The sequence below is a fragment of the Adiantum capillus-veneris genome, chromosome 26, assembly GCF_014529385.1.
Source record: "Adiantum capillus-veneris isolate H3 chromosome 26, ASM1452938v2, whole genome shotgun sequence".
Taxonomy (NCBI): Eukaryota; Viridiplantae; Streptophyta; class Polypodiopsida; order Polypodiales; family Pteridaceae; genus Adiantum; species Adiantum capillus-veneris.
This window is the reverse complement of record NC_140956.1, coordinates 21,054,793-21,198,971: the sequence shown is the minus strand read 5'-3', so window position 1 is coordinate 21,198,971 and position 144,179 is coordinate 21,054,793. Positions and strand designations below refer to the sequence as shown.

Sequence of the window (144,179 nt, the reverse complement as noted above, 5' to 3'; positions counted from 1 at the left end):
CAATGATGAAAAGAATCATTTATATTATAAAAAGAAGTAACAGCATCTGATGGAAATGCACTGAGTGACTGGATTATAGACTCAGGGGCAAATAAATAACAGCATCAGATACAGACAATGTTCACAGAATTCAAAATCATTAAATGACAAGCCAGGCAAATAACTAGAACGAGACAAGATTTCCATTCCCTTCTTGGACATATGTCCTAACCGGCTATGCCACAAAGAAACGTTCGGCTGCTCGGTTACATTGATTACATTTTTAGAGATATTTGATACATAAATCATGTAAAGTCCTCCAGACTTTAGTCCATGTGCTACTGTCATAGAACCCTTGGATATCTTCCACATGTTCTGTCCAAAAGTGGTGATGTATCCAGCATCATCAAGTAAACCTGTGCTGATCAAGCTCTTTGTAATTGCGGGAACATGTCTCACATTCTTCAGCGTGAAAGAAGAGCCATTCTGAAACTTCAATTGAACATCTCCAACACCTAAGATCTCACATGTATGCCCATTGCCTAGCCGAACATGATCTTTAGTAGTCACATAATAGGTAAACCACTCCTTGTTTGGAGACACATGAAGTGATGCCTCTGAGTCTATAATCCAGTCACTCAGTGCATTTCCATCAGATGCTGTAAGGTTCAGAAAATAAGAGTATCTCTATATCAACGGCTCAAAAAATGCACATTTTCTAAACCTTCTCCTATGGCCTTCTGCAAGCCAAAAATGACACCAAAATCTTAGATGTGCAACCTTAATAGACACTCTTATTGATAGACCTTTGCCTCTCTTTCTTTGTCTCTCTTGCTCTCGCCTTCAAAAGTTTAGACGTGTGTGTGTGTGTGTGTGTGTGTGTGTGTGTAGTAGTAGTAGTAGTAGCTTGAAGGACTTCATCCATAGTGGTGCTAACCCTCAAAGACTTCCTTTGGTTTGTATGCATGCAATGAGAAATTGTTCTCTCTCTCATTTTGTGTCTGCTCTCATTGTCATGTGTTGGCATCCTGCTGACTCACTCTCTCTCTCTCTCTCTCTCTCTCTCTCTCTCTCTCTCACACACACACACACACACACACACACACACACACACACACACACACACACACACACACACACACACACGCGTGCCTGATACATCCAAGAGCACCACATGGCAACGGGAAGGCCGAATCCCTCCTTTAATTGCAGATAGATTGCCACTTTTGATGAAGAAACCTCATGTGGCCTCGGAAAATGTTTTTTCTCGCATTCATATTGTGAGCCTTGAGAGCGTAATTTGGTTTGCTATCAATTGAATGGATTTTGCCCATGGAAAGGAGAGTTTTTAATGCTTAGAATATCTAAAAAGAAAAGAAGGTAAGAGACTTCGAGAAAGTAAATCTGTCCAAGAGTGAAAAAATATCTACTAACATAATATGGCGGAAGGGGGAGCCCTTTACACGTGTCGCAATCTGCGACCTGAAGGCTAAAGTCCAAAACTAAAACAAGCCGCTTTGCACGCGATAAAGAGGGAGAGAGGGGGAGAGAGAGAGGCCGCCGAAGGCGGCCGACCGTACTAGTCAAGGTTTAAGGACCTCACATGGTTGCGGGTATTGATTGAAGACATGCTTAAAATATTTGAGGAGAAAAGAAGGTAGGTAAGAGATAGAGAAGTGATGCCTAATGTGAAGACCGCACATGGCTACAGGCGTTGAACATTGCCCAGGGAGCATCCATTGGATTCAAAGTTCAACTTTTCAATGAAATCGAGAAATCATAACCTCTTTCTCTTTAATTAATGTATGCATAGGACGATAGATTCACTCATTAAGAAATTGAAAATTATTGTTTTAATATGGGGATTCTATCCCTTGCAAATAAAACAGAACAAACAAAAGCAATCCTTGTCTCAAACCCTTCCTAACCTTGAGAAGGGGCTTCCAAGAGCTTGCACTGAAAGATTTGGAAGCGTATTCGGCTCGCTCTGTAGTCTTGTATTTTATGGGCCGACGAATGTCTTCCCAAAGCTTATGGGAATTGACGACAATAGCGACAAGCAACAAACATGCAATATACCATTTCATCGAAGCCGGCTTGGGATTTGTGGAGCCACCCATTATGCTAAGTCTTTATCATTTACGTAACCTCCAATGCTTTCAAAGGGAGTGTGAAATCTTTTCCTCAGTAAATGAGCATTCACTCCATATTTCATTACTGAAAACATGTCCATCATTAGTTTTACACACTCTTTATTTAAACGAGTGCCCACTATCTTATTTCAATCAATCAACATTTTTGGCCTGTCAATAAATGTTTGAAAATACAACTTAACATTTTTTCTATTTTAGTCAGCAAAAAGAGAAGGCATCTCTATAGCCTTTGCCCTTTGGACAGGCCCAAAAAAAAAGGATCTCCAAAGGAGGGGGTAATTGTTTTTTAGTTTACCCCCCTCCCTTCAAATAACTTTACCTCAAAGATGTAAAGTTAGCATTACCCCCTTCCTCCTTGTGTGTGTCCGTGAGAAAATTTCACTCAAATTAATCCTATTATGTTTTGTTACTTACAATTACCCCCTCCCGTGGAGGCTCCCTCTAAATAGTAAAGGGCATAGGTTTTCATTGGAATTTGGGACCCTTTTATGGGATCCATGATGCTAAACTATAAACTAGCCACACATATCCAATGTGTAGTGGGACATCGAATGGCCACGAGATAGACTCAAGTCTCGGCCATGAAAAGTAATTGTGGACAATGGACACAAATTTTTTAAATTTAGCGTCATGGATTAAGTCAAGTGTGAATACACAAATGCTTAAATATGTGATGAAGAGGTGTTGGACACTCATGATGCATGCATGCACTAACTATGGTGTGGTGTCAATAGAGAAGTGCAAAAGGCCCAGTACCCCTTGGACAGATCCACTGGTTGCTTCACCTATGCTATCCAAACTACGCCAATTTGCAATACTTTTTTTTGCCACAATTGCACACCATGTGGGATGTCAAGGTGGTATGTCAGCCACACATATCTCCTCGTTTAGCGGGTTTGCCTTCTTGCCATCTCCATTCAAAAGTCTGGGGATTTTATATTTGCGAGCTTCCATTTTTTAGCTTTTTCTATTGAGACATTATTTTGGAGCTTTTTAACACTCGTATTATACTAATGTTATCTTAAAATATTAATGTGGCGTGAGCAAAGTCTACATTAGACTGTGGGCTCCTACCCTCTCACCTTAGGGTGGCTTCACAAACATCCAGACGCTCTTGGTGGACAAAAAGAGTAGGCAATAAGAGTTTGCCCAATTGGAATGGATGTCTAGAACTCTTTCACACATGAAGCTGAAGGGCACACATTGATGCAGACATGGCATTCGAGTCACAAACGTAATTTCCTTTTGGATGGGTGGCCTTCCCCCCCCTCGCCCCAAGGAATGGGTGCACCACTGTCTAAAAAGTAAAGTGGGCCTAAGGTATTGAACACTCGCCACATGTCGAGGGAGTCAATGGGCTATCCAAGCTAGCCAATCACCGTCGCTGCTTAAAAGTGGGACAAACATTTTACATGTCCATTAGTTTGTGAATCCAGAGGTGTCCAATGCAAAAGAGTTCCCACTTTGTGAGCGCCCATGTAGGACCCACATGATGGACAAACAATTCCCATTTGTGAAGCCGCCCTTAGTCCCCTCTCTCTATTATGGTCTAGGTTGCTTTGCTCTTTTGCACCTTGCCCTCCTTCCTCTTCCCTCTCACCTTAGGGTGTATTGAGACTACCGACCTTACACACCAACTCGCTCCCTTTTCCACCTTATGCCATTCACACCCAACGCCAGGGAATGAAAGCACGTTGCGGGCTCTACCAATTCAAGAGTCCATATGGTTAGAGGATCGGGAATTCAACATTTGTCCGCAAATGGAGCTGAAAAGTACATGGCTCAGCTTCTTGTCCGAGAAGGGGAGGCCGCCTGACTATATGATGGGTCTGGAAACTATAGCTCCTTTCTTTGGCCAATGTTTCAATGCTAACACAAAGAAGTGCCCTTGAGCTTACCCTTGTTCTAGGCAGTTTAGATTAGGCCTTAGCATCTAGTCACGTCTCGCTATTATGGTCTAGGTTGCCTTTGTACTTTTGCACCTTGTAGTTCCTCCTCTTCCCACACATGATCCACCCATTGAGATCCAAGGCTTCAACCCTAGAAATAGTATTAAAAAAGGGAGGACAGAGCTGCTTGATCATCCACACGGAGGATCGGGGACCCCCCCCCCCCCCCCCCCCCCCGCCCCCCTTTTTTTTACTATTAGAAGCCTTGGATCTACATGGAAATTTAAGAGATGTGTGGGGTTGACCTTGTTATGTGTTGCTCGATCCAACTCCATGTGTTGTCTTCTCTAACTCCATGCTTGGAGAAATGTACACTATCTCTCAAAAATTGTAAAAACAAAGGGGAGGCCAGAGCCCCCCGATCGTCGATCGGCCGCATCCCAAGGTTGGTTTTCTATGCTCCCATCTCAACCCTTGTGAGATCTTTTCCTTCCCTCACATGGAGGACTTGGCAAATTTTTGCATACTTTCTTTTTAAAAATTCAACATTTTTCAAACAACAAGTGTGGGGAAAATAGACATCTATGTCAGTAACAATAACGGTGCATGCCTATTTTTTAAAGACATTACAACCAAGGGACTACTCAAAATGTTACACCCCAATGGGTTTACCTCACTGCTCAAACTCGTTTAATCAAACTCCTACCAAATTCTTGTTTGATTGACTTGTACACCTCCACCCATGATTGGACACCTAGTGTAAATACAAAAGTTTATTGTAAGACTCCAAATTTAAAGTCAAAAAGTTTGCAAAAATGGTTTTTATTGCAAAAGCTAGAAATCAAAATCTCACAGTAAAAACACACTCCAAAAATCTTAGCAGGGCGTGTGCATAAATGCTAAGATCGATGGAGGACTCACTGAGAGCTGTAGTCTCTTTTTTTTTTCTACTTAGATATGTGCATAACCTATTTTACATTAAATGGTTTGGTTTGAGGTGCAATGAGAGTGCACTAGACCTCAATTTTTTTTTCATCAAACATCATTGAAAACCACGGAGAATTCTGTCCTTCATTAAATCTAGTGGCCTATGTCATTGAAGACCCCATGGATTTGAAAGTTTAGAGAGTCTCTCTCTCTCTCTCTCTCTCTCACACACACACACACACACACATACACCTCTCTCTCTCTCTCTCTCTCTCTCTCTCACACACACACACACACACACACACACACACACACACACACACCTCAATAGCATCACCTACAGTCCCTCTCAACCTATGTGATGTACACTCTTTTACCCTCCCTACCTCCCCCTATATCTGTAGCTTACATTAAGATCTTAATTTTAAGGAAGCATTTCCAACAACGGTTTCTTCATTTTGTAGGTGAGAGAGAGAGAGAGAGAGTGAATAGAGAGAATGGGTAACCTTTTTACATGGATGTCCGTTTCTCTTATATAACACAAGCTTGCATGACCCTTCTATGGGTGTGCCTCATTTTCTCTTACCAATGGGTCAATCTTGTACAATTTTTTGAGCTCACTCATGTGAGTATATGTGTGTGTATCTAAGTGTGTATGCATACATATATGTATATACATGTATATGTATATGTGTGTGTGTGTGTGTGTGTGAGTGTTTTATACATATCCCCTTCACACATCACATTCTCTTTACCTCTCCCTTGTTGTCATCCCTCACCACCCCAAACTCTCTCTCTCTCTCTCTCTCTCTCTCTCTCTCTTATAGAGAGAGAGAGAGAGAGAGAGAGATATGAAAGCTGATCTTTTTCGTCATTTATGGTGGTGGTTTGTATGAGGGAGAATTACATTTAAGCCACTCCACAACCCCCATCTCTCTCTCTAACATGGACATGGTTATCTCGTGTTTTCTGGGCTAAAGCTACTTTGATGGCAACATTTATTCAGAATCATCTTCCTACTAATGCACCCTCTGGTAAGATACCCATCACAGCATGGACAGGTGACATTCCTTATGTATCTCATTTTTGAACCTTTGGATGTATTTCTTATATTCATGCTCCCAAAGAAACACAAAAAAAGCTTGATGCTTCTGGTCTTAAAGTTATTTTTATTGGATATTCTGACACTTTTAAAGGCTACAAATTCTATGACCCTTTCTCCAAGAAAGTAATTGTGAATCGTGATGCTACTTTTAACGAACAGCTTATGGGAGGCTCATGCTCCATGGATGATTCTGATGATACTGAATCATTGCTTCAGGCTTTTCCATTTCTTTTAGATGATGAAACTCTTCCTATAGAGCTGCTTTCCTCTTCACAACCATCCATTTCAAATGTTGCCAATGATGATATTGATATTTTTTGTTGATCTGCTTATTGATTTTGAACATGGCTCATGTGATGTTTATGATGACGATATTGTTGATAATGCTTTCTCCACTTTTGAAGATCCAATTACTTATAATGAAGCTATCCCTTCACCACAAAAGGATCAATGGCAAGAGGCTATGAAAGCAGAGTACAATTCTCTTATCTCTAAAGGTACATGGATACTAACTGAACTACCTCCTGGTCGTACATCTATTAAGTGTAAGTGGGTGTATAAGACAAATGTAAAATCACATGGATCATTTAACAAGTTTAAGGCACGTTTAGTTGCAAAAGGTTACTCCCAAGTTGCTGGCGTTGATTATGAAGAGACCTTTTCACCAATTGTTCGCATTATAAGTGTTTGAGTTTTATTGGCATTTGCTATTCATTTAGAAGCTCATCAAATGGATGTGCGAACTACTTTTTTTAATGGTGACTTGGAAGAGGAAATTTATATGGAACAGTCAGAAGGGTTTGTCATTCCAGGTAAAGAAGACCTTGTTGGTCAACTCCATAAGGTACTATATGGTCTCAAACAAGCTTTACGAGCCTGGTATACAAACTATGATCTTTTTCGCACCTCTAAAGGATTCATCTCTTGCTCTTCAGACCCCAACTTATACATAAAGCACCAAGGTAGCAGTTTTGTGATTCTTGCTCTTTATGTGGATGATACCATCCTTGTTTCCAATGATTTGAGATTTCTTTAGCAAGTGAAAAAGTTATTGTCTTCTATATTTGATATGGTGGATCAAGGAGAGATTCACTCGTTTCTTGGAATTCAGATTCAAAGGAACCGTACAAAAGGTATTTTATTCCTTGGACAGTCAAAGCTTATTGCAGATACTATTTAAAAATTTGGTTTGGAATCAGCACATTCGGCCAACACACCTTGTCTTGTGATTTCTACAAAGAACACTTCTGCATTGGCGGTCAACTTGTCACAAATCAACCTTATGCTAGCTTGATTGGATGTCTTCAGTTTATTAGCATGAACAGTCGCCCTGATATTTTGTTTGTTTTTAATTATCTTGGACAACATCTTGCACGTCCTTCTCTTAAGCATTGGTCAGCAGCAAAGCGTGTATTGAAATACTTAAAAGACACTACATATTTTGGTTTGGTCTATCGATGACATCTATGCAATCTACTAGTGGAAATTGCTTCTTTATAAATGGTTGTCTTGTTTCTTGGACCAACAAGAAAAAATGATCTGTTGCAGTTTCTACGACTGAGTCAGAATATGTTGCGGCATCACTTGCAGCTCGTGAGCTAATCTGGCTTTGATAAATGCTCATTGATATTGGTCACTCTCCTCTTTCTAGCACACCCTTGTGGTGTGACAACCATAGTGCTATTAGTCTTGCAAAAGACTATGCTCAACATAATAAGTCAAAGCACATTGATGTCCATTATTATTATGTCAGCTATGAAGTACGCAAAGGCACCATAATGGTTGAACACTGTCCAAGTGACCAGATGATTGCAGACATTCTTACCAAAGGCCTCAACGAGTCACGTTTCATCCTCTTGCGCTCGGAGCTTGGAGTTTCTTCGGCCTCACTCTTTTTAGATTAGCTTCTCTGCTATTGTGATAGCTTTGTATATATGACATTGTAATCCTATAGGTGCCATGCACTATGCACAATCCACACTTGCACATTGTGATCTCTGAGTCACTTGTATATTTGTACATAGATATGCAATTCACTTTCACATCATCATCACTGGTTCATATTTTCACATTGTGCAGGGTTTAGCTGAGTGGAGTGTGATGTACCTTACTAACTCTCCGAGTTTGAAAATAGCTTCCCTTACTTTCTTGTCCTGGCATATGTACATACTCATTGGCAAAATAAACTACAATGTCAAAAGAGTACTAAAACAAAATATGAGAGAAAGTCATACATAAAAATAAATATCTAAACAAAACAAGGAAGAGGATAAAAAAAGAGAGAAATAATTACCTCTAACATATTGCTCCAATCATGGGACTTCAACCCCCCTTACAATTGAATGCTTCCACCTTTATTTGCTTCTGTGAGAGGTCCCTTTAGTGAACTCATGTATCCCGTTGGTGTGTGAATAAATGCAATGGAATCCTTCACTTGATCTAGCTTATCTTTGGTTAGCATCCATGGTGCTTTAGGAAGGATAACCTTTCCATTGGGGTCTTGACGTGGAGTGGCATAGGCGGGGAGACGTTTCAAGGCCTCAAATCCACCCTGTCCCCAAAGAGTCTTTTTTGCCAATAATGTGGTCCCATAGGGTGTGAGCTACATTCTTTAATATGTGCATGGGATCCAAGAGGTGTTGTATTTTAAGTCTTTCCAATATTGAAACCTTACAAATATGGAATACCTTGACATACCTTTTGATGGAGTAGTCGGGCCTCAATCACTATTGTAGTGCTCTTCCCAATAGTTTCTCAATATGTCATTGTGCTCTTTAGTGGCGTCTTCCCATTTTTGTAGCCTTGTATTTGCTATGTTGGGGCAAGAAACGATGGTTGTTTGGATAGATTACCTTGCGCAAGGAATCTGGCCTCTGTATCACCAATGATGGACCACAAGTAGGACACGCATTGTGTCTCGATGTGGACAATCCTGCACTCATATCACATAGTTAGAGAAAAACTTCAAACTTCAAATGGTAACAAGAGATAAGAATGAACATAACATTCTAGAAATCTTTCCAAGCCTAGGATAGTCACACATAGTCCATATACTAATTCCCCTCACAATGGCCTCTCTCCTCTCCTTTGGAAGTGAGACATAGTACAATGGGGATGCCTATCCATAACTCCTCCAACTCCTCAATGACGACCTTGAGGTAGACATCAATATTTTCCACCTTGTACTTCCCTAGTACAAGCAAAGAATGAAGTATATTGCCCTTCTTGGTTGTCTCCCATGGTGGAATATTGTAGTTGATGATCACCACATGCCAAGTGCTCCATGAGGTGGACTTGGTGCCAAAGGGATTGACACCATCGCTTGCCATCCCCAGCGTCAAGTGTTGAGGCTCTAGCCAAAACTTTGGCCACTAAGTCTCTATGTGCCTCCATGCAGGTGAATCGACAAGAACACACATCATTCCATAATTTGAGCAGTGGTTGGCATGCCATTGCTCCATGGTGGATCTTCTTTTAAACATGTATTGAATGTGAGGGATAAGTGGAAAATGTCTCAATGCCTTGTGGGGTAGGTGCACCCCTCTCACTCCGGTCTTGTAGCGTGCTTCCCTGCACATGGGACATGAGCACTACTAGGATGCTTTGTCACTAGGGATGATTTTTTGTGTTGCATGAGTGATTAAAAAAAGTGTCACTACCAACGTCGCTATAGAACCGTTGCATAAGCAACACTTAAAGCGATGCAAAAGCGTCATATAAGTGATAGAAAATGTGGCATTGCTTATGCAATGCCATCAGTCATTGCTAATAAGTGACGTAAATAATAACCATTTTGAAGTCATTTAAGCGACGTATTGTTCAGTACATCGCTTAAGCGACGCTTTTTTTTAAAAAAAAGCACATATTTGTTTGGCTCTTGGGAGCCCGACCGTATATTACTTGCTTGATTAACAAGGCTCTCTCTCTCTCTCTCTCTCTCTCTCTCTCTCTCTCTCACTCTCTCTCTCTCTCTCTCTCACACACACACACACACACACACAAGGGTATCTCTCTCTTTGTCTCACACAAAGCTCTCTCTCTCTCACACACACACACAAGGCTCTCTCTCTCTCTCTCTCTCTCTCTCTCTCTCTCTCTCTCTCACAAACACACACCCCCCCCCCCCCCCCCCCCCCCCCCCTCTCTCTCTCTCTCTCTCTCTCTCTCTCTCTCTCTCTCTCTCTCTCACACACACACACACACACACACACACACACACACACACACACACAAGGCCCTCATCGGATAAATATTTAAGGTCTCTTGGGATAGTTTCCTACGACATTAAAATTCTCTTCTTCTTCTTCTTCTTCTTCTTCTCTCTCTCTCTCTCTCTCTCTCTCTCTCTCTGTCTCTCTCTCTCTCTCACGCTTAACAACAAGATTTGAATTGGAAAGTACACACTCGGGAGCGTTCTACATACACTACAACAAAAAGACAACCAATGAATTTATGAAAATATAAAACAAAAGTATGAATGATCATGATATGGCCTTTCCTTCCTTGATGCTGTGTGACTAAACAAAAACGATTTAAATAAATTGAAAATGAATGTTAAAACTTGATAGTATAAACAAGAACAGTTGAAACAAACTGAATATTAATAAAGAAACTTAACAATATTATACTACAAGTAGACTAGAAGTGACTGAAGCAGGTAGACTTAAATTGACTAAAGTAGACTGAATATATAGATTATCAACGTATGTATATATACAATGTCAATACCAAAATATGATCATCTATCTAAATGCCACTATGGCTATGTATCAGTGGTGGACTCTTTCGAATGATCATCATGTCCCCTAGCATGTGAAGATTGTCCCCAGTGTGTGAAGATGTTGCAGTGCGTGCCCGCTACTAGTCTATCCTCCTACCCTCCTCCTCCTCTCTCACAATAAGCTCAAGATCTCTCGCCATGAACCTCCTGCATGCATAAAAGTTAAATTAAATCAATTGATAATTAAAAACTAATTTGCAAATCATTTTATCTTAACAAATAACTCAAAGTTACAAATATTACCCACAAAAGGGCATGCTGGTGGAAGGATGTGTTGCAAGGCTCTGCATCCTCTGATATGTCACCATCTCAATCTCTGTTGGAGTCAAAGGTCAATCATAATCTTTGGTCTATAAAAAACTGATCCAAAGTTTAGGGTTGTTCTTATTCACATCATTTAAAAAACTATGCTACGAAAATCTATAAATATATACGTACAAAATTGGCAATGAAGCCATCCTTGCACATGCGACCCAAGTGGGACGTGTGGCCGCTCGCCACTCTAGCCTATGCAACCTCCTATATTGCATTTATTGAAAATAAAATGATATTAAAGCTACAATATAGGTGAATACATAAGTAATTTAATTAGAAATTCAAATTCTAGATTGACATAATTTTGGATGTGGGAATGCTATTTATAATCGCATCTCCTGTCGAAAGTGGGTTCATAACTCCTCATGGAATCTCAAAGGTCTCTTAGTTTTAGGGACCATAGCATACTGCATGTTTGTGTTCACAACAAGAGGAATCAATGTACGTTTGTATGTAAAAATGTATGTATGTATGTATAAATATGTGTGTGTGTATGTATGTATGTATATATATATATATATATATATATATATATATATATATATATATATATATATATATATATATATATATATATGTATGTATGTATGTATGTATGTATGTACATACATACATACACACACACACACTTCTTTTTTTTGTTATACAGATTCAAATTCCTCTTGCACTCCATAGCATGTATATTATAGCCATGGAGACCACTCTCATACGGTGGGAAATGAAGAGCCTTCAAAGAGAGAGCCTTTAGTTTAGTGTAAAGAAGAATAGATCTTATGGTGGTGCGATAAATGGTGAGGCTTACCTGGAAGGCCGCGACACCAATGTCGTCCACATGAGTTGGCTTTGGGTGTTTATGCTCATGCAAAAGCACCAACGCTTGCACACCCAGATCAACCTATGGTTAGTATTCTTTACTCTAATTTATATTTTTTTAAATTCCTATAGCTAATTGTTTCAATAATATAATAATATTTCACATGTAGGGACATGCATCTCTAGTTGATGATGAGAATACCATATATGGTCAAGTTGCTAGTCATTCTCACACACGACATGGTCATGCAATTTAAGAATTGCAAATGGACGTCTTGTGACAACCTTTGCCTCCCGGCCTTGAAAGCAAGACTCGTGGAAATTATACATTTTCCAATCTTCTATTGTATATAGTACAGATGTATAACGCAGACACTATGGGGGATGGCATGGAAGATATCTTCCTAGAGATGGCGAGGTTTTTAGCTTTTGGGGTGCTCATTACATGATAGCTCCTTCTAGTCTTTCGAATGAAGGACGTGTCCTATTCATTGCACAAAATCTACAAGTCCCACCACATTAAGAGGTGACTCTTATGTGCTTTTGTGGACCCATATATGGAAAATCTCTTCCTAGAGATAGAGAGGTTTTTAGCTTTTGGGGTGCTCTTTACAATGATAGCTCCTTCTACTAGCTTCCTAATGGAGGACGTGGCATATTCATTGCACAAAATCTATAAGTACCTCTCCATCTCTTCGTAGAGATGGAGAGGTTTTTAGCTTTTGGGGTGCTCTTTACAATGATAGCTTCTGAATGGAGGACGTGGCCTATTTTGCACAAAATCTATAAGTAGCATCACATTCAAAGGTGACCCTTATGTGCTTTTGTGGACCCATATATGGATGGGGCCCTTGGCATCAGTTGACATGCTACGTCTATTGCATGACCACTTAGGTTTTGTGTCTCAAGTACAACATCCCTTTCAGATAGAGGCATTACCCTTGCAAAAATTCAAAGACTTTATGTAGATGACAGACCATATATGCATGGAAACATAGCCGGCTTAATTAGTAGTAGTCGGGGAAGGAATGAAAAAACCAATTGCACATTTGTGGAATGCAAAAACAGACATGAACCAGAATACATGAGCAGAGATGTTCCAATATACATTCTTGTAAATACCATTAGATCATTATGTGTCGGTGATGAACTATTAGTGAACTATGAATTTTGTAGGCCAAAAAGAGCACCTTCACCTCTAGATTGAATATGTGAAACTGTATACAAGAAACGGGCACTTGTGGATTATGTAGCAATTTTTTAAAATTTACCTGTCTATATTTGATACTATTTAAAATTTACCCGTCTATATTTGATACTATTTATTTTTTACTTAATCAATTTTGTTTCCATAAATTCTAAGTATGTTTACAAAACATAAAGTTTAATTTTTTGTATATAGAATGCTTATAATTGTGTCTATGTGATAGGTTCCAGAGTATGATGTTGAAAACGACGCGTGTCTACCTTCTCATGGCATCTCACGTATTGTCAATTGAGAGCATGGAACTCCTTCGTAAGAGTGATCCAAATAACTATGAGAGCTTAAAGAAACTATATGATTCGCATTTTGACAAAGAGAATGATGTTTTTTTGAAGATGATGGCATGGATGATTTTATTCACGATTGGTACGAAGAAAGTTAAGTGTATAATAACGTAAATTTTCTTAGTGCGGAAGTGCTTGAGAAAATCAACGAAGGCACAAATTTGTCACAAATAAGCGCGAGTTTGCTTATTTTGAACCTCCAAAATCATTATTCTTGGAGTAATGCATCCATTTCGGCACTATCAATGTAAATTTCTTCTCTGTTGTCAATGTTTATTGTATTATTTTTAAATATTTTAATACTTAATATGTATGTGGTGTTTGCTCAAAATGTTGCAGACTACTATCTCAAAAGTTCTTACCCTTAAACAACGTCCTTCCTACATCAAGAGATGAACTGAAAAAGATGTTGAGCAAGCTTGGACTCGATTACAACACCATACACGCATGTCCCAATGATTGTATTTTGTATAGAGATGCTACAAAAATGAAATTTCATGTTCAAAATTTAAAACATCTTGTTATAACGATACGAGAGGATAGATCCCTTGTAAGGTGCTTTGAAATTTTCCATTGGCACCCCATATACAACACATATTGTGAACCCCAAATTTAGCAAGACTTATGGATTGGTGAGCAAAGAATACAATTACGGATGGGATTATAAGAATTCCCTCGGATTGCCCTTCTTTCAAACATATCAATATAAAATGGCAGGAGTTTGAAACAGAACCACGACACTTTAAGATGGGTGTTGGCTTGGATGGTGTGAATCCATTCTCCATGCACTCAAGTAAATTGTCTACTTGGCCAGTAGTTCTACTTAACTACATTCTTACACCCTTTATTTTCTTTAAAAAAGAACATTTACTTTTGTCTCTCATAATTCTAGAAGAACATCGTTAAAAGCATTAACGTATACTTGGAACCTCTAATTGACGACCTCCAAGAGTGTGGAGAGGCATATATGTGCTTGATATATCAAAACCAAAAAATGAAAGGAGATTCATAGTTTGAAATTTTTTAGCGTGGACTATACATGACTTTCCCGGCTACGGATTCTGTTGGAATTAGGGTTGCAGAGAAACGCACACAGCTTGGAGAAGACGAAGGAAGCTCAAGGCACACAATAGAGAGTGTATTACTTAGTATGCAATGGAAAGATAGATAGCCCTAGAGTGATGGGCGTATATACAATGCTCGGGGGAAAAAACCTCCTAAAGAGGGAAAAAATGCCCCAGCGGCCCTATTGTGTTCACACACATCACTACCACATGTATATGGTAACAAATCCCCCCTGGAGTGATGCGGTGAACAAGAGCTGGCACATGAGTAAAGGGAAGTGCCATGCCCTGAAGACACTATCAGTCCACAAAGGGGAGTAAGCCCAAAGCTTTGTGGAAAGCTTCAAGCTTCTCACGGGACAATGCCTTTGTGAAAAGATCTGCAAGGTTGTCCTGTGTTGGCACATAAGCCAAGCTGATCTCTCCTGCTGAGAGCCTCTCCCTGACATAGTGGTAATGCACCTCAATGTGCTTTGTGCGAGCATGAAAAACTGGGTTCCTCGCGATTGCCAATGCTCTCTGACTGTCAGTGTAGATAGTGTTGGCAGTGTCCTGTCCAACAGCCAAATCAGCCATAAGGCGTCTGAGCCATACACACTCAACCGTAGCTGTGAAGATTGCCCTATACTCAGCCTCACAACTCGAAGTGGCCACAATAGGTTGCTTCTTGCTCAGCCATGATATACATAAAATGTCAAGCTGACCTGTGAGACTACAAACTGAATATCTCGCCTCGTGTTGCATACATAAATGAGGCAGCCAACAGCAGTTTGGTAAAGAGTGACATCAACAGGATCGCCAACATCATGTAGACCTAACTTCAAACCTGTTTCCATGGGAGTGGCAATAGGTTTGCAATCCTCAAGTCCAAACTTACATAGCAATGTCTCTATGTAACTTTTCTGACACAAGGCAATACCACCATCACACTTCTTAAACTGTATATCCAAGTAATGATGCAATAGCCCCAAATCTTTCATCTTGAAAGTAGAATTCAAATCAGCCTTAAATTCAGAAATATATCTCTCATTTGGTCCAGTGATCAGCAAATCATCCACATAAAGAACCACAATGAGAAGTACATCACCCTCACGCTTTACATACAATGTGCTTTCTGTTGGACTGTTACGAAAGACTCGTTTAACCAAATGAGTGTCAGCTTTCTCATACCAAGCACGAGGAGATTTCTTCAACCCATACAAAGCCTTCTTACATTTGCACACTTTGTCCTCTTGTCCTTTTATGAGAAAACCGCGAGGCTGCGTTACATAAACTTCCTCAAATATGTCACCATTCAAGAAACAGTAACAATGTCTGATTGATGTACATCCCAACCAAAATGAGCTGCCAATGCACATAGAAAATGCACAGTAGTCATATGACAAGTGGAGCAAAAGTCTCTTCATAATCTATGCCTTTTTGTTGTGCATAACCCTTTGCAACAAGTCGAGCCTTATGGAGATCAATCTCACGATCCGGCTTGCATTTCAACTTGTAAACCCACTTTGTACCAATGGCCTTTTTGCCACAAGGCAAATCACATAAAGTCCATGTGTCATTTTCTATAAGTGCATCATATTCTGATTGCATGGCAGCCATCCAATTTTTTGAATTCTATGCTTCATCAAAAGACAGAGGCTCCTCAAAATCATGTAAACTAGACAGAGCCAAAACATAACAATCTGATGCATAAGATGTATAGCGAGAGCCTGAACGAGTACGACTAGACAAAGGTGCATCCAATTTACTATCACGCAAAGTGTGCACCAGCCATTTTGGCATACCTCTAGCCTGCTCATTTTCAGCCCTTTCCTCATCAAGTACATCATGTACATCTGCATCAGTAATAGGCTGATCTGTAATATTTTCAGAAACCCCCATAGGCTGTACATTTGCCTCATTGGAAATTACATTCGTATTTCCACCACTGAAAAGACGCAACAAAGTGTCATAAATGTCGTGTGAGCTTACATTACTGTCTCTAGTACATGACAACAAGGGCTAAACAGAATCTTCCACAAACACTACATCCCGTGAAACCAGAATACATTTTGTTTGTGGATGATACAACCTGTAACCTTTGCTTTCAGCACTATTACCAACAAAAATACATTTGATAGCCTTATCATCCAACTTTCTGCGCTGTGTTTGTGGCACCAAAGCATATGCCAAACAGCCAAAAACACGTATGTGCTCAATAGAAGGCTTTCTATCATGCCATGCTTCATATGGAGTAATAGACTGCAAAGCTTTCGTAGGACACCTGTTAAGTACATAAGTGGCACACATGATGGCCTCAAGCCAAAAAGAATGTGGCAAAGCTTGACTTTTGACCATACATCGTGCCATTTTCGTAAGTGACCTGTTTTTCCTCTCAGCAACACCATTTTGCTGAGATGTATAAGGCACTGTACATTGGTGTTTTATCCCTCGACTAGCCAGAAATGCATTAAATTCATGAGACATATACTCCCCCCCTCGATCGGAACGGAGGGTGCCCATAGTACATTTCGAGACATTTTCAGCCATAGCCAGAAATTGTTTGAAGCACATAAAAACTTCGGACTTTGCTTTAAGCGCCCCCTCGATCGGAACGGAGGGTGCCCATAGTACATTTCATTTCGAGACATTTTAAGCCATAGCCAAAAATTGTTTGAAGCACATAAAAACTTCGGACTTTGCTTTAAGCGGAAATACCCATGCATGCCTGGATTAATCATCAATGAAAGTCACGAAGTACAGGTAATTGCCCAAGGACGGAGTTTGCATGGGCCCACAAACATCACTATGCACAAGCTGCAACCTGCATGTGGCCCGAACTGAACCATCCTTTGGAAACCTACAACGCTGCATCTTACCCAAAATACAACCTTCACAAACATGTTTGACAGGTGCTTCAAGAGGCGGCAAAGAAGCAACCATATCAGATTTTTGCAAACGCAGCAAACTGGTAAAATTCAGATGACCAAAACGTGCATGCCAAAGTTTTGCATTTGAAATAGCCCTTGAATCTGCAACAGCATTTGCAAAATTTTGTTCACACTTGTCATACAAAGTGAGCTTATACAGCCCGCGGCACAAAAGGCCAGATGCAACAATTTCATCACCAAAACTGAGATCATGAACTGTACATTTGTCATCCATAAATTTGACTACAAGTCCATGTCTAGCAAGTGCGGTACATACAAGAGATTCTTCTCGATCCCAGGTACATAAAGTGCATCAACAAGTGTGAAAGAACTGCCATTAGCAGCAGTAAGCACAATCCTTCCAACTCCCTGAACTGGATAAGAGGCATTGTTGGCACAAGTGGCTGAATTGCCATAAGGGAAAAACTCGGGAGAGGTAAACAATTCACGATGTGAGGTAATGTGCTTTGTAGCATCACTGTCGAAATACCACACATGTGAATCTGAAGCAACTGACAAGCATGCATCATGGACAATAGGATTGTAAGTGCACTCTGTGCTAAAAGCCCATTCTGCATCAACATCAGTATTATATCTCCTTTCATAGAAGACTCAACAATAGCTGCATTTGTAGTGGAACCAGCATTTGCAGTGGAACCACCCTCTTTCTTCTTAGCCTCTTTGGCCTTCAACTTAGGACACGACTTGATCAAGTGATCATTAGCTTTACAATAATGGCAATGCATCTTCTTTTTGCCCTTATCACTAGAATTTCCAGGCGAATTTCTTCCAGCAAAAGCATTAGGAACATAATTTTTTCCACTCGTAGCAGAACCATAAGAAGTGGCTGCATTACTGTTACCACCCTTTCTTTGAGAAACAATAAAAGCCTGTTCAACTGCACGCTACCTAGTCCTGTTTTTTCTAGAAAGTGACTCTTGCAACGTCAATGTGCATAATGCATCAAACTTGACAACTTCAGGATTTCCTTGGGTCATCAGTCTCCAAGTACTAGCAAAAGTCTAGTAGGAATCTGGTAAGGCATCAAGAACAGTCTGCACAAGGGAACTCTCTGAAATGACTTCACCTGCAGAAATAAGTTGCTCATTGATATCCTTGATACTAGCAAGGAAAGTGTCCATATCATGTTCCTCATGCATAATCTTTGACTCCAGCTCTTTATGCAGCAAAGAAATTTTAGCCTCATTGCAACTTGCATAAAGACCTGCTAGAATATCCCAAGCCTGTTTTGTAGATTTTGTTGAACGGATGTGAGGAACAATGGTGCGCTTCACAGACAACGCAATCAATGCATGAGCCTGCACATCCTTTACATCCCAACGAACTTGTTCTACCGTAGGCAAAACAACTCTAACAGCAGCAATCCTTGCAGCAAGACCTGCAACATCCTCAACATCGCCTACATCCTCGGATCCAGGACGTACTTCAATGCCCTGCACAATGTTCCAGACGCCCTTTGACACAAGAACATGTTGCATCATATAAGCCCACATAGGGTAGTTGTCCCCATCCAACCTGTCCTCAACAGCAAACATCTTGAATCCATCTGTGTTGTTGTTGTCAGCCATGGTAAATGCTGCACCTAATCTGAAAACTGCCCGAAAATAGGAGAAATGGAGCGGGAACAACACGTGCTATATAGCACAAAACCATAGAAGACTATAAGGCATCTGTTATGCAAAAAACGGCACTGACAAAAATTCTGCACAAAATGACAAAATAGACTGTGCAGTACTGCCTGTAGTGGAAACGGAGGCCGAAATGAGCCCAAATAAAAAATCTGAGCAGACCAAAGGAATGCTCGCCAAAGCTCACTGAAATCGGAGAAAGTGAGCAGGCGTGTACTAGAGCAGCTGGTGACTAAGCCCGGGAGGACGCAACCTGCTCTGATACCAATTGTTGGAATTAGGGTTGCAAAGAAACACACACAACTTGGAGAAGATGAAGGAAGCTCAAGGCACACAATAGAGAGTGTATTACTTAGTGTGCAATGGAAAGATAGATAGCCCTAGAGTGATGGGCGTTTATACAATGATCGGGGGAAAAAACCTCCTAAAGAGGGAAAAAATGCCCCGGTGGTCCTAGTGTGTTCACACACATCACTACCACATGTATATGGTAACAGATTCGTGGTTTGTGTTTAAGTAATACATGAAGATACTTTTCATTTCATTCTATATTTTATCATCATACTAAATGTATTAATATGGATGTAGGGTGCTCAATTAAATGTTATTAATCTTGTCCCTCATGTAGTGATTGGTTGGTAAGCATCTCAATAAAAATATATACCTTCAACAAAGATGATTTTTACCCGAAGACCATTTGCTACGCCAAAGAACACAAACTAAACATTTCAATGGAAAGGTCGAGAGTGAACAATGTCCAAAATAGATGACACCCATAGATATGTAGCTAAAGTGGACCGAAGGGCCCATAATCAATCCAGAGTCAGAGCTTACAAGCAAGGGAGATGATGACCAATCTTGAGGAAGACCCTCTCTAACTCCCTCTATCTCTATATGGTTTTCATTGGAGTATTGAAAGGATTTGAGGATCACTCATTTTTTTTGTCCTATGCATATAGTCAAAAATATAGGCCACTCTTTGTGAAAACATATTATTGGTTTGAAAAAAATGGAAGTAACTCAAAACAACTTAAAAGATCAAAATTACAAACGCAACTTGTTGCCCCATGTTGAAAAAGAGACAAGTCGAAAAGAGTATGCACATGCACCATGGGTGCTTACCTCCAAAGAGATTGAGATGATGAGGACATGATTAATCAGAGAATACGATCTATCCACACACCCACATGATATGGTGCCTCATTGAAGAATATATTCACTTTGGATGACACAAGTCTTTAGAACCTCCAAGACACATGATTGGCATAATTTCATCAAGGCAACCCAATATTTCAAAATTGGTAACAACTCCTTCCTCCAACCAAAAGATACTATTTTGACTCTAAATTGAACATGTAGCATATTCTCCCCTTTGTTATTGATGATTGCTTAACATCTATTCTTTAGGAAAGCTAGCAAGGTATCTATATAGCTCACGGATGTTTGTATATGTACTTTTAATAAATATTCAACATTCTTCTTCTATCTTTTTATAGATTGATCATGTCTAAGGAGATTGATACAAGGTCAATACCACAAAAGAAAAGGGAATGCATTGATCTCCATTGTTTGGCATTGATCTTTAACAGAGAAAGAGTTATCAAAATCCTTTTTTGATATCAAACTACTCATTCATTTCATGGATGAGATAGAGATTACAGGTATTCTTAGCATGTGTTAATTGTTTTGGGTTGAAAGATTTATGGGAGTTTTGAAGGGCCTTGTTTGCCAAAGATCATGACCACAGGGTTCATTGGCCAAGAAATGGGTGCTTGGAGAGTGCATGTATTACCGTTTAGAGTACCTTGAGCGTGTTGACATAGCTGCTCCTTGGAGATTGTATTGGAGATTGATTGGTTTTGTGTTGAGTATAAAGGGGCTAGAGCCACAATGAGAAAAGAGCCACCTAGTTTTTGGGCAGTTGACTCTTCAAAACCATTACAGACAACACAATAACTATATATTTTGTTGGATTATTGTGACCAGGCCTTCTTGTATAGTTCTCTAGATTCTCTCAGTCCATGGAGGCAAGTCGTGTCTGTAAATCCTCAAGGACGTCGGATATTTCATACCACCAACTCAAATGGAATCTTAGATGATGTAACTCAAGAGAACGCCATGACTTTACGTATTACCATCTCCTAATAGCATTAGCACATGATGACTGCTCTAACAAAGAAGAGAGCGACACTGATGCAATGGAAGATCTGGCCTTAGAGTTAGACATTGAGCCTTCATGCGAGCCTAATCCATCCTTGATTGGTTTTCCAAACACTTTCTCTCTCTTGATGCTAACTTGACAATTGAAGAGCTTCAAGAAGCAATGAAGGACAATGAAGAGATTGAATTGATTATTGACCTCTTCTCAAGTTTACCGACCCTAAAGAATAGAGTACCGTAGAAGAGAATGAGCACTCTAATCTAGTCCAAAGAATGAGTACCCGAACCATGAATCCGTAAGAAAAAACTTCTCTAATTTCTTTTTAATCCAATAGAATTTGGTACTACATATTTTCTGTTTATTTTCATTTTATTTGTTCTCTCCTACTTTCTCCCCTTTTTGTATGGAGCACCGGCCCTTGCGGTAGAGGCTAGGCCAATGGCTGCAAGCCCTCAGCTTGCTCACGAGTGAGCCCATATTGACTCGACATTAGGATGGGTGCTTGCAGTATGTTCGATCAGTGTGGCCCTAAAAGTAAGACTTGAGTCTCATTTGCGATCATCTTGTGTGATCACCACACTTGGACTCTACACCAATGGCGGCTCTGCCTGCATACCCATACTGGTCTGGGCTTGTTGGTATGGGACACTGGCTCTTGCGATAGAGGCTAGCCCACTGGTTGTAGGTCCTTAGGCTTGGGGGTGATCCCATATTGGCTGTATGGTTGGGAGGTGAGCCTGATGTCTGCCCATTATATGTCTAGGAGTGTGTTCACAGCTTGCAGCATGCCATGTGTGTAGGATGTTCCAGATTTTATAACCGCAAATATTGTTGAGGACATTAATTCTAAATAAGGGGAGAAGAGTTACATCCCCACACATCAGGATGCATGCCTTTGTATGTCTGATCAATGTGACCCTATAAGTAGGACTTGAGTCTCATTTGCGATTGTCTTGTGTGATCACCACAATAGGACTCTGCATCGTTGGTGGATTTTCCCGCACACCCGTATTGGTGTGGGCTCGTTGGTATGGGACATCGACTCTTGCTACAAAGGCTTGTCCACTAGCTGCAGGCCCTTAGGCTCAGGGGTGAGCCCATATTGGATCTATGGTTGGGAGGTGAGCCTAATGTTCACCCATTATGTGTCTAGGAGTGAGTTTGGCTTGCGGAATGCCATGTGTGCATGATTTTCCTAGCTTTATAATTGCGAATATTGTTGAGGATAGCAATTCAAAATTAGGGAAGAAGCGTTACATCCTTAGACACATCACGATGGGCGCTTGCAATATGTCCCATCAATGTGACCCTATAAGTAATACTTGAGTCTCATTTGCAATCGTCTTGTATAATCACCACGGGCTCTACACCGGTGGCAGCTCTGCCTGCACACCCATACTGGTGTGGGATCATTGGTATGGGACTTGTGGCAGAGGCTAGCCCATTGGTTGCAGACCCTCAAGCTGGAGGGTGAGCCATATTGGCTCTATGGTTTGGAGGTGAGCCTGATGTCTGCCCATTACTTGTCTAGGATTGAGTTTGGCTTGCGGCATGCCATGTATGTAGGATTTTCTTGGTTTTATAGCCGCAAATATTATTGAGGATAGCAATTCAAAATAAGGGGAGAAGCATTCCATCCTTAGACATATCACGATGGGTGCTTGCAGTATGTCCGATTAGTGTGACCTTATAAGTAAGACTTGAGTCTCATTTGTGATCTTCTTGTTGATCACCACACTTGGACTCTACACTGATGGCAACTTTGCCCGCACACCCATACTAGTGTGGGATCGTTTGTATGGGACATCACTTCAACCCCAACAACCCCTCCCCCGCCCCCACCTTGACAATGGCCCCACTTACACTAAGTTGTTTCTTAAAACAAAAAGAACCAAGAGGGAGTGAGCTATCACATGAGGGTTATTTGAGCCAATAGAAGCATGTATCCATATCTGGGCAAGCACTTTGCCACGAAATCCAGTGCCAAATGATGTGCATACAAGGGATCTACGTACTAGGAACACAAAATGCGCACTTTGGGCAATGGTGCATAAACACAAAACCTTGCTCGGAGGTTTCAAACGAACATGTCATGAAATGGCCTTGGGGAGTAAACTCATTGTGTACAATGGCAACATCTCCAAGGGGGAGTTTTCCTATGTAATGTGCAAGGGAAGACTGACGTCCAAAAGCCGTTCGCTTGCCGCCCGTCCGTGCTACAAACTCATCAAGCTCGAGGACGTCCTATCATAAACCAATCAAGGGTAAGAAAAAGACAATTAAGGTTAATAAAAACAACCTTGAAAGTAGGGTAGATTTTACCTTCTAGTCCTTGTCCTCCTCCTATTGCCCTTGCCATCCAAGTCAATGCTTGATTTCATTGCATCCACGAGCTTTGGCTCATTAGAGGGGGGGTTTTGCACTGGATTAGGCATCATAATCTCCACAACCTTGGCTTGCATGGCCTAGAAATCCTCCTTGGCCACGTGCAATCGCTCTGCTAGCAGGACCTCCCTCGAGGGGTTCACCATTCAGTACCCCCCTATATAATGTGCGTTTGTGAGGTATTAAAAAACCCCTCTTTTAACATGTCTGAATGAATAAAATGACCCCTTATTTTAGGAAAATTTTCCAAAATTGAATATAAAATCCCCTTGTTTTAATGTAACTCTGTTAACTTGCCTAAATTTTTTACATTTTAAAACCCTCCTTTCGAACTCACATTATACATTAACATGACTACATAGTGCACCCCCGGAGGGACCTCCGCACACACAACTGCAATAGTGTCAGTATAATAGAGTCACCAAGTGCCAAGAGCTTGCCTTCAAGGGCATCTTTCACACTATCTAAGGGAAATTGGGTGTTGATGCATAGCATGCTCAGGCCAAATTCTTTCTCCAAATAATGTAAAAAGACATACTCCTCCCCATCCACTACCATCAAGGAAAAGCGGTTGATTTCTACTTGTGAGATAGCCTCATCCATTAGTGGTGATCCTCTAGAGTGTCAATAGTGCCAGCCAAAATGATGGATTTTTCAACCACCTCCTCTAGCCCCCTAGGGTACTCGAGCCGAAGTGCCTGGCCTTCCACTGCAGGGTTCATGGGGACACCCCCCTGCTCCTTGGCGTCCTTGATGATGGACCCAACCTGAAGGTGTGGAAGGCGGAGCTTCTCCAAATCAGGTTCCTTGCTTACAAAGAAGATGAATGTTACCATCCAAGAAAGGTACTCCACCCCCAATTTGCGCTTCTTGAGTGCTGGCACCCCTGGGGTCTGCTCGTCTAAGAAATGGCATGTATCCATGGAAATTTTTTTGGAACCATCTCAATCACTTGGAGAATGGGCAGTCACCTTTTTGTATGTAGCGTATAAGATTTCAAGGCACACAGATCCTTGCATGTGGGGGGATAGATACGGTATATTTTATGATATGCTCCATGAACGTTGAAATCTTGGTAAATGCATCCATGTGGAGGAAAATTGTGGCATCAAGGTCAGGGAGATGAGTGAAGAAGGTGTGGAGATCCAACTTTACCTTGTATTTGGTGTCCTCGAGAAAGAGGATGAAGCGTGACAAAGGGGTGGATGTGGGTGCAGATGAAGAGGCTGTGGAGGCATCCATATCTAGTCGGGGGTGTAGACAGAGCGTGGAAGAGCTCAAAGGTTGCAAAAGTGAAAGGGTAGAATAAGTTATGCAGCCGACCTTTTATAATGGTGTCTTTTTTAAAGAAGGCACTTTTCCCAACAAAAAGAACAATTTAAAAAAAACACTTTTACCAAAAATGAACTTTCGTCTCAATGTGACGGGTAGATTTGAATAATAACTAAAAAATGGTTCTAAAACAAGTTGTACACAAGACGGCTATTGGAGAATGAAAAATTATATTCAAAGTCTTAAATTAGCAAAAGCAGAGAAAATTGATTACAGAGGGGATTGTTTCAAAAATACAAGAGTTACAAAGCTATAACATCGATAGCATAGTTCCATCCATGCCCCAATCCTCTCGGACCTTCATTTTGTCTTCCATTCTCTTTCCAATCTGCAGACATTCTTAACAATAAGTATGCAATGATTGTCAAGCTTTGATGGAGTAAAAATCTGGTGGAGGATTCTCACCTTGTGACCTTGTAGATGAAATTGCACTTGTTGAAGGTCCTCAAAACCCATAATAGCCAAATGTTCTCGCACATTACGGAGAGTCCAATGCTTGTTCACTTGGACAGTCTCCAATGCATCATTGGGCATCCTCCCTGTAATGTCAAAGCTTGCAATAGCACCATCTACACTCTGTAAGGGATTCCACACTCCAAGCTTGCACATCCAACGATCATAGTGAAATTGTATGTAGAAGGAGGCGCGGGATTTTAAATAGCGCATCCCAATATTTGATGCTCTAACCTTACAATGGTACATATCCCCATTATGCATGCCCTCCACAAAACCCCAGCCCTCTTTTAAAAGCCTCCCTAAATCCTCATAATGCACATCTTTACATGCAAGCATTGTGGTAGTTTCCACAAATCCAAAGTCTTTGAAAATATGCACAAAATAGTGAATAGGCAAACACCAACTCAAGTTCACATGCCTAGAAGCTTTAGAATATTTCAAGGAGTTTTGGACATCTATTATCATCTTTTGCTTGAAAGATGCTACCGACAACAAATCTGGTTGTGGCCACTCCATACTTAATAAGGAAGATATTTTGATGGGTTCAAGATTCACATACCCTTGTGTAGAAGTAGGCACAATATAGGAGCGAGAATAGAAGAAAATTCTTCTTTGAACCAGTTTGTTTGCGCAAAGGTATATCTCCAATATCTGCATGTATAGCATTGAATGTGCCTAAGAAGGCTATGAAGTGGCTACTCCTCCACCAATGTGGATGGAAATATGATTGTAAAATCATGGCAAATCATAATTATGAATCCATAAAAACATTCCACTATGATTTTACACCCATCTTTTTATTCTCAAAACATGTACTTACAATGTGTTGGGAATTGAGCTGGTTGTTGCAATTGCATGCTTGGCATTGAGAAAACATGTTGCACAATGGCTACGGTCCCCTTGTCTTTGCGATTCTTGAAGCCAAGGAGGGCCAATAGCAGATGGCTGCATAAATACCCAAGCACCTTTGGTGAACTCTTGTGGCACCCACTATACCTCTTGTGTTGTGGCATGCAAGTGCTATGACCTCATCCTTTGGCTGCCTTTTTGGAGTAGAACTAGCCATGGGTGAGCAAAGAAAATTTAGAGGAGGAGGAGGACCTTGCTTATTGCTACAATGTAGGTGGGAGAAAGTGAATGAGTTTTCTTGGTGTGCCAATGGGAAGTGGTAGTGGGAGAGGGGGGAGGAGCGTGGTGGTAATGGAGATAGGAGAACGTGGATGACCCTTGCTAGGTGTGGCAATGGGAGGTGGGAGGGGATGAAAGAGGAGTTTCCTTGCTATAGCAATGGAGATGGTGTAGAGAGAGAGAGTGATGGAGTAGAGGGTGAGTGTGATGGTTGCAACCAAGGAGGGCTTGAAAAAGAGATTCTAGAGAGAGAAAATCACTTTTTAATTGAGGAATAAATTTGGGAGAGGTTTGGATAGAAGAAAATGATGTTTCAAAAGTTTTTGAAAAAAATTGAATTTTAGGGTTTTTTTGGTACACGTTTTGACTTTTGGAGGTCAAAAAATGCTTTTTTAACCATAAAATAGGTTTAAGGGGGTTTTAAGAAGATAAGATTTGATTTTTGAAAATTTTCAAGATTTTGGGGATTTTTTCAAAATTGGGTCAAAAAGGAGGGAAACTTGGAGGTTCCACGTGCCCCCAACTCCCCACCTTCTCACTAGCTAACCATTATAAAGTGTAAGACTACTTTGTCCCCCTACTTTTTGAGGGCATAGAGTGTGTCCACCACCCTCTCTCATTGGCTGGCCTCTAATTAATCTTAATTCCAAAGGGCCCCTAGAGGGTTCATATTTTTCCTAATGCGGTCCACAGTGTCAGGATTTTGTGTTTTGAGGTATTGCAACACCCTGTTTCGGTCCATGTAGAAGGTATCTTGATTTTTATCCCTAGCCTCCTCTTTAAGCTCAACAGTATGGTCATCTATTCTTACTACGTACTCCTCATTAGGATCCAAATAAATATGAGCCCCGTACTTGTTAGTCTTATAGAAGGTCAAAATTTGATTGAACCTGAGAGAGGTTCCAATCCCTAATTGGGCCAAAAAAGAAGACATCTCAGAACTTGAGTCGGAGGAAGTGTCTGGCACTTCTTCTGCTATAGTCTCTAAAGGCCTCCCTTGGTTTTCGCATTCTTTTGTAGACACTCTACTCTCAGTCTCTCGATTATATTCTTGATTCACAACAAAACGGACTAATCTTCGTCCATATCAATCCGTTTCAGATGTAGTCAAATCAATCTGGTAATTTTCCAAAGCTATTTTCGATCTCCCTGTGAAATCAAAAGTATATAAGCTAGTATGATAATCACATTGATACACAAGAATTCATGATGCAAATGTTTTGCTTCAACCCTATCAAAACAACAACAATGTTAGTTTGCAACCTTCAATTCTTGAAATCTCAGCTTCAAGTAGTAAACAATGTCCAAATGATTTTAAACTTGCTAGGCTAGTTGCTCAAGGTGTCTACCAACTATTTGGACCAAAAAATGTCAATTTTGACCTTTCTAGCTAGTAGGAAATAACAAGCGCTCTTATTATCTACTAGGCCAAAAAATGATGATTTTGCACGTTTTCTTTTTCATAGTGGTCAAGTATGTCTCCAACAAGCCCTAAATGAGGTTATTTCAATTTTTTGCTAGCTTGGCCTCAATCCCCAATAGTTTGTGTCTTTGGCAATTTTAGAAGAAATTTTGGTGGTCTTGCAAGTCAAATAATTGTCCAAATCACTTGAAACTTCACACAAGCACTCTATTACTTCCCTAGACCCAATCCCTTTTGGAAAAAGTTGCAAAAGTCCAATTTTTAGGGTAGGAGGTATTAAGCGTGCTTAATATCTCTAGGGTCAAGATGAGGTGATTTTGCCACTTTTTTGACTTGTACTCATTAGGAAGAGAATGTCTAGGAGGGCCTCTTTATAAGGGAGTCAAATCTCTAGTATTAAGAAAGCAATCAAAGGACAACTTTTGAATTCAAATAGGCAAAATGGCTAATTTATTTGAATTCAAAATTTCCCCCCAAAATGAAATTTAAAATCTAGCGGGTTAAAACATATCATGTAACATATCTACAGAAAGATCTCGATGTGTAGATCACGGATATATAATCTCTGCTCAAATCAAAGATTATATGTGGTAGTTATGGAAGGCCAAAAATCATAAAAGTTATCCATCCCCTTTTTGGGGGGAAAAGTGCATTCTTTGACCACTTCTTACACCTCTCTTACACACCCACCATTCTTGCACACATGGCACATAGCTATCAACAAAATGTTAATCACCTCCATTATCTCACAAAAAATAAAGAGGTCCTCTTAGACTCCATTCTCTTCCTAATGTAGTTGTTTGCACTCTAAGCAAGCCATAAATCAAGTTTCATGAAGTTTGGTTCAGTTTTGAGGTTTCTAAGACAAATTATGTGTCTGCAATTTGGTTTCAAAGATTTTTGAGCCTATTTGACAATACCAAACTTGAATTAGAGCCTCTTCACACTATGCTGACACCTATGGAGTTGTAAAAAGGTCAAAAACTTGCTTTCTTAGTCCCTAGATATTAAGCGCGCTTAATATCCTAATGATGATTTTTTGCACTTTTTCTCAAGTTTTTATCTCCAACAGTTGCAACAAGGTGTTTAAAGACCTGTCAAGAAGTTTGGGCAAATTCTATTCATTTTTTTATGTTTTCACTCTCAGTTGTCCGTTTGTTCAAAGGATGGATTGTTTTGGCCCAATTTGGTATCCAAATGGAGTTATAACCGGTTGTGCCTTCACAAAAGTGTTCATTCATCATATACACAAGTTGTTCGTTTGAAAAAAGTTCAATTTTAAGCCTAAGAAAAAAACTTTAGTGATGAAAATTCAAATAGATTGGAAACCTTCCTCGATTCCTACTTACCCTACTCCCAATCACATCAACCAAAACACAGCGGAAAGTGTCCACTAACACTAGTTTTTCTATGTTTTTGCTTGAAAAGGGCATAAATCCTTAGACTTTGACATAGTCTAAGCTATCAACCATTGAAAAATGACCTAATTTAAGCCTAAAGGTCCTCAGCGAGTACGACTACTCCCAAGACACCTCTACACAGCTCAAGTAGACACACCTCAACCGTGCGGTTTCTAAAAGTTGGGTTTTGTACTCCAGTCAAACCTAGAAGAAGTTTTTGGACAACCCTACTAAGCACTGAGGTTTTTTCCTAGTTTAGGTTACCTCGTCCCCGGCAACGGCGCCAAAATATTGGGCTCTCCCAATGCCGAGCCTCGCTATCTTATTTTAGTGACAATGAGAACGACGACCATAAACGTCATACCGTGGGACGAAGTTGACTTGAAGTGCATGGAGGCTACAAGAGGTTGTCAATCTCGCAAAAAATACACTCAATCCCTATCTAACTCAAAACTACACTCAACTACATGTCAGGTAGCAAATGCTAACTATGACACCACAAGCAAATCTCATTGGTTCACCAAGCAAACAAAGTCCAAACAAGAAGAAACTTATACCCAGGGTAAATAACATCTAAAGACACATGCCTAAGCCCTCAAATCCCCCTTCTGACTAGTTTCCAATATCGCGCTTATTATCTACATGGCACATTTGACCTAATTGCTTTTGACCCTGAATACATCTTAAATCTTAGCAATGAAGCCACTACACCCCTCCAATGCATAAAATGCAGTTTTGTTAAGTAAATCTAGATTTATGAGCAGCTTATGGAGTAGATTGAACAACAATAAAAACTGAGTTATATGGTGCGAAAAGCCCAATCTCGAAGAGCTTTCACATGTGAACGCAATGAAGCAATCGGCACTTCAAACGGACACTTCACGAGGGAGTTATCATCTTGAGAAAGAAGAAGGAGAGTACACAATGTTGTGCAAGTGAGTCATAACACTTATTATCCAAAAAATCTCCTTTAGATTTTACAACAAATGGCTTTTATAACTTAGCCAAAGGTTCAAGGTTCAAAATGAGCAAAAAGCCCTAATTCTCACAATCCTAGGATTGCTTGATACAACTTGAAAGCATGTAGCCCCACTCTGTTTAGCTCATAATCACATAATAGTTACAAAATAATCCCCGAATCAAAGAATTACAATGGCTTAGGGCTATGGGTGTCCAAAATTATCAAAAAGTGAAAAATTACATAAAAAACTACATCATAGGCTGTATGTAGGCTCCCAATGTGATCTATGTGCTAACAATTATTCAAAGCTTTACATTTATATAAAAGACTAGCCATGCACTTATAACATGCAATCTCCACAAACATTGGAGAGCATATTGCATGCTACAAAAGCAGTTTCCCACAAGTAATGGGCTTTAATCCATAGAGTTACACTTCCATTTACTGTTGGGAGTCTCCAAAGGATGTAAGAGACCTCTTGCCTTTAGGCACTCTTCTTTATTGACTTGAAAGTTTTTGCAATGCAAGACATAGTCTTGAACATACCCATGTAAGCAATTATTATTTTCTATTGAATAAGAACCGCTCCAATAGCTTGAGTTTTGGCCACCTTATAGAGTTAGTTTACTACAACATGAAGAAATTTTTACTACAACCACCTTAGAGATCTAGTCTACTATAGTACAAAGAAATTCTTAAAGAATTAAATGAACTCTTGGAGAAGGGGCTTGATCGACCTAGTACTTCTTTCACAAACTAGAGCGCATAAAAATATCAAACATACTTGGATAAATATAAAGTTATCGCTTAATATTGAAGCCAATTGAAATAGAGAGAGAAAGAAGATAGACATAGTACTAAGGACCAAAAGATGGGCTAGTCCCCCCCCCCCCCCCCCCCAAAAAAAAAGAGTATCTTTATTACTAGGGAGAACTCTTTATACAAGAAAGTGTAGTATCGCATCCGTTCTAGATCCAACTTTATGGTACTCAAAAGCCATGGTTTCGTAATCTCACAGTAAAACCCTACTCCTAGGAACCTTTGTTTTGTACTCAAACTCCTCAAGAATCGTGGCTATCACCTTTGGAGCTCACCTTCCAGACTCAGGGGATGGCATCCATTTAAATCTATTCCAAAAATGTTTTGAAAGTCCTCTTCCGCAAAAATCTTAGCAACAATTCTTCTATAATGGACATGGAGTTATTTTTCCTAAGGGAACTCCTCTACCTAGACTTGGCAATGTCTAGTGCACTTGTGGTAGGCATAGGAGTAGTCGGCAAGCTGAAGTCTACAGCATGAGGGGAACAATGGTGCCTTGTTTTTTAGATGCCACGGAGAGAGAGAGAGAGAGAGAGAGAGAGAGAGAGAGAGAGAGAGAGATCACTTTTTGTACCTCTTGGAATCCTTTCAAGAATAGGAGCCTCTAGTTGCTTTCCCTCACAAAAATAGGGCAGAGAGGGTGCTTGGAGAGGGAGAAAGAGTTGGCTTGCTACCCATGCCAAAAAGAAACGGGAGTTGATACCAGCTATAGGATCAAATGGGGATGTCCAACTTTTTATGGATCTTTTTTATTAGTAGTTGTCCATTTATTAAGTGCTCACATATGTTTTTTTTTAAAAGGTCAAAACCTACCAAAAACTCGTTAAAAACTTATAAGTTGAAAACCATGTGTGAGTCCCAGGATCAAAAGCTACTAAAAACTCAATAAAAACTTATAAGTTGAAAACCATGCTTACTCACACACAACCCAAGCATCCCTTGATGCACCCTCCTGCACAGATGCAATGCCAACATAGACTCCTCTATGGGAAAGCATTTGCTTTCCCAAAAAGGCACCCACTTTTTCAAAAATAAATTGCATTCCTCAAAGCTTACTCATAACCCATCTTCATGCAAGTTCTTTCATCTCTTGTACACATTTCTCACTCAGTTTGGAATACCGCCTCACTCTAGAATATTCCCTTTTGATGCTTTCATCATCCACATGTGATGCATCAGGCATACCCATCACTTAGTCCTTTCTCTCAAAACTTGCAGAACGATTCCTTCGTGATGCTCTATATCACCCATGTCATGATGCATCATATATGTCTGTCTGAATGGTCGAATACTTCTTCTCCATTCTCTCTATTACCCAACCAATGTGATGCATTAGAAGTACCCATATTGGTGCCTATTGTTCACAATGCTCTCGTCATTTCTTTGAATGACGCTCAAAATATATGTACTCGAATGTGTTGAGCGAAAAAAACCCACTCAATTTTAAACCCAATAATTGATTTAGAATTATATCTCTTTTAAATAAACCTAATTTAACAGCATCTCTCTACTTATAAACAGTTTTCCTCAACTGTAATGGTCCAACTAGCTGCGAAGGGGAAGCTAAAAATAATCTCAAATCTTGCTCAATGGTGAGTTGAGTGAGTCCTTTCTCGAGAGAAAACTTAAAAATTGAATTAAACATAAGTCATTAATTACCTTACCGGTTCAAAACTAGATTGGGTACTCGACTCCATTAGGAGAAATTTCTATCTTGCCTCTAATTCTTCAAGGACGTCTTTCACTCATATTGTATTAAAGTCCCAAGAAATTCATCAGTCTTAAGAGTCACTTAGAAAACTCATCATTCAAGTTTCTCCCACAAGTCAAAAGCTTTCATATGCAAGAATGTGTTAATTCCATCTTCTCAACTCAAGAAGAATAAGCTTCCTAGGAATCAATCTAGGTATCTATGCTTGTAGATAATGTTGTACCAATAGTCTTGAGGATATCAAACCTCTTGTGTCTTCTTGCATAAGATAGATCTCACTCATGAATCATTAAAATCGGCCATCTCACCAAAATTGGCCAAGCATCAATGATGCCTTAGGCATATAAAATTCTAGCCATACCATCTCCTAAATGTATGCTTGAATTGGGTTCTATAATAGACTTGGACACACCAAATTGACACCAAGTCTATTTTGCATTACATCTCCCTTGTTTATGGTGAGCTTGTGATGGCTTAGCAACTACTCAAGATCATGTTTATGAGTCCAAGTTTATTGATCTTGGAACCTAATTTTCTTGAGTGATGATGATGTTTCTCTTTCATCCACCCTAGCTAGCACGATCACATCCCCAACAAGTGGTATCAGAGCTACTGTGTGCTAGCTAGGATTGTTGTTATGCTTTTGTGTGTTCATTTTTTGTATCTTGTGCTCATTTTTAGCTTTCTTAATCGCCTCATAAATCTCATTGAAGCCACCGTTGGCTAGTGCAACCTGTATGTGTGCAAAGTGTTTTCCGACGTCTTTCCATAGAGCCATCAATTGCCTAAAAAGCACCTCATTTGGGTTCTCAATTAAATTGTCAAAATATCTGCATTTTCAGCCCTTAAGAGCCCGATTTGAGCCATCATTAGCACCCCTAACTTTTGCCAAAATATAGGTGTGTGTGTATGTGTGTGTGTGTGTTTTGGATTTTATTTGCTATCTTCTTTTGGTGGGAACCACTCCTCTTTCGGGTCTTTCGTGCACTTACTTGCATGCGGGATTACCTATCGTCTGAGATCGTCATCATCATCGTCAGCCTTGCAATCCACTTGCCATCAGCCGGGGACTCCACATGGGCCCATCGCAATGCTTTGAGGCCACTCGCCTCTTCATATGTTGTGTGGCCCTACCTGGCTAGGCATACTTATCAGACTTCAGTGCAGTTGCTACTATCAAATTTTCTTGCCGTACAACTCAAGCTCTCACCAACCCTCAGGGCTCAGCAGCGACTCGTCGATGCTCTACCATTGCACGTGCATGAATTTGATTATTTAAGGTCTGATTTCACTATACAAAGACACTTTCATCAACAATTTGTAAAACAAGCCCTGCTCGGCACCCCTAAAGCTCGGTTTCCTGTTGGAGCTACTTTCATAGTCTCAAGGCTCCAACCGACCACATCATGTGCAACTCGCCACTTTCTCTTCCATGAAGCACTATTTCCCACAAACTGGCCCGGCAATGCTCGAAGCTTAGTCATTGAGGCCTTATTTCCCACATGCCCTCTTACCTTACTTACATTTTGTAGATCAAATTTGGAGGCTTTTGGAATTGTAGCAAAACATGAAGGGCCAAGCCAGCTCTCAACCAATCAAAGGGGCAGTTTCGTAAGTTCTATTGCCTCAAGATTTCAAAACCTCCTTCACAAGAGGACATTCCCACAAGCAGCAAGCAACATAAACACCAAAGGCCTCTCAAAAGCTTCATAAAAAACAAACCTCAAGGCGTCACCGAACTTCAAAAAAGGGCATCCAAGATTTTGAGCTCCAAGCAACAGATCGAGCTAGTCAAAGCTTTGCAATCCAAGGCAAAGCAAAGATCAAAAAATTGTGAAGAGGGGCTTCACCCCGGTGAAGAGGAGCCTCACAAAATCAAAGGAGTTTTTTCTTTCTCTCTCCCTCTCTCTTGTAATTAACCTTAAAATTTTGCAATCCAAGAACAACAACCTTTTCAATAAATATCATTATCTACATCTACCAAATGACCTTTTAGTCGTGCTTGTGTAAAGAGGTATACACTAGCTAGGAGAGTCTCCTAAGATGAGACCCCTCTATTAGCACAATGGAAGAGAAGGGGCTTAGGAAATTCAACAGGGAGGGCTTTCATACTTGGCAAACCAAGTTGAAAGGCTACTTAATGAAAAAGCAGTTATAGGGAGTAGTCAAGCCAACCATCACTGATCCATCATCCATTGATGGATCATACATGCAGACATGAGCTATGAGCACACAAAATCAAGCTAAGGATGAGCAGGCATTAGAATCATAATTATTGCACTACATGACAACTATCTACACTTCACTGATGATTGTGAACCTCATTAGCTACATGGGAGGCACTAGAAAAAAAAAATTTGGAGCTAGGAAAAAGAAGAGCAAAGTGAGCCTAAAGAAGGATCTATACAAATTAAAAATGGAACATAATCATTAGAAAATTTCGGAGGTCATTTGGAGGGCCTTGTAAGAAATTGTATTTCTCTCTCTAGAAACTTTTTTTAAAATGCACTTGCACCTTGTGAGTACGTCCAAAGGACAACCAGACACTTTAAAAAGTAGATTTATATTCCCAATCGTCCTTGAAAACGGTCACTTTTTTATTTAATGCGAGCGTCTTTTTCAGGAGGCAGGTGCGGCGCATTCAAGGCAGCTTACGTCATCACTGAAAGTTGAAAAGTCACAAACTATCAAATAGTGATAGATTTTGAGGCTTTTGACACCACCAATGCGTCCGGAACGCCAAAATACCCTAAAAACGAATGTCTACTTGTCTCATTCCGACATCCGAAGAGGCAAAAAATGTCAAAAAACCCCAAAAAATGGGCTTTTTACTTAAGGCGCGCGAGGAGGCATTATAAAATGCTAGAATGCCCCTCTGCGCGCCGTTAGTACAAAGCTCCTTTTAGTGATTTTTAGACAATTATCTTTCAAGAAAGCCTACCCATGTTTCTCTATTGCACTTTTGCACCATGCTCTCTCTCTCTCTCTCTCTCTCTCTCTCTCTCTCTCTCTCTCTCTCTCCCTCTCCTTTCTATAGCTTAGCATATTTAAAGAGAGAGAGAGTGAGAGACTCCCATTACTAACAGCGCGCGTGGAGCATGTTTTGACCTCAAAAAACACCTCCTCGCGCCGTTAGTATAAGGTAACAGAAAAACTCTCTCTCTCTCTCTCTTTCCCCCGCCTTACTTCCTCTCTCTATAACACTCACACATACACACATAAACACATACACTGGTGGATGCACAGTACTAAAGGCGTGCATAGAGACATGCACACCGGTTGTGCCTCTTTACGCGCGCCTTTAGTAGAGAGAGAGAGAGAGAGAGAGAGAGAGAGAGAGAGAGAGAGGCTCTGTGTGTGTGTGTGTGTGTGTATGTTATATTTGTGTGTCTGTGTGTTTGTGAGTGTGTGTGTCTCTGTGTGTGTGTGTCTGTCTGTGTGTGTGTATGTTATATTTGTGTCTCTGTGTGTTTGTGTGTATGTTTTATTTGTCTGTGTGTGTGTGTGTGTGTAATCAAAATGCACTTTGTAGAATTGTAACAATGGGTATGCGTTCTCACTCTTATAGACCCGAAATTATGATCTCTAAGGCTAAGATGATGAAGAAAAAACCTATGTGATAGATGGAGGGCTTTTTAGAGATTTTTGGACATTTTCCTCTCAAAAAGCTCCTTAAAAGAGGAAAAAAGGGGCTTTTTACTAACGGCGCGCGATGAGGCATTCCAAAATTTTGGAATGCCCCCTCGCGCGCCGTTAGTAAAATGTTCTTTTAGGGGTTTTTGACATTCTTTTCGTCTTTGGATGTCGGAGCCAGGCAATTGGACATTCATTTCTAGGATATTTGGGCGTTCCGGACGCATTGACAGTATCAAAAGTTTCAAAATCTTCCACCACTTGATAGTTTTGTAACTTTTTGAGTTCTAGTGATGACGTAAGCCGTATCAAATGCACCGCATCTACCTTCTGAAAAAGGTGCTCGCATTAAATGAAAGAGAGTGATCGTCTTCAAGGACCACTAGATTATTAAATGAGGAGAGGGACACCTTTTATATTTTTGTTAATATCAATCTATTTTTCTATGTAACGTAGGCTCTTCTCTCATTGGAGGAGCTTATTTTCCTCTCTCTTCCAAAAGGCCCTCCAAAAGACCTCCGAAATCTCCTAATGGAAGATATTGCAAGCTTGGTCAATCGCCTCAATAGTTTTATCACACAACTAGATTATGTCAATAGTGCAGTACAAGAGGAGGAAAAAATTGTAGTTCTTTTAGCAGCCTTACCACCTAGTTTTGACCAAATAATGACCATTATTGAGGAGAAGGTTCCAACACCAGATTTTCAAGATGTAATCAACTCTTTGATGTCCGAGGAGAAGAAGCAAAGGAGGAATGCTACTTCAGGGGGAGGAGCTTTTGTGGTTAGCTCTAGTAACAAAACTTGTTTCAAGTGTGGCAAAGAAGGGCACATAGCAAAGGACTGTCTAGCATCAAAGACTTGCAGCATTTGCAGGAAGAAAGGTAACCTTTCTTCCAAGTGTTTCAAAAGTACAGAGTCGACAACAGCAAAAATCCAAGGCCCAAAGTTTATTTGGCAGAAGAAGAAAAAGATGAAGATGAAGAAGAAGGTGGAAGTAGCCTTGTGGTCTACGATTACATTCTCTAGTTTCTTTTGTTTTTCCTTTCCCCTTCACTTGTATTTGTTTGGAGATAGCTTGGACTAGATTGGTCTCAGTTTTATGCATTTGTTTGAGGGGAGGTGTTGTCTGGTGGATTAGAGATAGTTTGTCTCCAGGATTGGGGATGGTCTCCTGGATTAAAGATGTCCTTTTTGCTCCTGGATTGGAGTGTGCTAGAGATGTCAGTTTCTTCAGTTTCTTCCTAGTCCAAACCTCAAGGGGAGGATTGTAAAGTGTGAGCTTTGTCCTAGAGTACTAGAGTATGGGCCAAGGAGAGGAAAGGTGGAATTATCCCACATGCAGTGGTGTAAGGCTGTAGAGCTACCTAAAGCTCATTTCATGAATGAATAAACCAAGTCTATTTTGCATTACATCTCCCTTGTTTATGGTGAGCTTGTGATGGCTTAGAAAATACTCAAGATTGTGTTTATGAGTCCAAGTTAATTGATGTTGGAACCTAATTCGCGTGAGAGATAATCTAGCAAACACACAATCACTTGTGTGCACGATGTTTCTCTTTCATCCACCCTAGCTAGCACGATCTGATCCCCATCAAAAGTTATAATGCGATTGGTAGAAATCCATACAACTTCCATGTAAACAGTCAATGCAATATCACACAAAGCCATACAATGCTACCACATCATTAGTCTCTACACAAATTTTGGGTCTAACTTTTTAAAAGGGTTTTGGGACCCTCACCCAAGTTTTGATATGTTCGTAACGTTAGATTTTTAAATCTAACCCTCCTTAGGCCACTTGCCTAGAATCTACAAGTTGATAAAAACTTCTTCTGCTTCTTCCATTTTTAATTTTCAATCAAGAATAATTTCCTTGCCCTTCTCATTCTTCAATGTGGCTTTAGAGTTCAGCTAGTGATTAGGGAGTGAGGGTTGTTTTGTGGGCATATCTGAGGTAGAGGTACCTTTTATTAGTAATGCATTCCACGTTGTTGCCCATCATGTAGGCTCACATCAGCCACAACCCTTGTTCGTAGGGTTTCTTGGGGTCAGAGTCTTGTGTGTTGTACAAATCTGCTACTAAATGTGTGTCATAGGTCACTTTAAGTGATTTTACACATTTATTAGCATTTTTATGTCAATTATCAGGATTGTGGGGATTCAAGCTAGGTAGGGCAATTCTGGAAATTCCCTATATATGCAACCCCCCCCCCCTTTGTACTTTTTGGCAGTTGTTGAGTGAAGAGCATTCAGTGTTTTGGGCACACATTTCTCTCTTTCGTTGTGTGTGCGACCTCTCTCTCTCTCTCTCTCTCTCTCTCTCTCTCTCTCTCGTTTGTCCCCAGCAATCTCTCTTCCTCTCTCTGGCACTCCCTCTCCCCATTGTGTAGACACCCTACATGTGGTGTTTTTCCTGCAGGTGATTGTCATGCCCGTACAATGGTCAGTATGTGCTAGAAGCTTGTGTAAAAGGTGATCTATCATGATAGATCCAAGATCCATTGGTTTCTTGGTCTGAAGAGCAGGTTTGCTCGTGGTTGCAGACAAGATACTCACTTTTTTCACCCTTTTTGTTGCACTTTTGGCATGGTATTAGACCTCAAATCAAATTGGTGATCTGTGCAAGTTTTTGGTGCTGAATTTTTTACGAAAACAAGATGTTTTGTTTTCTTTTTAGTGTGTTTTACTCATTTGGGGCTGATTTTGGCTTTGGTGGGAAGATCTAAAATTTTCCCCTCTTCTACCTCAATCTAGCCTCATCACAGGCCCAAATTCTATCACACGAAAGGAGTGATGATTCTGACATGAATTCGGTTCGTGATGAAGAAGTACAGCTTGAGGTAGCTACAGGTGGTGGTGGTGGTAAACCACCCGTTAACAAGGAGTGGGGAGATCGTTCCCACTTTCCCTCCAGTGTAGGTGATCAACCAATCAAGAAACCTACCCTCCCTACCTTTGCCCAAGATTGGCAATTAAATGGCAGCAACTATGCCATTTGGAAAGCCACCATGATCGTGGTCTTCGACTCTTACAATATTAAAGTCTTTGTTTTGAGAAACTTTCAAAAGACAAAGGATATTGTGGGAGCAAAGTTATGGGGGCGTGCCAATGCTTGAATCTGATCTTTCCTAATCCTCAATAGTACACTATCAGTCATCAATCACATCCGATTGATGAAGGACACAAAGTTGATTTAGGATCGGCTTTCTTCACTATATGATCAAGTCTCTCCAATGAAGCAAATAAACTTAGAGGTGCAGTTGAGGATCCTAGATGTGAAGCACTCATCCATGAGGGATCACATCAACAAGATGCATGAGCTTCAGAAGGAGATACTTCCTATGGGAAAGCTTATCAATTCATAGGACATGGCCATCTAGCTTTTGGCCTAGTTACCTCCTTGGTATACCAATTTCTATTCTTCACTTATTACCAGTGGCCAACCGAATACTATTTCTTGGGACGAGATTGTTCCAATGGTGTTGGACTAGGAGGAATGGTTCAATGCAAGGAAGACGTCATTCTCCAAAGCTTCACTAGTTCTTCCAACAACAAAAACAAGAAGCAGAGCGGTAAGAAGAAAAGCAACAACAATCCAAAGAAGAGCAACGTTGAAAAGGAAGCCTTGAAGGCGGATCGGAAATGCAATCATCGCATAGAAAAAGAGATGCTTCAACTTCTATGACGATGGCGGTGCAGTCACCACCCTTTGTTCATTTGGAGATTCTCTCCTCAGAGGAATCTCCAAGGACATCAAAGGTTGAGATGGCTCTTGCGTTTTGAGATGGTCGGATAGTGGTGCCTCACAACACATGACACCTTCAAAGAATCTTTTGTCCCTGACATACGACGACACTATAGTAGTATTTTTGTTGGTGACAGATTCAAAATTCCTATCCACAGTGAGGGATCCTTCAAGGTACTTTATGCTCTGAAGCTAGAATTTCATCTTATGTATGTGCACAAGGTGTACAAGCTAGGCATGGAGGTTATTTTTACAGAGGATGCAGTGTATATTCGGGATTGTAACTCCGATAAGGAGAGGCTTAGAAAGAATGGACTCTACATGTTCTGTGCTCTTTCTTCAGCAACAACCAGCATACATACAGGTGATCTTTCAAGATGCCGATGAGTTTGAAACCTTAAAAAATGCTTAATTGGTAGGTGTTGACCCATAGATACATTACAAACCTTAAGTTTTGCCCCATAACTTTATCATGTTAATGAAAGAGGCTTCGAAAAACCAAATTTTTTCTCTTTGTCAGCATTTGAGCTTTTTGTGTTTTACATAGGATGTGGTGTCTATTTGGGATTGTGACTTCGGTAAGGAGGTCAAAGGAGGAGAATGAACTCTATAGGCTCCATGTTCTTTCTTCAGCAACAAGGATACATACGGGTGATCTTTGGCATTACAACATGCCATGAGTTTAAAACCTTCAAAAATTTATGGAAATTTTGTTAAAACTACACTAAATTTTTATGATTTTTCCATCTTATATCTACATAATCTTCATAGGGTATTAATTTTGGGAAAATTAAAAATTAACTGACCTAAGGTATAAACATGACCTATTAAATCTTGTTTCTAGTTTCATCAAATAATTATGACAAGTTGGTGGAAAAACAGGACACTTTAGTGTCTCATGAAACTCAACTATCCAATTACAAAACTAGTGTTAATGGATTTTGAATGTTCCAAAAACATATATCTTATTTAGAGTTTGGCATTACCATTCCCATTACATTTGCATCTCCAATTTAGGCCTTACGGAGTATTCCCTCTCTAACCTAAAAAGAGAGACTTTTGATTTAAGCTTCAAACTTTATTTCCCTAAAACATTGTAGAATGTTAGATAATGAAATTCAATAATCAAAATTTAATGAGACTCTTACCAAAAATACATTTTTTGTGACATTACCCTTCATAATCATCCTTTACTACTATGAATCATCTTAAGGAAAACAAGGATGTAGTGTTTGTGGATCCTCATTTCAGTAACACCACCATTCTGTAGTAGATGGCTACTCTACTTGGTGCTTGAAAGACATAATCTGTCGAAAGCATGTTTTCATACATTTAGCTCACACACCTTTCCATAGTAGATGGCTAGTGTATGCAGTGCTTGAGGGACATAGTTCGTTGCAAGTGTGTCTTCTTGCATACAAATCTTTAAAAACTTAGAAGGTTAATGAATACATGATAGAAATAAAGATAAAGTGATGCTTCATTAAATACATGTTTACATCGATATCTTATTTACTCTTTGATTTATATGAATATTTCAATTCATTTGCATTGCTCATTGGCTTATTTAATTGCAATTTTACTTAGTAAAAATTTTCAACAACAAAAAATCTTTTGAAATCAACATATATACATACAGAGCTCCTTACCTTTAGGCGATAGCTTATCCACATACTTGGGAAAGCTTGGTAGTTGGAAATGTTCTCAAGCTACTCAAATTCATGCTATGAATAATAAGTGTTTCCATAAGAGGAAGTCATAGGCTTACTTGAGCGGCATAAGTTTCAGCCAACTGGGTGGAAACTTGAGCTTATAAGCCAATCATTTATCCTTTCATAAATTGAAAAACTTTCTTCATGACCACATTTGAGTAATTGTGCATGAGGTTGGTGATGTATGAATTTCTCACCTTTGCAATCCTTGCTCGTGTGAAATCATTACAAGCCTTAATGGATGTGGCACAAGAATCATTTATTGAATGCATCTCAAAAGAACTTTGATGCACTAGCCAAAGATCTTATTATTGATATCAACTAGTATGGTATGCTTTTATTTTTATAATAAAATTTAGAAGATCAGATACATACTCTTTTGTAAAGAGTCATTGTTTTGAAGGGAGTTACAATGCTTTAGTTGAGAGCTCACTCTTTTACTTCAACGTTTATATGCTATCATTTATCTTGAGAAAACATATTAAAGACTACACACCTATTCATTTGTTTAAAGTAGTAGCAAATCATCATCTTGTCAATGTATAAACTTGTTAATTAAACTTTCGCTACTATATTGGGATGGGTTTTTTATCTTTACTAAATTAGGACAAAGATCACATCTACACTTGTTTGCATCAAAGTTTGTACACTTTGTACTACAAAAATATTGAGAAATATACTCAAAGATACGTCTTATTTTCAATTATTGCAAGTTAAAACCTTGTCATTAAACCATTAAATGTAGCTTAAATACCACATTGTTGTTTAACAAGAGAGACATGGGTTTTAAGAAAAATCTTCTATCTCATCATTCATGCAGCACAAAACCTTGCATGTCAATTGTAGTAGTAGCATATGCATCTAACATGCTAGGTAGCCATTGAGATACGCTTTCGAAATAATGTGCGTTATGAGAAAGCATAATTCACATTTCTTTTCTTGCAAATTGTAAGAAATATGAGAAATCAAATACATAATTAAAAATGAGTGTATCTCAATTGAGTGGAGGTAACTATCTCCCCAACAATTTTTTCAGCTATAAATGAAGAGCATTCATATTATTTTCGTGATTTTAATCATCATGATATAGTGCTCAAGTCTTTACTTTTAGTTCCCTCTTTAGATTCCACCTTACAAGTGTACGGATGCTTTGACTCATATTCTCTTGGTGTTTATATTGTCACTCTTGTCTTTTAATTGATTAATCACTACATTCAAGAGCAAGTGGTTGTTCTTTTTAAGAAGAAATTCATGATGACATGCATGGTTTGAATCTTCTCCTTGCTTCATAACAAATATTGGGATCCTCATCATGACTTTCTTTTTCTTGAGAGGAACCCATATGCATTCAAGATTTGAGCTACTCATGTTATTTAGATTACTCCACAAATATTAAAGTGAGAGCTCCCCTTCTTTGGTTACAAACACTTATTCAATTAGATTAAAACATTTTTTGTGATCATAAAAATTCTATTTTTCCCTCACTTCATCTCTTGAATGAGAAAGAGATAAAGAGCATGCTACCACATTCTCGACTACAGGAACATATATATATATATATATATATATATAGAGAGAGAGAGAGAGAGAGAGAGAGAGAGAAAGAGAGAGAGAGAGAGAGACTAAAAAGGAAATTAACTTTAAATTTTATAATTTTGAAACCAAAGGACCTATATACATACATACATAATATGTGTGTGTGTGTGTGTGTGTGTGTGTGTGTGTAGAGAGAACAGCATACAAGCTGCCATTGACGGGCAAGAACAAGCCTTTCGTGTGCAATAGTACACACCTACTGGGGGAGGAGAACACCACCCTTTGCCCATGCTACAAGTGGCCAACAGTTGCCCTTGCTACTGCCTTCTTCTACATAAATTTTGAGTCGAAAGCCAACCTAGCAACAACACTTCCACTTGCAAAAAAAAATTGGCGAATTCCACACCCTTTATCGTTGTTAGAAAAGCTTCCAAAACATGAACCCCCCCATCCCATGCTATGGGTGCCCTATGAAGTTATTATCCATCCAAAGCAAGATTTGATGACAATGGACATGGGCTTGCACAAATACTATTGAAACAATGTGAAGCTTCACAAAAAATACATTTTAGAGAGAGAGAGAGAGAGAGAGGAAGAAGAGAATTTTAACGTTGTAGGAAACGATCCCAAGAGACCTTAAAGATCTAGCTGACGAAGAGAGAGACAGAGAGAGAGCTTATTTCCTTCCTGGTGCTGCAAGTGTGGAAGGACTGACGTGTGGCCAAAGGATGATAGTAAGGCCTCCACTTTTAGTTAGCCAAAAATGAGGTGCGCGGACACACACACACACGCGCGCGCGCGCGCGCGCGCGCTTGACGCCTGCCTATGTTCCTTGAAGAGCAAGCATCCTCTTGATGCAACCAGTACCAGACTCCTCTAGTTAAGCACTCAAAGAAACCCTCCTCTTCTTCCTTGTGATAGAATGCATAGAGAAAGGTGGGCAACCATGCTACTGCTCACCCCCTTGCTCCTCCTCTTGTTTGCCAAAGCTCTCCACACACCCACCCCAACCCCTCCTCTTCCATACCTCTGTCGCTGCTCATGGAGATGACCCACATCAAGACATTATGATGCTTTGTACCAGCAAATACTTATGAAGGTCATCATCTTGCCTTTGACAAGCCAATAGATAGCAATGCAAATTCTGACAAATAACGCCATCCTCGCGGATGGCATCATACCAACAACCATGGCGGCGATAAAACCATAGCGGCCACCACGATTAAACCTATGGTGATGACACTCATGGTGACCATAAGAGTTGCGGTCAACTGCATGAAAATCAAACTTCTTACAATCGTCGTGATCATTGCAAACATGGAAGCAATAGATCCAAAAATTTACAAAAGCCACAATGAAAATTGCACAATTCCAACGGCCACAACAATCATTAGTGGCGACGAAATAATAATCTCGCAGGCCAGCCAACTTCGGCAATCATCACAATCAGGATAGCAATCAAAACAAAGTATGGCAAAGACTCTCTCTCTCTCTCTCTCTCTCTCTCTCTCTCTCTCTCTCTCAGACACACAAACATACCTGTCACACCCATAGCTTTATCTCTTATCAATGCAGTCTATTTGGACAGAAGAACTGGTAAAAGAATCGTCAACATCATCTATGGCTATCATCTCATTCAAAGTGTATCTTTGTCTTTGGTGTAATGAAAGACTAAACGACATGAAATGAAGCTCATACTTACCAAATTTATTGACATGTTTGCTACACACTTCTGATTCCATTGACATGAATAATGGCTTCGCCACACATTCACAGGACTTAATGCTAGGTTGATACACTCCTACACTTAACTTCCATAGACTTCATGGTCTTGCAGCAGCACATAGAAAAAACAAAACAGACTTTACCTTACGCCAAGTTTACGGGCATACTCGTGACAAGAGTGTTTTCATTGCTCCTCTCATCGAAGGATCTACAACTTAAGACTTCGTGTTTATAACGAGTTCCTTTCAAGTGAAAATCAGCTTACAATGTGCCAAAAAGAATTGAGTAAAAATCTCTCAAGTTTGAAGTTTCGAGTTGAAGGCACACAGCTCACTTTGAGTGAACAATTTTGTTGAACTTTTATGGTTCATGTCGCCCATACAAGAAGCATCTGTGAGTGCGACCTCCTCAATATCAAAACACAGTAAGAGTGCCCCCTCCACTTGCTTGAGAAATAAGCTTCTGGAAGAAAAGTGGTCCTTAAGCTTGCAAATGAAATCTCCATGTGCACGACCCTGAAAAAAAACCAACAAGATTACTAGAGTCAGCACAAATGAAGTAAAGAAAAAGAATTGCACAGATGAGATAAGAAAGACAACGGCAAGGTTTATGAATATGTGGTCAAAATCAGCACACGGCTTCTTCTACAAAGAAGCAATTTGGTATAGCTTCCAAAATTAACAATCCAGCTTCAACTGCACTCAATTTTTCAGGGGCTTACAATTAACAACCATAATACACACTCATCCATCATTCAAGGTTTTCTTCACTTGGCTAAACTTGGGCTTTGGCTTGACAATGGTTGTTGCCATCCAAGCAAGGGTAAAAAGGAACTAAAGTCTAAAGTGGTTTCTTTGTGTGCATCGTAATTTAGTTGAAGTAACTGAAGTTAAAACACATTTTTTTCCCTTCAAACTAAGCTGAGATCTACCCATGCTTTGCTCCACATGAACCCACCCTTGGAAATCCTCTGGAGTTAAAAGTCGTTTTTTCGTGAAATATTATGGCCAAAAAAAAAACCTAGAAGAAAATCCAAGTACACGGACCTTGCAGACAGATATAACCAAAACTTACAGCTCTGTAGCTTGGTGCTCTTTTTGGAATTCTTAAATATGACATTCGAAAGTCGCAGAAATCCCAAAGAAACGACGTATGGTGCAGCCAGCGGTCTTTGATGATTGATTGTGCATTGCCACCAAACTTGAGCTCCCCAAAGACATAATCTGAAAATACGCACTAAGATTTTCATTCAAGAATTGACAGACATAAACAAACAATAACACAACATGCTATTCCAAGTAAAATTTGTACTACTTCAACAAAGCAAGACTTTTGTATATGCACCTCGTTCCATCGGAGGCAATGTTGTTTCCACTACATGTCATGCATTGAGAGCTTGAAAGTCAAATTTAAAAGAGTACATAAAGCCCCAAGGCTTCAAAGCAGGACTCTGATCCCACGTACACGTTGTAATAAGTCTACTATTGCAGTCATGCCAAGCATATAAGCAGCAATACGCTTTTACTTGAACAAAATGAAACCTTCACTGCCTCTAAAGTCGTAGAACTGTACTGCTTCTATTGACATCAACATGCCATGCCTAAGATCATCTCTACAGCCATGGATGAGTATAAACTAAGAATAAGAATTCTCAACTTCAAGACCGATTACTGCCATGCTCCTTCAAAAGCCTGAAATAAGCAATCTTGCATATTTGGCCTAGGCCAGTCCAGATAGGACACATGACAGAGCCAACTATAATTTTTGGTGCAGGAAAAAAGGGACTATTTCTGCAAACCGTAATTCATTGAATTGACCCACAGAAATATACGATTTAAATGTGTGCAGATTCAAGCATTGACATTGCATCTCTTCCAGGAGCCAATATGTATCATAAAGTCATTGTAACAAATTTGGTTAACGTTATAAATGAATAAAAGTGATTTTTGTGCACACAAAATTGCTATGAATTTACTGGTATCAATTAATTTAATAAAAGACGGGTAAGTGCAATGTGCCATCTAGGAAATTTACCATTGCCCGAATAGTACCATAAGTAAAACGGTAGCCGGATGTAGTGCGAGTGCGGAACACGTCAGAACAAACACATGAATAAGATGGTGTCCCTAGTTTTAACAAAGACAATGCTTATTATTATTTTTGGCCGCCCATGATAGTGACCAGCAACCGAAGAAAATATAAATAACGTCTCTGCGGGAGCAGACAGACTGAGTCTGAAGGGTATAGGGTTATAAGAGGAACTTGCTCTAGATTGGCCAGAAACTCACCCCTTAACAATCGTGTTTAAGCCTAGTTTTTTAATCCTTTTAAAGGTCAGAGGCCCAATAAGTGTGAATGCAGCCAAAGCTTATAAACGTTAAAATAAGCCTAAAAGCTCATAACCCAACGTAAGAAATGCTACGCTCCAGCGCCGGCAATTCCAAGTGTCCAATTTTCAATTTTGCTTCACCAATACTCTACACCTTGCTATTAAAGATCTTAGCCCTCCCTCTTTTGCTCTTTGAGAGGTTTATAGAGCACGAAAAAGCTCTCTCTCTCTCTCTCTCTCTCTCTCTCTCTCTCTCTCTCTCTCTCTCTCTAAGGCTATGCGGAGCCTAAGGAAGGTATACGAAGGTTAAGCCAACAGGTGCCTGTGTGTGTCCCTCTGTGGGCAATCCCACTCAGACAAGTGCTCTTATTGGCTGTCCATGTCACACGACGGGCACCACGTGCCAATGGAAAAAGAACAAACTGAACGGACTTTTAGCACTTCAATAACAGCTGAACAGAAAGAGAGAGGCGACACGCGAAATGGCCCCAAAGAATATTGGCCCCAAACCTTGGGGCCCCTTTCGATATTTCTTTATATTGCATCATCAAAGTACAAGCCTGTACTCCATCCTCTGCACCTTCGTCCAGAAGCATGCCATAGAATGAGCCCATGGCCTCATATTTAAAGGCCCTAGGCCCAAAAGCAGTTCACATGAAAAACTTCAAACTCAAAAGCATCTGGTCCAAAAGCGATGTCCAAAAGTTGTCAGCGTAAATCACGGAAATCCGTACAATTGCCACGTCAATAGTCAACGCAAAACGCGGAAATCCGTACAGTCTACCACGTCATCATGTCAGTGCAAAATCCGGGTTTTTCATACAGTTGCCATGTCATCAAACCAGTGCAGATTGCAGAGATCCGTACACTTGTTGCCACGCAACGCTCTGTGTGTGTGTGGGTCCTGCTTTATTTATATGCCTTTATGTCACTTGGGCCCCATCAGACGGGGTCCCATAAGTTGGTAGGACTTCTTCTTCTGTTGTTGCTTGTTCTTCTTAAAGTTTAGGCCCCTCGGCCGTTTTCTAAAGATTTGCTCTGCTGTTTAGTGACTTGACACGTCAGCAGTTTGTGACATTCCCCCTTCTTGAAAGAAAGTAATCGTCCGCGATTACACCATATCTGCAAAACAACTCAAGTTAGCTCAAAAATTTCCGAGGGTTGTTCCAAGGGACAATCAGTTCGCTCTTTTTTTTTTTTTGTTAAGGAGTTGGCTTCTTCTTTCGGCTCTTTTGATCAAGGAGTTGGCTTTTCCTTTCATCCAAATCGGAACTCTTGATATTCCAGTGTAGTAAAGTTAGCCATCACACCTAGACCGCACTGATGTTCCACGGGTGTCTTGATGCACTAAAATTACATACCCAGGCAATCTCATCCAATTAGGAATATTCAGTGGTTGGCACATCACAATGCAACACAAATGCTCACATATGCATGTTACAAGACATAGAAACATAAAGTCACCGATGAATACTCCTCCCGCATAACCTAACAAGGTCCGCGCAGGGAGATATTCAACAACTCCCTCATCACTACTCCCGCATAACCTAAAAAGGTCCGGGCCAGGAGATATAGAGGCCTTTTACAACAAAACACCCCCCAGACCGCAGCTTGCATCGTTTGGAGGTGCTAAGAGTAACTACTACTCAGACTTCTTAATACTCCTCCCGCATAACCATCCAGGTCCGACCGGGAGTAACAACAATAATTTTCTAGCATACAACGAAACGCTCCCCAGACATCCCATCTGCGTCGTTCCGAGGTTCAAACAATACCTGTTGACCGCTGGGTCAACAACACAACATAACTCAAGTTTCGTACCAAAGTCTTATCTTTTGCGAGTTATGAAATGCTGCGGATTATGGCTATAAATGTCATTTGTAATGAGTAGTTATTCTAGTCTCAGAAGCCGGGGTGCAATGGCACTTCCAGATTGTAAATACAAAGCCATTTGACCCTTTCAACCCCATTTTTGGTTAAACCTAAGGTAGCCTTAGTATATAAGATACCTAGGTCATTTTGTAAAGAAGACTTTTTATCATAATCAAAATTTAGTGCTGCCGTCTACTGTGTGTGAGAGAAAGAGAGTGAGCGTGAGCTTTATCCTCTTGGTACGCCCGGCTCGCTCAACACATTGGAGATCTGACTGCACCATTGTTGTAGGCTCGAGGAGAGCTACGCGACAACGCCAAGCATTCCACGCGAGACGAAGCGCACACGCCGACGCATCTACGAGCTATTTGTGGCCGTAAGTGTATCAAACGATGTCTGTTTTCTGCGTGCTAGTAGTCTATAGAATCGTGGCGACATAAGCTACGCATAGGTACTCATAAATTTCAGTTTCGGGCACTTTCAAAATTCAGCTCTGTCATCCTACGCGTTTTCCGCAGATGGGTTTAGAGTGAGGGTTTTGAGTGTAGAAGCTTAGGGACAGGTGTATCCTAGTGAGGGGATGGTGTTCCTTAAGTTTCGTATGAATCTGGAATGATTAGGTGAGTTATCTTCCGTATGTGTGTATGTGGCTAGGTGGTGTAGTTGAGAGTAGTGAGGTTCTTGATTGTGGTTTAGTTGGCCTTCCTGAGTGTTGTATGTGTAGGATGGTCTCAGCTTGACAAGCTAAAGAGATTTCCTCCGTGTGCCTATCGTGTCATCTGTGTCCTCGATTAACATTATGTTGATCTAGGTAGTGTTTGCATGCACTTCATGGGTGTGTGAGTCGCTCCCATCCAACATTGGCGCCGTTGCCGGGGACACAAGGACCTAAGTAGGTTTCCTACTAACACTCGTGTGATGGTTGCTTGATTTAGTTTCGGCTAAAGAAAGCGTTTTTCTTAAGTGGATCCGGAAGAGGATATTCCGCGATCAAGTGGATAGCCAGGAAGTGTGTGTCTTGCCGAGGGTCTGCGACTAGATAGGTTTAGTTAGGATCTGTGGATTAGAGTAGTTGTTGATGGTCGAGTGATTTGTGAGGTGATAAAAGCGTTTACTAGTCCGTGTGTGGCAGTGAAGCGTTTTTCTACTCATAGATGCAAAACCCCATATGATTTGTAGGAGTGGCTTTAGGTAAGTGATCCGATTCTGATCTAGAGCTATTCAGCACTGAACTATTTGCTAAAGTGCTTGATTGCATTTGAAATCATGGAAAAGTGTGCTTTTGAGGGTAAAAATGCATTAAACAAGCTTTTGTGGATATTTTTGTATGACTGACTGATGTTGTGCATATGAAAGAGCATTTGCAAGGGTTCTGTGAAGAAAACCAGCAATTCTGTAAACATAGACATCCTATGCGTAGGATGTCTCAAGGGGGTTCTGGAGACCAAATTTGAAAATTCTAACTGCACCAGTGGGTCCAGAGGGTAGGTTTTACCCTAGAAACATATTGACTTGGGTGTTTTTCCCTATTTTTGTTGACCAAAAGCCAAAAGGCGAAGTCAGAAAACGTAAAATTTCAGACAAGGCTTAAATTTAGTGATTTTTGCATGTTTTTGCAATTGTGAAGCATACTTGCACTTGCTGAGAGCATAAGGAAGCATCAGAGACACTTCAGTCTCGAAAAATCAACAGTAGACACGTAGGATGTCTACAGGGTGATCTGGTGGAAATTTTGAAATTCTGAGTTGACCAGTGTGTTCAGAAGGTAGGTTTTATCCTGTTTTCACCTGGAAGGTGGAAATTTGACCATATCTTGACAGGATAAGGCCAGATAGACTAAAATTGCCAGACATCCTACCCAATTTGTGCCCAAGGCATAATTTTGAGACCAAGCCATAGGATGACTCCATAAGCATGATCTGCATGATATATTGAGTGACTGAGAGAGTTTTCATCTCATTTGGGTCAGTGAAAGGAAGATTGAATAACTTTAGCACTTTTGACTAAAAAAAGGCAAGAACAGCTAAAATTTGGGACTTTTGAAATCCAAACCAAATTCTAAGCATACCACTGGGTTGCTGACATCAAGGGGAAGCTGTGGGATAAGTCTGGGGTCAAACAGGCCAAAAAGACATCCTACGCGTAGGATGTCTTCTTTGTGATTTTGGACTCTAAACAAAATTCTGAGCATACCACAGTGATCAGCACCTTAAGGAGAGTCTGTGGTTCAAATTTGGGGCAATTCTGAGCAGATAGACATCCTAAGCGTAGGATGTCTAAGGCATGATTTAGAGGCCAAATTCAAATTGTGGACATAGCAGGGTGTTGTATAGCCTTAGGCAAGCCTCCTAGGCAAATTTGGTCCAATTTGGAGTTTATTTGACTTGGGAATTCATCAGAACAGACATCAGGCTTCTGGAGCAGATTCTTAATCATTTGACCAACCTATAGGTGTCAGAATCAAAAAGTAAAAATAGTTGTGAGCTTAGCACATCAAGGGGAAGCTACAGTGCAAGTTTGAGCTGAAACATAGCAAAAAGACATCCTACGCGTAGGATGTCTCCAAAGTCATAAAGTGGTCAAAATTCTACTTTGGCCAAATAGGGAGTTTCTAAGTGTCTCAAAGATTCCATAACTTTTTTCAAAAGTGAATTTGGACCTTGTTTCGCCTATTTACCAAGCAAAGACAAGAATTGTCAGACATCCTACTCTTCGAGTGCACTAGAAGCTCTTGCAGCCTAAATCTTGACCTATTGGCATCCAAATTCTATTTTGAGCATACCATTGGGTTTCTGAGCACTAGGAGAATCTTGGGATCAAGTTTGGACAAAATCTGAGCAGTTAGATATCCTACGCGTAGGATGTCTCCAGCTTGATTTAGGACTCCAAACCAACCTATGAGCACACCACTGTGATCAGCACATCAAGGAGAAGTTGGGGTGAAAATTTCAAGTCATTCTGAGCAAAAAGACATCCTACGCGTAGGATGTCTCAAGGCCATTTTTAGGTCCAAATGAAATTCTGAGCATACCATTGTGTTGCTGGACTTAAGGGGAGTATCTGGACCAAATTTTGTTAAATTCTAGGCCAGTTTTAGGGTCCAACTGTAGTTTTGACCATACAAAAGTGTTCACACTGTCACAGAGATCCCAAATCTTCTTTCAAAATTAAATTTGGACTCATTTTGACCATTCTAAACTGCATTTCACTGTTTTGGCCATAACTTTCACAAACAGTATCGGATCGGAAAAGTTTTATATCAAAACGTAGCCTGAGAGCGGCTCTACAGATCTTAGAGCAAAACTTGAACTAAATGTATGCCTACGGCAACCATTTAGGTCAACTTTGAAAAAAAACGTTGTTTGAGGCCTCAAAATACATCCGCAAGCTAGGGGTGTCTGAAAGCGACAATTTGCGAGAATTGTGACGAAACGATTGTGGTTTTGGACATAGTTTCGACTTTTCCCTAACCAAAGCACTTGAACACAGTGGACTAAATCTACTTGAACCAAGCAAAAGCTCTTAAGCCCAAAAATCATGTCTACCCTAGATTCAAACGCAGCTTACACAAGCTTGGAGATCCCGACGATAGAGGAATATCCTCCCACAATGGATCTTCCAAACTTGCAATTGATGAAGACCCATCTTGTTGAGAGAGTTTGGATGATTGGTCATGAGAGTGAAGGACTATATAGATACATTGACGACAATGAGGTCAATCTTTATAGGTGCTCAGATCCATACCTAGAAGAGATAACGGATAACAAGCTCTTATATGTCTACACATACGGAGTCGACTGTCAATGGAGATCTATAGTTGTCGACAAGTATGGACGAGAATACAGAGTTGTAGAAAGCACAAATCCACAGACTGTACTAGAAAGAGGTGGATATTTGGTCAATGAAGGACCACAAATGCCTCCACCAAACACGAGAATTCCTATAGGAATTCCAAGAAGAGAGCCACTAGGATTCCCTTCAAGAGCGATAACGAGAGAAGAATTGGGAGAGTCTCTGGTTAGACTTGTAGACAATCGACGAGTTAGACCATCCCAAGTCCAGAAATGGGTAAACAGAAAATACTCCGGAGATAAAGATCCGAGAGATCACGTAGCGGCTTTTAGAAGAGTGATTAGAGCAGAGGAAGTTTCAGATTTTGCGACACAGTTTGCGGGATTTGGATTGACTCTAGAAGATGATGCAGCTACATGGTTCGACTCAGTAGAAAAATGGGATTTTGAGACCCTAGATGAGCTGTTTGAGGAGTTTATTGAAGAATTCTCGCCAAAAGGCATTGCTCACAACACGGTCTCACAAATCCATAGATTCAAACAGAAAGAGAATGCATCAGTACGCAAAGCATCATTACGGCTCAAGAGATATGTTAAGCTCTGTCCGAGAGCGGAATTACCTACGCAAGCACGACTGATGTTGATCTTTATCCAGGGAATGAGAGATGCGGGCCTTCAGAAGGATCTGCATATGATAAGGAGGATGACGCTAAACGAGTTGATCAAAGAATCTCTTTATCTAGTGGATAACTGTGAGGCATACAAAGAAAAGGACTTAAAGAGTCAAGGAGATGACACATCCTCTCAGCACAGTGTTTCACAAATAAGTGAGTCCATTGACAAGCCAACGGCACCTATTGATCGAGAAAAGCTTATCGACGACTTGGTCAAGGGGTTGATTCCTCTTGTAAGGTCTGATTCGGGAGAGCCGAAGTGGTGTGAAATTCTGAAGGATCTGCATATGATAAGGAGGATGACGCTAAACGAGTTGATCAAAGAATCTCTTTATCTAGTGGATAACTGTGAGGCATACAAAGAAAAGGACTTAAAGAGTCAAGGAGATGACACATCCTCTCAGCACAGTGTTTCACAAATAAGTGAGTCCATTGACAAGCCAACGGCACCTATTGATCGAGAAAAGCTTATCGACGACTTGGTCAAGGGGTTGATTCCTCTTGTAAGGTCTGATTCGGGAGAGCCGAAGTGGTGTGAAATTGAGAGAAAATGGACGAACCATACGGGGGAAGAGTGCTATTATAGCATGGAAAATGCTAGGGAGAGGTATGTACAACCTGTTCCAGAAGCACCTACTCCACCTAGATACATTACGAGGAATGCGCCAGGACCAATAGGAGTTTTAAGGCCACAGCTTTTCTTAGGACAACAACCTCCGCTGCCAGGTGCTAGAATGCCGATAGACATGAGATACATGCCAATGATGGAAGCATCAAATAAACCAACGCCAGTACCAGCTACAATGTGGTATAGCAACCAAAGTGAGTACTACCCTTCGGAGCAACAAAATGTGAGAGAAACACATGGAGTGGTGAGGCCGGTACAACCTCCACCTCTTGGGTTTCAGTCGAAAGAAAGAAGGTATGAAATGGACGAAAGGACTTTGCGATTCATTGCAAATAGCGGCTTATCTAGGTCAAAGCTTGCTTATAGCCAAGAGGAAATGCTAAAAGAATCTCCTCAACCAGAGACACATTGTCACAAAAGTCATGACAACCACTTGGTCAAACAATGTCCTCATACGGAGATCACTGAAGTAAATGCCTATTGTCTTGAGTGTGGCATCACTCACTTGATCCCCGATTGCCCGAAAAAACCAAACCAAATCAGGAAAATCATGACAAATGTATTAGGGATTGTTCAGCTACCTAGTAGCTCAGAAAATGAAAATGTTGTACCAGTGCAAGTGGTTACGAGAGCACAAGCTCAAAAGAAAGCTGATGAGAATCCAAAGACAAAGAACACGGAAAGTGACATGAGTCCAAAGACAGACGCACCTAGTCAGAAAACCAAGAGAAAACGAAATAGTTGGAAAGCTAGAAAGACTAGGATGAAAGCACGCAGGGAACGAGAGCAAAAATCCCTAGCTGAGAAGCTTACCGAAGCTGAGGAGAAGATAAAACAACATGAGGAAAAGGAGGCACCTTCTCTTACACAGATGGTTAAACCTCTAGAAGAACCATCCACGGATGAGAAACCGAGAAGTGCTAGTTTAGGAGGATCTGTGTTGGCAAAGAAGGTTAATGAGACATTAGATGCCCTCTTGAAAGCCTATGATGTGAGGCTCAAAAACAACCAAACCCAAGAACACAGGTGGATGACACATCCCTATGCGGAACTAGAAAAGCAAAGGTTTGAAATGTGCCGAAAAATGATTCAAACAGCCCAAGCTTTACTAGAACCACCAATTGCAAAACCTGAGGATGTGATCCATGTCATGCCTACACACGTAATCCCACCAAACCAAGAACTAAAAGAGCCAGATTCTAGTCATGAGCACAGACCAAACCTCAAAGACCCAGCATTAGAACCAAGGATAGTATTGAATACCACGGATAACTCTTCCGAGGGATTTCACCAAGCTATACCTGAGGATTGTAAAGAGATAGATGGTTTTGACGAATTGTGGAAACAAGTCAGAGAGGCCAATGAAGCCGATGACCTAAGAAGACGAGTAGACAAGATTGGTGATGAACGAGGAGTGTTTCTACCACCAATAGAGGAATTTGAGACTGGATCTCAAATGAATCTAGACGTGCAATCGTGTTGGGGCGACAAAGGATCTGTACAATCTATGGATAGTCAACCCCATTCGCTAAGAACACTACCGTCCTACATGGGAGAGTACGAGACCAAGTCAGATGTGGTTGCAGTCCCATCAAAGAGACTGTCTCCCAACAAGGCCATCGATTCAAAGGGGCTAATAGATATTCTATCTACCCCAGTCACCTGTACAATGATGTTAGCCGAGTTGCTCAGAATAAGACCAAATATGTGGGCTAATGTGGGTAAATGTCTAGAGAAATTTGGTGTAAAAACCCCAATGAATCAAATCGAGGAAGGCATCAAAGAGCTTGAAATGCCTCAACTAAATACTAGGCCAGTGCCATTAAACAAGGTAGGCAAGTATTACGAGGGAGAAAAGAGAAACACCACCCTTCCTGTGGAATTCAATAATGTAAAAACCATGGCAATCCTTGACAGTGGAGCTGGTGTGGCCATTGCAACCAAAGAGAATTGGAAAAAATGGGGAAAACCTGCCTTGATATCCACACGAATGCAGACGGACACAAGGAAAAGCCCCTAGGACTGCTAGAAAAAGTACTTGTTACTTCTTGTGGCATTGAATATGAACACACTTTTGTTGTTGTTGACTTTGGCAAGAAGAACAACTATGACATCATTCTGGGAAGACCATTCATGCGACAATTGAAAATGGTCCAAGATTCGGGTTATGACCATATATACCTGAGACATATGGAAACCATAACAAAGATAAACTTGAGGGACCATAGCTATAGGGATGTGACGAGAACACCGGTAGAGGAGTTTGATTCCGCCACAGTAGCAGGATCAGAACTTCCAGCTTGGTTAGGTAAGCCTAAAGACCTGTGGATGTGTGGAGCTTCACAATGTGGTAGCTTGAAACTTGAGAAATGTATCCTAGAGCGGGTTTTAGAGGATATGGACTATATCCCAGAACCATTTTCTGAAGAAGAGTTAGAGCCTTTTGGATGGGAACACATCTTGGCTACTCTGGACGTGTGCGCCGTGGAGGATGCTCCCACAACAAAGTTTTGTGATGAAAATGGCTATGATGTCGTTCCTTATTTTACAGTGAGTGTAATCCAGGAAAACGAAGAGAACCAGACATCAACAAGCTCTCGACATAAGGAGCAAACAAAGAAATGTGGAGAATCAAAAGATGAAGAAGACGACGAGTTCTATGACTCTGTAGAATACTTCGAGCTTCAAGAAGATCAACGACCCGGGAATCAATGTCATCGCTACATGAATAAAGTGCATCAAAAGTGGATTCCAAAGTCCTCCGTGAAGACACGACCACCACAAGCATCCTCATACATGGCTCCTAATAAGGATGCAAAGACTCGGCTAGGAGGAATACGACTAGAGCAACGAGCTAACAATGCTCTAATCAATGGGCTAGAAAAGTCCTCCAAGAAACTACCACCCACGAGCAAACAGACAGTAACTTTCCACTACCAGCCAAAAAATCAAGGGAAAGTACAAGAAGTGAACCTTGCTGAGGATAGTAGCGATAGTGATGAATCTTACGACATCCCCTATCATCAACTCAGGCCATCACTATCACCAACCCCTTCAACAACAACCATGACAGGTCAAAAGAAAAGGACAACAAGTCAAAGCCAAAAAGCTCGATAAATCTGGATACCAAAAAGCCAGATTGGCCAAAAACAGATATGGATCAAGAAGACAAAGATCTCTAATGACAAATCACAAGATCCAACACCAAAACAAAAACAAGGAAAGCGTGCACGAATGGGTAAGAATATCACAAAGTTGCAAGCTTTCACAACTCAGGTTTGGGCTCCAAAGAAGTTGCTTCAAGCACAAAAAAGTCAGGAATTCATTTGGATTCCAAAACAACCACAGTATCAACTTTCAAAGCCTGAATCCCGTCACCAACCAAGCGTACAAGGGCTGAAGCAAAGACCACTATCGACTCACACAACAAAAAGGTGGATCCCAAAGAAGTCTCTTCAAACACAAACGAAGCACGGGCAAGTATGGGTTCCCAAACGAGAGCCAGCAACAAAACAGCCAATAATCGCAAAGAAATGGGTCCCAAAGAAGAACAACAAAACTACTATCAGTGCATCGCCGCTTGCATTCTTACAATTCTTCCTACGATTACAGTGTTAGAAGAGAGCAAGTCGCTACAATCAAGCAACGATACAGGAGCTTCAAAAACCATTACATTGCTTAGAATAGGAAGCCTCGCCAACAAATGCCAATAAGCAAATTGCTTATACCCAAATCTTGCACAAGATAAATCTTTTCCATGCATTGACTGTGTATGCATAATAGGGCTACATTACAAGGCCTGCATAGGCACAACTTTTAATTGCCCAAGCACAACACATACCCTTTGCGATACCCTATCGTAAAGGATGACTCCAAATAGGAAGGGGGGAGGCATTCTGAATGCAAACCTAACATTATGACTATTAGAGGGCAATGTTTTGTGAGATGCATTGAATTTTTGCATTTTATTATAATAATTTTTTGACAAAATTTAAGAGTATATGCCCTCATAGTAGTGTTACATAGGAGTATGGGGACAAATTCCATATATGAGCCCCTAGGGACATGTGTATAGTGTACATAGCAGTTAGATTTCTATTTGAATGATTTTTCTTTTGTTAAGTTTTTTTTTAGCTTTTCTTTGTTTATTATTAAGAAAAAATTTAAAAAATCCATAATCCACATGAAGAAAAGAATGACGAGAGGCCTGAGCACTACAAAGAGAAGAAGGTACAGGGAAACGATGAAACTTCACGAAGTATGTCTCAGCAGCCACTACAACAGCCGAAGAACTTGTCACAAAGCAGTGTCAACATGCAACCGACAAGTCATAAAAGTCAGAATCGAGTGGCTAAGCCACAAAATGAGTGAGGTGTTAGTCCCAAAGCTTCAAGTAATATTCTCTGTGGTCTAAGCGTCTTAGCTATTCTAGGTACTGCTCAAGCTGGAAGAGTTCAGCATATTTACGTTGTGTCGCTCATGCTAGTATAGGTGAGCAAAAGAGTCGAAGTCTAAGTACTTACGTCTGGTGAAGTGAAGGAGAAGGTCCAAAAGACACTCACGTACTGCGCACAGTGAGATACAAGTGGAGAAACTTCTACATCGAAAACCCTTCTTGGAAAGGTGAAAGCTATTGAGACATCTTTTGATGTCACATGTGCTACATTTATTCCTCGAAACACCCATCATCTCCTTCTTTCACATTGCATGCTTTTGTTGACAAATTTCTCATATGCATATAGAGTGTCCCATAATTGGCACTTGCATCAGGCACTCTTTCCGTGTTTCACCCAAGCACTCACATTTCATGAACATGTACTTCACGTTCAACTGCTCAACTCCAATAAGAGCGTATACCAAAGGCATTTTTTTTCCACTGGGTTTTTTCCCTTTGGTCATCCAGGTTTTAGACCCTAATCTAAAGACACCTATCACCATCCTCTTGTACATATTCCTTCTACATCAACAATAAGGAAATGCTACTCAAATCAATTGACAAATGAATTGGAGCACCAATTTCAGATCATAGCATACTTCTCCTCAATGGCCTATCGTGTCATCTGTGTCCTCGATTGACATTATGTTGATCTAGGTAGTGTTTGCATGCACTTCATGGGTGTGTGAGTCGCTCCCGTCCAACAATACCAAAACAGCATTTCTTTCCATCCTGTAACCTGCACCAAAAATTAGGGTTATATTCCTTCCATAAGGTCATAGCCGAGCACAGAGTAGTCCATCAGCTCTTGGACAGACATTGTTTCTTTGGCGGCGAAGGTAGTCCCAAAACAACAATCACACCGGACCACCATGGTCGTCAGCTCGTGAAGAGACATCTACTAAGAGATGTCGAGAAATTTCAAGTTATAATCTGCTAGGGTTTACATGGCAAGCATTTCAAGATACCCCACTCTGCCAAAAGCTGCTAGAGACCATATAACTTCGAGCAAAAAAATTCTTGAAAGCTTGCCAAGTCCTTGGAGTAAGTGGCTTGGTAGCTATAGGCATCCACCACTGCATCTGAGAAAAACAACTGCTCAAAACAAATCTTGATCCTTCTATTGCAAGTGATCTTAATGGCTTATGCCCTATAAGACATGAGCGGTGAAGACGGGAGCGTGCCCGATGCGCGATGAAGTAGAGGTGGGAATGGCTAATAAGTCCGGGGTCAGAGCACAAAGCTACTTCCAATCACATTCCAGTAGTCTCTGGTTTGCTCTGTCTGCTCTTTTGTAGGACCGGTATGCTTTCAGAAAAGCACACGCCTGATGCTCTGATACAGCTGTCACAGGACGGGCACCACGTGCCATAGGAAAAGAACAGCCTAAACAGACTTTTAGCACTTCAATAACAACTGAACTGAAAGAGAGAGACGACATGCGACACGGAGTGGCGGAATTCCACCCCAAAGAGTATTGGCCCCAAACCTTGGCGCCCCTTTCGGTATATCTTTATATTGCATCATCAAAGTACAAGCCAGTACTCCATCCTCTGCACCTTCGTCCAAAAGCATGCCATAGAATGAGCCCATGGCCTCATATTTAAAGGCCCTATGCCCAAAAGCAGTTTACATGAAAAGCCTTCAAACTCAAAAGCATCTGGTCCAAAAGCGATGCCCAAAAGTTGCCAGTGTAAATCACGAAAATCCGTACAATTGCCACGTCAGCAGTTAGCGCAAAAGGCAGAAATCCGTACAGTCTGCCAAGTCATCATGTCAGTGCAAAATCCGGGTTTTCCGTACAATTGCCACGTCATCAAACCAACGCAGATTGCGGAGATCCGTACACTTTGTTGCCATGTCATCAGCTCCACGCAACGCTCTATGTGTGTGTGGGTCATGCTTTATTTATATGCCTTTATGTCACTTGGGCCCCATTGCACGGGGTCCCATAAGTTGGTAGGGCTTGTTCTTCTTAGGGTTTAGGCCCCTCAGCCGTGATCTAAAGGTTGGCTCTGCTGCTCAGTGACTTGACACGTCAGCAATTTGTGACAGTCCAAACAATTTTCAGCCCTCAAATGAGCTCAAGAAGACTAAATTTCAGCCTCGTTTCGACGCTCTGCATGAAGGCATATACAAGAGGGACCTCTCCTGAACGAGAGAAAACAGTACAAGTTAAAGATAGCCGCTATTGGCTACAAGTATATTAAATTTCAATCATGGCTCTAATGAGTAATATGCATTCTATGCATCAGAATAGTTTCTAGATGGAGAATAGACTTCGCCTCTCCGATTCATGTGCTTTGTAAGAATCAGCTCATCAATTAATAGAAAAATCTCCTAAAGGGGGGAAACCGGCCCACCCAGTGACGTGTCTATTGTGTTATCTTTTTCATCCCGAGTTGAATTTTAACTATACAATTAAATAGAACAAAAGTAATAAGTGCTGACTTCCGTTTCTGTGAAAGTGGTATCAAAGCGAGGTCCTCTCTTTTCCTTTTCCATAAGGAGAGGCGGTTCTTGGCAGAAATACACCCGTCATGGCATGACAAGAAGAAGTGCTTGACCGCCTAAGGAAACAGATGACAAAATTACAAGCTACTCTCTCCCTCAGCCCGAGGTACAGCAGATACTCAAGACTCTTGAAAAGGGGAAGTAAAGATGGTGGAAGAGCCACCTCATAATCTTCTAGAGTAGACTCAGGATGTACCTCAGACTGAAGCTCCAACACAGCCCCAAAGAGATCATGAAGTGTGAACTTCTCATCAACATAATGAAGATGCGACCTCCTCGCCCAACTTTTCTCCAATTTATTCATTTATGAAAAATTTGGAAATAATAATCTTTGAACAGGACCTACTGCTAGATCCAGAGAAACCTATTGATCAACCAAGGGAGGCAAGGGAACACAACTAGGATCCAAGAAATATCCATCGTAGAATTCCTATTCGTAAAGGTTCTAAAGCCATTTCCAAGAAGCGTTCTTGACGTAGCCTTTTCAAAAGGAAAGTTCTGAAGATGATAGAAGTTACGACGCGTTAGTATGTATCTTAAGGATACAGCTAGCAACTAGTGGCTCACGACGATCCTTGTAGGGCGCAAATCCAAAGATTGGGAAGACTTCAAAAAGCCAGAGGGAGCCACGAAAAGCAGACATCTTACTCCCTCACAACTCCAGGCTTATATGGAAGAAGGCAAGTGTTTCTCTTGTGGTGAGAAAGGCCATAGGAAACCAGATTGCAAGAAGGATTCTCCCCCTAGCTCCTAGCAGCCTTGCAAGAATAAGGGCCTCTAGTCGCTTTTCCCCCACAAAAATAGGGCAAAGAGGGCACATAGAGAGGGAGAAAAACTTGGCTTGCTGCCCACATCTCTTGTGCACAGTTCTAGCTCAATTTGGAATACACCCTGACTATGGAAGATTCCCTTCCGTTGCTCCCGTCACTTAGTCCTTTCTCACCAAACTTACCCAACAACTCCTTCGTGATGCTCTATGGATGGTCGAATACTTCTTCTCCATTCTCTCTATCACCCATCCGATGTGAAGTACTCGTTCTTGGTGGCCTACAGATATTCCCGTTTATAGTGCTCCCGTCATTTCTCTGAATAACGCACTTGGAATATCTGTACTCGGATGTCTCAAGCGAGAAAAATACTCTTATAGGGGGGATGTCACAAACTGCTGACGTGTTAAGTCACTGAAGAACGGAGCCAACCTTCAGATCTCGGCGGAGGGGCCCAAACCCTAAGAAGAAGAAGAAGAAGAAGCCGAAGCAGCAGAAGGAGTTTTACCAACTTGCAAAGTCTTGCCGAGTGGCCTATTTTTAAAGAGAAGTTCCCGCCAACTTATGGGACCCTGTCCGATGGGGCCAAAGTGACCCAAAGACATTAAAGTAAAGCAGCCCACACACACACTCAATTGTGTGGCGAGTTGATGACGTGGCAGCAGTACGGAGTCCTGGATTTTGCGCTCACAAAGCTGTACAGATTTCTGGATTTACGCTTGCATGCTGATGTGACAGACCTATATAGATTTCCATATTTTACACTGATTGATGACGTGGTAGAGCTGTACGGATTTCTACTTTTGTGATGGCAGCTTTTGGGCATCTGCTTTTGAAACAAATGCTTTTAAGTTTATAGCTTTTCATGTAAACTGCTTTTCATAGGAAGGGTCTTTAAATATGAGCCGAGGGCTCATTCTCTGACATGCTCCGCGTGAGGTGCAGAGGATGGAGTACCGATGATGTACTGAGTTCAAGCAATATAAAGAAACACCGAAATGGGAACCAAGGTTTGGGCCAGTGCTCTCTGGGGTGGAACTCCGCCACTCCCGTCTCGTATGTCGTGCGTCTCTTTCAGTTAGTTGTTATTTGACGTGCTTAAAGTTGTTCAATCTGTTATTTTCCGTTGGCACGTGGAGTCGGTCTTGTGCTTTAGAGCTTTTCCGTTGGCACGTGGTATCAGAGCTTTAGGTATGTGCTTTTTTGAAAGCATACCAGTCCCACCAAAGAGTAGACGTAGCAAACCGGCGCTTCCAAAGTCAATTGGAATTTTATTTGAAGAATCTTCGTGCTCGGACCTCGGACTTGTTAGGCACTCCCACCCTTCATCTCACATCGGGCGCGCTTGCGTCTTCATCGCTCTGTCTTACAAGGCATAAGCCATAAAGATCACTTGCAAGAGAAGGATCCAAGATTTGTTTCGAGCTGTTATTTTTCTCATATGCAATGCCGTGCAGTGGTGGAAGTTTATAGCTACCAAGCCGTACACTCCAAGGACTTGGCAAGCTTTTAACAAAAACAAATTTTGCCTGAAATTACATGCCTTTAGACATCTTCCTTTGGATTGCAGCTTCTGGCATAGTGGGATATCCTGAAATGCTTGCCATAGAAACCCTAGCGGATTAAACTTGAAATTTCTTGACATCTCTCAAAAAGTCTCTTCTCGAGTTGATAACCTTGGAGACCCTGTGTGATTGCTATGGCTTGGGACTACCATCGCCGCCAGAGGAACATTGTTTGTCCAAGAGTTAATGGACCATGCTGTGGTCGGCTACAACCTTATGGAAGGAACCTAACCCTAATTTTTGGTGCAGGTTTCAAGGTGTAAAGTCAATCGACTTTTCGAGCTCGATTGATGTCGAAATTGCTCGATTGATGTTTGAGTTCTGTTTGAGAACTCGTTTGGTGATCGTGTTTGGAATTTGTTTGAAATGGATGGTATCTGTTTTAAACCTGTCTCGATGCCTTGAATTGTTTGACTTTGGTTTCAATACTGGTTTCATTGCTTGGTAATTTACTCCCAGGTGGAGCAGTGAGAAATGTTGTTTTGGTATTGTCTAAACCTCGGAACGACGCACACGCAATGTCTGGGGAGCGCTTCGTTGTATGCTGGAAAACCTCCAAACGGCGCAGACGGGATGTCTGGGGAGCGTTTGGTGGTATGCTTCAACCTCCAAGCGACGCAGGCTACGGTCTGGGGAGCGTTTGGTTGTACCAGTCCTCTGAACTCATGGCCTAAACCTTTTTAGGTTATTTGCGGGGGAAGTGACGAGGTAGTCGTTGAGTAGCTTCATACCGTAGACCGTCTATCTCGGGGGAGTGCTTTGCGGCGCTGTTCATTGTGTCTTGTAACATGCATATGTGAGCATTCATGTTCCATTGTGATGTGCCAATCACTGAATATTCCTTATTTAATGAGATACTTCCGGAAAGCCAACGACCCAAGATATCACGAGTTCCAATCTAGAATGAGACTCCTTATTGGATGAGATACTTCTGGGAAACCAACGGTCTAGGATATCAAGAGCTCCAATCTAGAATGAGACTCCTTATTAGATGAGATTCTTCTGGGAAGCCAACAACCCAGGAAATCCATAGCTCCGATTTGGAATTAGAGAACTAATTGTCCCTCATGTCCCTCAGAATTACCCTCGGAAATTTTTGAGCTAACTTGAGTTGTTTTGCAGATATGTTGTAACTGCAGACGATTACTTTCTTTGAAGAAGGGGGGATGTCACAAATTGCTACATGTCAAGTCACTGAAGAACGGACCAACCTTCAGATCCTGGCATAGGGGCCTGAACCCTAAGAAGAAGAAGCAGAAGAAGCTGAAGCAGTAGAAGGAGTTTTACCAACTTGCAAAGTTGGTAAAGAGAAGTTCCTGCCAACTTATGGGACCACGTCCAATGGGACCCAAGTGACCCAAAGACATTAAAGTAAAGCAGCCCACACACACACTCAATTGTGTGGCGAGTTGATGACGTGGCAGTAGTACGGAGTCTCAGATTTTGCGCTGACAGAGCTGTACGGATTTCTAGATTTTACGCTCGCATGTTGACGTGGCAGACCTGTACAGATTTCCGTGTGTTACACTGACTAATGACGTGGCAGAGCTGTACGGATTTCTACTGTTGTGTTGGCAGCTTTTGGGCATCTACTTTTGAACCAGATGCTTTTGAGTTTATAGATTTTCATGTAAACTGCTTTTCATAGGCAAGGGCCTTTATATATGAGCCAAGGGCTCATTCTCTGACATGCTCCGTGTGAGGTGCAGAGGATGGAGTATCGGTGATGTACTAAGTTCAAGAAATATAAAGAAATACCGAAAGGGGACCAAGGCGCTGCCACTCCCGTCTCGTGTGTCGTGCATCTCTTTCGGTTCAGTTGTTATTTGACGTGCTTAAAGTTGTTCAATCTGTTCTTTTCCGTTGGCACGTGGAGTCGATCTCGTGACAGTGGTATCAGGCTTCAGGCATTTGCTACATACCGATCCCACAAAAGAGCAGACAGAGCACACCGGCGCTTCCAAAGTCTATAGGAATTTTATTTGAAGAATCTTTGTGCCCCGACCCCGGACTTATTAGGCACTCCCACCCTTAATTCATCGCGCATCCAGTGCGCTCGCGTCTTCATCGCTCTGTCTTACAGGGCATAAGCCATAAAGATCACTTGCAAGAGAAGGATCCAAGATTTGTTTCGAGCTGCTGCTTTTCTCAGATGCAACGCCATGCAGTGGTGGAAGTTTATAGCTACCAAGGCGTACACTCCAAGGCCTTGGCAAGCTTTTAAGAAAAACAAATTTTGCCCGAAGTTACATGCCTTCAGACATCTTCCTTCGGATTTGCAGCTTCTAGCAGAGTGGGATATCCTTAAATGCTTGCCACAGAAACCCTAGCGGATTAAAATTGAAATTTCTTGACATCTCTCAACAAGTGTCTCTTCTCGAGTTGATAACCTTGGAGACCCTGTGTGATTGCTATGGCTTGGGACTATCATCGCCACCAGAGGAACATTGTTTGTCCAAGAGTTGATGGACCATGCTGTGGTCGGCTACGACCTTATGGAAGGAACCTAACCCTTATTTTTGGTCCAGGTTTCAATAGACTTTTCGAGCTCGATTGGTGTCGAAATTGCTCGATTGATATTTGAGTTCTGTTTGAGAACTTGTTTGGTGATCCTATTTGGAACTTGTTTCAAATGGATGGTATCTGTTTTAAACCTGTCTATGTGACAATTTGAATTGTTTGACTCTGGTTCCAATTTTGGTTTCATTGCTTGGTAATTTACTCCCATGTGGAGCAGTGAGAAAGGTTGTTTTCGTATTGTCTGAACCTCGGAACGACGCACACACAATGTCTGGTGAGCACTTCATTGTATGCTGAAAAAAAGTTCCAAAAACTGAGGAGTATCTGCTAGGTCCTCCTCCATCCACTTCGCATCCAATGCAGGATAGTTCTTGAACTTAACCAAGAACCGCCTAATCACTTTACCTTTTATCTTTCTGTCTTTGTGTGCCAATATCTGTTCTGGAACGAGTATCTCCTCGCTTTCCTCCACTTCGGTTTGCTCATCTGACTCCCCATCATCGGGCACATCGCCTTTAAAAGGCTTCAATAAACTCACATGAAAAGCATTGTGAATCTTTCAAGTATCGGGCAGCTTCAGTCTAAAGTAGACATCATTTATCTTTTCTTTTATCTGGAAAGGGCCATAATACCTCATGCTAAGCTTTGGAAAAAGCCGCTCCTTTCCCTTTTTCTTTCTTAGGCATGCCTTCTCAAAATGTAACAGCACCCAATCGTCTTCCTTTAATTTCAAATCGCGACGGTGTCGATCTGTTGCCTTCTTGTCTCGTTCCAGAGATTTAGCAAAAGCCTCTCGGACATTGGCAAAAGCAGTGCCCAAGTCCCTCGTGTACTGATCGGCTTCAAAAAATCTTAGCTTTCGTGATAAGGAAGGGTGGAACCTTCGGAGCACCTTCAATGATCTTAAATGGCGCCTTCCCCGTCGAAGAGTGGATCGTGTTATTGTAAGCAAAGTCCACCAAGAGCAAAAAAAATTCCCATTGAGTCTTCTGATCAGAAATGTAAGACTTCAATAAATCCAGTACGACTGAATTTGCAATCTCAGATTGCCCATTTGTTTGCGGGTGGAAAGATGACGAGATCCGCAACCATGTGCCAATGTTCTCCCAAATAGCCTTCCAAAAAAAACTCGTGAATCGGGGATCTCTGTCAGAGATAAATGTCTTAGGCTTGCATGTAATCTCAAAATCTGTGCAATGAATAGTCTCGCTAACTAATCCGGGTTGACTGTTTTCTTCACTTGAATGAAGTGAGCTTGCTTGCTAAATCTGTCGTCGATGACAGTCCAAATGCCATCATGCCCACTCTATGTCTTCAGAGATCAAAAATGAAATCCATAGCAATACTTTCCCACGGGCGGGTGGGAATGGGTAAAGGCTGTAACAATCCCTATGCTTTATGCCTGTCAAACTTGACATTTTGGAATACCAAGCAGCTGCGTACAAAGTCGTCCACATCTTTCTTGAGTCTCGGCCAAAAGAAGTAACGCTCCACACCTTTCAAGGTGGTGTCGATGCCGCGGTGACCCATAAAAGGCGGACAATGGCACTCAGTCAAAACCTTTCCCTCAACGGCTGTGTAATGCACAACATCGTTTTCTTCATCAAGTACCTCCCCATTCTATATTCGAGTGAATAAATCCGAAAAATCCAGATTTGTGGTGTACTGATCAACCATGTCCTTGAAGCTCCGATGATGAATTGCGAAAGTAGCCAAGACTAGCGGCTTTCGAGACAAAGCATCTGCCACCAAGTTCTTCTGTCCTTGAACATGGACAATCTGGCAACGAAACTATGACAAGATGTTAGCCCACCGCATCTGCTTTTCCGAAAGCTGCTTCTGTGACAAGAAGTAGCATAAATTCTGATGATCAGTAAAGACCGTGAAATCGGCTCCGAGTAGGTGATGTCGCCATTGAGTAAGAGCATGGATCACTGCCAGTAGCTCTTTCTCATAAATCTGTGCTGTCAATTCTGGCGTTGAAAACAATCAGCTTTCATAGACAATCACATGGCTTTCTTGCATTAAGACCGCTCCCAGACTACAACCACAAGCATCACAATATACTTCAAATGACTTTTGCAAATCAAGCAAAGTCAATACTGGTCCAGTAGTCAATTTCTCTTTTAGTGTCCAAAAGGTAGTCAAATCTGTTGGTCCCCATGAGAAAGGGACTCCTTTCTGTGTCAGAATGTGCAAAGGGGAAGCTGCCTTTGCAAAATTTCGAATGAACCGCCGATAGTAAGAACACAAGCCCAAGAAGCTTCTAACTTCATGAACATTCTTCAAATCGGGCCAATCACGTATAGTCTCAATCTTGGCCGGGTCCATCTTCACTCCTGCTACTGAGATGATGTGTCCCAAAAAGTGTATCTCCGGCAAGAAAAATTCACTCTTTTTGGCATTGATAATTGTGATCTCGCAATGCCTGAAAGACCTCTAGCAGATGGTGTCTATGTTCTGCTTCATCCTTGGAGAAGACTGTCACGTGACAGATCCCAACCCTATGTGTCCGTGGACAAGCTACACCATAGCAGGGTTCCCGTCAGTTCAGTCAGTCTAGATTAGCAAGGATCTGGCACTTTTGTGAGTCTATTTGTAGACCGTGCATGCCCAGTCACTTAGCATAGATGCATATCCTCCGGTTGCACACAGCATGATCATAGGAATTCCCATCAGAATCCATTAGCATCAATTAGGGGAATTTTCCAGTGCATTTAGCCTATTTTACTATTTTTGGTTATTTTCACTTATTATTTTTAAGTGACTTTCCAACAAAAGTAGGTAGGGCAATTTTGCTAAGTTAATATATAAGCAAACCCAAGTTAGCACTTTCTTGCAGAAGAGGCAGCAGAGCTTCCCGCTCAACACGCAACTTCCAGCAGTACCCCCCAGACCCTCTAGCGTTTTTGACTTCCCATCCCTCGCCTGCTCCATCAGAGTCCTGGCGTTTTTGGGATACAGATATCAGCCAGCGTTTTGCTTTCACAGTGACCGCCGGCAGTAGCAGATTCTCAGCGTTTCCTCTCTTGCATCCTCGCCCTCAACATCAGCCTTGTAGCGTTTTTGTTGCCTTCATCAGTACTAGAGCCCTATGGCGATTTCAGCCCATGCTTGATCGTCATCAACCCCCAAGTCACCTAGCGGTTGCAAATTCACCTAGTCTGCAGCAAAAGGACCCCTTGGCATCAGCGTTTTTGCAGCATTATTCCAGCGTTTTCAGCCTTGACAAAAAAGCAGATTTCAGCCATTGAAAAACGCAGATTTCAGCCATTGACAAACGCAGATTCTCAGCAGAGGAACAGTAGCAGATCAGCCCCCATTCAGTTGCAGAAGTCCCCCCAAGTTTAGCCAAGAAAATGCAGCCAAAACAGTCATTTTCAGCCACCGAAACAGTCCCCGAATTCAGCGATTAGAAGATCCCAGATTTCAGCCATCAAGTCGTCGTCGTCACCACCTTCGTCGTCATCAACATGGCATTACTCAAGGAAAAGAACCACAAGAATTTTTTTGCTTGTTGCGATCGCACGAACCCAAGTTTACTTGGGAGTGGCGATTCCTAATCGTGTTTTGTTGAAGCGTGACAGGAATCCCAAGAAAGAAGGGCTTGTCCAACCTCCCCTTGTGTCTCTTTTCACTCGTTGAGAGCGGACCGTGCACTTAGCAGCCGGCCAATCGACGTGAGGTGGGAAAAATCAACCTTGGTGTGAGCGCAAGGTCGCCAGGGGTGCACCCGCAGAAAAGGGAAGAACACGGGTGAAGAGAAGATCCTTCTCCAACGCGATTCGCAAGCGAAAGAAACCCTCAAGAACCCAAGACCCTCATGACTCAAGAACCTCAAGAACCCAAGATTCTCACGAATCAAGGAGGCACTGACGATTTCACGCCCCTCTCTTTTAGTTGGGCTGATTTCCGAGACAAGCTCAAGGCGCGGTTTATGCCACCTCAGTACCTCGCACAATTGAAAGACGATTGGCGCGCTCTCAAGCAAAATGATATGCCGGTTATGTCTTTTTCTAATCGTGTTTTGCAGCTAGGTACCCAATTACCCATGTCGGATGAAGAGCGCAAAGAGGCTTTTCTCTTTGAATTGGACGAGTATATCAAGTACGATGTCGAGGTACTCGATCCAATCGATCTCAACAAGGCGGTAGCGATTGCTCTCGCACAAGAAATGAAGCACAACAAGGGAAAGCCTAAGGAGAACAAGACTTCCACAAGCACCTTGCAGACTCCTCAGAATGGTAAGCACGGTAAGAATGGTAAGAATGGTAACTCTTCTAACCAATCTACCAACAGTATCTCATCAAAGAATTCTTCCAATGAATCTAAGGGTAAGGCTAACACAATTGCTAAACCTAAGCTTACTCCAGATGAAAAGGTAGCACAAGGAATTGTAGGAGGATACATCACGTCGGAAGAACAAAGCACTTATTCTAAAGAAGGTCGTTGTTTTCATTGTCACATTAAGGGTCACATAAAAAGAACATGTCCTAAGCTTGAATCGAATGAATCTAAAGAACCCACAGCACCCACTACATCTGTCAATGCAATGAATGATAACACGATTGTGCCCAGAGTTTCTTAGGACCCTCCCATTGATGATTCTCTCATTAAATGTTATGGTCGTACGTCGGGGCACCGTTTTGTCATATTGTTTGACCCAGGTAGTATGCATGATGTGATCAGTTCCTCTCTTGTTGAGAGAGCCCGCCTCGAAGTTAGTCCGAGATCTCCTATCGAGGTCTCTGGCTTTCGTCCCAGTATGGACGCTCTCATCACGGAGGAGTGCCTTGATGTGCTGTTTGCAATTCAACAGACTGCCTTCACTAGAAGATTTGTTGTTTCTCCTCTCTCAGGATGTGATATGATTTTAGGCATTAAGTGGTTTCGTGAGACTGATGCTGTCATAAAATTTGCGGCTAACACTATAACTCTCAGTGCCGACAGTGATTCTCCTACTGTCTTTCATGGAGTGGATACTTCTCCTTCTCCATCTCTCATTGCTAATATGCAGGACAAGGTTGAAAGGATTCGAGATAAGGAGACTCTCTCAGTCTCTTTTTCTCCACAGCATGACACACAGAACTTGCATGATTATGAGAGCATGATGATTTGAATGATAATGATTTGCATGATGATTTGGATGAAAAAGACAAGCATGATGAATTGCATGAAGATGATGTGATTGTTCCCAAGGATGATGTGTTAGTGGATGCTTTTTCTAGCAAAGCTAACCTCGTTGCAGATTCGATCAATCACGAAGGATCGATCTTGGCTCTCGAGCCTAGGTCCCAAGAACCCCTTCAGGAGGAACCGATCTTGACTCTCGAGCCTTGGTCAAAAGAACCCTCACAAGAAGTATTATGTGTTCACATGATTGATACGCACGCATTGTTCGAGTGTTTCATTCGTGAAGGTTTCCTGTATTTTAGTCAACATCGTTATGTGATCCCTTTTCCTAGGCATGACATATTGCATATTGAGCACGTTTCTCTCATGGATGAGCACGAATGTATGCGGATTGTTCATGAAAAGCTGAAAAGGTTCTATGTAAGGAAGTCACATTCCATGTCACTTCCTCGGCATGACACAGTTTCTGAACGAGCACATGATTGTATGAGCACCAAGCATGGGCATTTCCATTGTGATTTGCCACAGTTGATTGATTTCGATCAAACAGAAAAGATTCGAGCGCATTGTTTGCATGTGTTTGATGAACGGGTTGTCACTCCGTCTCTATGTTCATCTACATTGCATACACAGTCTTTAGAGAAGACAAGATTTTTTTCCTTCACTTTACATGGAATGGGTATGTGCATGGTTTTGTGTTGAAGATGGTTTCAGGATTTTTCAGCCATGGAGATTCTTGAAGACGAAAGAAGCAGGATACTCGACGAAGTTGACGCATCGAAGGATGCCACAGGAGACTTTGTGTCGCTTTCGGCGCGGCCCAAAGAAGCAAGCGTTGCAGACCTTTATGAAGTTCAAGTACCGCTCGACCCACACAGCAGAGTGGGCCGGCGAAGAGTCCCTTCCAGGATTCCGGATGTTGTTGGCGATCTCCCTCGACACCATACAGTTCGGTACCAGTACCTCACTTTGAAAAGGAGGGGATGTCACGTGACACATCCCAACCCTATGTGTCCGTGGACAAGCTACACCACAGCAGGGTTTAGTCAGTCAAGTCAGTTTAGATTAGTAGTGATCTGGCACTTTTGTGAGTCTATTCGTAGACCGTGCATGCCCAGTCACTTAGCATAGATGCATATCCTCCGGTTGCACACAGCATGATCATCGGAATTCCCATCAGAATCCATTAGCATCAGTTAGGGGAATTTTCTAGTGCATTTAGCCTATTTTCCTATTTTTGGTTATTTTCACTTATTATTTTTTAAGTGACTTTCCAACAAAAGTAGGTAGGGCAATTTTGCTAAGTTAATATATAAGCAAACCCAAGTTAGCAGTTTCTAGCAGAAGAGGCAGCAGGAGCTTCCCGCTCAACAGGCAACTTCTCAGCAGTACCCCCCATCGCCATACCACCCATTACCTGGCGTTTTTCTCCCCTTCCATCAAGACCATTGCCTAGCGTTTTCCCCTTAGCCTCAACCGCACCATTAGCGTTTGACTTCATGACCCAAATCAGCCATTAGCGTTTTGCTAACGCCAAACATGCTGAGATTTTCCAGCATTTTCAGCCAGGTACTAACGCCAGCAGATCTGCAAACATTCAGCGTTTTGGATCAGCAGCCCAACGTTTTTTATCAGCAAATTCAGCATTGAAAACAGAGATCTTCAGCCTATGCAAGAAAAGCAGATCAGCCCCCAGTTGGTTGCAAAAGTCCCCCCAAGTTTAGCCCAAGAAAACGCAGCCAAAACAGTTTTTCAGCCACCAAAACAGTCCCCGAATTCAGCGATTAGAAGCCTACAGATTTCAGCCATCGAGTCGTCGTCGTCATCACCGTCGCCGTCATCGGCATAGTCCAACTTGCATCTTTCCATTGCATACGCATTGTACACCTTTGTGCAATCAAAGAATAGACCACTCTCGCCGACGAGAGTGGGACCTTCGGAGGAGGGTTTTACAACCTCTCGGGTGTCGTATCTCTTCTCTCTCCTTCTGTAACAAACTTGGACACTCCAAGTCAAGAATCAACCGTGACAGCACTAAATAACCACTTCAAAACAATTCACAGATCACAATAGATTTGCACTGGCCCGGCGGAGTTCCGTGCCTAGAGACATTGGCCCCAAAGACTGGCGCCCCTTTCGGTATTTCTTTTTGTATTAATCAATCATCAAAGTACAAGAGAGCGGTTAGGGTTTCACTCTCAGACTCTGCGTCCAGATGCTCTGAGAAGTGAGGCCCTCACCACTAATTTAAAGGTTACAAGGGATGCCCAAAAGCAGAGCCCCAAAAGCTTTTAAAATGAAAAGCATCAGTTCTCTCTCTCTCTTGAGAGTCTTTTCTCTTTTTTTTTATAAAAAAAAGCAAAAGCAAAATTCGCGTCGCTCATTATTTTCCAAAAAAAAAAAAATTAATAATCCGCCTCCGCGATTTCCGGAATTTAGGGTTTTTGGCAAAAATTAGGGTTTGCAAGAATTTTAGGGTTTCTGGCAGAAATTAGGGTTTCTGCTGTCCGCCACGTCATCACTTTGTGACATACCCCCCTCTTGAAAGCATTGTAATCGACCGCGATTACGCCTGCAAAACCGACAAAAGCCATAAACCGTCTTAGCAGACACTGACTGTTAGTACCTACGTACTAGGAACGCACATCTAGCACATGTACAAAATCGACAGTCACATCACACGACATCACAGGACATCACAGGACATCACATGACATTCAACATTCATTCGGATCTTAGACCATGATTTATCGGCAATGTAGGTAGCAATCACATCTAGGTCCAATCGGGACCTCATCGATGTCCGATTGACTAACCCCTATTGCAACCATGTCTATTCGAGATCAATCAGACCAAAATGCTGCAGTCATTTCGGCTATCAGTTCCTGCACTCACAAGAAGTCAAGAACAAATCAGTATCATAATCAGGAATTCCATTCATAAAGTCATCCAGCAGAATACTGTCAACTCTCAGTATCCCTGAAGCTCAAAGAGACATCAGTGACTTCAATATCAAAATCGAGGCATCTGTTGACAAAGGAGCGGAGTAACTCCCCTCTTGTGCATCCCACTGCACCAGATCTTCGGCCAAGCTGAGTTTCTAGGTTCCGTTTGGAGTAGACTATGCTAAACCAAAACATCGAGGTAAAGTTTCACAATCCGAGGAGTATCTGCTAGGTCCTCCTCCTCCATCCACTTCGCATCAAATGCAGGAAAGTTCTTGAACTTAACCAAGAACCCGCCTTCGGACATTACCCTTCTTCGTATCAATATGTGCCAAAATCTGTTCAGGAACAAGGATCTCCTCGTTTTCTTCCACTTTGGGTTGCTCATCAGGCTCCCCATCATCAGGCACATCACCCTTAACAGGTTTCAAGAGACTCACATGCAATGCATTGTGAATCCTCCAAGTATCTGGCAGTTCCAATCGGAAGGAGACATCATTTATCTTGTCAGTAATCTGGAAAGGTCCATAGTATCACATACTAAGCTTTGGAAAAAGCCTCTCCTTTCCCTGTTTCTTTCTTAGGCGTGCCTTCTCAAAAGTAAGAGCACCCAATCATCCTCCTTCAGTTTCCAGTCGCGACGATGGCAATCCGCTGCCTTTTTCTGTCGTTCTTGAGACTTCTGTAAAGTCTCGCAAACCTTGGCAAAATCCGTATCCAAATCTCGCGAATATTCATCCGCTTCAAATTTCTAATCTTTCGTGCTCAGGAAGGATGGAACCTTCGCAGCAGTTTCAACAATCTCTCATGGCATCTTCTCCGTCGAAGAGTGTATCGTGTTATTGTAGGCAAATTCCACCAAAGGTAAGTTCTTTTCCCATTGAGTCTTCTGATGCGAGATACAAGACTTCAATAAATCTAAAATCACTGAATTGGCAATCTCAGATTGCCCGTCAGTCTGCAAGTGAAACGATGACGAGAACTGCAACCGCGTGCCAATGTTCTCCCAAATTGCCTTCCAAAACAAACTCATAAATCTGGGGTCTCTGTCGGAGACAATCGTCTCAGGCGTGCCATGTAATCGGAAAATCATCGTGATCATTCTGTATTCTCGGGAGATAAAAAAAAATGAAATCCATTTCAATATTTTCCCAGGGGCGGGTGGGTATGGGTAAAGGCTGTAACAATCCCTGTGCCTTATGCCTGTCAAACTTGACCTTCTAGCATACCAAGCAACTGCGCACAAACTCTTCCACATCCTTCTTCAGTCTCCGCCAAAAGAAATCTCTCTCTACCCCTTTCATGGTGGTAGCAATGCTGCGGTGACCCGTAAAAGGTGGACAGTGGCAATCAGTCATAACCTTTTCCCTCAACGGCTGTGTAACGCACAACAAAGTCTTTTTCATAAAGTAGCCTTCCCGAAGGGAGTATCCAGCTACTGTCTCCCCATCCCGTATCCGTGTGAAAATATCTGCAAAATCTGTATCTGTGGCACACTGATCGACCATATCCTCGAAGCTCCTATGATGTAGCGCGGAAATAGCCAGAACCAACGGTTTCCGAGACAAAGCATCTGCCACCACATTCTTCTGACCCTGCACATGGACAATCTGGAAGTGAAACTGTGACAAGATGTTCGCCCACCGCATCTGCTTTTCCGAAAGCTGCTTCTGTGACAAGAAGTAGCGCAAACTCTGATGGTCTGTAAAGACAATGAAATCCGCTCCGAGTAGGTAATGCCGCCACTGAGTAAGAGCGTGGATAACCGCCAAAAGCTCTTTCCCATAGATCTGTGCTGTCATCTCCGGCCTAGAGAACAAACGGCTCTCGTAAGCTATGACATGGCCTTCTTGCATCAAAACCGTACCCAGACTACGACCACAAGTATCACAAAATACTTCAAATGACTTTTGCAAGTCCGGCAAAGTCAAAATAGGTCCCGTAGTCAATTTCTCTTTCAATGTCCGAAAGGCAGTCACCTCTGTGGGTCCCCACGAAAAAGGTACTCCTTTCTATGTCTAGGTATGCAAAGGGGAAGCAACCTCTGCAAACTTTCGTATGAACCGCCTGTAGTACGAACACAGTCCCAAGAAGCTTCTAGCTTCATGGACATTCCTCAAATCGGGCCAATCACGGATAGTCTCTATCTTGGCCGGGTTCATTTGCACTCCTGCTGTTGACACAATGTGTCCCAAAAAATGTATCTCCGGTAGGAAAAATTCACTTTTCTTAGCATTAATCACTAATGTGTGATCTCGTAATGCCTGAAAGACTTGAAGCAGATGATCTCTGTGTTCTGCCTCATTCTTGGAGAAAACAATGATGTCGTCAAAGAAAGTGCCAACAAATAGCCTGTACTCTCGAAAAATCCTGTCCATCATCCGGTTAAATGTCGCAGGAGCATTGGTTAAGCCAAAAGGCATCACCAAAAACTCAAATAACCCAAAAGTCGTCCGAAAAGCTGTCTTGTAGACATCTCCTGGTGCTATCCTGATCTGATGATATCCACTCTTCAAGTCAATCCTGCTAAAGCACGAGGATCCCTGTAACCTGTCGAGTATATCATCGATCCTAGGAATCAGAAATCTGTTCTTGATGGTGATTTCGTTGAGAGTGCTATAATCGATGCACATTCTCCAAGATCTGTCTTTCTTCAAAACCAACAACACTGGAGAGCAATACGGTGAAGTACTAAGCTGGACAAGACCCTTTTCTAAGAGGTCTTTCACTGAGTTCATAATCTTTTCATTCTGTACTCGGCTCACACGATAAGGTGGCCGATTCGGTGGCGTGCTTCCAGATATCAGATCAATGGTATGATCTTCAGGCCCTCTCAAAAGCAATCGGCATGAGCGTGGAGAAAAAAAATCTTGGCGTTCTTTTCTTCAGGTCAAAACATATTCAACCTTTATCCATCGTTCAGTTCTCCCAAAAGAATGAGTAAGAAAACTGAAGTTCATCAAGTACAATCTCTAAGCCCTTCATTTATCAAAGTCGCTTTCTCGGCCCGGTAGTCAACCACGGCGTAGTTCTTGTGGTACCAAGGGATCCCGAGTAGAACGTCACTCACGTGCCCTGAACACCCCTGTCATTGCAAACGAAGTTTGCCAATGCTCGGTGTAATGGCAACATCCCATCCGGGTGCCAGTCGAACTACCTCCGCCTGTGGCGTCAGTCTGTCGGGCGCAGTTCCAAATCGAGCCGCCAATTCCAAGTGAAAAGAAGTTGGCCTTGGCTCCTTCAAAAGAGCTTCCTGATCCTTCACTTTGCCCCAAAAAAAAACGGCAAAGTTTGTACTTTCATTCATTTGATTCGGTGCAAGTCCCACGCCATGTGGCACCAGTTCTCCTTTTCTATCTGCCTTTTCTGCCACATTCCTCAGCTGCTCTCGAACTCTCAGACCTGTCGTCGTCTTTATCATTCTGTTCTTTCTGTGCCTTATCAGGGCACTTTGCGGAAATACGTCCATGTTTCCCGCATCCAAAGCACTTCCCCTCTCTGATGAAGCGAGCTCTCTCCTCAGGAGTAAGCTTGGGTCGTGCATCCTTTTTTTTCTCTGGGTTGCTCTTTTTTATTCTACTTTCATTCCCAGAAGTCTGTTCGGCTCGTTGTGTCATGGCCTTATCTGTGGGGTAGGTCAGACTGCCAGAGTGAATGGCAAAGCCCCGCTTCGCATGACTCATCGACTCCTGAATAGAAGCTGACTTCTGTTCCAAGCAGTGGTCTCGGATCTCCCCCAGGTAAACCGCTCAATCTGTTCTCTGAAAGAGATCTTCTTGAATGAAGAGGCGGGTAGAAAAGAGCTCCAGAATCTTTCACAATAAGAATTCACTGTATCGCTCTTGGTCATCCAGAGATGGTTCCAAGCAGCTCGTATATCTCGCTCAAACTCTTGAGTCAACCAAGAAGAAATAAAAAGCCTCTTGAATTTCAGCCATGTAACTGGCACAGTCTTGCTTAATAGAAGCGTGGACCACCAAGTACGAGCATTACCCTTAAAGTAAGAGGCAGCTCTCCGAATCTTGGAGTGCTCTGAATAGCGTCCTCCCGCAAAAGCGATGTCAAACTGCTGTATAAAAGACAAAGCCTTCGAAGCATCTGAGTATCCTGAAAAAGTACCAAACTTGATCGAGTGGCCACCTTCCTTAAACTCTCGGACTTTCTTGCTTTTATCTTCGAGAAAGTCATACTGGTTGGCTTTGTAAAAATTCTTCTTGTTCGCATAAAACTTTTCGTCATCGGAATCTGAGCTGTCTGTAGACGAGTCCTCAGTAGAACTGTCAGTCTCTGGGCGAGATGTAGCCTTCTTTGCCTTTTTCTTGCCCGTTCCGAAGCTTTGTGTCTTGCTTCGCTTTTTGCTTTTTTTCTGTCTTCTTCGCTCTAATCCGAGGAGCTAGAAGAACTGTCAGAAGAAGAAGAAGAAGAACTGGGTAGGTCTTCAAACTTGACGCGCTTCTTCAATTTCTTTGCCTTGTCAAATGTCGACCGACGACCCAAATATCCCGGGAAGTCAGTACCTTTGTTCTGCTTTTTGCCGTGCTTTTTGCCTTTCTTTTGCACGTCGAAAAGCTGAGCAATCCGTGCATCAACCACGTTCTCCAGTTCCTTCTCCGTATATTTCTTGGAGGCAGAAGGTTTCTTGAGAGCGGGTTTCGGGAGTGGTGTTGTGGTTCTCTGCCACTCCATCTGTAGCTCTTTCAAAGAGGTCTGGTTCATATATTTTGCCATCTTCGGGTCCTTGGCAAAATTGAGCATCATCATTGTTGCATCGCTGATCAACTGGCGACGCTCTATCTCTCGCCGCTCCGCCTAAGTAGGCCAAGGCGGGCCATACTCTCTGTCTGAATCTTCGTTGTGATCCCAACCCGCATCTCCAGATGCAGAGGGAGTCGACTGATCATTGCCTGAAGCCATAGGTGCCGCGGGAAAAAAATTTCGGGGATCGGATTTCCCGTAAAAGAGAAATCGGCCGTGCTCTGATACCACTGTAACAAACTTGGACACTCCAAGTCAAGAATCAACCGCGACAGCACCAAATAACCACTTCAAAACAATTCACAGATCACAATAGATTTGCACTGGCCCGGCGGAGTTCCGTGCCTAGAGATATTGGCCCCAAAGACTGGCGCCCCTTTCGGTATTTCTTTTTGTATTAATCAATCATCAAAGTACAAGAGAGCGGTTAGGGTTTCACTCTCAGACTCTGCGTCCAAATGCTCTGAGAAGTGAGGCCCTCACCACTAATTTAAAGGTTACAAGGGATGCCCAAAAGCAGAGCCCCAAAAGCTTTTAAAATCAAAAGCATCAGTTCTCTCTCTCTTGAGAGTCTTTTCTCTTTTTTTATATAAAAAAAAGCAAAAGCAAAATTCGCGTCGCTCATCATTTTCCAAAAAAAAATAAAAATAATAATAATAATAATAATCCACCTCCGCGATTTCCGGAATTTAGGGTTTTTGGCAAAAATTAGGGTTTGCAGGAATTTTAGGGTTTCTGGCAGAAATTAGGGTTTCTGCTGTCCGCCACATCATCACTTTGTGACACCTTCTCTCAGTCTCATTCACTTGCACGCACAATATCCACTCACTTTGTTCATGATCATAGCACTCGACAAGGCTGAAAGCTCTCTTTCCCTAAAGAACTAAAAGGAACCTTGAGCAATAAAGATCACTAATCTTGAGAAAATACAACATTCATTCCGCTGCACCTTACACCGTAAGTAAAAGGAACCCTTGAGCACAGTTCGGAGCACTCATCTTGAGCAAAGTTCAACATTCACTTCCGCTGCACCTTACAATGAGACAGGTAGAAAAATTTTCCAAAATCTTTCACAGTAAGAATCTTAAGATTCTTTCTTGACCATCCGAACATGGCTCCAGTCATTAATCACGTCTCGTTCGTACTCTTGTATGAGCCATGAAGAAATAAAGAGTTTCTTAAATTTCAACCACTTTGTCGGGGCTTGTTTCCTTAACAACAGAGTGGACCACCATGTCCGTGCATTGCCTTTCAGAAAGGATGCCGCCTGTCTAATCTTGAAGTGCTCTATATAGCGGCCTCCTGAAAATGCTATGTCAAACTGTTGGACAAAGGCTAAAGCCTTGGGAGCATCTCGAAACCCTGATAAGTGCTCAAACTTTACTGCTCATCCCCAATTGTCCACAAAGAAAAAGGCGAGTTGACTCAAAGGATAAAGAAGACCAGAAAGGCAAGAAGCCTAAACCCACGGCAGGTTTAGTGCCAGACATGGTGGGTGACAGGCCCAACACAGATGCCAGTGAGTTATGCAGGGCATGGGGTAAAGTTAGGGATCAGACGGCACTCATCTTCTTTCATCCAGGTGCCAAAGCCAACTTTATCTCACCAGAGTTAGCTATGAAGCTCGGCATCAAAGCTGAAGAGATGGAGTACACAGCAGAGGCCGGGTTGGCATGTCCTGGCCACTCAGAGTGTGTTACTCCCATCATTGGAAAACTGCGTCTGCATATTCAGTCGTATGTGGACACTGAAGAGTTTTACATCATGCCGCTGGAAGGTTGTGACGCCTTGTTGGGGATCCCGTGGATGTTCCGAGTGCATGGAGTCTTGGATGCCTACAACAAAAAGATCACTGTACAGCATAGGGGCAAAACTCACATCTTGGATGTAAAGCTTAAAGGAGAGTCAGTCCGTATTGTATCTGCTTCTGCTATCACTTCTGTAATAAAGAATCATCTTTCTGTGTACTTGATTTTTGCACGTGATGTCTCAGATAGGGATCAGTCAAATTTATCTGTGTTAGATAAAGAAAGGTCAGCATTTTTGCAAAAGTTTAGTGACTGTTTTTCTGATTCATTACCGTCGCAATTGCCGCCAGAGAGACCTGAGGACCATCGGATAGATTTGGTGCCAGGGTGTAGCCCACCAAATAGACCTCCCTACAGGGTTAGTGCGGCGCAGCAGAAAGAGATTATGGGCCAGGTTGAGGAGTTATTAGAGAAGGGGCTGATTCAGCCTAGTTCTTCACCCTTTTGCTCCCCAGTGCTCGTAGTGCAGAAGGATGGCTCATGGCGCATGTGTATTGATTACCGTGCGTTGAATAAGAATACCATCAAGAATAGGTTTCCTATTCCTCGCATTGATGATATTCTCGATCGTTTAGAGGGTGCTGCAATTTTCAGCAGGATAGACCTTAAGAGTGGGTACCATCAGATTCGTATAAGGCCAGAGGATGTGCACAAGACTGCGTTTAGAACGACATTTGGTCTTTATGAGTTTCTAGTGATGCCGTTTGGGCTAACAAATGCTCCTGCCACGTTCAACAGAATGATGGACCGGATTTTCCGCTCGCATCAACAGTTTGTTGGAACATTCTTCGATGACATGATTGTGTATTCGAAGAATGAAGAGGAACATAGGCGTCACTTGACCATTGTGTTCCAAGAGCTGCGCAGTCACAGGTTACTTGTCAATCCTAAGAAAAGTGAATTCTTCCTCAAAGAGATCCACTTTCTGGGCCACATAGTCTCAAAGGATGGTGTTAGAATGGATCCCGCAAAGGTCGAAGCTATCAAGACATGGCCAGACTTGAAGACTGTGCACGATGTCAGAAGCTTCTTGGGATTGTGTTCCTACTATAGAAGGTTTATCAGAAATTTTGCAGAGATAGCATCGCCTCTTCATGCATTGCAAAAGAAAGAGGTCACTTTCATATGGACCCAAAAAGAGATTTCAGCTTTTAGTCTCTTAAAGGAAAAGTTGACTTCAGATCCAGTTATTGTTTTGCCAGATCTCAGGAAGTCATTTGTAGTCCAGTGTGACGCGTGTGGCAGTAGCATCGGAGCAGTGCTAATGCAAGATGGACGGGTAGTAGCTTATGAAAGCCGAATTTTGCAAGGGCCAGAGAGGACTATGCAAGTCTATGAGAAAGAGCTCTTGGCCGTGATTCATGCGCTTTCTAGCTGGAAGCACTACCTCTTAGGTGCTGATTTTGTTGTCCAAACAGATCATCAGACCTTGCGATACTTCTTGACACAGTCAAAGTTATCCGAAAAGCATATGCGATGGGCAAACATTCTTTCCATGTTCCACTTCCAGATTATGCATGTGGAAGGCAAGAAGAATGTTGTGGCTGATGCGTTATCAAGAAAGCCACAAATTTCAGCTGTGTCAATTCCTTATCATCATGAGTTAGATGACATGAAGGAACAGTATACTGCTGATGAAGATTTTGCAAGGATCTTTGAACAGTTACAAGAGGGGCAACATCACGAGCACTACCTCCTCAGAGATGGTTTTATGATGATGCATGGCAGACTTTGTGTCACTAGGCCACTGCGACATAAGGTCATGGAAGAGAGTCATGTCCCACCGTATGCAGGGCATCGTGGCATTGATGCAACAGTTAAAGCGGTAGAGACGTTCTTCTATTGGCCTACCTTGAGGAGAGATGTGGATGCCTTTGTGCGAGCATGCATAGTTTGCCAAAAGGTCAAGTTTGACAGGCAAAAGGCACCAGGGTTGTTACAACCACTCCCGATTCCGGATAAGCCATGGGAAAGCATTGCTATGGACTTTATCTTTGATCTTCCAAGGACACCAACAGGGAATGATGGTATATGGACCATTATCTGCAGGTTCAGCAAGCAGGCCCATTTTATCCCTGTCAGGAAGAAGATAAAATCTGATCAGATGGCATGCTTGTTCATGTACAATGTATTTAAGTACCATGGTATGCCACAATCGATTATCAGTGATCGTGATCCTCGCATGACCAATTTGTTCTGGAGAGGATTGTTTGAGAACATGGGTACTACGCTCAAGTTCTCGTCTTCGTTTCATCCACAAACTGATGGACAGTCAGAAGAGGCCAATTCTACTGTCTTAGATCTGCTAAAATGCTATGTGTAAGATAATAAGGGCAAGTGGGAACTGTATTTGCCTATGCTTGAGTGTGCGTACAATAATACGGTGCATTCGTCTACTGGCAAAGCACCTTTTGAAATTGTTGAAGGCGGCAAAAAGGTTCCTCCCATTTTGCACACAAAGGACAAGATCTTTGAGGCAGATCGATATGTTGAGAACATGGATGAGATGTATAAGAAGATTAAAGTTGCCTTGGAGAAGACTCAGGCAAAACAGAAAAAGACTGCTAATCGTCACCGTCATGAATTGCTACTATCACCTGGTGATTGGATTCTCTTAAGGTTCGAAAAGGCAAGGTTAAAGAAGATGAAGGGCAAGGAACGGTTGTTTCCTAAGCTCATCATGCGTTACTATGGGCCTTTTCAACTGCTTGACAAGATCAGCGACGTGGCTTACAGGCTGAAATTGCCTGATGCGTGGAAAATTCATAATGCGTTTCACGTGAGTCTTCTAAGACCCTTCGTGGGTGATGTGCCAGAAGATATGCCAGTTGAGGATCAGCCAGAAGTTGAGGAACTTGATGAGATCCTGGTACCTGAGCAAGTTTTGGCACATAAGGACAAAAAAGTTAAAGGACAAGTTGCAAGACGTAATTTGGTGAAGTTCAAGAACTATCCACCTATGGATGCAAAGTGGATGGAAGAGCATGAACTGTCAGAGTCACCAAATGTATTGCAGCTCTACCTTGAAGCCTTTGGGTTACAGCCTACTTATGCCCCAACCCAACGTGTGCAAAGGAGGGGTAATGATAGAGCTAGTACATCAAATGTACATATGAATTCAGTGCCATAGATAGAAATGGCAAAAGTATGAAGGCCTCATTAAGTCATTTGTATCTATGTATGTTACGACCTTTCTTGCGGATACATGCGATGATAAAAGAGTGTTGATAGCACAAGATCATCAGTGGCGTGTATTTATGGAATGCAATCGAGGACGTTTGCGATTTCAAGAGGGGGGTATGTCACGAGGACGTGGCAGTTATTAACCATGTCACAGAGATGTGGCAACTGCTAACCTTGGTTGTTGGTTTCTTTCCAATGGGGTTTATTTTATTTGTTTTGAGACCCTCTTTTTGAAGTAGCAAACGGTCGGACATTGTATGGCCAATGTGAACGGTAGATTCACCCGCAGACGGGAAGTGGTCGGCACTGGAATTCGTATGGTAAGAGGATGTCTAGGCTCAGAGCAAGATCATATAGTTCCCCCCGTCGCACTTAGCAAGTTGGTGGATACTAGGAAGTGAACTCAATTAAGGCGTAAAGTCAAGGTGGGACTACCAACAAAAAGTATCCGACAGTTGGGCCACATTGCATTTTTGGATGCGGTCCCAATGAGGATAGATGGTCAGAAGACCAGTGGGAGCCCAACGGAAGCATCTCCTAAAATTTAGGGAACTGCTATTTTGGGCCGTGAAATGTGTTCGCGTCATTACCTCCGGTATGACTAGGGGAACATTTTATAACTCTGCCGCGAAGTCAACTGACGCGTCGGTTGGGATATTTTTAAGCGGCGAACCCGAAACGGGAAAATGCTTGAAAATGCGCCAAGTGTCACATTTTCGTGAACTTTCCTCTTGCAGAAAAATGGGCGCTGATTTTTATGCTGGGAGAGGCCTCATTTCAGCTTTTGTCACAGGTTAAGAGCTATGGAGTGCTTCCTTTCCCTCTCATGTACAGTGTGGTGCTAGGAGTGATGCCCTGCACACTACACACTGCTCTCTCTCTCCCCTATGTGCAGTTATGTGATGCCCCACAAGAGGGCTCCTCATTTGACTGATGTACAGTTGTGTGGGTTCATGCTTTTGTGCTGAGGCAAGAGCCTCCTTGAGCAGGAACAGGGGTAGCTAACTGCTGCTCCAAAGCAGGCACTGGTGAGGGTCATAACCTCACCGTACAGGTGCAAAATCAGCGCTGTGTATGCGCTGTAATTTGACTGTTTTTCAGCCATACGGATGCCAAGACCATTGGGAATCGTGCCCCACTGGCAGAGGGCAGTTAGGGGACTGTTTGGGGCTGAAAACAGGGCAAAAACCAGTAAATACAACGTGCTGAATTTACTGTTTTTGGACAGGAATCAAAGGGTATACGCCAGTGCAAGTGAGTTCCAGCAGGGGAATTGGTTTCGCGCAAGTTTTGGGGCTGCTATGCTGCCGAAATTTGGCCAAATCAAATGGTATCAGGTGGATACACGTGAAGGATTCCCAGGACCTTACCTTGTAATTTACCCTCCTAAAGAATAAAGAAATACCGAAAGGGGTGCCAATTTTGGGGCCTACAGGTTGTCGGCGTCTGCTCGGAGCATTCTAGCTTCCGAGCCGTGTGTGATTTAGTGTTAATTCTCGTCGCAGGTTCTCTTTGCAAAGTGCTCTGTGTGTGTGTCTAAAGTAAAGAATTTCGGGTGAAAGCCAACGCCTACCGCCCCACCACGGGCCGGTTTCATTAGACCTGGTCGTCGACCTCCCCGTCTTCACATAGAACCTCAATACCTCAGTTCCCCTTCAATACCTCAGTACCCAGTACCCAGCATCATTACCCATTAGCATCAGCATCTCAACATTTAGTCATTGTATCAACATTGTGCAAGAATAAAGAAAGTATTTGCTCTGGCAATGGAGCAAGGGGGCCCTTGAGGGTTGGGACTTGATATCCTTGTGTTGTCTCTTTTCTCTCTCTCGTCATCTCTCTTTCTTTTCTTTCAGTCCAGTTCTTTCAACTGAAGTAAAGTGTCCCTTGTGTTTGTTTGCGGAGTACTAGATCTGAGCAAAATCCTTATTCTCTTCCGCTGCACCCAACATGAACCTAACCTCGTTGCAGATTCGATCAATCACGAAGCATCGATCTTGGCTTGCGAGTCGAGGTCCACAGCAACCCCCCAGGCAAATTCACTCAAACACGAAGAACCGACTTGGCTCTCGAGCCTAGGTCCAAAGAACCCTCACAGGAAGTATTATGTGTTCGAATGATTCGTCAGCACACATTGTTCGAGTGTTTCATTCGTGATCGTTTCCTGTATTTTAGTCAGCGTCTTTATGTGAGCCCTTTTTCTAGGCATGACATATTGTACGTTGAGCTCGTTTCACTCATAAATGAGCACGGATGTATGCGGATTGTTCATGGAAAGCTGAAAAGTATGCATTCAAGGAAGTCACATTCCATGTCTCTTCCTTGGCACGACACAGTTGTAGAAAGAGCACAAGAAAGTATGAGCACCAAGCATGGGCATTTCCATTGTGTTTTGCCACAGTTGATTGATTTAATCAGCACGACAAGATTCTATCTCATTGTTTGCGTGTGTGTGGTGAACGCTTTGGCTCTCCGTCTCTTTGTTCATCTACATTGCATGCACAATCATTGAGGAAGACAAGATTTTTTATGTTCCTGTTTTTCTGTTGGAAGTGGTTTCATGAATTTTCAGCCATGGAGATTCTTGAAGAAGAAAGAAGCATGACTCGAGACGAAGTTGAAGCATTGAAGGAGCCACAAAAGATTGTGTCGCTTTCGGCACGGCCCAAAGAAGCAAGCGTTGCAAACCTTTATGAAGTTCAAGTATCGCACGACCCACACCTCATCGTGGACCGGCAAAGAGTCCTTTCGAGGATTCTGGACGTTGTTGGCGATCTCCCTCGGCGCCATACAGTTCGGACCAGTACCTCACTTTGAAAAGGAGGGGATGTCACGTGACACATCCAACCCTATGTGTCCATGGACAAGCTACAGCATGACCAGGGTTCAGTTCAATCAAGTCAGTCTAGAATAGGAAGTGATTTGGTACTTTTGTGAGTCTGTTAGCAGACCGTGCATGTCCATACACTTAGATTAGATGCATATCCTCTCGTTGCACATAGCATGACCATCAGATTCCAGTCAGATCCCATCAGTAGCATTTTTACGGTGCATAGACCTTTTTTCTCTATTTTTTACATTTTTCACTTATTATTTTTAAGTGACTTTTGTTGGAAAGTAGGTAGGGCAATTTTGCTAAGTTTGTATAAGTAGAAACCTAACGCTAGCACTTTCTGGTAAAAGAGGTAGCAGGAGCGCTTGCTTACAGGCAACTTCTGAGCAGGACCCCAAGATTCTCTAGCGTTTTTGCATCACTACAGATGAGCTAGCATTTTTGGACAAGAACCCAGATCAGCCAGCGTTTTTGCATTTGCATCAGCTTGGCGACAGCATAGGACACATCAACACTAGCGTTAGTGGTTTGCACCGGCAGATCCATAGCGTGTTTGCAGCAGGACCCATTTTCAGCCCCTAGTGTTTTTGGTTTGCAGATTAACCTCGGCCTTTTTGCAGAGCTTCGCGACGGAATCAGCCCTAGACTCGGCGTTTTCAATTTTCAGCAGTAAGTTTCCGATTTAGAACCCCAAAACCTCGCAGATCTCACCTTCTCGCAGCAGATCCTCGCCACACGCTCAGATCCCGCGAAGTTTGCAGTTTCAGCACGGAAACCGCACATTTCAGCATCTGCGTTTTCAGCGCGTCGTTGTTGCATCGTTGTCATCGACATCGTCACCGACATAGAGTCAGAATTCAACAGATAAAGATTTGCAGATTTCAGTCCAACGTTTTCAGATTTCAGCCCGTCTCGTCGTCGTCCTCATCGTCGGCAAGTCCAAGCATTGTAGAGATTTGTGCAATCAATAGTAGACCGCTCTCGCCATAGAGAGTGGGGCCTTCGGAGGAGGGTTTGACAACATTCTGGTGTCGTATTCTTCTCTCTCTATCTCTCAATCTCAGCACCTTCATTCACAATGTTCATCCACTTTGTTTGTGTCCATTGGGCTCTCTCACTAAAGGAACGGAAGGCTCTCCCTTCCGTATGTCACGTGACACATCCCAACCCTATGTGTCCGTGGACAAGCTACATCACAGCAGGGTTCAGTCAGTCAAGTCAGTTTAGATTAGCAGTGATCTGGCACTTTTGTGAGTCTATTCGTAGACCGTGCATGCCCAGTCACTTAGCATAGATGCATATCCTCCGGTTGCACACAGCATGATCATCGGAATTCCCATCAGAATCCATTAGCATCAGTTAGGGGAATTTTCCAGTGCATTTAGCCTATTTTCCTATTTTTGGTTATTTTCACTTATTATTTTTTAAGTGACTTTCCAACAAAAGTAGGAAGGTAAATTTTGCTAAGTTAATATATAAGCAAACCCAAGTTAGCACTTTCTGGCAGAAGAGACAGCAGGAGCTTCCCGCTCAACAGGCAACTTCTCAGAAGTACCCCCCCTCATGACCCCCCATCGCCATACCACCCATTACCTGGCGTTTTTCTCCCCTTCCGTCAAGACCATTGCCTAGCGTTTTCCCCTTAGCACCATTAGCGTTTGACTTCATGACCCAGATCAGCCATTAGCGTTTTGCTAACGCCAGACATGCTGAGATTTTCCAGCATTTTCAGCCAGGTACTAACGCCAGCAGATCTGCAAACATTCAGCGTTTTGGATCAGCAGCCCAACGTTTTTGATCAGCAAATTCAGCATTGAAAACAGAGATCTTCAGCCTATGCAAGAAAAGCAGATCAGCCCCCAGTTGGTTGCAGAAGTCCCCCCAAGTTTAGCCCAAGAAAACGCAGCCAAAACAGTTTTTCAGCCACCAAAACAGTCCCCGAATTCAGCGATTAGAAGCCTACAGATTTCAGCCATCGAGTCGTCGTCGTCATCACCGTCGCCGTCATCGGCATAGTCCAACTTGCATCTTTCCATTGCATACGCATTGTACACCTTTGTGCAATCAAAGAATAGACCACTCTCGCCGACGAGAGAGGGGCCTTCGGAGGAGGGTTTTACAACCTCTCGGGTGTCGTATCTCTTCTCTCTCCTTCTCTCAGTCTCATTCACTTGCACGCACAATATCCACTCACTTTGTTCGTGATCATAGCACTCTACAAGACGGAAAGCTCTCTCTTTCCCTAAAGAACTAAAAGGAACCTTGAGCAATAAAGATCACTAATCTTGAGAAAATACAACATTCATTCCGTTGCACCTTACATTGGTATCAGAGCTTTGGAAGTGTTCTGCATTACTCAAGGAAAGAAGCGATCGCACGAACCCAAGTTTACTTGGGCGTGGCGATTTCTAATCGTGTTTTGTTGAAGAGTGACAGGATCCCAAGAAAGAAGGGCTTGTCTAGCCTCCCTTTGTGTCTCTTTTCACTCATTGAGAGCGGACCGTGCACTTAGCGGCCAGCCAATCGACGTGAGGTGGGAAAAAGAAACCTTGGTGTGAGCGCAAGGCCGCCAAGGGGTGCGCCCGCAGAAAAGGGTAGAACTCGGGTGAAGAGAAGATCCTTCTCCAACGCAATTTGCAAGCGAAAGAAACCCTCAAGAACCTCAAGAACCCAAGTTCCTCGCGAGCTTAAGACCCCAAGATCATAGTGCATGGTCGTCACCCGAAGCGGAATGGATACTTCGCATACAGGTGATGAGCATGAGAGAGGCGACGGAGACTCGTCCCCACCCGGAGATGATTTCTTCAACCCTCCCCCTTCGCCATCTACGCCAGAACCTATGGAGGCAATGATAAAGCAAATGATGGCCATGATGGATAGACAAGAAGACAAGCGCCTTGCTTTAGAACGCAAGCGCGACGCAAGAAAAGAAAGAAAAGAACTAAGGAAGGAAGAAGCGGCAACACGAAACGCAGCATTGGAGGCCGATTGTGCCGCTCATAGATTGGCTTTGGAGACCGAGCCTAAAGCTCGTAGATTGGCTTTGGAGGCCAAGCGTGAAGCTCGACGAGAGCTACGCGCTCAAGAATTGATTTCCCAAGTCCTAGCCTCGAAGACCGAACCACCCAAAGATCGTGGAAGTTCGTCGGGTGGCGCAAGCCACGACGCGGATTCCAACCATCCAGTCACAGAAAAGTTGATTTTCAGTAAGTATGACGGTAAGATGGATGCTACAGTTATTCATTCTTGGTTGCATCAATTTAATGCTTATTTTGCAACAACTAAGAAGACAAGCAATAGCAAAGTTTTGATGGCAGCTATGTACCTTGCCGGTGATGCCATTAATTGGTACCACGCATGACAAGAGACACAGCTAACCGCGCACCTAGACGCAGCCGACGATTTCACGCACCTCTCTTTTAGTTGGGCTGATTTCCAAGAGAAGCTCAAGGCGCGGTTTATGCCACCTCAGTACCTCGCACGGTTGAAAGACGATTGGCGCGCTCTCAAGCAAAATGGTATGCCGGTTATTGAAACCGGCCTGTTCAATCCAAAAAGGGCGGTAGACTTTACTTTAAACCTTGATTTAGCTTTCACCCATTTAATTTGTCGTCCACTTTACCTGTACTTTCAAGACACAACAAAGGGGAGAGGGATACAGGCTGCTAGATTGCACCTGTATGAGTAGACCGACACCAGATTGGCCCCTAACTTAGGCGCCCCTTTCGGTATTTCTTTATTGTTCAAAACAGGGAATAAACGATGTGGATCCCTACAAGCTGCCCCGCACACACTTGGCTGAATTTCAACTGTTCCGGCCCGATTTCGGCAACATAACTGTACTAGGACCCTTCACAGTCACTATTCCCACACATTAAGTGACTTTCCCGACGCATACGGGCACTTTGCAAAACCTGGCGAGAATCTGCAGCACGCTGAATTCTCTGTTTGCAGCCCCGAAAATGCTCCAGATCACCTGTACAGCGGTCTCCTCGCGTCCCCTAACCTCCTGGGGGTATTAGGGTCCGTTAAAGGGCCAAAACCCTAAACCTGCAAAAATACACAGCAGGCTGTAATTTACTATTTCGGGCTCCGTTTCATGTGCCGGTCGCATCCGTAGCAAGTTCTCGAGCTCCCGCACCTGTAGGGCTACTTGCCCTTTGAATCGGACGAGATTTCTGGCGTGAAACCTCTCCGAATTCACCTGTACCTGCGGGGGGATTAGCCGCTAACTAATCCAGTAACTGTGCAAGAGGCTCTTGCCTCGGCAATCGCGCATGAACCCACACAACTGTACATTGGTCAAATGAAAAGCCCACTAGAGGGGCATAACATACTGCCATAGAGGAGAGAGAGGGCAGTGCGTAGCGTGCAGGGCATCACTCCTGGCACCGCACTGTACATAGGAGGGAAAGCAAGCACTCAAGAGCTCTTAACCTGTGACAAAATCTGAAAATGAGCCTCTCCCAGCTTAAAATTCAGCGCCCCCTTCTCTTGCATGAGGAAAGTGCACCAGAAGGTGCCACTTGGCACATTTATAAGCATTTTCCCGTTTCGGGGTTGCTGCCTAAAAATCTCCCAACCGGTTGCCCAGTTGACTTCTCGGCAGAGTAAGAAAATGTTCCCCTTGTCATTCCGGAGGTAATGATGCAAACACATTTTCAGGTCCCAAAATAGCAGTTCCCTAAATTTTAGGAGATGCTGCCATTGTATCTTTCTAGGTCATGCGACCCTCTTTGTACACTGTGGCCACATCCAGAACTGAAATGTAGCCTCTGTAGCAAAGGATTCACTTTGGCTAGTCAATGACCCCACTTAGCTAACCATAGTCCTTGTCCAACCTTAGTGCTCTCTTGCCCTCAGGCCTGGACTCCCTCTGGACAGTTCCACACTAGCTATGCAATGCAGGGCAGTTAGATTTCCCAAGGGGCGTTTCCAAAAAGTGAAAGTAAATAGATAATAAGAAAGAAATCAACAAAAAGGATAGATAGTAGTCACACGTTGGTACATACCCCCCTCTTGAAATCTCAAACGTCCTCGTTTGCATCTATGTCGTACATGCTCCTAGTCAACACTGATGTATTCAACACTTGTCGACACATGTACGACACATACATGCTCATTGTCAACCCTGGTGTATTCAACACCTCGTCGATACATGTATTGCCTGCGTGTGAACCCTGTCCCAATGACATAGTGGTAGCTTCGCACTCTGCCATTGCTTTGAGTCACTAACTTTCCAATGACAAAATGGTAGCTGCACATTTTGCCACTGTCTTTTAGTACAAGTTGGATCCCGTAACACTTTCGAGCATTACCCAAACCGACAGTTTAAGAATGCAGTTACACATGTACTCTTTAATAGAAGCAATTACTGTATCCTTGACAAACTGACAAGAAATACTCACTTCTATAGCACTAACCAAACTTTTGGACATTCCATAAGAGCAATTGCCAAACTGACAATCTGTACAGCTCTAACATTCATGTAACAGGTATTTCATTTGAGCTCACTTTAAATACCATGTACATCATTTGTTTCAGAAGCCATTGTCACACTGACAATCCATGTAGCTTTGAAACTCAAGGGGTCAAGGTAGGTTGCAAATCGAAGGCTTCAAGGAAAAGTGATAATACAGTTGGTGACTCTGCAAGTTCACCTTCTTCCATCCACTTAGCATCCATTGGTGGATAGTTTCTGAACTTTACCAAGTAATGCCTAGCAACCTTGCCTTTCACTTTCCTTTCTTTGTGTGCCAAAATCTGTTCAGGGACCAAGATCTCGTCAAGTTCCTTGACTTCCGGCTGATCTTCAGCTGGCATATCTTCTGGCAGATCACCCACATAGGGTCTGAGAAGACTCACATGAAATGCATTGTGAATCTTCCAACCGTCACGCAATTTCAGCCTATATGCAACATCACTGATTATGTCGCATACTTGAAAAGGCCCATAGTAACGCATGCTGAGCTTTGGAAACAGTCTTTCCTTGCCCTTCATCTTCTTTAACCTTGCCTTTTCAAAGCCTAAGAGCACCCAATCACCAAGTGAATATACCACTTCACGACGGTGACGATCAACTGCTTTCTTTTGCTTTGCCTGAGTCTTTTCTAAGGCCACTTTGACCTTCTTGTTGTACATTTCATCCATGTCCTGAACATACTTATCTGCTTCAAATATCTTTTCCTTTGTATGCAATATGGGAGGAACTTTCTTGCCACCTTCAACTATCTCAAAAGGTGCCTTGCCAGTTGATGAATGCACTGTATTATTGTATGCATACTCCACCAATGGCAAATACTGCTCCCACTTTCCTTTATGCTCTGACACATAGCACTTCAACAGATCTAGGACAGTAGAATTGGCCTCTTCTGACTGCCCATCTGTTTGAGGATGAAATGACGAAGAGAATTTGAGCGTGGTGCCCATATTCTCAAACAAGCCTCTCCAGAACAAACTTGTCATGCGTGGATCACGGTCGCTAACAATCGACTGTGGCATGCCATGATACTTGAAAATATTGCTCATAAACAAGCGTGCCATCTGATCTGGCTTTATCTTCTTCCTGACAGGAATAAAGTGGGCCTGTTTGCTGAATCTGCAAATAATGGTCCAAATACCATCGTTTCTTGTCTGCGTTCTCGGAAGATCAAAGATAAAATCTATAGCATTACTTTCCCATGGTTTATCTGGAATAGGTAGTGGTTGCAATAACCCTGGTGCCTTTTGCCTGTCAAACTTGACCTTCTGGCAAATTAGGCATTTTCGCACAAAGGCATCCACATCTCTTCTCAATGTAGGCCAATAGAAGAATGTCTCAACCGCTTTAACTGTAGCATCGATACCACGATGCCCTGCATACGGTGGGACATGACTCTCTTCTATAACTTTGCGTCGCAATGGCTTTGTGACACACAATCTGCCATGCATCATCATGAACCCATCTTTAAGAAGATAGTGTTCATGACGTTGTCCATCCATTAGTTGCTCGAAGACCCTTGCAAAATCTTCATCATTTGCATACTGTTCTCTCATATCATCAAGTTCATGATGATAAGGAATCGACACAGCTGAAATTTGTGGCTTCCTTGACAAGGGATCAGCCACAACGTTCTTCTTGCCTTCCACATGCACGATCTGAAAATGAAACATGGACAAGATATTTGCCCATCGCATATGCTTCTCAGATAACTTTGTCTGTGTCAAGAAGTATCACAAGGTCTGATGGTCCGTTTGGACAACGAAATCTGCACCTAGCAGGTAGTGTTTCCAACTTAAGAGCGCATGAATCACAACCAGTAACTCTTTCTCATAGACCTGCATGGTCATCTCTGGCCCTTGCAAAATTTTTCTCTCATAGGCTACTACCCTGCCATCTTGCATTAGCACTGCACCAATGCTACTACCACAGGCATCACACTGGACCACAAATGACTTCCTAAGATCTGGCAACACAATGATTGGATCTGAAGTCATCTTTTCCTTTAAGAGATTAAAAGCTGAAATCTCTTTCTGTGTCCATCTAAAGGTGACTGCCTTCTTTTGAAGAGCATGTAAAGGTGAAGCAATCTCAGCGAAATTTTAGATAAACCTTCCATAATAGGAGCATAGTCCCAAAAAGCTTCGGACATCATGCACCGTCTTCAAATTTGGCCATGACTTGATCGCTTCAACTTTTGCAGGATCCATTCTGACACCATCCTTTGAGACAATGTGTCCCAAAAAGTGGATCTCTTCCAAAAAAAACTCACTTTTCTTTGCATTGATGAGCAACCTATGACTGCGTAGCTCTTTGAACACAATGGCCAAGTGATGCCTATGCTCCTCTTCATTCTTTGAGTAGACTATCATGTCATCAAAGAATGTACCAACAAATTGCTGGTGTGGACGGAAAATTCTGTCCATCATCCTATTGAACGTAGCAGGAGCATTTGTGAGACCAAAGGGCATCACTAAAAATTCGTAAAGGCCAAACGTTGTTCTAAAAGCAGTCTTGTGCACATCCTCTGATCTAATGCGGATCTGATGGTACCCACTCTTTAGATCTATCCTGCTAAACATACTGCTCCTTCTAATTTGTCCATAGTATCATCGATTCTAGGTATAGGGAACCTATTCTTGATGGTATTCTTGTTCAGTGCACGGTAGTCGATGCATAGTTACCCGGAACGCGGAACGGGAACGGGAACGGCAACGGGATCCCCGCGGAACGGGGGAACGGCTAGGGGTCCGGAACGGGAACGTCGCGGAACGGGAGGTATAAAAAACACCCAAATAGTGCAATTTTTAGCTCCTTGTGTTTAAATACAAGGAGTATTAGAGTGCTTTGACTCTAATACTCACAAAAAACTCATTTTGAAGACCATTCAACCTTGCTATGACTAGATGATGAGAGAGAGAGAGAGAGAGAGAGAGTGAGTGAGATGGAGAGGGAGAGATTTGAGAGAGTGGGAGGGAGAGGAAGAGAGCTTGAAGGCTTGAAGCCTTGAGCCTTGAGAGAGTGAGTCTTGAGAGGGAGAGATCTTGAGAGTGAGAGGGAGAGAGCTTGAGCCTTGAGGATTAGCTTGTGAAGAGAAAGGGGGAGGGGGGTGCATTTTATGAGTCCTTGAGGCCTTGCACTTTTTCAAAAGAAGCCCAAACATTTACTTCAATTTTTTCAATTTTTGCCAAATTTGTTTGTAGCCGTTGGCCGTTCCAGAGGCATTCCGGAACGGTCCGAGGGCGTTTCGGAACGTTCCGGAACGGCCGTTCCGGTTTGCATTGGCCACCCGGAACGTCAGACATTCCGGGACGTTCCGGAACGTTCGGGAAAAGAACTGCCCCCCGGAACGTCGGAACGGGGGCTAGGGGGCGTTCCCCGGTAACTATGAGTCGATGCCCATACGCCATGAGCCATCCTTTTTTTGCACCAACAACACTGGAGAACAGAATGGAGATGAACTGGGCTGAATCAGCCCCTTTTCTAACAGCTCCTGTACTTGGCCCATTATCTCTTTCTGCTGAGCCGCACTAACCCTGTACGGAGGCTTATTTGGTGGGCTACTGCCTGGCACCAAATCTATCGCATGGTCCTCGGGTCTCTCTGGCGGTAATTGAGACGGTAATGAATCGGAAAAACAGTCACTATACTGTTGTAAAAACATTGACCTTTCTTTATCTAACACAGATAAATTTGATTCATTACAATCTGACACTTCACGTGCAAAAACCAAGTACGCAGAAAGATGCGTTTTCATTACAGAAATAATAGCAGAAGCTGATACAGTGGGAATAGACTCCCCTTTAAGCTTTACATCCAGAATGTGAGTCTTTCCCCTGCTCTGTACAGTGATCTTTTTGTTGTAGGCATCCATGATTCCCTGTACACGAAACAACCAAGGAATACCTAACAACACATCACATCCGTCCAGTGGCATGATGTAAAATTCTTCAGCATCTACATAGGACTGGATATGTAGGCGCAACTTTCCAATGATGGGTGTCACAGCCTCTGTATGGCCAGGACATGCCAAACCTGCCTCTGTTGTATACCCCATCTCTTCAGGTCTGATTCCCAACTTTGAAGCCAATTCTGGGAAAATGAAGTTGGCTTTGGCACTTTTAATACCGGTTCTTCGAAGAGCAGCAGAGCAAGATAGTGCTTCCAGATCGAACCAACGCTCGCTGCTGCTGCACGCTCCCCCCCCTGCGCCATCGTTGCCCCTCACCCCCCCTCTCTCTCTCGCCCTCGCGCTGCCTCCAGCCCCCCCCCCCGCGCTGCCCCCCCTCGCCCTCGCGCTGCCTCCCCTGCCCCCCCCTCTCGCCCTCGCACTGTCTCCCTCGCCCAGCCCAGCCCGCCACCGCTGCCCGCCGCTCTCGCCCCTAGCTGCCCTTTAACCCACCCGCTGCCCCCCCATTCCCTGGCTGTTTTCTCCCCCCCCCCCCCCCCCCCCTGCAGCCTTTTGTTCCTTCGCTCTCCACTGTATCCTTCCCTCCATCCCCCCCCCCTATCCGCATTGCCCCCGAAGGTTTTCTGCACCTGGCTCTGCATCGCTTTTTCTTCGGACTAGTGTTCGGCGTACTCGGTTGCAGTTCTTCTTCACCATCCGCTTCTTCGACTCAGCAGTAGACACAGATGGAGGCTCCAGCTCCGCCACAGAGGGACTCGCATGAAGCCCCCTCGCCCGACCCCGCTGAGCCCACCATTCGACTTGCTCTTTCGCCGACAGAGCAAGCGAGCCTTGCCGCAGAGGTAGAGCGCTTACAGGCGACTTCTGTCATCTGCAAGGTTCTCGGCACCCGTCCTAGCAGAGTCCTAGCAGAGGAGAGCTGCGAGACCTTCTCCAGGCCCGCCTTCTCGCAGAGGTGGGCAAGATTTTGGATGTCCAGATCCTCGGACGGGGGTACTACCAGATCGAGTTCGAGACTTCCGAGATGGCCTCCAAGGTCATAGCTATGAGTCCACTGGCCATCCGAGCATCACGCGCCCACTTTCGACAGTGGCGACATGGTTTTGACCCGACTTCGGATGTGCTAGTAGAGGAGGCAGACATCCCCATCTAAGTCTGCTTTCCGGGTTTACGGAGGGAGTACCTTCCACTTCTCTCCAGGATTGGCTCCGCCATCGGGACTGTCCTGGAGACACCTCGTATGGCAACATCAGTAGCTGCCAAGGCGGTTGGCATCCCTTCAATTCGAGTTTTGGTCAGAGATACCCACACGCTCCCGAAGGTCATCCTTCTGCCTCGGGTGAGTGGAGGTTGGTTTAGACAGAGTGTGGAGTACTCGGGTCTCCCGAACCAGTGCTTCATTTGCAGACAGATGGGCCATATAGCGAAGGCCTGTCCACGGAGGAGGCCACGACCTGCACCTCAGCCTCAGCCTCAGCCCCAGCCTGCCAAGGCTGGGCCGCAGCCACAGCCAGCGGCACACCGCACAGATTCTGAGCCACCCTCCGAGCCTGGGGCTCCAGCGGAGGAGGGATGGCAGCAGGCCCGTGGCCGTCGACGCCAGGGGCCACACCGGCAGCCTGGCACTCAGAGTGGCCCTCAGGTGCCTACTCAACAGCAGTGGGTTCCCACGGGGAACCGCTTTGGTCCTCTTGAGCAGGAGGAGCCCCCTACGCCAGCCTCCACTTCCGCTTCACCCTCGCCAGCCACTCCACCTTCAAATTTCCCCTCTTCCTCCTCATCCCCTCCCCCGCCCTCTGCTCCCGCCCACTCCCCACCTTGCCCCCCTGTCTTTGTCGCCCCACCCCGCTTCTCTTCTCCTCCGCCCCCCCCAGCTCCTTCTCCCCCTCCTCCTACTTCAGTACCACAGTCGACTCAAGAGACTGGTCCCTCGCCAACGGCTAGGAGATCTCTTGGCAGTGCCTTTGCCACGAGTCGCCTAGCGAGAGAAGGTCAGCCCTTCTTGCGGCCCCCTCTGCAGATTCAGACATCTTCCCTTGCAACTATCCCTCGTGGTCTGACGAGCATTGACCTCCGACGCCGCTCGGATTTCTTCGATTACGGATTCACTCGCTTTCTCGGCAATTCCGCAGCAGACCACGAGGCAGCCTGCTTCAGGGTCCACGCTCTGTTCCTCGCCGCTAGGGGGACAGAGGCCTTGGACTCAGCAGTTGGTTTCTCCTTTCCCCTCTGTGGTCGGACCGAGACAGAGTGGTCCCTAGACTCAGTGGTGGGATGGTTGCATACACAGGTTCTCGAGTTCTCTCACCACATGGGAGAACTTGGAGTTACAGATTTGCTGCAGACTTTGTGGCCACTGGACAAGTTTGCGGTGACACCCCCAAACTCAGCAAGATGTAGGCACATTGTGGTGTACTTTTTTGTTGATACGCAGTGTTTGCCTTGCTATGTATACATTCATGAGGACTCCTGGACAGAGGAGGTTGCTTTGCGCACGGCTCGCTCTGCTTGGGCTTGGGCTTGGGCTTGGGCCAGGCACTCACTACAGGCTCGCCTATCTAGAGGACGCTCGGATGTGGATTACTCCCCATCCAAGCCTGCCTCGAAGATAGCCCGTCTTGCTGCTGCGGCAGCATCTGTTCTCTCTCGCTCCCCATGAGGATCGTCTCGTGGAACGTGCAGGGATTAGGTGGGCCCCAGTTTCAGCGACAACGGGGCCGATTGCGTCAGGAACTTCAGCGTTGCCTTGTGGGAGGAGAGATTGATCTCCTTATGCTTCAGGAGCACCATTTGTCTGAGATCCGCATTCGGCGATGTGGTCAGATTTTGCGGGGACGTTATGATACCTTTTGGGCAGCTGCTTTTGGACCTGGAGGCATCCAGAGTGGGGTATGTATGACTATTGCGGACTCATTGCAGCAGGCCATTGTGGGCAGAGGGATTATTGTGCCAGGCAGGGCTCAGTGGATTACTTTGCAGGTTCAGGGTGGCCTTGTGGGCTTCCTGAACATCTATGCGCCCAATGTGGCGAGTGCTCGTACAGAGTTTTGGTCACAGATTGTTGAGTCTTTGCCACAGGTTCACCATTGGTGTGTAGGAGGGGACTTCAACATGTTGGAGGACCCCTCTGACAGGATCGGAGGCAGCCATGCTACTGTACATGGAGTCAAGTTAGCAGCTTGGGAGAGGTTGTGTATGACTTTGAGGGTCTCGGATACATGGTAGCATTCTGGCTTTGTGAGGCCTCCAGAGAGTCTTGCCTTCTCTAGATCGGACCGCAGAGTGGGAGGAGTGAATCTATCGCGGATAGATCGCTTCTACACTAGTGACCACTTCAGTGACTTGGGGGGATCAGTGGGCATCCTGGCAGGGACATCCTTCTCGGACCATGCTCCAGCGATCCTCACAGTGGCAGACAGGCAGAGGAGTGGGAGGACGATGCTTCGCATCCCAAAGCGGGTCTTGTTGGACTCAGCACTCAGAGAGAGGGTAGAGGCTCTCTGGACAGAGGGCATGGACAGCCAGGCTCTACCTGCAGACAGAGTGGCCTTAGGGCTAGCTCAGCTTAGCCACTTTTTTCTCCAGGAGTCTTTGGCTCGACGGGCTGCAGCGAGAGAGGAGGAGCAGCGTCTCAGACAAGGCATTGCTTCACTACAGAGGATGCAGGAGCAGCATCCAGGCAATCCATGGTTGGAGGAGCAGTTACAGCAGGCTCGACAGGAGCTTGCTTGCACAGAGGAGAGGCGCCATGATTTTGCCTTTCACCGACAGGCATCTCAGTGGACTCAGGTGGGTGACAGAGTGATAGGTGCTTTTTTTGAGATAGTGGGACCGCAGCACTCGCATGCCAAGGTCAATCAGCTGAGGAGACCCGATGGGTCAGTTGTTTGTGATCCTGAGGATATGCGTGCAGTTGCTACTGACTTTTACCATGAGCTACTGTCGACTGAGTCCCAGTCAGAGAGACAGGATGCATGCAGGGAGCAGGTTTGGGCGCAGATGCCTTGTCTTGTGACTGAGGAGATGCGCCAGAGGCTAGAGATACCTCTTCAGCTTGAGGAGCTGCACACGGCTCTTAGGGCCCTCCCTCGTGGTAGCTGTCCAGGTGAGGATGGGCTGACTCCCAGCTTCTTCTTGGAGTACTGGGACCTGCTTGGCCCAGATCTTTGTAGTGCCTTTCAGTACATTCTGCACACAGGAGTGATGCCGGATAGCATGAGTGAGGGCCTGATTTACCTCATTCCGAAGGAGGGTGGCTCCTTGGATGAGATTCGACAGTGGCGCCCCATCACCATCCTCAACTCAGCCTACAAAATTCTTGCCAAGGCTCTGAGTTTGACGATTCAGCCACTTTTGGAGAGCCTTATACATGGGACTCAGACAAGTTTTGTCAAGGAACGCAGTATCCTTGACAACATCTTCACTTTCTGGGAGGCTTCTGCCCTGGCACGTCTCCGTGGGGAGGACCTTGTGATTCTTCTTCTCGATTTTGAGAAGGCATACGACAAAGTTGACTAGGACTTTCTAGAGGGCACGCTTCACAGGATGGGCTTCTCAGATGCTTGGATCAGAGGGGTGTCAGCTTTATACAGATAGGCTCACAGTCAGGTGCTTTTGGCAGGAGGTAGAGGTGAGCGCTTCATGCTCACACGATCGGTCAGACAGGGTTGTCCTCTTGCCCCCTTTCTCTTTCTGTTCTATGCGGAGGCGATGAGCAGATTTTTGGTGTCACAGCAGGTGGGTTTGAGGGGCTTAGCACTCCCTATACGGGGAGATGAGCTTCTGGACGCTGAGTTTGCAGACGACTCAGCCTTGTACTTAGAGGGCCAGGAGGCCAATTTACACAGATGTGGGCAGGCTTTGGAGACCTTCTGCTGTGCATCGGACGCACTGATCAACTGGAGAAAGACAGTGGCTTTCTCGGTTGGTAGTGCTCCTGTGCCAGATTGGATGCCAAGAGAGGGTTTCAGGTGGATTCCTCCAGGGACTGCAGTTCGGTACTTGGGTTGTCAGGTTGGTTTGGACTTGTCCCCCGAGCAGCAGATTGCTCCTCTTCTCCTGTCCATCAGGAGAAAGCTGTTACATTGGAGCTCAGCACGACTTTCGCTGGCTGGTAGAGTAGTAGTTGCCAACCAGGTGTTGTTGGCGATTATGTGGTACATCACTTCTTGCTGGATCTTCTCGAGTTCTTGCATCAGCCAGGTAGAGAGGCTGATCAGGAACTTCCTTTGGTCAGGTCGCGACACTCAGATTGCCCGAGCCAAGGTGGCTTGGTCCGTCATCACACTTCCTTGTTCGCAGGGAGGGCTTGGGATCATTGATCCAGCAAAGCAGAGCAGAGCCCTTCTTGGGAAGTTCGTCGTCAGAGGACTTCTTCCAGGCGAGGAGCCTTGGAAGGAGTTCTTGCTGCAGAGGCTTCGTGCCAGGGTGCCTCAGTCAGGAGGCCCTTGGCAACCTTCGACCAGATGGATCTTTACAGAGTTGCGCCGAGTTGGTTTGAGCAAGAGACTGGAGGACCGATTCGCTGTGAGTTTGCTGCGTTCTTGGGAGCTATTACGGCGTGGCCTAGAGCAAAGACAGCCGACGTGCACGGAGAAGCGCCTACGGCAGCCCCTCGTCTGGAACCCCATGGTTAGCACTCAGAGAGGCCACTTGGTTGGGAGTAGGCCTCATGTTTCTTGGGGTCCCATGGCAGCAGGTCCAGTGCGCTCTCTAGGTGACTGGCTAGAGTTCACAGGTTTGTCAGAGGAGGTGCAGGCTGTCCAGCTACAGGGCATGAGAGGGATTCAGAGCATGTGTCAGGACATCTCAGAGTCAGTTCCAGCTGAGTGGCTCACGCCTCTCGAGCCAGTAGCACCCCGGTGGATGGGAGCCTTCACACGACTGGAGGTTCTCATTTCAGTCAGGGCTTGCTCAGAGACTGTCCCAGCCCTGTTCTTCGAGCTTCAGGGTGGGGGACGATTACAGCGAGTTACAGTAGAGGCCCCGCAAGTAGCAGAGTGCTGTTTCCAGAGGATCCGAGTTGTGGGCATCTGTGGGAGGACTTGCGTCATAGACCCTGACCCAGCAGCTCTTGAGACAAGACACTAGAGGCTATGGGCTTGGGAGTGCTGTCCACTGGCACGAGTACAGTGGGATCCTGGTGAGTGGCTTTGGAGAGACCCCTTCTCTTCTGCAGACCGCCCAGGAGTCCCTTTCTTTCAGTACACTGTTCGGCTTGGACGTCATATACTTGCAGCACAGAGAGAGGCCCGCCCCGCTGCAGCACGTCATTGGCAGGAGGAGGGCCTCACAGTTGAGTTCTTGGCAACTTTTTGGCAGAGGCTATGGGACTCCAGACAGCCGAGGCGCGTCACTTTGTTCCAGTGGTTGGTTGCACACAGAGCCACAGCAGTAGGGAGCTGGCTTGTGCATAGTGGTCTCTCGGCCGCATGTACAGCATGTGACCAGTTGGTGGAGAGTCAGCGACACTGTCTTTGGGACTGCCCCTCGGCCCAGCAGGTGTGGCTACGAGTTCTTCGGCTGATGCCTGCCGTCTCCACGGCTCGACAGTACACTTGGGGGGCAGCGGCTTGGTCCACCCTCACGGGCCCGGCACTTCAGTTTGAGCTATCTTCCACCAACAAGATGATAGTGATACAGGGGGGGCAACCTACACTCCAGCCTACTACAGATCTTACTCCACAGGAGTGGTGCAGTGAGAGAGAGGAGTGTTGGGAGCTCATCAGCGGCCTAGCTCTCTGGTTCATCTGGCGGGCCCGTTGTTTCCGCATCTTTGAGGCTCGCCCTGTGCCACCAGCAGAGACTGTTCGTGACTTTTGGCTAGAGCTGATCCATACTCTCAGAGGATAGCTTGAGGGACTACAGGGCAGCTCCGACCGCATGCGGGAGCGCCGCGAGGCTGTCCTTCGACTCTGGCACCCTGGGCCTTTCTACACCATGGTCCAAGGGGTGCTCAGATGGCACTACTCTCCACCTGTGTGGCTCTTCCCTCCTCCCATCTCTTGATTTAGCCCCATTGTATATATGCTGTTTTTTCATTGGGAGAGTCTCCCCATCATGCTTGTTGGAGCCCTCTCTTGCAGAGGTGGATGTAGCCCTATGGGCAGTTTTCATTAACTAATAGAAGGATCTTTTTCTCGGAAAAAAAAAAAAAAGTTGGCTTTGGCACCTGGATCAAAGAAGATGAGCACTGTTTGATCCCTGACCTTTCCCCATGCTCTGCAAAGTTCACTTGCATCTGAATTTGGCTTGTCGCCCACCATATCTGGCACTAGACCAGCCATGGGCTTCTTTCCTTTCCTGTCCTCCTTGTCTTCAGAATCAGCTGGCCTTTTCTTTGTAGGACAATTGTAAGCAATGTGGCCAGGCTGCTCACAAATAAAGCATTTGTTCTCTGACCTCAGGACCTTCTTTTGCTCTTCAGACTTGCGAGGAAAACGTCTTTTCCATTTCTTCGCTGGTCCCTTTTCTTATTCAGCCGTAGTCTTTCCCTGCGTTGGCAGGCTCCTGAGTCCCTTTCGGAGCCTCCTTGGGAACATACTTCTTCGCTGAATTTTTCTTGGCTGATCCTTCCTTGACGCCAGTATTGAATTCACAATCTTCTCCCTTGAGCAAACCATTGCCAGTGTTTGCTACCTCGATGAGCTGCGTCAAAGTAGTGACTTTGGTCTTCGTGCAGTATTTCCTCAATCCTTTGGGTAGGCCACAACAGTATTTTTCAATCTGTTCTGTCAATGGCACAAACCTATAGGAAGTTACTGGAAGTAGAGCTTTCCAAAACTTCCGATTGTAATCATCCAGATTTCTGCAAGTGGTAGCATTTAGTTGGTGCCATTCTGTCATAACATCTGCTTCGATATCATCAGATAACCATGCTGCTGCAAAAATCTGCTTGAAATAAATCCATGTGGACGAAGCTTGCCCTTGAAGCAATAAAGTTATCCACCATTGTCCCGCATTCCTTGTCAAGAAAGTGGCTGCCTTGCGGACCTTTGAAGCCTCTGTAAAGTTTCCCCCTGCATAGGCCTTGTCAAACTACTGGAGGAATGAGAGAGCCTTCTTCCTGTCATCAAACCCTGTAAAGGTCGTGAATGACACACCTTTGCCACCTTCTTTGTACGGAGTTGGCCTTTCTAGCGGCGTTAAATTGTCATATGGAAGTGACTGAAACATGGGAACACTGTTAGGGTTCATTTGTGTTCCCTGACCGCAATTAAGTTGACCTGGAAACGCCATATTTGGCTGCTGATTTGTAATTCCAACCATACCAAAATTTGCTTGTGACATCCCAAATTGGCCCTGAGTGCTCTGAAACCCTGGTAGCATGCCCGTGACACCATACATGGGGTTAGGCATCATCGTTTGAGCACCCCCGAACACTGTTCCTGGCGTGTAAAACTGATTTCCAGGTGCATGACCAGCAATGCTATGGAATACCGATCCACCTCTAAAATAGCCACGGTGTACTGAAGGTGGTGGGAAGACTTGTTGCATATAAGCTGAAATGCCTGACAGTTGGAAGATTCACAATGCATTTCATGTGAGTCTTCTCAGACCCTATGTGGGTGATCTGCCAGAAGATATGCCAGCTGAAGATCAGCCCGAAGTCGAGGAACTTGACGAGATCTTGGTCCCTGAACAGATTTTGGCACACAAAGAAAGGAAAGTGAAAGGCAAGGTTGCTAGGCGTTACTTGGTAAAGTTCAGAAACTATCCACCAATGGATGCTAAGTGAATGGAAGAAGGTGAACTTGCAGAGTCACCAACTGTGTTATCACTTTACCTTGAAGCCTTCGATTTGCAACCTACCTTGACCCCTTGAGTTTCAAAGCTACATGGATTGTCAGTGTGACAATGGATTCTGAAACAAATGATGTACATGGTATTTAAAGTGAGCTCAAATGAAATACATGTTACATGAATGTTAGCTGTACAGATTGTCAGTTTGGCAATTGCTCTTATGGAATGTCCAAAAGTTTGGTTAGTGCTATAGAAGTGAGTATTTCTTGTCAGTTTGTCAAGGATACAGTAATTGCTTCTATTAAAGAGTACATGTGTAACTGCATTCTTAAACTGTCGGTTTGGGTAATGCTCGAAAGTGTTACGGGATCCATCGTGTACTATAAGACAGTGGCAAAATGTGCAGCTACCATTTTGTCATTGGAAAGTTAGTGACTCAAAGCAATGGCAGAGTGCGAAGCTACCACTATGTCATTGGGACAGGATTCACACGCAGGCAATACATGTGTCGACGAGGTGTTGAATACACCAGGGTTGACAATGAGCATGTATGTGTCGTACATGTGTCGACAAGTGTTGAATACATCAGTGTTGACTAGGAGCATGTACGACATAGATGCAAACGAGGACGTTTGAGATTTCAAGAGGGGGGTATGTCACCAACGTGTGACTACTATCTATCCTTTTTGTTGATTTCTTTCTTATTATCTATTTACTTTCACTTTTTGGAAACACCCCTTGGGAAATCTAACTGCCCTGCATTGCATAGCTAGTGTGGAACTGTCCAGAGGGAGTCCAGGCCTGAGGGCAAGAGAGCACTAAGGTTGGATAAGGACTATGGTTAGCTAAGTGGGGTCATTGACTAGCCAAAGCGAATCCTTTGCTACAGAGGCTACATTTCAGTTCTGGATGTGGCCACAGTGTACAAAGAGGGTCGGATGACCTAGAAAGATACAATGGCAGCATCTCCTAAAATTTAGGGAACTGCTATTTTGGGACCTGAAAATGTGTTTGCATCATTACCTCCGGAATGACAAGGGGAACATTTTCTTACTCTGCCGAGAAGTCAACTGGGCAACCGGTTGGGAGATTTTTAGGCGGCAACCCCAAAACGGGAAAATGCTTATAAATGTGCCAAGTGGCACCTTCTGGTGCACTTTCCTCATGAAAGAGAAGGGGGCGCTGAATTTTAAGTTGGGAGAGGCTCATTTTCAGATTTTGTCACAGGTTAAGAGCTATGGAGTGCTTGCTTTCCCTCCTATGTACAGTGCGGTGCCAGGAGTGATGCCCTGCACGCTACGCACTGCCCTCTCTCTCCGCTATGGCAGTATGTTATGCCCCTCTAGTGGGCTTTTCATTTGACCAATGTACAGTTGTGTGGGTTCATGCACGATTGCCGAGGCAAGAGCCTCTTGCACAGGTACTGGATTAGCTAGCGGCTAATCCCCCCGCAGGTACAGGTGAATTCTGCAATGGAACCATGAAACCGGCCTGTTCAATCCAAAAAGGGCGGTAGACTTTACTTTAAACCTTGATTTAGCTTTCACCCATTTAATTTGTCGTCCACTTTACCTGTACTTTCGAGACACAACAAAGGGGAGAGGGATACAGGCTGCTAGATTGCACCTGTATGAGTAGACCGACACCAGATTGGCCCCTAACTTAGGCGCCCCTTTCGGTATTTCTTTATTGTTCAAAACAGGGAATAAACGATGTGGATCCCTACAAGCTGCCCCGCACACACTTGGCTGAATTTCAACTTTTCCGGCCCGATTTCGGCAGGATAACTGTACTAGGACCCTTCACAGTCAATATTCCGACGCATTGACTGACTTTCCCGACGCATACGGGCACTTTGCAAAACCTGGCAAGAATCTGCAGCACGCTGAATTCTCTTCTTTCAGCCCCGCAAATGCGCCAAATCACCTGTAGAGCAATCCCCTCGCGTCCCCGAACCTCCTGGGGGTATTAGGGTCCGTTAAAGGGCCAAAACCCTAAACCTGCAAAAATACACAGCAGGCTGTAATTTACTATTTCGGGCTCCGTTTCATGTGCCGGTCGCATCCGTAGCAAGTCCTCGAGCTCCCGCACCTGTAGGGCTACTTGCCCTTTGAATCGGACGAGATTTCTAGCGTGAAACCTCTCCGAATTCACCTGTACCTGCGGGGGCATTAGCCGCTAGCTAATCCAGTACCTGTGCAAGAGGCTCTTGCCTCGGCAATCGCGCATGAACCCACACAACTGTACATTGGTCAAATGAAAAGCCCACTAGAAGGGCATAACATACTGCCATAGTGGAGAGAGAGGGCAGTGCGTAGCGTGCAGGGCATCACTCCTGGCACCGCATTGTACATAGGAGGGAAAGCAAGCACTCCATAGCTCTTAACCTGTGACAAAATCTGAAAATGAGCCTCTCCTAGCTTAAAATTCAGCGTCCCCTTCTCTTGCATGAGGAAAGTGCACCAGAAGGTGCCACTTGGCACATTTATAAGCATTTTCCCGTTTCGGGGTTGCCGCCTAAAAATCTCCCCACCGGTTGCCCAGTTGACTTCTCGGCAGAGTAAGCAAATGTTCCCCTTGTCATTCCGGAGGTAATGATGCAAACACATTTTCATGTCCCAAAATAGCAGTTCCCTAAATTTTAGGAGATGCTGCCATTGTATCTTTCTAGGTCATGCGACCCTCTTTGTACACTATGGCCACATTCAGAACTGAAATGTCGCCTCTGTAGCAAAGGATTCGCTTTGGCTAGTCAATGACCCCACTTAGCTAACCATAGTCCTTGTCCAACCTTAGTGCTCTCTTGCCCTCAGGCCTAGACTCCCTCTGGACAGTTCCACACTAGCTATGCAATGCAAGGCAGTTAGATTTTCCGAGGGGTGTTTCCAAAAAGTGAAAGTAAATAGATAATAAGAAAGAAATCAACAAAAAGGATAGATAGTAGTCACACGCTGGTGACAGTTATGTCTTTTTCTAATCGTGTTTTGCAGCTAGGTACCCAATTACGCATGTCGGATGAAGAGCGCAAAGAGGCTTTTCTCTTTGGATTGGAGGAGTATATCAAGTACGATGTCGAGGTACTCGATCCAATCGATCTCAACAAGGCGGTAGCGATTGCTCTCGCACAAGAAATGAAGCACAACAAGGGAAAGCCTAAGGAGAACAAGACTTCCACAAGCACCTCGAAGACTCCTCAGAATGGTAAGCACGATAAGAATGGTAAGAATGGTAACTCTTCTAACCAATCTACCAACAGTATCTCATCAAAGAATTCTTCCAATGAATCTAAGGGTAAGGCTAACACAATTGCTAAACCTAAGCTTACTCCAAATGAAAAGGTAGCACAAGGAATTGTAGGAGGATACATCACGTCGGAAGAACAAAGCACTTATTCTAAAGAAGGTCGTTGTTTTCATTGTCACATTAAGGGTCACATAAAAAGAACATGTCCTAAGCTTGAATCGAATGAATCTAAAGAACCCACAGCACCCACTACATCTGTCAATGCAATGAATGATAACACGATTGTGCCCAGAGTTTCTTAGGACCCTCCTATTGATGATTCTCTCATTAAATGTTATGGTCGTACGTCGGGGCACCGTTTTGTCATATTGTTTGACCCAGGTAGTATGCATGATGTGATCAGTTCCTCTCTTGTTGAGAGAGCCCGCCTCGAAGTTAGTCCGAGATCTCCTATCGAGGTCTCTGGCTTTCGTCCCAGTATGGACGCTCTCATCACGGAGGAGTGCCTTGATGTGCTGTTTGCAATTCAACAGACTGCCTTCACTAGAAGATTTGTTGTTTCTCCTCTCTCAGGATGTGATATGATTTTAGGCATTAAGTGGTTTCGTGAGACTGATGCTGTCATAAAATTTGTGGCTAACACTATAACTCTCAATGCCGACAGTGATTCTCCTACTGTCTTTCATGGAGTGGATACTTCTCCTTCTCCATCTCTCATTGCTAATATGCAGGACAAGGTTGAAAGGATTCGAGATAAGGAGACTCTCTCAGTCTCTTTTTCTCCACAGCATGACACACAGAACTTGCATGATTATGAGAGCATGATGATTTGAATGATAATGATTTGCATGATGATTTGGATGAAAAAGACAAGCATGATGAATTGCATGAAGATGATGTGATTGTTCCCAAGGATGATGTGTTAGTGGATGCTTTTTCTAGCAAAGCTAACCTCGTTGCAGATTCGATCAATCACGAAGGATCGATCTTGGCTCTCGAGCCTAGGTCCCAAGAACCCCTTCAGGAGGAACCGATCTTGACTCTCGAGCCTTGGTCAAAAGAACCCTCACAAGAAGTATTATGTGTTCACATGATTGATACGCACGCATTGTTCGAGTGTTTCATTCGTGAAGGTTTCCTGTATTTTAGTCAACATCGTTATGTGATCCCTTTTCCTAAGCATGACATATTGCATATTGAGCACGTTTCTCTCATGGATGAGCACGAATGTATGCGGATTGTTCATGAAAAGCTGAAAAGGTTCTATGTAAGGAAGTCACATTCCATGTCACTTCCTCGGCATGACACAGTTTCTGAACGAGCACATGATTGTATGAGCACCAAGCATGGGCATTTCCATTGTGATTTGCCACAGTTGATTGATTTCGATCAAACAGAAAAGATTCGAGCGCATTGTTTGCATGTGTTTGATGAACGGGTTGTCACTCCGTCTCTATGTTCATCTACATTGCATACACAGTCTTTAGAGAAGACAAGATTTTTTTCCTTCACTTTACATGGAATGGGTATGTGCATGGTTTTGTGTTGAAGATGGTTTCAGGATTTTTCAGCCATGGAGATTCTTGAAGACGAAAGAAGCAGGATACTCGACGAAGTTGACGCATCGAAGGATGCCACAGGAGACTTTGTGTCGCTTTCGGCGCGGCCCAAAGAAGCAAGCGTTGCAGACCTTTATGAAGTTCAAGTACCGCTCGACCCACACAGCAGAGTGGGCCGGCGAAGAGTCCCTTCCAGGATTCCGGATGTTGTTGGCGATCTCCCTCGACACCATACAGTTCGGTACCAGTACCTCACTTTGAAAAGGAGGGGATGTCACGTGACACATCCCAACCCTATGTGTCCGTGGACAAGCTACACCACAGCAGGGTTTAGTCAGTCAAGTCAGTTTAGATTAGTAGTGATCTGGCACTTTTGTGAGTCTATTCGTAGACCGTGCATGCCCAGTCACTTAGCATAGATGCATATCCTCCGGTTGCACACAGCATGATCATCGAAATTCCCATCAGAATCCATTAGCATCAGTTAGGGGAATTTTCTAGTGCATTTAGCCTATTTTCCTATTTTTGGTTATTTTCACTTATTATTTTTTAAGTGACTTTCCAACAAAAGTAGGTAGGGCAATTTTGCTAAGTTAATATATAAGCAAACCCAAGTTAGCAGTTTCTGGCAGAAGAGGCAACAGGAGCTTCCCGCTCAACAGGCAACTTCTCAGCAGTACCCCCCATCGCCATACCACCCATTACCTGGCGTTTTTCTCCCCTTCCATCAAGACCATTGCCTAGCGTTTTCCCCTTAGCCTCAACCGCACCATTAGCGTTTGACTTCATGACCCAAATCAGCCATTAGCGTTTTGCTAACGCCAGACATGCTAAGATTTTCCAGCATTTTCAGCCAGGTACTAACGCCAACAGATCTGCAAACATTCAGCGTTTTGGATCAGCAGCCCAACGTTTTTTATCAGCAAATTCAGCATTGAAAACAGAGATCTTCAGCCTATGCAAGAAAAGCAGATCAGCCCCCAGTTGGTTGCAGAAGTCCCCCCAAGTTTAGCCCAAGAAAACGCAGCCAAAACAGTTTTTCAGCCACCAAAACAGTCCCCGAATTCAGCGATTAGAAGCCTACAGATTTCAGCCATCGAGTCGTCGTCGTCATCACCGTCGCCGTCATCGGCATAGTCCAACTTGCATCTTTCCATTGCATACGCATTGTACACCTTTGTGCAATCAAAGAATAGACCACTCTCGCCGACGAGAGTGGGGCCTTCGGAGGAGGGTTTTACAACCTCTCGGGTGTCGTATCTCTTCTCTCTCCTTCTCTCAGTCTCATTCACTTGCACGCACAATATCCACTCACTTTGTTCGTGATCATAGCACTCGACAAGACGGAAAGCTCTCTCTTTCCCTAAAGAACTAAAAGGAACCTTGAGCAATAAAGATCACTAATCTTGAGAAAATACAACATTCATTCCGCTGCACCTTACACCGTAAGTAAAAGGAACCCTTGAGCACAGTTCGGAGCACTCATCTTGAGCAAAGTTCAACATTCACTTCCGCTGCACCTTACAATGAGACAGGTAGAAAAATTTTCCAAAATCTTTCACAGTAAGAATCTTAAGATTCTTTCTTGACCATCCGAACATGGCTCCAGTCATTAATCACGTCTCGTTCGTACTCTTGTATGAGCCATGAAGAAATAAAGAGTTTCTTAAATTTCAACCACTTTGTCGGGGCTTGTTTCCTTAACAACAGAGTGGACCACCATGTCCGTGCATTGCCTTTCAGAAAGGATGCCGCCTGTCTAATCTTGAAGTGCTCTGTATAGCGGCCTCCTGAAAATGCTATGTCAAACTGTTGGACAAAGGCTAAAGCCTTGGGAGCATCTCGAAACCCTGATAAGTGCTCAAACTTTACTGCTCGTCCCCCCTCTTTGAATTCTTTGGGCTTTTTGCCCTTGTCGTCGAGGAAATCATATTGATTGGCTCTGTAAAAATGCTTTCTTTTTGCATAAAACATGTGATCTTTCTGTCGTTTCTTGCCCTTCCTGTCCTCATCACTCAAGTCAGAAGAAGATGAGGTGTCCGAGCTGTTCAGAAGATGAGGACGAATTGGGCAATCCTTCGAAGCGTACACGCTTCTTCTTCTTTCTGGCGTTTTCAAAAGTGGATTTTTGACCCAATTAACCGGGGAAATTAGTTCGCTTGTTACGTTGTTTCAGTTGCTTTTACGGCGGCTTCTTCGTTTCCAAAAGCTGATTGATTTGGGCCTGGACCGCATAATGGAGTTCTTCTTCAGTAAACATTCTCGGAGTAGGAGGCTTGTTGATCGCCGGTTTGATGGGCGGTTGTGTGGCTTTCTGCCATTGGGTGTGCACTTCTGCGATGGATTGCTGAGACAAAAAAATTGCAAATTTCGGATCCTTCGGAATTTTAATCATCTGCTTTGTTGCCTGGTCAACCTGCTGTCGACGTTCCATCTCTTCAAGTTCGTACTGAGTAGGCCGAGGTGGGCCGTACTCTTCCTCTGTTTGATCATGAGAATCTTCTTCGTGATCTCCCGCATTAGCGGATGCAGAAGAAGTCGACTGATTCTTGTTGGAATCCATAAGTAATGTGGGATTCTTTATGGCTTTATGCCCTGTAAGACAAAGCGATGAAGACGGGAGTGCGCCCGATGCGCGATGTATGAAGGGTGGGAGTGGCTAATAAGTCCAGGGTCAGGACCTGAAGATACCTCAAATAACAATTTCCAAGAGTGCCCTGTCTGCAATTTGATAGGACCGGTATGCTTTGAGAAAAGCACACGCCTGATGCTCCGGTACCACTGTAACAAACTTGGGCACCCCAAGTCTAGATTTTGTTGCGACACGAGAGAATCACTTAAAATACTTCACAACTTTAAATCACAGTTTAATTTGGTCGACATGGCTCGACGTCGTTCCGTCGGTGTAGTTCCGTGCCCAGAGAGATTGGCCCCAAAGACTCGCGCCCCTTTCGGTATTCTTTTATATTAATCTTTGAGCAAAGTACAACTCCCGCAGGGTCCTCTGCTCTCGTACTCTGCATCTAGATGCTCTGAGAAGTGAGGCCCTTAAGGCTCTTTTATTCTTACAAGGGATGCCAAAAGCAGAGCCCCAAAAGCAATTAAACTCAAAAGCAAATAGTCCCTAAAGCAATTTGTTCCAAAAGCAACTGATCCCAAAAATCTGCCCAAAAAAAAGCATCAACGCAATTTGCGGAAATCCGTACAACAGCCACGTCAGCATGTCAAATTGATATGCGGAGATCCGTACTGCTGTTCGTTCAGTTTCTGCCACATCAACACCTATTTATACGGTTTTTTCCATGTCAGCACCTGTTCGTATTGCCACATCAACATATCTGCTCGTACAATTTCTGCCCGCGGGTGGTCATGCCACGTCACCATTTTGTGACATCTCTTGGCGCGATTCGTATCTAATGATATCCGCTTTTCAAATCAATCCTGTTGAAACAAGAGGATCCTTGAAGTCGGTCAAGAATATCATCGATCCTTGGAATCGCAAATCTGTTCTTGATGGTAATTTTATTGAGAGCTCCGTAGTCAATGCACATTCTCCAAGATCCGTCTTTGAAACCAACAACACCGGAGAGCAGTAGGGTGAAGTACTCGACTGGATAAGAGAAGGTCTTTCACTTGGTTCATAATCTCTTCATTCTGGGCTCGGGTAACACGGTAAGGTGGCCGGTTCGGTGGTGTGCTTCTAGGTATCAAATCAATGGTGTGATCCTCAGGTCGAGATGGAGGCAACTCGCCTAGCAGGCCCTCATAGAAGCAATCAGCATGAGTGGAGAAAATCTTGGCGTTCTCTATCAAGTTCAAACATGTTCGTTCTGTGTTTATCATTTAACTCTTTCAAATAGATCGAGTAAACAAAGAGACTGGATTTCATTAATTTGGAAATGGCCGAAGGCGATACAATAGGGATATTGTACCGTAAGTTCGGTAGCAAAGGACTAGGAGATGGGTATTCCTGATGCGTCACAAGGTGGGTGACGGGTGCATTGGAAAGGGAATATCCATAGTTGCGAGGAAATTCCGAACTGTGTTAGAATTGTGCACAAGGATGAGCAAGCACTTGAATGAAGATGGGTTCAGAGGAAACTTTGAGGAAAAAGCAGATGCTTTCCCGCGAGGAAGTCTATGTCTGCATTGCATCTGTGCATGTGGTTGCATCCAGGGACGCCTAGGAAGTACGGTGTAAGCATTGTTTTCAGCTAATAAGGTTTTTTACTAAGTTTTAAATAGGTTCAGATCATTTTTAAAAGTGATCAGCCGCCCACTTAATAAGTGGGCAGCCATCTGATAAAAAAGGCAGCAAAATCCACGGCGCCCCCTCTTTCTCCCCCTATTTGGCACACGTACCAGCGATCCCTCTTTTTTTGCCCTAGGCGCTCCCACCCTTGCCTATTTTGGCCGAGAGAGATCACGCCTATTCCTGTCGGCTCTCAAATGCAATAAAAGCAAACTCTCTCTCTCACTCCCAAACCCTGGAAAAAGTCAGCGATAGCAAGAAGAAGAGGCTCCTGCAGATTTTCAGCCATGAAGTCGATGTCATCGAAGATGCCCATGGCTCCCCAAGTGTACCAGATGTCGCCAAGACCCAATGCGCAAGTTCCATTGCGAAGAAATGCCTGCGGAGAAAGTTTCCATCGCAACAAGCTGTCACGTGACACATCCAACCCTATGTGTCCGTGCACAAGCTACAGCATGACCAGGGGTTCAGTTCAGTCAAGTCAGTCTAGAATAGGAAGTAAGCTGACACTTTTGTGAGTCTGTTCGCAGACCGTGCATGCCCAGGCACTTAGAGTAGATGCATATCCTCTGGTTGCACACACCATGATCATCCGATTTCCATCAGAACCCATCAGGAGCATTTTTACAGTGCATAGACCTATTTTCCCTATTTTTGACATTTTTCACTTACTATTTTTAAGTGACTTTTGTTGGAAACAATGTAGGGCAAATTTATTAAGCAAATATATAAGGAAAACCTAGCGCTAGCTTTTCTGGCAGAAGAGGAGGAAAGTGCACAGGCAAGGCCGCTTGCAACAGGCGTCTCCTTCTCCCTCTCCCTCTCAAGCAAGAACCAACCCTTTCAGCCTGGCGTTTTTCAGCCCTGAAGGCCAACGTTTTCAGCCCATTCAACCTGGCGTTTTTCAGCCCTCAAGCATCAGCAATTCCACCCTGCAGATCAGCGTTTTGCTACAGCCACTTCAGCGTTTCAAAGGCCTGCAGACATCAGCGTTTTCCAGCCATAGACTCCAGCGTTTTTGGCTAGAAGGACCAGCAAATTCAGCAAGTCAAAAGGCAGCAGAACCAGCGATTTTAAGGCAGTAAGACCAGCATTTTTTTCAGCAGAGTCATCGTCCTCGCCGTTCTCGTTGTCATCGTCGATTCCATACTAGATATACCTTGCATCAGCATCTTGTACCAGATTGTGCAATTAATAGAATAGACTTCTCTCGCCATCAAGAGAAGGGCCTTCGGAGGAGGGTTTTACAACATCTCTGGTGTCATATTCTCTTCTCTCTATCTCTCAGTCTTAGCACCTTCATTCACAGTGTTTATCCACTTTGTTTGTGTCCATTGCACTCTCTCACTAAAGGAACGGAAGGCTCTCCCTTCCGTAAGTAAAAGGAACCCTTGAGCACATTTCGGAGCACTCATCTTTCAACATTCACTTCCGCTGCACCTTACACAAGCTGCTGTTTTTCTCTGTTTTCAGCCCATAAACGTCGTAGACGGGGCTGATTTCTGAGAAGGAACCCAAGAACACACCTCTTCTGTGTGTAGGATTGGAAGAGATATTTCTCTATATAGAGATCTCCTCCGGGAAATTGATTTTTTAAGAACTGAGTTGCGTTTCGAGAGTCGAGACTTCGAAGGTAACGTGTTCATGTTATGATTTCAAAGTATTTGTTTGCAGGTGTACTTCCTCCTCGCAAGGGAGTAGGCGCAGAGGAAGGCATGAGCCTCTGCAAGAGAAAGCGCTTTGAGAACTAGAGTCGGATCAGCCCAAGGGTTTCGCACCCTGAGCTTGGGAGTAGATCCACGGATCAGAGAGAGGTAGACTCTCAAGTTGGGATCTGGAAGTTGAGATTCCCAAGGAACGACTTCGCATCCAAGAAAGCAGAGTTATTCTGCAGGAAGAGGACTCTGGGAACAAAGTCGGAAAAGAGTTACAAGGATACCATGCCCTGAGTCTGGAAGGTGACATCTAGAGGCGAGAACCTTGATTCTCGAGGATTCAGAGTAAGCCCTAGGAATAAGAAGCTGAGGCTTCCGGGAACCATCAAGACTGACTCTAGAGCGAGCATGGTAATGCGTTCGGTTTAGGGTGGGATTAGATGTGTCCAATGGACCCGAGGTAAGTCCATGTCATAAACAGCTTCCACTCCCTATTCTGACACTAAACTCATAATTTGTTTAAATTCCAATTCAAAGTTTCCATTGAAAAGTGCCACATTATTACCCAAATGCAACCTAATACTTGTTTCAGAATTGACTTTGAACAATTAATACAAATAAAAATAATATGGCAACACACAAGCATAATTTTACATTAACTAGTGACTAGATGCAGCAAAAGAGATTTTTGGCCTTTGAAGATGTTTGCAAAACTTCATAGAAAATGCTTGTATGTCTATGTAACATAAGAAAAAATCATAACTATAAATATTGCATGGCACTTGTTTCAACCAACTAAGTTATATAAAAGTCATCCCTTGGGCTGAAATCACAATAATGCAAATAAATAAACTACGCAAATGACTAAACTACAAACTTTAAACCTTTGGAGAGAAGTACCATGTTCAAGTAGCCGAAAATGAGGGTTCTCCTTAAAGACAGGATTGTAGAATTTTTCAGTCCAATGCATGATTGGCCGTGGGAAGAGGGGTAGACCTTCAATTGCTTCCTCACGACATATCAAAGTTACAAAAATTGTATTTTCATCAACAACCACAGTGCCTCCTCCGCTGAAGCGTTTAATGACTTGCACGTCATCCTGCACAACCTTATGTAGATGAAGTAAATTGTGTGGCTCCCTGCATGTTTAATAACAACCAAAACACACTAAAATTTGAAATTGTTCCTACAAGGAATATTAAGAAGCTTAAAGCTGAAAACAAGAAATCCTTTGCAGGTTTGAACAAGAAAGCTTTCACCCTTCCTATTCTTGGGGCATGGCGATATCTTTAAATGATTTGGCCATACACAAACGGTAGCTAGAAAATGTTCAGTTAAGAAAAAATGTTCATTGACCCTATATGTGATGAGTAAATAGATAGCATGATCATATACAAGAACAAGATGTTGACATAATGAACTGGTAGAACTCAAATAAAAACATCGCCAATTCTCACATTCAATCCTCCCATCCTCCTTCTGAAGTATTCTTGGGGGAAAAAGGTGGCTAAAGTCAAGGTTAGACTGTACTCAAATGGGAATTTCTTTTAAAAATTAAATCCACAGAGGCTCCATATCCTGTGTTAATAGAGACAATGAACCATAGACACACTACTCTACCAGAAAAACCTCTCATATGTTGTACTGCAATTTTGGTCATTTTCATGTACCAACAGTCAAAGGACACGCTGTGTGTGTGTGTGTGTGTGTGTGTGTGCGAGAGAGAGAGAGAGAGAGAGAGAGAGAGAGAGAGACGATTACCCGGAGATGCCCATGACAATAGCAGGAGGTTGCGTGCCATCGTTGATAATGCACCAGTTGTGTTGGGTGGTTCGTAACAGGCGTTCCTCAAGGAGCAGCTGTTGAACGATGGGAAAAGAGCGCAGTCTCACCAGATTGATCAGTCTCTTGCTTGTAGCTTGCACTGCCATGCCCACGCCACAGAGAAAAGCGCCACATTACTGCCAAAGCAAAAGTTTTGTTTTTTTTTTTTTAACTTGTTACTTCGTTAGCGTAGGAGGCCAAACATGCAAGAGGACTATTACTATACTAACAAGTGAATCACAACACATCCAAACACTTCGGAGAGTAGTCCCATATCAATGCCTTAAGTCACCTGAGATTGAGTCAGAGCAGTCAGCTTTACAATAGCCTGCTTATCTTTGTCTTTTGCCATAGAGCCAACCACTTAACGATATACACCTATAGAGGCAAAACCCTCACAATCCCAATGTACAGACAATCACTCACAAGTACACACACATACCACAAAAGCACATAGTACCAATGCTAAGTGAGCATGGAAGCTCACCTTTTATAGGGTTTGGTGCCAGTAGCCACATTCCTTCACAGCAATATGGCGGGCCCCGGCTTGAAGATTCATCAGCGCCGCCTCGTACACACACACACAGCGCTTAGAGAGCGTGTTGTAGCACAAATCCGCCAGGGGAGCGTCAAATCAAGTAGATGAGGACAAAGTTTACAGAGCCATGCCAACCCGCCCAAAACCCCATTACCCCATTTAACTTCTAAGGGGTTATATACCATTAAGAATCCACCTACTAATATCATTTTAGAAATTCAGTTAGTGAATTCAAGCCTTCTATTCACCAGAAGTTTCCCAGGCCAACAATCCCCAGCTAATTATACCTAGGAAATAGCAACAAGCCACTCCTATATACTGGAAGGAGTTATACTTCGTATAAATAGCCACATGTGTGTGTGTGTGTGTGTGTGTGTGTGTGTGTGTGTGTGAGAGAGAGAGAGAGAGAGAGAGAGAGAAGTTACTCGAAGATGCCCATGACAATAGCAGGAGGTTGTGTGACATCATTGATAATGCACCAGTTGTGTTGGGTGGTTCGTAACAGGCGTTCCTCAAGGAGCAGTTGTTGGACGATGGGAAAAGAGCGCAGTCTCATCGATCAATCTCTTGCTTGTCGCTTGCACTGCCATGCCCACGCCACAAAGAAAAGCACCATATTCTACTACCAAAGCAAAAGGTTTTTTTTTAAACTTGTTATTACTTGGGTACTTTGTGAGTGTAATGTGCTTTTGCAATTTCTAGATCACCGAAGCTGCCACTTGGCATGATCCAGGCCATTGCCATTGAGCCAAATTGCATGGTCAAGATCAACCTCAAGCTTGCTTTTAACATGCTGCACGTATCGGACAAAAGCAGCTTGCGCATGCTTTTTGACAACCTGCAGAGAGACGTGATAGCTTTAGAGTATGAGCTAGAAGCCGACATCAACTACTTTGAAAATGTGTTAATCATTACTTGCCTTGTCATCCACTGGTCATGCTCACCTTGCTCACTCAATTCCACCTACACATGATTCATGGCCGCTATTGTTGCTATCTTCAGGTGTTGCAACCGTTAGGGGCCTTGGCAGGTACTGAAGTTAGGTAGCATCACACTCTTGTGTGAACCAGTGATGTGGTTGTACAGTTTTGCAACTGGATGCAATTAGAGAGGGTGTTTAGGAGTTGCGTTGGCTTTTGGTCGGGGTCCTTTGGCCTCCGCAAGCTGACACACGTTTGCAAGCGCGGCACCACACTGAGGATGTAGGGCCCTCAAACGCAACAAATAGTGGACCTCAGCCAATAACTGTGCTGCCAATCTTCACAGTTGGCCTAGGTGGCCAGGAAGACTGCAACGCCACCTTCAAAGTTGTGCATAAAACATGTTGTCAACACTGCCAATGGCCAACCTCAAATGGCAAACCTCCCCTTAGGGCGCATTCAGATCTTTCATAAATGTGAGATTGGCAGGTTTGTTTTCAAATCATTTGGCGCTTCTTTGTGGCTACTTTGTTTGTGACTTGAAAGATTGTAGCCTCTTAGCTGAGTTTCATTGACTGTATTGATTGTAGGTTACGCTAAGAATGGCTAAGCGCTAAAGAGATTCAAGATGAACGAGTATCATTTTGATGAATCTGTTTGCAGCATAAGAACTGCTTAGATTTGGGTTGGGTCGAAAAGGGGCTTGAATTACATATCGAGATTGAAAGGTGTGCAATGCTTTTGTAGAGAAAAAGTCTTTTTTTGTTGTGAATTCGTACTATAATGTTAGATTAGGTCTCTTTGAGAATGCAAAATTTTTTTTTGAAACATTTCAGTCATGAATGCGACTCGTGGAGTGCATTGCTAATGGGGTATGCAGAACATGTTATGGTGAGAAAGTAATAGAGCACTTTGATTAAATGCAACATGAGGGGGGAACTTGTAACGTTGTCACTTTTGTTTGAAGCTTGAAGTCTTGTGGCAATATAGGAGCATTTGAAAAGGGCCAAGGTGTAGATGTTGAGCTTGAAAGGTTGGGATGGCTGATAAGAAACCCTTTTTACTTGGTAAGCCTACTAAGCTTTTTCGGATTCTTGAGCTTAGAAGTGACCATTTGGCATGATCTAAGCCATTGGCCTCAAGAAAATTCCAACGGCCAACAACCAATTGTTCACTTGAGCATGCTTTTAATTTACTTAATTGCACAATAAATTGCATGGCACATAACGCCGTTTAAGCTAGTGTTGGGGTTTTGCATGCTCATGTTGAAGGTAACGTCTACGTTGATGTAGAGATTGGCATCGACCATGGCGTTTGAAGTAGAGAGAGGTTGCAAGCAGAGATTGAAGGAGGTGTTGGTGGCATCTGACATGGAGAAATTGGGCGTTTTGGGATGCAGCACCAAGTAGAGGATGAGGGCAGTGATTCCCAATACGATCAGTATGGCGGCAGAGGGACCACCACAGATGTATGCAATATGTTCGATATTGTGGAAACCTTTTCTCCCAAGGGTCGTGGTAGCATCAACTCCCGAGGGGCCTCCAATGATCACGGGAAAACGAAGACCCAGATCTCCCAGTCTGTCCTTATTTGTACACATGCATGGCACCTGTGATCAAATCACATCAAAAACCAACTTGATGTGGCCCATGAGTCATGACAGTTGTGATGGATAGTGTATTCTCACATGGCTTGACTAGTAGTAAGACTCTTTCAAGCACTGTGCAAATCCTTTCTATGTACCACCATGGCACCATGCCCACCACCTTTCAACAGTTTTTTCTATGGCATCCCTTTAGCCGTCGGGCACTAAGAGTGCCATCCTATCATCGCAGGGTATTGTGAAGTTTGATAGTCCCCCCAAAAACTAAAAAGCTGCCATTTTCACTTTATGTTTGTAGTCAACTTACAAGCCTGCTCTAGGCCTTTTTGCCATGTACAATAAACACTCTCACGCTTCCTATGTGCACCAAGCCGTCCAACTCACCAAGTAATTAGATGAAAAATTAAATAGTATTAAGCCAAAAGCAATAAAATTGCACGCAAGGATTCAATGACGTCCATGAAGTAGCAGTTGTCCGAACTTTAGGAATTTGTGGCGCACGTCTTCTCAACCATCACCTGGACACATGGAGCAGCTTGCAGCATTGCCGCCACCATAATCATACCCCCTACCAACAATGTGCTCATCTCTCTCTCTCTCTCTCTCTCTCTCTCTCTCTCCCCCCCCCCCCCCCCCACAATGGCAGTGGTGCCATGATCTCCAAGATCTTCAGCTACATCTCTTCTTGGCCATCACCGCAAAGGTATTCCCATTTTGAGTAATTCCTTGCTTACTGTTCTCAAGCTTTGCATCAGTTACTTCCTGCTTTGGCTATTAGCCTTGTTGTTGGTTTGTAATCGATCAAAAAAATAAACAAGAACAAGCCCACTATGAGCGTTAGTGAATAGGCAAGCCAACTACCATGCCAAACATATAATATATCCCTTGTGGAATCTCTTGTGGACAAATTTCACATCGTCTATTGTTTTTCATTAAACGAATTAAACACACCATGTGATAATAATGGCCACATGCCAATGTATAGTATCCACTCCATCCGTCAAAATTATTGTAGCATATTGGACACTAAGAAGACAAAGATGCATCTGACTGTGATGTGAGAACTAACTCTGGATGCAAAACAAGGTGATTGATGTTTGTCCCTTGTACAGGTGGAGGATTCACTTGTTGTGTCAAATTCTGAACATCCTAGCTTAGGCGATGAATACATTTTTCCATTCGGGCCTTGGACGCTTGAGGTGTTTGGGTTGCTTCAAGCAACCATGTTATTTTTGCATCTTTCTCTGCCAGCTATGTCATTAAAATATCTTTCTCCTTTTTTAATTGTAAGTCAGCACCTTCAACTATCAATGCCATCTCCTCTTGTATGAATGTGACAAAACTCTCCCTTATATCATGGGTGGTCACAATTGTCTCCTTCAAGGAAAAGTCTACTGGTCGTTGTTGGACAAAATGTACATACAACATTTTTGCAAAATAAAGCATTGTGTAATGGATGGCCAAAAAACCTCCAAGTAGATTCTCTCAGCGTTGTCGAGAAGTTGGTGTGCTTGCCAACAAGGTACCGGACCTCTGGCTATGAGAGCTTGGGAGGAGGTAGCAAATGATTCACTCCATGAAATGTGGTGTTTGGTGGTGAATACTTAAAGTGCAGCCATAGAATACTATTTCTCACCCTCTTGTGTACACATAGAACTCTCAAAACAAGACAAAGATGAAAACATTCAAGCTTTGATCAAATCTAATCAAGGGTAGGATGAAATGATTTATTGATGCATTTATAGCGGCTAATCTTTGTCTTCCAAACAAACCCCGAATTGTTCTTTGAAACTGTAATTTTGTGCTCACAAAGATGTATATATTTTTCCTACCGATTGGAATGAGTTGTGTATATAAGTCTTCATGGTTCATAATCAATCAAGACTCACCTGTTCACATCGAATGGGTTAGAATAATCTAGGAGTGGTAGAATAATGTGGAGTGGAGAGAGAAGAATTAGTTGTAGTCTTTCAGGTCCAAAAAGAAATACAATTCTTTGTTGGAAGTGAATATTTGACTTAAACACACATTAACCCTAAGATATTGTACATTATGGAAAGGGTGAAAGGTGGCATCGTGTGGGTTATTCATTTAAGATAATATAAGCATATAGAAAAGGACCTGGTTATGGCCGGTAGCTAGAGATAGAGGTAGAGGCTTATGTAGAGATAGATAGGTGATTATGGAGCAAAATAGTTAGAGAGATAGATTAGCAAAGAATGTAAGGGGGAGAGAGATATATTTGGTTAGAGAAGGAGATAAAGTTAGAGATATAGGTTAGATTAGAGATGGAAAAGAAACAACAAGAAATCAATAAAACCTTAAAGTAAAACAAATCTCTCTTGACAAACCTTTCGGGAGTTTTCGCCATTTTGATGGAGAGAGAAGAAGAGGAAAGACTTCAAGGCTTGATTGATGCACCAAGTTCAAGTTCCTCTTTGATTAGAGTTGATCTTCTAAAGATTGCTTACAAGATTGGCTAGTCTTCCTCAAGAAGCAAGTGTAGGCTTAGGTTGATGTTTATGGCTAAGTACAATTAGGCATTAATCCTCACTCCCTAATGAATGGTTTTCAAGGAAGAAGAGGTACCCTTTTATTGTTGAAGGGAACCCCCAAGGGTTACACAAAAAAGAGAGGAGCCAATGTAAACTAGAATTGGCAAAGTTGGAAATGGGTTTTCCCTGCATGATGTGGCAGAGTGGGGTCCACAATTTTGAACATATCTCCTCAATAGTGGCTTTAAATAAAAAATTAAAGATAGGGACAAAAAATTCAGCTCATAAGCTATGACCCCCATTTTATATACATTTTCCAATTCGGATTGAAACCATGTGTAAAAAAACCATCAAAATAGGGTATCTTTCTGGCAGCAAAAGTCTTCTTGTGGTCCCCTTAGCCTAAACTTTCATGTGATTCCAATGGACACTTCATGCAATATGAAAGCATGACATTGCTCCTTGACAAGTTTTGAAGCATCCTTTCAATAATGTATTAAAATAGGAGTATCCTTGAAAATCATGCAAGCTAGTGTCCCACTATGATTTGATTCTTTCCTAGTAGCTATAAAAAACAATATAAGAAAAATATGAAAAATACATACAATATATTTATATTCGAAATCACACTAGCTATAGGATCTACTACAGTGTGAGGTGATAATGGGACAGTAGAAAGAAAGAACCAATGCTTTTTTCCCCAAGTTAAAGAGGCGCGGTTATTGACGCTTTTTCCCACAGTACTTTGTAACGGTAAAGTAAGAATATATTACCCTTGAGATAAATATTAGGATGAGATAGAAAGCTTATTATTATACTTAGATATGCATATGTACATTGTGGGAGACATTATTATGTATTTAAAAAGTCACAAAATAAATCTCTTGGCATTAGTTCCCACTATGTACGTGCCACAACATGACAACGTTGTCTTTGATCTCTTAGTGCAAGCACTTTAAAACTTTCCACCGTACTTTCTTTATCATCACATCTTCACATGGCCATATTGTTTTTATCATATCCTTTGTCACTTCTTTTGATGTCTTTCCATTGCACGTGGTTTGGATTTGTCCATTTTGATAGTCGACGAGTTGTGCGCTTCACCTATTGCACTGACATACAGTGTGCTAGAGATTTCATGCGCTAAAAAGCATTAACAACCATTTTTTGTTGTTCTACTGGCACCGCTTGTGTACCACATGCTTGCTCTTCATCACCCATGGTATCTTTGAACTGCAATGGCCAAATAGACAAATATTAAATATCTTTAACAAACATTTATTCTCTTGATTCAGTACTTCTAAAGATACCATAATCGACTAAAGAAAATTTAGTCAAATATTGTGCGATTGATGTGAGAAACAATGTCACAATTGACCAAATAAAGACAGCAACTCCAAATGTACTTAATGAAAGTGAGCAATAATTTAACAATTGACTAAAGGCAATTGATCCAAATATACGTCAAGTGATGTGAACCACAAGTTACAACATCCAGATCAAAAATCAGTCAAAAATGGCTTCAAAATGGTCAAATTTGGTCCAAATTGGCCAATATACGACACATCAGCTCACATGCCGTGGAAAACAAAAGGAGGGACTGCTTGCTGAAGTAAAAAAATAGAGAATTCATTACTCAGAGAGGGAACGAAGAGGATTCATGGTGGTGTGTGTGTGCAATCCCGCACCTGTTTGTAGCGTTGTTTCTCTTCTTCTCCACCTTTGAAGAGTGAATTACACATTTCTCTTGTCAGTTTGATGTTTAGGGATCATCTTGGGTGCTCTCTGATTGAGTTTTTTTCCATGGTCATGGTGTTTTGGTGAAGAAGATAGAGGCGTTTTCTACATAGTCTGCGGGTGTGTGTGTGTGTGTGCCATTGGGATTGAGTGTGAAAGGAAGAGTAAGAGAGATTTGGGAATCGAGTTATGTGTGAGAGGATATGAGTATGTGTGTTTGTTGGCTAAACTTTTGATCAACTCTGGAGGACCTTCACATTGGCTTGGTTGGCGTCTGTTGTGCTCCCAAGCCTCATCGTCATCGACCCTCTACACGGATCTTGTTGGGTTAGCAGGAGCTTGTAATACCCACGAGTTGCCTCTTGATTCGAGTGAAGAATATAAGGACCTATTTGGGTGAGTTTCCTCTACCATTTAGGTGTGTGAGTATCCATTCCAAATTGCAAGCATGCTATGGTATAGAGGTGAAACGCTTTCAGCCCTCCTTGTCAATGTCACTTTCGTTTATTTGTTGTATGCTGCCATCTACACATGAAGATATTGCCAATATACACTCTTTTCTAATGGCATGCATAATAATTTTCTTTGCGCTCTAGCCTCATTTTTGCACTGGTGGACAATAAAAAACAACATATCAAATACAATTTCAGGGTGTATCGGGCACTCTTACACTAGTTCATACAAACCATAACCATGACCTAAAGACTTTAAAAAATTGTGCAAGATTATACTAATACAGATTGATAACCATTTTCACTTTAAAAAGCTAGGTTTGATCTTGCAAAATGGTTTAAACAAGTAGCTCTTTAGAAAACCACCCAAATCAAACAATATAAGTTAAAAACCCTAAAAATTTCAAAATATTGTGGTATACCATAAGACGTGATACCACATTTTGCACGTTACAACTCAAAAAACAATGTTATAATAAGAGACATGTGCATCGTATCTTCCGTGATAAGGTGAAATCCACAACTAAAAATGATATAGTGGCTCCTTAATCCAATTAGTATTATGAAGGTGGAAAAATCATGAAAATTTGGTTTTTCTTTTGTCAAAGAATTCATAAATTAAATATAATGCCTCACATCAAGATTTGAAATGTACATATTGCCAATCTCATTTTAAAATATTAAAAGTTTACATTTGTGAAAAAAACATAGCTATGAGTGAAAGCATACAACTAAAATGAAAAGTTGGTGCAGTTTTCATAAATTGAATAGAACGTCTTACATCCAAAAATATTAAATAGAATGTCTTACATCCAAAAAGTGTGCATATAACTTTTTAAATTGAATGTATATTAGGTATTTAAAGACATAGAGAAATAGCACATTATGAATTTAAGTGAAACTTTAGCATTTGGTTTTGCGAAGATGTTATTCATTAGTGTAGTGTTCTATTGAGGTTGTATAAAAATGATATCATATATGTTATAATTTTTATGACTTTTGTGCATGTAGCATTTTCATTAAGCAACGATGATTGATGAATAACACTTTCTTTTGAATATTATTAGGTAGTATAACTTTTGACAAGAACACTTAAGAATAACAATTACAGACAGTTCATTTGTTTGTATATGAGATACTCTTTACGATTGCGTTACCGACCAAGTATTTCATATATTTAATACTTAAAAAACATGAAATGCGCTTTTGCAGATGCTTAATAGTGCATCAAGTAGCAAGTAAGGTGGGCGGCGGCAATGGGCATTGCCCTTGCTGTGTGTATGCAAATAAAGGCGACATTGCTCGTTGCTCGATACTGAGGTGTTGCTGACTCTCAAGATAGGGATTCCACCACGCCTCTAAAAATGAAGTTCCCCATGTGCCTTCAAGGTCAGACCCGAACTCGCTATTATAAGCTTGACTTGAGCACCTTCTTGGAGTCCACCCGACGAGCCTTGTGTGAGCACCCCTTGGCTTGGCTTTTGCTAGCAAGTTGCAACCTCCCACAAAGGGGCTCTTTAAAAAAGGTAAATGGCCTTTAATGCTTGCAGCTTCACAGACACACACACACACACACACACACACATACACACACACACACACACACACACACACAAAGAGTTATCTTTAGTTGGTCACACACACACACACACAATTGAGATCTACAAAAAAAATTCAAAAATTGAAAAAGCACTAATCATGTCGGCCAATTAATTGAGCATATGTTGCATGATTAAAGCAAACAAATACTTGACGAATTGTTCTTGGCAATAGCTTCGTGCACACACTAGTTGCACAAGTCATTTACGCTTATGGTGGGAGTAATAGTGCGGTAAAGCCAATTAAAAATGAACACAAAAAGCACTCCAAAAAATTATGCACACACAAAATGCTAAATGTGAATTATCCTCACTTAATCACCAAAGGGTAAAGGGGCATGCTCGTGCCCGAGTGGTGATTAGGGATGTGGATTATTAAGCTAATACAAATAGAAATTAGTTAAGCAGTAGGCCTATGTACAAAAACGTCGGCTCTGATACCACTTGATGGGTTAGTCGGTGCAGAAGCATACTCCCTGATAGCCAATGGTTAGCATTAGGCTATGGTGGATGAAGCCTTAGCTTAATCATGGTGTTAGGGTTAGGGTTAGCTTACACCAATTTCAAGAGAGAGAGGATAGACACAATGACAGAGTCCAAAGTGAAAAGCTTGATTAGAAAACAATACCTCAAATAGGCTTGGTGCTTTACAATCATTTGCATCCTCTTGCTATTTGACCATCTCATCATTTATCTTTTCTTAGGTGTCTAAAGGGCTTTCCCATGCGGTGCCACAAGTTGGGCTTATCCTAACACTAACACTGTAATCTTCCTTGGAAAACCATCTCAGTAACTTCTAAGCTCATTTACCAATTATCTTGCTTAATTTATAACTTCAAAACAGAGAATCTCATCAAACATAATTAGAAAAACTAATTATCTTAGTATGATATAATTATCATGGGTTCCTAAGATTATAATCTACCTTTTGAAATTGTCTCACTAACTTCTAAGCTCATTTACTAATTATCTTGCTTAATTTTTAGCTAAAAATAGAAAATTTAAGTAAAAGCGATTAAAAAACTATTTAACTAATTATGACATAATTATCATAAATTGTCAAGACTATAATCTACCTTCTAAAATCATTTTACTAACTTTTAAGTTCGTTTACTGCTTAATAGAGAATTTAAGAAAAATAATTAGCAAAATTGTTTAACTAATTAAGATATAACTGTCATGGGTTTCTAAGACTATAATCTACCTCTTTAAATTATCTCACTAACTTCTAAGCTCATTTACTAATTATTTTGATTAATTTTTAGCTAAAAAAGAATATAAGCAAAAGTAATTAGCAAAACTATTTAACTAATTATAAGATAATTATCACAAATGATTGACATTGTAGTATTTGTCTAAAAAGTATCTCATGATTTCTTAAGCTGTATTCCTAAATTTTCTTTTAATTTTAGTAAATAAATATCAGAATTATTATAAAATTTTTATACAATTTTTATAGCTTCCTAACATTGTTTCAAAGCTTTGAAAATTAATTCATAATTATCTAGGCTTATTGGGTATATGTTTCCTTGGTTAAGGCCAAGTTTGACCATTTCAATTCTAATATAGATTAATAATTAGCTATATTATTAATCATAAATAGAAGTTAATATTCAAAAAATTAAGAACATATAAGAGTGTAATTATTAGTAGAGGGAGGCTTAATCTTTCCTAATTAATAAGATAATTAAAAAAATAGACCTAGATTAATATGCCTTCCACTAATTTAACGAAATTAATGTTGATTACCTTGATTAATCAACTAGAGCTCTTGTTTTCTAGTGATTTTTGTGTAGAATCTCTCTATGCTAGAGAGAATTTTCCATGGTCTTCGAGTCTGTTTTAAAATGTGAAGGCTAGGGGCTTATTTATAGGTTTTTGGCAAGCAAGGCGGACATTAGCAACCCCGTGCAGCCCCCATCTCTAGGAAGCACCCTCTACTACTATTTTAGCCCCTAGCACGTCCAACATATCCTCCCTAGAACCTGCCCAACTTGATTGTCAAATCTGCTAATTTAAGTTTCCTTTAATGATTTTAACTGGAAATTCTAGCCCATGTGCTTAAAATATCTACTAGGCCATGTGAAAAGCCCATGTGATTTAATAATTATAAAGGTTTCCAACCATTTTATTTAATTAAAGTAATTGTGGAAACTTTTGGTAAAAATTCAAGGGTCACTTTTTGTTTGAATTCGATTTTTTTTTTTTGGGTGAAGTAAAGCTGTGTTTAAGAATCCAAAAATACCAATTTTCACTATATTCAGGATACATGTTTACTAGTTTGGATGTCTAGTGCTCTCAAATAAAGCTTAGGGTCATATTCCTACTTCCAAAAAGTGGAAACCTTATAATCACCCCAAGTTAAGAATTTGAGATATCCTCGTCTCAACGGAAGTTAGGGAATTCTTTCCAACAAAAAAATGTAGCTTTCCATGTACCATTTTCAGTGGGATTATCTGTCCAGATACTCTTTGATTACTTCATCTCCAATAGTTCTTTATCTCTCCTCAAGAATACCATCTGATTTGAAACTCTAAAACTCCTTACTTTTAGCATTACTAACTATTCACTATCCAATTTATCCACACAAAAAATGCTCGGTGTTGAGCCCATCTTAAAAACCTTTACAAATCAAGTGTATCAACTCAAAAACCAAGTCAAAACTCTTCCATAAGATCCATATATCCAACTTGTTCACATGAACGTGCTCGATCTAACTAACCATTTAGAGCAACGACGTTCGATAAGTATTATACATCCTAGCTTTGCCAATCTGAACGAGCTTGGTGTGTTCTTGCCAACCTGAGCAATCCGCGTTTGGCACAAGCTACCACCATTGCAGCAAAGGTACCCCCTCTGTGCCCTAACCTGGTTGACCAAAAATATTTAAAGGGTATTAAGAGGTATCATACCAAGATTTTTTGGCTTCCCATTAGTCTCTTGCATTAATACTATGTCATTTTTTAAGTGAGACAATCTTGTGCACAAGGAATGTGAGTTGATTTTTAGATAACTAGATCATTCCTAAGGTGCCACCATGGATTTCTACTGGCAAGGTGCAAAGAGGGATGAGGTAGGGATTCCCTCGAGCTTGTATTCTACCTTCCTAGCTGAGAATTAAGAGAAAATATCTTTCTCATTTGCTAGTTCTACCCTTAATTTCATGATTTGATACTAACTCAACTTTAGATTCTTTGTGCATTTTGGAAAAAGAAAATAATATGTACTATTACAATATACAAATAACTCAAGGTTTTATTGTTTCATAATGGTTCAAATAACTGCCTAATGTGGCTCAGCTCTAGGATTGCTAACTATGGCCAAATGAGTGGCTCATTTGTCTTCCTCGTTCATTAATTTTGGTTCTACTATGGCTACGTAAACTCTGGCTCCTCTTCCTCTACCATTCCTCCATTTCTACCTCCTCTTGGAGGACTCATAGTCAAGGATAAATATGATGTAAGAGTAGGGTAATGTCACCAAATATTCATTTTGGTAAGAGTCCCATTTAATTTTGATTATTCAATTTCATTCTTTAACATTATACAATGTTTTATGGAATAAATTTCAAGCTTAAAACAAAGGTTTCTCTTTTTAGGATAGAATACTCCATAATGCCTAAATCCGAGATGCAAATGTAATGGGAATGGTCATGCCAAACTCTAAATAAGATATATATGTTTTCTGACCATGAAAAGCCATTAACACTAGTTTTATAATTGTCCATTAAGATATATATGTTTTTGGAACATTCAAAAGCCATTAACTCTAGTTTTGTAATTGGACACTTAGAGTGTCTTGAGACACTAAAGTATCTTGTTTTTTCACCAACTTGTCATAATTATTTGGTGAAACTAAAAACAAGATTTATAGGTCATGTTCATGCCTTAGGTCAATTATGACGTGAAGAACATAGCTAAATTTTTAATTTTGCTGAAATTAATAACCTATGAAGATTATGATGATAAGTGTTAAGATGAAAATATCTTACAAATTTACTACAGGTTTAACAAATCTCCATAAATTGACTATAATTTCTCATCAAAGTAAAGATATCAAGGTTTATGGATGGGAAAAAACTTATTATATCAAGAGCTCAAGCTTCATAACTACATTCTTAGACCAAATTTTTGTTATAATAAAAAAGCAAAAACCTTGAAAAAGAGGAAAATTTTGGTTTTTCAAAGCCTCTTTCATCAACATGATGAGGTTATGGGAAAAAACTTAATGTATCTATAGGCCAACACCTACCAACTAAGCATTTTTCAAAGTTTCAAACTCTCAAGCATCTTGTAATGCCAAAGATCACCCGTATGTATCCTGGTTGCTAAAGAAAGAGCATGGAGCATGTAGAGTCCATTCTCCACTGAGCCTCCCTAGGCTCCTTGCTGGAGTCATGATCCTGAATAGACTCCACATCTTTTGTAAAAATCACCTCCATGCCTAGCTTACACCTTGTGCACATACTACATAAGATGAAATTCGAGCTTCACATCATAAAGTACCTTAGAGGTATGGATACCGCCTTTGCCATGAGAAATCGACGTTCTGAAAGCAAATGCTAGATCAACAAAATAAGAGATTTGAGTCTGTCAAATCTGGAAGGATTCGGCACAAGTCAAATTTGGGCCCAGCTTGCAACGGATCAAAATTGCAAAATCAAGGGCAATCGGTGATTGAGCATCCAAATTATAAGCCACCTGTACTTGCTAATTGTTCATGATGATTCGTGACTAATTTGGAGCAAGATTTGTTGCTTAAACTTTTGAAATATTTTGGGAGACATTTTGCTTTATGGAAATATACATAAAGCTAAAAAACCCATAAAGAACATGAATCTCAAACCTTAAGATCATGTGTCGTGAATGATCTTTGTCTGGTATCATGTAAATGAGAAGCCTTGCTCATTGTGCAAGGAAATTCAAGAAATTTCCTTTCAGAGGACCATGTCCTCGCTGAGATTCTTTATTGAGATTTTGTTTTGTGTTCCTTTGCATGCCAAAGCCGCTCAATTGTCTGATTGTGTCGTACACAATTTAAAAAAAGACTCAAGTCTATTCTCAAAATCCTGAATGAAGTGACTTGTATTGTACCTAAAATAGAGTTTAAAAATCAGCTTGAATTCTCTACCGGTGGCAATCTTGCAATGGCGACATCAGCAATGGACTCTCCTTGTAGACGACAGTTGCAAGAATTAGCTAAGGATATAGTTACAACAAAAGATGTGGAGAAGACGAAAAGGAAGATTTCACTGACACTGCCATCTCCTCCTCCTTTTGATCATCAACAGAAAGGAGAAGCTCAAAGTGAGCAATAAGAGAAAAATAATGTGTTGCACCTATATCAACTTTTGCATTCCATGCCCTAACTAGATGGTTCCATCCCATGTGTATAACATCTTGCCTTGTACATCTCTCCACCTTGATTTTTCCAATGGTGTTTTGAAATCTTCGTTCAACTCCATCCAAATTGGAACCCATGTTCTCTTAAGGTCATCACTTACTTTTATAAGGTCTAGTTCTAGAGTATTTAGGGAGAGCATGAACCTATCACGAGTGGTTATACCACAGCTTGGGGTAGTCACCTTGAAATTTTGGGCAAAAATGGACCTCAATACACCCTAAAACCCCAAAATTTTGGAAAATCAATCTACAAGTGGTCATGTTGATCCATATAAAGGAAAATTGTTCCAAATTGCAAAATAGTGTGACCAATAGCTTAAGGGACTTGTCAAGAACCTTCCCTCCAAGTTTGATGCCATTTGGATCCAAAACATGGATTGCGATCCATGTACCTGAGGGACAAAATCAGTAGATTCAGGGTCCACAGTGTCTACAGAGGTGAAAGGCATCTAGTGATCAAGAAATGGGTGCAATATTGTTTTAGCTATAACAATTGTGCTTTTTCAAAGTATTTAGTGCAAAGTTAGGGCATATTCTTCCACAGTGTCTACAGAAGTGAAAGGCATCTAGTGATCAACAAATGGGTGCAAGATTGTTTCGGATCTAGCAATTGTGCTTTTTTAGATTATTCAGTGTAGAGTTAGGGCATCTTCCAGAAACAAGGGAATATGAAATTATGGTATGCTTAATGGTTTAAAAATGTGTCCCAAAATGCTTAACAACTAGGCAATTTTTTCCAGCTCAATTAGAAGGGCAAAATAGACTCCAAATGAAGTGAAACAAGAAATGGGTGCAAGATTGTTTTAGCTATAACAATTGTGCTTTTTCAGAGTATTTAGTGCAAAGTTAGGGCATCTTCTTCCACAGTGTCTACAGAAGTGAAAGGCATCTAGTGATCAACAAATGGGTGCAAGATTGTTTCGGCTCTAGCAATTGTGCTTTTTCAGAGTATTCAGTGCAGAGTTAGGGCATCTTCCAGAAACAAGGGAATATGAAATTATGGTATGCTTAATGGTTTAAAAATGTGTCCCAAAATGCTTAACAACTAGGCAATTTTTTCCAGCTCAATTAGAAAGGCAAAATAGACTCCAAATGAAGTGAAACAAGAAATGGGTGCAAGATTGTTTTAGCTATAACAATTGTGCTTTTTTAGAGTATTTAGTGCAAATTTAGGGCATCTTCTTCCACAGTGTCTACAGAAGTGAAAGGCATCTAGTGATCAACAAATGGGTGCAAGATTGTTTCGGCTCTAGCAATTGTGCTTTTTCAGAGTATTCAGTGTAGAGTTAGGGCATCTTCCAGAAACAAGGGAATATGAAATTATGGTATGCTTAATGGTTTAAAAATGTTTCCCAAAATGCTTAACAACTAGGCAATTTTTTCCAGCTCAATTAGAAGGGCAAAATAGACTCCAAATAAAGTGAAACTTGATACAAAATTGGCCTTCGGTGTAAAATTCAACCTCAAGGAATTAGATTAGCTAGAATCAACACCCTCTAGCCACAGAGCTCAATCCAGTTTGGCTCCAAGAAACCAATATGACAAAAGTTAAAAAAAATGAGCCATAGAATGAGAAATTGGATATACTTAGAATAAATAAATCCAAATTTGAAAAGATTCCAGCAGTGTGCTAAGATAGGCTACAAGAACATGTCCCCAAAGTTTCATCTCCAGATGGGACCAAACATGGATCGTGATCCATGCACCTTTTTCAAGTTTCCAAAACTGAATCAAGCCAGCAGCTCCCAAATGCCAAGTAAAGCTTAACCCTGAACTTTGAAGTCAATTGGACATCAAAACCCTTGTAAAATTGCAAAAAAATCTCTAAGTGTGAGAAAAAATTTCCAAATTTGGCTTAGATTCCAAACCATTGATCCAAATCACAAAAATTTTCAATCATAGCATCCCCATAGCCTGATAAATCAGATGGTGAAAATAGTTCTTGAAAATGTGGTCCAACATGGATTGCAATCCATGTACCTCTGACCCAGAATTAACCTATAACTCTTTGAACTAGTGCCTAAAGTTATTCTAGTCACACTAGTGAAGTTTGGCCAAATTTGGAAATGTTTTGATCAAGTTATGCTCATTTTTCATTTTATGGTCAAGTTTGCATTATTTTGACTTTTTTGATAACCTCTTAAGCTGGCTTTTTGGTAGTAGAATGCCTTGCCAAAAGCCTCAAAAGGAATGGGAAGTAGCCCCGTACAAGCTTGTGGACATCTCCTCAAATTAAAAGGCCCATGCCACAAATGAGGAGCTGAAAAATATTATAGCTAACATATACATTGGAAAATTTCAAGCAGCAGATGGAACAAAACTCAAAGCAATCATCTTTCCAAAAGAGCTATAGAAAATGTACCAACAATCAGAGATCTTGGAGGGTAAAAGGTGCCTGTATTTAGATAGTTTATTTAGACTACCTCCATGGGGCACTGACTTTCAAAGAGCCCAAGAGCTTACGAGCTAGATACAATACAACGGGGAAGCCACCTCACTGATAAGGATGGGGTGATTGTCAAACTCAAGATTACATATGAAACTATGAACCAAGCTCTCCATCTACTACCTGGCAGCCACAAACTCCTTCACAAGACAAAGTAAATAGACAATGATAAATATTTTTTCAAGTAGCATGGACACAAGTTCGCTTAAAAGTGGCCACAATAGGTTGTTGCTTTCTCAACCATGATATGCATGAGCTACCAAGCAAGAAACAAAAACCAATCCAATCTGAGTCCAAAAAATCATGTGAATTTGCTAGCAATGATCCCCCCTTGGGATAAAATACCCCAGGATGAAAAGTGACACTCAAGTAGCAAAAGATCCGCTTGACAGCCTAATGCGCTCTAACTGTCAGTGTAGATAGTGTTGGCAGTGTCCTGTCCTACACCCAAATCAGCCGTAAGGCGTCTGAGCCATACACACTCAACCGTAGCTGTGAAGACTGCCCTGTACTCAGCCTCACAACTCGAAGTGGCCACAATAGGTTGCTTCTTGCTCAACCATGATATACATGAATTGCCAAGCATGAAACAAAAACCACTTGTGGACACTCGCGTGTCAAAACAACCAGCCCAATCTGAGTCCGAAAAAGCATGTAAGTCTGGCGGCAATGATCCCCCCTTGGGATAAAACAAGCCAAGATGTAAAGTGCCACTAAGGTAGCGGAAAATTGTCTTGACATCCTGCCAATGCTTAGACCCTGGGCTATGCATAAATCTGCTGACCTGTGAGACTGCAAACTGAATATCCGGCCTCGTGTTGCATACATAAATGAGGCAGCCAACAGCAGTTTGGTAAAGAGTGACATCAGCAGAATCACCAGCATCATGTAGACTCAACTTCAAACCTGTTTCCATGGGAGTGGCAATAGGTTTGCAATCCTCAAGTCCAAACTTACATAGCAATGTCTCTATGTAACTTTTCTGACACAAGGCCATACCACCATCACATTGCTTAAACTGTAAACCCAAATAATGATGCAACAGCCCCAAATCTTTCATCTTGAAAGTAGCATTCAAATCAGCCTTAAATTCAGCAATATGTCTCTCATTTGGTCCAGTGATCAGCAAATCATCAACATAAAGAACCACGATGAGAAATACATCACCCTCACGCTTTACATACAATGTGCTTTCTGTTGGACTGTTACGAAAGCCTTGTTTGACCAAATGAGTGTTAGCTTTCTCATACCAAGCACGAGGAGATTGCTTTAACCCATACAAAGCCTTGTTACATTTGCACACTTTGTCCTCTTGTCCTTTTATGACAAAACCGCGAGGCTGCGTTACATAAACTTCCTCAAATATGTCACCATTCAAGAAAGTAGTAACAATGTCTGATTGATGTACATCCCAACCAAAATGAGCTGCCAATGCACATAGAAAACGCACAATATTCATACGACAAGTGGGAGCAAAAGTCTCTTCATAATCTATGCCTTTTTGTTGTGCATAACCTTTGCAACAAGTGGAGCCTTATGGCGATCGATCTCACCATCCGGTTTGCGTTTCAACTTGTAAACCCACTTTGTACCAATGGCCTTTTTGCTAGGAGGCAAATCACATAAAGTCCATGTGTCATTTTCTATAAGTGCATCATGCAGGGCACCCATCCAATTTTCTGAATTCTGTGCTTCATCAAAAGTCAGAGGCTCCTCAACATCATGTAAACTAGACACAGCCAAAGCATAACAATCTGATGCATAAGATGCATGGCAAGAGCCTGAACGAGTACGACTAGACAAAGGTGCATCCAATTTACTGTCACGCAAAGTGTGCACCAGCCATTTTGGCATACCTCTAGCCTGCTCATTTTCAGCCCTTTCCTCATCAAGTACATCATGTACATCTGCATCAGTAATAGGCTGATCTAAAACATTTTCAGAAACCCCCATAGGCTGTACATTTGCCTCATTGGAACTTACATTCGTATTTCCACCACTGAAAAGAGGCAACAAAGTGTCATAAATGTCCTGTGAGCTTACATTACTGTCTCTAGTACATGACAGCAAGGGCTGAACAGAATCTTCCACAAACACTACATCCCGAGAAACCAGAATACGTTTTGTTTGCGGATGATACAACCTGTAACCTTTGCTTTCAGCACTATAACCAACAAAAATACATTTGACAGCCTTATCATCCAATTTTCTGTGTTGCACTTGTGGCACCAAAGCATATGCCAAACAGCCAAAAACACGCATGTGTTCAATAGAAGGTTTTCTATCATGCCATGCTTCATATGGAGTAATAGACTGCAAAGCTTTCGTAGGACACCTGTTAAGTACATAAGTGGCACACTTGATGGCCTCAAGCCAAAAAGAATGCGGTAAAGCTTGACTTTTGACCATACATCGTGTCATTTCCGTCAGTGACCTATTTTTTCTCTCAGCAACACCATTTTGCTGAGGTGTATAAGGCACTGTACATTGGTGTTTTATCCCACGACTAGCCAGAAATGCATTAAATTCATGAGACATATACTCCCCCCCTCGATCGGAACGGAGGGTGCCCATAGTACATTTTGAGACATTTTCAGCCAGAGCCAGAAATTGTTTGAAGCACATAAAAACTTCGGACTTCGCTTTAAGCGGAAATACCCATGCATGCCTGGAGTAATCATCAATGAAAGTCACGAAGTACAGGTAATTGCCCAAGGACGGAGTTTGCATGGGCCCACAAACATCACTATGCACAAGCTGCAACCTGCATGTGGCCCGAACTCTACCATCCTTTGGAAATTTAGAACGCTGCATCTTACCCAAAATACAGCCTTCACAAACATGTTTGACAGGTGCTTCAAGAGGCGGCAAAGAAGCAACCATATCATATTTCTGTAAACACAGCAAACTAGCAAAATTCAGATGACCAAAACGTGCATGCCAAAGTTTTGCATCTGAAATAGCCCTTGAATTATCAACAGCATTTGCAAAATTTTGTCCAAACTTGTCATACAAAGTGAGCTTATACAGCCCACGGCACAAAAGCCGAGATGCAACAATTTCATCACCAAAACTAAGATCATGAATTGTACATCTGTCATCCACAAATTTGACTACAAGTCCAAGTCTAGGAAGTGCGGATACAGACAAGAGATTCTTCTTGATCCCAGGTACATGAAGTGCATCACCAAGTGTGAAGGAACTGCCATTAGCAGCAGTGAGCACAATCTTTCCAACTCCCTGAACTGGATAAGAGGCGTTGTTGGCACAAGTGACTGAATTCCCATGAGGGACAGACTCGAGAGAGGTAAACAATTCACGATGTGAGGTAATGTGCTTTGTAGCACCACTGTCGAAATACCACACATGTGAATCTGCAGCAACTGACAAGCATGCATCATAGACAGCAGGTTTGTAAGTGCACTCTGCGCTAAAAGCCCATTCTGCATCAACATCAGTAACACTGTCTCCTTTCACAGAAGACTCAACAATGGCTGCATTTGTAGTGGAACCAGCATTTGCAGTGGAACCACCCTCTTTCTTCTTGGCCTCTTTGGCCTTCAACTTAGGACACGACTTGATCAAGTGATCATTGGATTTACAATAATGGCAGCGCATCTTCTTTTTGCCCTTATCACCAAAATTGCCAGACGAAGTACTACCAGCATAAGCATTAGGAACAGAATTTTTGCCACTCGCAGCAGAACCATAAGAAGTGGCTGCATTACTATTACCACCCTTTCTTTGAGAAGCAATAAAAGCCTGTTCAATTGCACGCTGTCTAGTCCTGTTTTTTCTGGACAGTGACTCTTGCAACAATAATGTGCATAATACATCAAACTTGACAACTTCTGGATTTCCTTTGGTCATCAGTCTACAAGTACTAGCAAAAGTCTGGTAGGAATCTGGTAAGGCATCAAGAACAGTCTGCACAAGGGAACTGTCTGAAATGACTTCACCTGCAGAAATAAGCTGCTCCTTGATATCCTTAACACTAGCAAGGAAAGTGTCCATATCATCTTTCTCATGCATAATCTTCGACTCCAGCTCTTTACGCAGCAAAGCAATTTTAGCCTCATTGCGGCTTGCATAAAGACCTGCTAAATTATCCCAAGCCTGTTTTGCAGATTTTGCTGAACGGATGTGAGGAACAATGGTGCGCTTCACAGACAACGCAATCAATGCATGAGCCTGCGCATCCTTAACATCCCAACAAGCTTGTTCTGTTGTAGGCAAAACAACTCTAACAGCTGCAATCCTTGCAGCAAGACCTGCAACATTCTCAACATCGCCTACATCCTCAGAACCAGGACGTACATCAATGCCCTGCACAATGTTCCAGACACCCTTTGACACAAGCACATGTTGCATCACATAAGCCCACATAGGGTAGTTGTCCCCATCCAACCTGTCCTCAGCAGCAAACATCTTGAACACATCTGTGTTGTTGTTGTCAGCCATGGTAAAGGCTGCAGACCTTGAACAAGGTTTTTTGATGAATAAATTCATGCACATGAACATGAAAGAAGGCAGTAATGTTAGTTCTCACTTGAACAAGTTTAGCAACGTGTTTTCACAACTTACTTCAAAAGGTCTCAATTTTGATGAGATGAAATGAAGGCCATTTTCTTGCTATGTGCACTACCATCATCATGGTATACCTTCAACACAGCCATAAGTAATTCTACACCAAATGGCAAGCTAGATTTCAACAATGTTGTTGGTGCATTGCTCACTGAGGACATCCAACGTCAATCTCTTGATGCGAGTGGGCATGGTGATGCATATGTGGCTAGTGGCAACCATGACAAGCAAAGGCAGTGCGGTCGTAGCCGCGATCGTTCACAGGATTGCAGGCAAGGTTGTAGCAAGAGTCACGGCAAAGACATGCAAAACGTAAAGTGTTACTACTACCATAAAAAGGGACACTTGAAGAAAGATTGTTGCACAATGCAACGTGATAAGGACAAAGAGAAAGCAAAGTCTGACAAACCTAGAAGCAGTGTGAAAATTGAAGAGCTTAATGTGGTTGAGTATACAGCCATTGAGACAATTTTTGACGTGCCAAATGATGTGTTGATTTTCACATTGGGTTTGTGTCCTGATGCATTGTTAGCTCATGATGAGTGTTAGGCACAAAATTGGATTGTGGACTCAAGTGCTACCTTTCACGTGACTCCTCACAAGGAGTGGTTTTCTACATACACTACCACACATGGACAGTGAAGCTAGGCAATTCTCATGAGCTTGATATATACGGTGTGGACACCATCAAGTTTACTATGTGTAATGGCATTGAATTTATGCTGCATAATCTCAGACATGTACCCAAATTGACAAAGAGTTTGATGTCAGTTGGACAACTGGATGATTTGGGTTACACTACCATATTTGTTGTTGGTTCTTGGATTATCAAGAAGGGAAATTTGGTCATGCTTAAAGGCAAGAAGTCTGGCTCATTGTACTCACTTTATGTCTCTTCCGTGAAAGAGAATTCTATTTGTGTAGTCGAGCTGCTGTCTACAAAGTTGTGGCATAGTCGGCTAGGACATATGTGCCAAAAGGGAATGAAAGTCTTGCAGCATTTTGGTTATATCCCTGTGTTAGATTACTCTAACTTCTCTTTATGTGATCATTGTATCTTTATGTGATCATTGTATCTATGGCAAACAGACTAGGTTGACATCCACGCCTTTGCACAAGGAGTTAGGGAGTCCTCTAGATCTCATTCATAGCGACTTGTGCGGACCTATGCTAGTCAAGTCTCTAGGGAGAGCGTTACACTTCCTAGAATTCATAGATGACTCTACTAGAATGGTGTGGGTTTATCTGTTGAAGCAGAAGAGCGACATTTTTAGTGTCTTTTAGAAGGTCTTAGCATTGGTAGAGAACCAATCGGACTGAAAGCTTAAAGCTTTGTGCAGTGACAATGGAGGCGAGTACATTTCCTCTGAGTTGAAGGACTTTTGCAGTAAAAGAGGCATTAAAAGATATTTTACCACACCTTACACACCCACCCAAAACGGTGTGACTGAGAGGATGAGGAGAATCAATAAGGAAGGGGTCACTTCAATGTTGTCCATGACCAACTTACCTCAAGAATCTTGGGGAGAAGCTCTTAATACGAGTGGCTTCTTACTTGATCAATTGGTCACCTAGTACACCACTAAAGTACACGGTTCTGCAAGAGATGTGGATTGGAAAAGAGCCCAATTATGACAAATTACATGTATTTGGGTGTGAGGCATTCCCACATGTGCCAAAAGAGCTTAGACAAAAGCTGGACCCCAAATCACACAAGTGCATCTTCATTGGATATGGCGTAGATAGAGAGATGGGATATCGCCTCTGGCACCCCAGAATCTAAGAAGGTTATACGCAGCTCACATGTAATATTTAACAAGTCTAAGATGCATAATAAAGCAGTGAAAGACATTGATTATTGTAAAGTATGGTTTGAGGATGTTTCCTCATCGCCAGTTACATAGAATGTTGGACGTGCTAGTGATGCACCTTCCACTAGTACACACACACATGTTTCTCCAAAGAGAGCGAAATCCAATAGTCAAGCACTTCAGAGATCTACTCGTATATCTTGTGCACCTTAGCATTTTGAGCCAGGATGAGCCAGGATGAGCCAGGATTAGACTACTTGCTAGTCACTCATTGCGGTGAACCCACTTGCTACAAAGAGGCCATTCAAATGGATGATAGCGTGAAGTGGGAAGAGGCTATGCAATTTGAGTATAATTCAATCTTAGCAAATGAAACTTGGGAATTGACAGAGATACCTGTGGGTAAACATGCATTGCCATGCAAATGGGTGTACAAGAAGAAGTATATCACAGATGATCTCGAGCCTAAGTATGAGGCAAGATTGGTTGCAAAAGGGTTCAAGCAAACAAAAGGCATGGATTTCAATGAAATCTTTTCTCCAGTGGTCAAGATGACTACATTGCATCTTGTGCTTGATTTAGTAGCCATCGAGGACGTGGAATTTGTCCAAATGGATGTGAAGATAGTGTTTCTTCATGGTGATCTTGAAGAGGATGTTTACATGAAACAGCCAGAAGGTTTTGCAATAAAGCCTGAGAAGCCAACACGGCCAAAACTGGTGTGTAGACTCAAGAATGCTTTGTATGGATTAAATCAAGGCTCATGAAAATGGTACATCAAGTTTGATAAGTACATTTAGTCCCATGGTTACATACAGAGCGAAGAGGATAACTGCTTGTACACAAAGAGCTCGAACGATAGTTCCCTCATCATTCTGATTTTGTATGTGGATGTTATAATCATATAGCTGAAAATTCAAAAGGTGAGGTTGCACTTCTCAAGGATGTCTTAAGCAAGCAGTTTGTTATGAAAGATTTGGGCGATGCATATCACTTTCTTGTTATGCATATAAAGGGAGATGACAAATGTGGTATACTTGAACTTTCACAGTAAGAGTATGGTCACAAGGTCTTGCAACGTTTTAATATGGAAGGGGAGAAAGCATTGAGTACCCCAATGACAGCATACAAAAAACTTAGCAAGCATGATTGTCCCAAATCAGATGTTGAAAAGGCAAAGATGGCGAAGGTGCTGTATTCTTTGGCAGTTGGCAGTCTTATGTTTGCCATGGTTAGAACACGGCTAGACATTGCATATGCAATGGGAGTGGTCAGCAGGTTTATGGGTGGAAAATCCAGACAGAAAGCATTGGGAAGCAGTGAAGCACATCTTGAGATACTTCAAGGGCTCAGCTAGCAAATGCTTACGCTTTGGGAGCAATGATGCATCCATAGTTGGTGGATACACTGATTTAGATTATGCGGGTTGTGTGGACTCTATGTGATGCACACATGGCTATATTTTCTTGTTTACTGGAGCGGCAATTTCTTGGAGATCATGTATCCAAAATTGCACTTCATCTTCCACCACTGAGGCAGAGTATGTTGCAGTTTCTAGTTCCAATAAGGAAGCTGTTTCCAATAACATAGAGTATGTTGCAGTTTCTAGTTTTTAGTTTCCATTAACATAAAGTTTATTCTCTCTTAAAACTTGAAATATTACCTGGAGGTGTTGCTTGTGTTCGTCTAATGAATTAGAGTAGATGATAATATCATCAAAGAACACTCCAGTGAAGGTTCGATGAGGCCTAAAGAGCTTCTCCATCAAGCGCTTGAATGTGGCTGGTGCATTGGTCAAGCCAAAAGGCATAACAATGTATTCGTAAAGACCAAATGTGGTGCGAAATGCGGTCTTTACAATGTCTTGATCAACTATCCTTATTTGATGATAGCCACTTTTGAGGTCAATCCTATTGAAGTAGGTCGATCCTTGTAGCTTATCAAATAGGTCTTCTACCCGTGGAACGGGAAACCTATTCTTGATAGTGATCCTATTTAGTGCTCTATAGTCGACACACATACGATATGTGCCATCTTTCTTTTGCACTAATAGCACAGGTGAGCAAAATGGAGATGAGATAGGCCTAACCATGCCCTTCTCAATTAACTCATGCACTTGCCGCATAATCTCCTCTTGTTGAGCTTGAGAAACTCTATAAGGAGGTTTGTTAGGCGGTGAACTTCCTGGAAGAAGTTCAATTGCATGGTCATCATTACCTCCTTTAGGAGGTAGCTCACAAGGGATGTCGTCAATAAAAACATCTTGAAACCCCTCGAGAAAATTGGATAACTCGAATTCCTTTTGGTTGTTTTTATTTTATTTTGCTAAAGCATTAGGTTCATTTTGAGAATCTTTAACAAAAATCATGTACACGGAAATAGAGCTCTTTATTGACTTGATGAAAGCTGGTGTATGTACAATGGGGATAGTGTTACCCATTTTCTTAGCATCTATATACATGTCTTTTTCCCTGAACTTAAAAGGAGATTCTCCTTTCAGGAAATTTAACATCGGCAGCCAGGCGGTCAAACCATGGTGCCCCGAGGATTACATCCTCATGCTTGAGAGGAGAGATAAAGAAGTCCTCTTTGTCCACATAGCCTTGGACATGAAGCCTCAATTTCCCGATTAAGGGAGTGACTGAAGCTTCTTGCCCCTTGAAGGCACTGTCTGCGGGTAGGACATCTCCCATCTCGTAGGATTGTATGCCTAGCTTGGTGGCCAACTCTATAGATATAAAATTGTGAGTAGAACCAGGGTCAAAGAGAATAAAAGCATCATGTTCTCTTACCTTGCCCCAAGCATGGCATAGAGGAGATCCTTTGTGGTGAGTCTCCTCCTCTTGGATTTCAACCAAGGAAGCTCTAGGAGCATCTTGGCGGTTGTTCTTTTGGGGACAAGCGCGGTACGCATGCC

At 42.6% G+C, this 144,179-nt stretch overlaps 1 protein-coding gene across 1 annotated transcript; it reads right to left on the bottom strand.

Moving 5' to 3' along the window:
• Positions 1–45,381: 45,381 nt before the first annotated feature.
• Positions 45,382–117,843, bottom strand: LOC147423102 (Biotin/lipoate A/B protein ligase family). Its single transcript, XM_086501934.1, has 4 exons — positions 117,614–117,843; positions 116,753–116,991; positions 46,335–46,483; positions 45,382–45,775 (listed from the first exon to the last, which is right to left on the bottom strand). The coding sequence occupies exons 1-4, from the start codon at positions 117,781–117,783 to the stop codon at positions 45,557–45,559; spliced, it is 777 nt and encodes a 258-aa protein (XP_086358060.1). The 5' UTR covers positions 117,784–117,843; the 3' UTR covers positions 45,382–45,556.
• Positions 117,844–144,179: the final 26,336 nt, after the last annotated feature.

Excerpts from the sequence above, each read along its gene's own strand:
- LOC147423102 (XM_086501934.1), bottom strand. The coding sequence starts at position 117,783 with ATGGCAGTGCAAGCTACAAGCAAGAGACTGATCAATCTGGTGAGACTG. Across the intron at positions 46,484-116,752 it reads TTTTCGGCTACTTGAACATG|ATTATGTCTTTGGGGAGCTC; the intron begins GTACTTCTCTCC and ends GCGTATTTTCAG. Across the intron at positions 45,776-46,334 it reads GAGCACCAAGCTACAGAGCT|GGTCGTGCACATGGAGATTT; the intron begins GTAAGTTTTGGT and ends GTTTTTTTTCAG.